At 37.1% G+C, this 144,179-nt stretch overlaps 1 protein-coding gene across 1 annotated transcript; it reads left to right on the forward strand.

Annotated features, from left to right (window-relative positions):
• The first annotated feature begins 14,458 nt into the window (after positions 1-14,458).
• pth2r (parathyroid hormone 2 receptor) lies at positions 14,459-121,076 on the forward strand. The gene is made up of 13 exons (XM_031893504.1): positions 14,459-15,099; positions 42,461-42,563; positions 45,612-45,722; positions 48,488-48,609; positions 51,559-51,656; positions 52,963-53,140; positions 64,323-64,476; positions 78,346-78,406; positions 84,003-84,069; positions 85,853-85,947; positions 99,583-99,721; positions 108,615-108,656; positions 120,219-121,076. The coding sequence occupies exons 1-13, from the start codon at positions 15,028-15,030 to the stop codon at positions 120,612-120,614; spliced, it is 1,638 nt and encodes a 545-aa protein (XP_031749364.1). The 5' UTR covers positions 14,459-15,027; the 3' UTR covers positions 120,615-121,076.
• Positions 121,077-144,179: the final 23,103 nt, after the last annotated feature.

Genomic DNA, 144,179 nt, shown 5'->3' on the forward strand with positions numbered 1-144,179 from the left:
ATGGGAGGCTTCTAAAATCATGCACAGAAGGATCAAAGTCAGAAAGGTTTCCCCCCCATTTACAATTGTTCGGATACATAAATTTTGTGACTATCGGATCGCCATTCGCAAACAATCCTTTCAATAAGGATCGTAAGTATGAAATTTTCGTATTCAAATGAAAATAATTTTCATGACATTTACGATCATCAGAAATGATCGGATTTTGTGATTTGGATTCGTACCTTAGTGAATCGGCCCCTTAGTGTTATTATTTTGTTTAAAAACAGCTTTGTATCACTTTTCAGTTTTGAAAATGTTTGAGCCTTCTGGCTCGAGCATTTGGACACTAAAACCACATCCACACTCCAACTCTTGCATGGTTCCTTCTTTCAAATAGCCCACTTTGTGCAAATCGGGTGTGCAAGAGTTCCCAAACTCTCATGTAGTTTTAGTAACCGAAGGCTTGAGTATTCTTAAATCTGTCCCTTAATGACAAAAGAATAATATGTCCAGTGTGTTGTGTCATGTTTATGTGAGAAAATGAATAAAAATAAACGTCTCCTTGCTATAATCAATATCCCAAGAGAAACAAGGTGCTGCATACTAAAGTAGCAGTTAGGGTTGACAGATATATATGTCAACAACAACACTAAGGCACTGATTTACTTTGGGCCTTGAAAGTCGTAAAAAGTTGACATGGTATAAATTTGAATTAAACTTGATCATTGTTGTTTTTATAAATTGTCACAATAATGCTTAAATTGTTTGTAGGAAAATTTTGAGTTTACATTTTGAAAATCCCAAATTTTTGAGTATCACAACATCACTTGGAGGAGTATTCCACAGCCTCACTGCCCTCACAGTGAAACATCATCCATGCTCCTTTAAATAAAAGTTCAGTTTCTCTAATCTAAAGGTAAGTTGCTTTTGCTACACTGAATCATTTTTATGGGAAAAAAGCATCCCCTATATTTCTATAATCTCTTCCAATGTACTTGAAATCATATTGCCAACCTTGAGTCTGACCTAAAATTTAAATTTTCTAACCCATTTACCAGTTTAGTTGCACGTCTTTGCACTCTCTCTCCAGCTCTTTAATATCCTTCTTAAGAACCGGAGCCCAAAATCGCACTACTTACTTAAAGGAACAGTAACATAAAAAAATTAAAGTGTTTTAAAGTAATTAAAATATAATGTGCTGTTGCTCTGCAAAAAACTGGTGTTTTTGCTACAGAAAAGCTACTATATAAATAAGCTGCTGTGTAGCCATGGGGGCAGCCATTCAAGCTGGAAAAAAGGAGAAAAGGCACAGGTTACATAGCAGATAACTAGTAGATAAGCCCCATATAATGGGGTTTATCTGTTATCTGCTAAGTAACCTGTGCCTTTTCTCCTTTGAATGGCTGCCCCCATGGCTACACAGCAGCTAACTTATATAAACTACAGTAGTCTTTCTGAGGCAAACACACCAGTTGTAGCAATGCAGGGCAACAGTACATTATATTGTAATTACTTTTATACACTTTCATTTTTTGGTGTTACTGTTCCTTTAAGGTGAGGTCTTACCAGGGACCTATAAAGAGGCAAGATTATGTTTTCATCCCTTGAGTTAATGCCCTTTTAATGCAAGACAGCACTTTATTCGATTTAAGCTGGTTTGGACTGAGCCGGTGGGACACCAGTAAAAATCCCAGGTCCTCTCCTCTCTCTGAATTTTTGGAGCTCCATACTCACCCCTTATCTGGGGACACAAGGAGAAAGTAAAAGGTATGTGGCACATGGGGTGTGGGAGCTGGTGGGTGGGATTGACAAGAGGAAGAGTAAGCAACTGGGGTGAGAGGCTCCTTAGGTGGCAGCCCAAGGGGCCCCTGACACCCATTCTGACCTCACAGGAGAGGTCACCTAACACCACTGTCCGGAGTTAGCTAGTTGATAAACTTTACAACTGATTAGCCATGGAATTTTTTTCTCTCAAACATGGCATATACCCCAGGTCGACTTAATGGTGTTTAAGATCTCAGTAAGTATGGAATCTGTGTCTCTCTCCTAATAATATTTTAGGTATCTCTGACAGCTGCTACAGCCAAAAAACGCCTTAGGCTGATGCTAGTGTAGAGGCTAAACCAGCCCTGTCTGGCATTAGCCTTACATTGCATTATTTCTAAGCAACAGCGTGGTCACATAATGCTGTGAAAAATTGTGATAAAATGTAGATTCAGTTTGGGAGAGAGGCTAGATCTTCATATGTCTGTGTATGTGAGAGAGACTATGGGGCCCATTGATCAAAGTACGATTGGGTATGATTACAAAAATGTTGTATTTTTTCTACATTTTAGAACTGTGCATATTTTCTATGATATTTCATTTCAGCTCCTCTGTAAGTTTTATTGTTTGTATATGACTCTCTATAAACTCTCTTATGTTCTCACCCAGTCTCCCCATTGACAGCCAACTCTTATCCTGTTTGCCAGTCCTGCTTCTAACCTATCACAATATATCACTCACCATAAATCAAACAAATAAATAAAAATAGTGGCTGTCCAGCCATCTATGTAAACTTTCAAATACAATACATAACTTTTTGGTCTTTAAATATGTTCTGCTTGGATAACCATCAATCAATTAGAGAATCCGCTAGGTGTGGCAGTAGCCTAATGGCAGCCAAGTAACTTACTGTGAAATCCTGTTATGACATAAGCTCATTTAGTTGGCCCTACTTAGAACTTTCCATCAATAAATATAAATGTATTTTATTTTTACACAGACATTCCCAATTTCACAGATTGAAAGGAAGCCATAAAAACCTGTTAGTGTAATTGCCAACCCCCTGTAGTCTCATTGTAATCACCCTTATTTTGTTCCATTATGAAGTGATGGATTCTGTAACAGAATCTGTGCATCACCCACTATGGTAAGTGGAGAGAGAGTTCAAGTCCCAGAATTCATCACTTTTCAATTGAACAAAGGAGGAATGGGAAAGCATTACACTGTCAGCATAAGGGATCTTGGGAAACAGTTAATTTATGTTATAATGGTGTCCTTAAATATGTAGAATCAAGTATGTTTGTAGGAAACATAGTGTTTGTGATAGTGTTAATGTATCTTTTCTACATAACAAATAAATATATCCAATTCCCAGTGCTTTTTTTCAACTTATTAAGGATCCAATCTCATCTTCTGGTGGCTTAACCAGCAACAAACCCTTATGGGGTATAAAAATAAAATGAATAGAAAGAGTGTAATTGGATCCTATTTATAAAAGCCAAGTTTAATTCAATTCAATATTTAGATAAAGGTGACTGGCCAGTCTATCACATATAATGCAATTAGGTAAAATAAATAAGAAGCTAAATATTTATTAAAAAGCCTGTGAAGCAAAGAAGTAAAAGTTCATTTAAAACTTTAAAAAAGTGAAAAATGAATTGTAATCCATTAAAGAGGAGATCAATATATTTTCAAAATCCATAGCTAGGAATTGGAAAGCTTCCCAACCCCCAAGTTTACAAGAGGTAATAGAGAGAGTTAAATCACAAGCAACGATGGAAGGCTTATATCAAAAATATATGGGCGATCCTGTAAAATTCTACAAAAACTGGCAAACATGGTTAACTAAACATAGAAGTACATTTTCTAAAATATGAACCTGCATATAATAACTTGACACTAAGTACAAATATGATCAATTATCACAAACATTGAGTAAAGTGTGACCTCACTACTGGTCTCTATTATATTGTCACTGTAAACCTGTATCATTGTACATAGTCTAGTATTTTGAGAATTATATAAAGTAGAAACTCAAACACTGTAACCTGTGATATTAACATGAGAAAATTCTTGTTAAGATTTGAGGCAGAATATTCTCCTTTTTTCTTTCTGTTTAAAATCAATAAAAAACATTTATACAAAAAAAAAAAGATATTTTTAAAATCAATTATAATAATATGAAAGTCCTCCTTATCCAGTATAGTGGAAGCACTGCACTGAAAGTTACAACTCAGCACTGTTTTTATCCTTATTCTCACAGTCCCATTATGAAAAGCACAATACATCAATCAACTGTTTTAGCCACATGTTTTAGCTGCTGACTTGCAGGACACACTCAATCTAATACCAAGTAATACAGCTTCATAAATAGACAAATAGCTTTGTGTTTCATTATAAAACTTCCTCAGGCAATTTATCACCAAACACGTCGACCTCTGAGTAGTAGATACCCCTTCCCAAATTTCTATTGGTTGTAGTACAAAATGGGAGGGTCTCATAGACCATACAGATTAAAGATCAAAAAGCAAAAAGGAATCAAACAGCTCCAGGCAGCAAGTGACACTTGAGAAAGGGCTCAGCCCGAAACATGTAGTGCGCTGACACTGCCATTAAATTCACTGCAGTTTTCAATTGCTGCCTGGAGCTGTTTGATTCCTTTTTGCTTTTTGATCTTATGATATACTGTTGGGGTGGCTCACAGACACCTGGAATCTGCAGCCGTATACTTCTGAGTATTTGTGCTGAACTATAACCCAAAAATGTTTTGTCAGACAGATTAAAGGACAAATATACAACTCCATTTGAAGTAGTGTAATTTAAAGGACAAGTCTTTCTACAAATATTTTTTTTTATTAATAAACAATTTGATTAATCAACCAAACAATTTAAAGGTTGACTTATAAACAGAAAAAAAACAAGAAAGGGCAAAAAAGTGAAGAGAAAAAGGGGGCAGATACAAAACTATGTATTGTATTCCCCTAAAAATGTTGTTGGTTTAATATTCTCATTCAGGTCAAAAGGCTTGAAAAAAATAGATTTTTGTTCCATATGGAGCAGTAGTTTTGTCGTATCTCCTCCCTTCTCTCTCATGTTGGGAGTAATTCCCATCAGTATATCTACTATATTACACTCTAACTGACTATGATGTATTTGCGCATAAAGTTTATAAATATAGGGAATATGTACTCCATCTTAAAGATTAATATTAGACTCTTTTATAGCCTCCCTGTGTTCAGCTATTCCTACAGAAAGTGTTCTGTTTTACCTATATATCTATAACCACATTTCCACTCTATCATATACACTGCATGTTTGGTTAGTTGGTTGAGTTTGGTTATTCCATATGTTCTTTTAAAGAAAGGGGTGCGGTAAAGTTATGGAAATACCCTTTACAACTAGTTCAAATTATCACCCGTTTCAAAGTTTGGGGGCACTATAACGATGATATCCTTATGGTATGTAGTGGGACTCTGTTATGTAGTGGGACTCAGGAGTTGGTTGAGTTCCATGGTTTTATTAATGCAAGTCCTCATCATCTTGTTTTTACAATGGAATATAGCAGGGAGAATAGGATTTTTGGGGATTTAAGTATAAAAATATAAAATGGAAAATTGTCCACTAGTACATATTTTTGTAACTTGAATTTTTTTATTGAACAGATATTTCAATGGTTTACATTAAAAAAAAAGCAAAGAGAAGGAAAAAAAAAAAAAGGAGAAAGAAAAAGTTAGTATAACATTCATATTGCATGTAGATTCCAATGGAGACTTAGGAGTTTAAGGCTAACATTTCCCAGGGAGACCATTTTTGGAGAAAATTTGGGGCCTTATTTTACAGACGGGCAATAGATTAGTACATATTTTAAACAAGTAGCTACTAATTCTTATATAGATTATCAAAATAATCCTTAGCAAAGGTGGATGGACAATGCCCTTTAAGGACAATTCCTCAGATTCTGAAGAAATTGTATTTCAGATGAGAAATTTGTACAGCAGGCATCTATTATCCATGAGAGGTTAATCAATAAAGGGTATGATGAAAATAAAATAGAAAAAGCTTTTGGAAAGAAGGACAGACTACAATTATTAAGGGTAAATAAAAAAAATGGGGATCAATAATGATCATAATAAACAAATAGTTAGAATAATTAAAAAGCAATTGGACCTGCAGGATATCGAATTGGCTACTTTTATTGCTAAAACACCAAGAATAGTATTTAATATAGCTATGAATATAAAATAAATATTGGCCCCATCTAAATTGAAAATTAACAAATTTTATAAATTTAAAGGTAGCAATTTTTTTTTTTTTTCAAATACTGAGGGGTATGTATGAATTCACACAGTGTGTTAATTGTAAATCTATATCACAAACTAAAGAGGTTATGAGGGGAAATGAAACATATTTCTTTTATGTATAGTTGTCAGTCAAAACGTAGTTTATATGATAGAGTGGAAATGTGGTTATAGATATATAGGTAAAACAGAACACTTTGGGGCACATTTACTAACCCACGAACGGGCCGAATGCGTCCGATTGCGTTTTTTTCGTAATGATCGGTAATTTTGCGATTTTTTTCAGATTTTTTGCGTTTTTTTCGGCGTCTTTACGATTTTTGCGAAAAAACGCGAGTTTTTCGTAGCCATTACGAAAGTTGCGCAAAGTCGCGGTTTTTTCGTAGCGTTAAAACTTGCGCGCAAGTGTTAACGCTACAAAAAAATTGCGACTTTGCGCAACTATCGTAATGGCTACGAAAAACTCGCGTTTTTTCGCAAAAATCGTAAAGACGCCGAAAAAATCGAAAACAATACGAAAAAGTCGCAAAATGTTCGTTTCCAATCGGAATTTTTCCAATTCGGATTCGAAATCGTGTCTTAGTAAATCAGCCCCTTTGTGTAAGAATGGGTGAAGACAGGGAGGCTATAAAACAGTCTAAAATTAATCTCTAAGATTGAGTACATATTCCTTATATTTATAAACACTATGCACAAATACATCATAGCCAATTTGAGGGCAGTACAGTAGTTATACTGATGGGAATTACTCCCAACATGAAAGAGAAGGGAAGAGATATGACTAAACTACTGCTCTGTATGGAACAAAATGCATTTTTGATTTCTATACAGTCAAACCTTTTGGCCTGAATGAGAATATTGAACTGACAACATACAAAACACACTCTGATCTGTTTTTATTGTGCAAAACTGGAGAACACTGGTGAATTAGCCTGCAAATATATTTAATGGAGAACTTTATACATTTTGCAGCATGGTGAAGCTATAAGTGAAATAAAATAAACCATAATAATTATTATGAGAATAACAATATTCTCCTATGGAACTGTGACTTGGGGGGAACGTGGCTAAAACAGTGGATTTATATAGTGTACTTTCCATAATGGGACTGTGAGAATAAGGATAAAAATGGTGTTGAATTATAACTCTCAGAGCTGTGCTTTTTCTATACTAGATAAGGAGGACTTTCATTTTATTATAATTGTGTAAGCTTATAGTAAATTAGCCCTTCTATTACAAGCTACGCCATATTTTACCCAGGATGAGACTGTATCCTTCAGGGGTGAGCCCTCACTTTATATGGAGGCCAGGTAGATATGTGTTGTATTTCTCAATAAATGGGCGTCAGTGGTTCTTAACCTTGAAACCATGAACTCCCAGCTTTCAGGTATATGCTTCCAGTGGAACCTGGGTGATCACTATCTAACCCTAGGTCTGTACACTGTTAACCCTACTCTGGGCAGTATTATACCCGGGATTATAATCCCTCTACAATTCCTGGTTGGAGCCAAAATGCTGCTCACTAAATAGCCCTGACTGTCTATCACCTAGTGTGATCTATAACAGGAGCTGCTATTCTTTCTGAACCTACCAGTATTTCTCTCTGCCTGCTTGCTCAGGCAGAGAGCTTCACAAAATGGCCCCCAGCCTCATGGCTGCTCAGCCTTTTATATCCACAGTGCCACCTTATGACCAAACTGTGGAACTGTGCAAGGGGTCATGCTATGACCCAGGAACAAGGCACTTACTTCCCATTACATTAAGGACCCTTCATAGCTGTCCAAATACTAGGGGACCACAGAGTTAAAAAAAAAGGTACAATTTACCAGTTCCCTACAATTGATTTTGACAATATCTTGATCTCATATTAAATGATCATTGGGCCCCTAAACTTACGCAGTTTACGTAACTTATGCAAAAACTTCCATATCAAGCAATGACAGGACAGAGTATAGGCAAGTAGGTGGGAAGGGGTTAAACTTAGGGCAAACTCCACAGACCCCCTTATAAACTGAATGAAGTAACATCAGCTGTTTATATTGAAAAACATGGAAACAGGAAAACTATGCCCCCAAAATGAATACTTAACTAGCATGTATGTGTGCCTTGGCTTGTTTGTGAGCACTGCGAATCCTATGATCCCAGGAGGCGGCCCTTAATTCTTAACATGGCATTTTTTTTATTAATAATTACCAAATAGCACATACTACTAAAAAAGTATATTTTTATTAAAAAAGGTTTATTTAGATGAAGCAGGATTTTACATATGAGCTTGTTTATGCAATATACAGTATTTGCATACATTGTTTGGGGGTATAATTAACACCTTTTGGGAATTTTATAATACTGTGGAGGGCTTTGGAAGAACAATGTTAGAACAAATGTTAGAAAAATAATAGTGGCAGAAAATAGACTCTTTCTTTTATTCAATTAAACCATTATAGAAGATAGTTAAAAAGCTGCGACTGGAATATAATTATACATTAATACAAAGGTTCTAACAAGCTTTTAAAGGTTCATCTGTGTATGTTTTTTGGGCTAACTGACCTACCACTTAAGTGGCAATAACTAACAGCAAGTTATATATATGTTAGGGATGCACCGAATCCCGGATTCGGTTCGGGAATCGGGCCGAATCCAGCCTTTTTTTGATGGATTCGGTTTCGTCCGAATCCACGGTCCCGGGCGAACTGAATCCGAATTAGCATAAATTAGCATATGCTAATTAGCATCCGGAAAGGGTTAAAATTTATGGGTGGGGATTTTTAGCCGCGCTGCGCGTGCGGCAACTTTTGACCCTTTCCGATTCGGTTCGGGATTCGGCAGAATCCAAAAAAGTGGGTTTGGTGCATCACTAATTTATGTATTTTTTAATTCATGGAAATAACAAATTTGATACTGATAACTTAAAGGTAACCATACTTAAACCTCTATTCGATACTCTATATATGCTGAATAGTCTTTTTCTCTACATCATTCTAGCCTGCCTGTATCATAATGTCTTACATTGCATCAGATCAAAATTCTGGGCCGGGAGAATCATATTTAAACCTCCTGCTTCTTAAAGACATACAGCTTTGCCCACAAAAAAAATTATCAGAAAGCATGCACCCCCTGAGGTCAGCAGAAACATACTCGAAGAAAAGGAGAGAAGGCAGACGTCAGAAAAAACACACCAGACCATCGGAGGCTACCGGAGTGGGGCGCGGGAATCACAAGAGATGCTAGTGGTAAATATTTCTTCAGTTCCATTGCGTAGTGAGGAATTGGCACTTTTGGATAATGGTATTTCCTTCTGCCTTACAGGACACTGTGATACTTTCCAATTAAATATTGATTTGGAACTCTTTTTTCGTGCTGTTTGGCTGAAATCTCATTTTGCTGGTCCAGGTATATTGTATGATACTGAAAGAACTGTTAAAGACACAAATGTTCCACATTTCACACTTAAAATGGATGATCTGAGAAACAAAAATCAGTTTGTACTCCCAAGTACTGAACCTGTAGTAGAGTCATGTAGAAATTATACCAAAAACAAACCTTTGTTGAATTTCAAGTGAATTAGAAAGATCACAACTTCAGGCTTTTTTGTCACACAAACAACCTGCAGATAGAGGGGGTCCTTTAGTAGTCCTTGTTAAAGATTACTACATAAATTTGTAGATTATAAGCTCTTTTAGGCACGGCTCTCTTCACCTCTTGTATTGGCTATTGATTGCTTTATATGTTACTCTGTATGTCCAATGTATGAAACCCACTTATTGTACAGCGCTGTGGAATATGTTGGCGCTTTAGAAATACATGTTAATAATAATAAATGAAATTGATTCTCAGCTGAGAGATGAGAGAGTATATTGTAGATTGAATGGTGATCCTACCTTACATATACAGAAAGAAAATGATATACAGGTATGGGATCCCTTATCCGGAAACCCGTTATCCAGAAAGCTCCGAATTATGGAATGCCCGTCTCCCATAGACTCCATTTTAATCAAATAATTCAGAATTTTAAAACTGATTTCCCTTTTCTCTGTAGTAATAAAACAGTATCTTGTAATTGATCCCAACTAAGATACAAATAATCCTTATTGGATGCAAAACAATCCTGTTGGATTTAATTGCAGTTTTATTGATTCTTTGGTAGACTTAAGGTATGGAGATCCAAATTACGGAAAGACCCCTTATCCGGAATACCCTTAGTCCCGAGCATTCTGGATAACGGGTCCTATACCTGTACTACTTAAAAAGGCCTTGGAAGATGGCATTATTGACTAGGATTTATTGTAATTTCTTTACCAACAACATCCACTGCCAAAAATCCATAAGGATTAAGAGACATTGGTATATAATACAGACATGTGCCTTACATGTAAAAGCATTTGAAGAAAAACCAGTAATGGCTTACCAGAGTAAAAGAAATCTGTGAGATATATTGGTAATGTGTGCTGCAAATAGATTGTCAGCTGTAGGGTGAAACTGTTATTGCATGCAAGAGAACAGACACTGATACGTAGGGGCATATTTATTATGCTGTGTAAAAGTAATTCACCGAAAAAACAACGTAAAAAGCTGCGTAAAATAAATGGAAAAGATCACCGTCTGAACGCTGGATATTATGCCATTATTTTTCATAAGTTCCGTTGGAAGAAAAAAATATGCCGATTTTACGCCATTTTTACACGGCAAAGTCTGGCGTTGTGACGCAAATTTTCTCGCCGTTTTTTACATAGCATAATAAATATGCCCCGTAGTTTCTTTGTTCTATCCCACCTGATTAATGGGCAGACCTTTATTTATATTCATATTTTACATAACATGTTAATGATATACTTGAGGTGGTTCTGTTACATGACCAATCAGATTTAAGCACGTTTAAATTACATAGTATCATAGAATAGTTTAAGTTAAATTGAAAATAGCCATTTCCTGTAATTATTGTACCTAGTAGAGTACACCTTAAATCAATAGTTTGTTCAAACAGTGATGTTTGCTTAACCAAAATGACATTTTTGTGGTATAGATCAGCTCATATCGATTTTCTAGCTTCACACTTTTTACGCTTTATTGTCACTAGTTTTTTATTGAAGAGCTTATGTGCAAGTTAAATTAATATGCATATCCTTATGTTCCCATAAACTTATCAATCATCCCCACAGAAGACTTCAGATTCCCATTAAGAAGTACTATATTTGTGACTCATCCTATGTGGTTTATTTAATTAAATGCCCTTGTGGCTTAGCATATGTGGGGGAAACCACACAGAAAATAAACGATTTAATAAAACAGCATAAATCTAGTTTACTGTGGTTATACACACCTTCCACATCCTTTAGATTTTAAGGAACATAAACATACAGTCACTTTGGGGCCGATTTACAAAAGGTCTTTAACACTTAATGCATAGTTTTATGCATTAAAAAGTGTTTTATTGCGGTAATTATCTAATAGAAATAATACTAACGCATAATTCACAGACATATTTGAATTATTATTAAATTATATTATTAAATATGGCAATAATCAGTGCTAATATTAACATCTACTTTGAGAAGGTGTTACTCCAAAAACATTGCTGTTCGTAAGCATTTGTGAAGACAACATGGAGTTTGCAGTTAGATTTTTGTTGGATTGTGATGATGAGAATCAAGCATATGATCATCACTCGGTTTTTCGGACTTTAGTGAATCAGCCCCTTTGTCTAATTGATATATTTGAATTACACTTGCACTGAATTTTATTGGTCACTATGGGAGTTGACGCTACCTCAAGGGGATAAAGGACTGTGTTCCTAAATGTTGAGGTTTTCTCAATCCACACATGTCTGCTTTTTCTGTTTATTACATTTGTCCAACTGATGGTATGTATATTATGCATTGTAATTGTATTTACTGTTTTGTGAATATTTACCATATAAAGAGAATTAGAGTTAAACATACCATTTGCTGCCTTTTGTGGTTAGTAGGTGTGCATTGAGTAATTGATTGATTTGGATAATAGTAACAGCCAATGGATCTTCTGTATTTACTTCTATTGATCATAAACTAGGTGTAAGCCATGTTATTAATATGATTGGAAAATTTAATTTCCCCAACAGAGAGAGTTTTTGGCTGAAGGTATGATATTTATATTACAACATAACTATTTCAAATTTGGCAATGAGTATTACCTTCAGACCAGAGGGACTGCGATGGGTACCCAATTTGCCCCATTTATACCAGTCTATATTTGGTTAGCTGGGAGGATGATAATATCTGGGGAGCCACCTGTCCCCCTGTCCTAAAGGTCTACGATGGCTAAATAATAATTTGTTAATTAAATGGGACACAAGGGCTTCTCCCATAGAATTTTTTTTTTAAAATAAAGGGGAATACTAAAGGGTTGTCAGAGTGATCAGAAAATAGAATTTCTTGACTTGAAACCTTTGTGGAAGGCAGTAACCTATGTACTAGGATGCGCTTTAAAGGTATAGACAGGAATACCTATATATTGAAAAGCAGTCACCATTAAAAATTCTGGCTATTAAATGTCCTGAAATGACAATTTTAAAGAAGAAAATAGCATAATGAATATTGATTTTTTAGTAGTAAAATATTTTTAACAAAAGGATTATTGAAGGTGGCCTGGGATTTCAGACATATGCACCACATTTAAAAATGATCTATGCATGTCCCTTGCCTATTTACCTTTCCTGCACTAACAATCTACTCCAGCTCCAGTGGTTGAAATATTAATCTTGCAAGCAGTCCTAGCATAGAACCTCCTGTGGATGCAATCAGCAAACATCCCCAGGTGTGTACTATACCATCCCACCATTACTGGTTCAAAAACAATATCACTTATAATCTCACCACAACCACCCCAAAACGGCAACCATTATTGATGAATCCAGACTTCCCATAGTCTGGACCCAAGAGCCATCTCCCATTGGAGCACATACAAGAACAGAGATACCAGAATTTCTGCCAATTTATTTATGGGATGTTGGGAAGCCAATTGGGTCTTCGGAGATCAAACGTCCAGATTTATACAACATATACCTTTATGGTACAGTTACATAGATGATATTATATTCCTGTGGACAGGAGACCCTGACTTATTACAGGAATTTTTATTCCAGCTCAGTGATAATACTTTGAATATCAAATTGACTCATAATATGAGCACACATAGTCTGGACTTTCTGGATGTGACCCTATATTTGAGATCAGATGGTACCATCTCCACTGACCTATTCCTTAAAGCAACAGCTACTAATTCGATATTGCATTTTGATAGCCATCATCTTATCTATATGAAGAGTGGTATCCCTGGGGTGGAATTTTTTATGATTACGCCAAAATTGTTCAGATGATGTCATGTTCAGACAGAGAGATCAAGAATTAACTACACGCCTGATACAAAGAGGTTACTCACATACTATCATTTGTAAAGCTCTCTTTCGGGCTATTAAAACTTCCAGGGATCGCCTTCTTATTCCTAAAATTCCTGATTCCCATAAGGTAGAACAACCTATTCTGTTACTTATTGCAACCAATGGCCCATGATTAATGAGATATTAATCAAACATTGGCATATTCTTAAAGCAGATCCAGTGTTAAGCACCAAAATAGCCCACTTACCTGTTGTTGAAGGGCACCAAATTAATGCTAATAATAATAATAATAATAATAATAATAATAATAATAAATAGGTGAATATTTCAATAGCCCCTTGACTGGTGAAAAAACAGTGGACTCATAATAAGTATCCTTGTTGTCTTAAATTGGCAATAAATAGGCATTTCTTTCCCCGCTTGAGACTTAATTTCATTTGTTAAGACAAGCATTTAAGAGCCAACAGATAAAAGACTAAGAAAAAAGTTCCTAAGAAATATCAGTTACTGTGAACCTTGATATATAACAGTTAATTACAGTACTTCACAACTGATTCCAATTATTTACTTTTCATATGAACAGAAGAACATATTTAGGCAGGGTTCATTTGTCTTCAGTGTTAATTATACCAAGGCAATTATGACCAAAGGCATTTATACTTATGTAACTATGTATTATCTCTAGACCCTTTCAATATGCATCTGTTATATGTTTAATAATGGTGTTATTACCACCATATCCATTTAAAGTTTGCTACTGATTCTAAATGCCTATTAATGGAAGCTTGTCATGTATTGCTCATATTTTTTAAATACATATAAGTGGTTCATATTAATTCCTTGCAGAAAGGTCCTCACTTATATTTAGTATGATAAGCTAATTTATTAAGATTGTTTTGTTATGTTCTGTTAATTAAGTAAATAAATATATTTTGTCTCAGTAGTATATTATGCATATATTTGCTGTTGCTCATTAACCTATTTTTAATATTTTCCAGAACAAAAAAATAAAAATCACAGTAATACAAGGCACTGTTGCCTGGAAAGAAAGATGGAAAGAGTTACACTGCACAATAATATACACATTAATTATTGACTTTGTTAAGCCACCCCTGTGGGAAAAATAGTACAGTCCACTCCGCCAGAACAACTGCTCAGTGTGAATTGAAGAGATCAGAGTGCACTGAGTTCTGAGATAGGAGATGTAATGCAATTATAGTAGGATCAGCTCACTGCATTGCTAATAGTCAAAGGCAGCAGCATAAGTTGCAGAAGCTGCTGTGCTACATTTATACGGCATGTTCCAGAAGCTGTGTCATTTCTGCAGATTCAGTCCAATCCCTTCTACTATTTTTTTCAAGCCTACCAGCTGAGGAAACATGTTAAAGGATAGAAAGAAGAACATTGCTATTAGCAGAGAAGAGAAAAACTGGACTGCTTTGTTATGTTGTTTTTTCCAGCCCAGATAAAGTTGTGAATTGATGGACCCTTTGGACTTGCACAGGACAGGAAAGAGTTAAAGATCACATGGATATGCAAAGGTGTCTCATTTAAGCTCTGGGAATTTGTTTGTATTTGTTATTTGAAGGGAGTATTAATGATTAAACACTGATGGCCAGCTCCTGGATTCTGCATGTCTTGGGACTGCTGCTGACTATATCTAAATGTGTGGTTGAGGGTCAGGTAAGATGTTTCTTTTTTTAAATTAACTGTTATCTCAAATGAACCTAACAATGGAACGATCAGCTCCTAGTCCTTTCTTAGGGAAAGTGTGCTCAAATCTCATTAATATTATTAGCCACTGAAAAGTATTTTCTACTTTAAGGCAATATTTGATTAAACCACAAAGAGACGTAACATACATGCACAGATAAGTAAATATAGTATAACAGAAAAAATCAGCAGCAATTATAAGAATTTTGACAAACTACTAAAACAGGTACACTGAGCATAGATTTTTGTTAAGGAAAGAATCTCATTAAAGAAAAAGCAATAACAGCTTTTGCTTGTAGAATTTTTCCATATGTAATAAACAATGCATGCAAAAAAGAGTAATAAGAATAACATTATATCAGGTTGTGAAGAGCTCCGTACCATCATAAATAGAAGACTGTGCTAGACATTAAAAGTGTAATTTTGCAGAAATACTCATGGGGGAGCCAATCTATAAAAAAATGGAATTCTTCAATAACAGAGTGTTTATACTTATAGTATTTTGTAGTTGCCTTAAAGTATATTGTACAGCTTTGTATTTAAATCAGTCTTTGTTTAATGACTAATTTTATTAACGTCCTGTTGTTCTTAATTATTTCTTCTTCGGTATCCTTCATCTAATTCTTCATCTTTTTGTCACCCACTGTGAATAAGCATGCTAGGGCTGTATAAACTGCTGTGGAAGCATATATTACTGTTTAACTAGTGCCATGTGGAATATGTAAAAGTGCAGGTGCAGTGATATGTATGAAAAGAAATAAAAACAACATAACTGAATGAACGGAGGCCTCAATTTGATATGGAGATGACCAGAAAAACAGCATGAATTGAGTTAAGTTAGTGTCTGACTTGTGATAAGTGAGCATATAGATACACCTGCCTGGGCAGCGTAAGTCTGTACCAAGTCCACTTTATCTGTGCAAATCACAACACAGAACTCTTAATATAAAAAATAGTAGTTATTTTTTGTTTCATCCACATGACAATTATTTGTTATATGTTCTTTCATCTGTGAATTGGTACTTGCTTCTTGTTTTATAACTGATACATTTGTTTAGTTTGCCCATAAGCAATTGAAATAGCATTAATAGAAATATATAGTATTACTTTCCCTAATGTTTTAGTTGATTAACTAAAATTAATTAATAAACGTATTATTAATTATATATATATATTATTATATTATTATTATAACTTATGCGCTTATATTATAAAAATGAGAAGATTTCATTTCTGTTTTATGTATTTCCCTTAATCTATACACTTATAAACACATATTAAATGTAGTTCTGACTATGAAGTCTTCCTCAAAATGATTGTAAAATGACTTGCTAACAAACCTTCTGTCTTTGAAAACTGTAATTTACAATTTTACTATTTAGTGAATTTTTAAATTTTAGTGGCTTGTGAGATATAAGCAGTTTATATAATGCACTTTCTATACACTTTTTGTATTCAGTTACCTGACTGCTCAGCCAAAAGCCTAGTATTAGCAGTCTAAAAATGCATATTTTGATATGCAATATATTATAAATCGCTAAAAACCAAAAATGTAAGTCCAAACATACTCAAAAAAAGCACTCTGAGTAAGATTATATCGGTTACTTTCTGGGTTTAAATCACCTTTAAGATCTCTTAACATTTTTATTCAGTGTAAAAGTTTCTTGGAATTGCATTTTGTTTCAAAAAGAAAAGCAAAAAAAACAAAACAGTTTTTAGGAAGGACATGCTCTTTAAGTGCCTTTATCTCTATATCTGTAAGCTGAAAGTCAAATATTTAACACCTTCATATATAAATACACAAGTGACAGTTAAAAATATATTATTCAACCTCTAGATATGCCCTAAAAGACATTGTTAAAATGTATTAAACAGGCATTAGATGCCACTGGGATCTAACCACTGCAACGTGTTCCTATTTTCCAACCCACAATCTCTAAAGTGAGTATAGTGGAAGTTCTTCTTTTTTAGTTTTGTGATGCAGTGTTTTGTGTATGTTATTACTGGTTGCTTAATATCTGCTTTTAAACATAAGTGGCTCCTTAGAAAATGGAAATACATTTATAAGTATACATACAAATATACTCCTTAATTGTTTTATTGATGTCCAGCCTGTATAATTACCTGCCAGGTTGTCTCTGAGGGAGTACATGGGCCATGGTGGCTCAAGGTATGCTGTGCACCTCTGAACTAATTACTATTATTCCTAGTATTTACATAGCACAGACACATTTTTTGAGTGTATTACAGATATTATACTTTATTTACATCTGTCCCTGCACCAGTGGAGCTAACAATCTATGGTCCCTATCAGATTCACATACAGTAGGGTCATTATTTATCAGAAGCCAGTAAATCTGTCTTTATGTTTTTGGAGAACAGGAGGAAACCCAAGCAGACATAGGGAGAACATACAAACTCCTTGCAGATAGTTCCCTGACCAGAATTTAACTTAGGTCACCAGTGCTACTCACTGAGCCACTGCTTGTCATTTAGAATGAAAACTTTATAGACGTGTGGTTAAATTCACTAGGGGTAATTTACTGCTCCGAATGCAGTGAGTGCTATTTCTTCTGTTTTTGTCTAATTAGGCCACTAGGTGGCAGTAAGGGTTGGATTATGGGTAAGTGGGTGCAGTATAGTTGCAACAGCTATAAAAGGGGGAACCCCACTCATGGTCAGGGTCTGAGAATTTTGTAGCCTTCAGCAGGAACATCAAGCTGGAGGGGGACCTGGTTCAGGAGTTCTGTAGAGGTAGGATCAGATAGAGAAGATTGCTGAAGTGGAGCACACACTAGGGGGCACATTCATGAAAATGGAAGTTTGAATCCCGAATGGGATAAATTCGGATTAGATACGATAATTTCTTAAGATCGCAAATATTGCGAATATGCTTACGAAAAAATCGTATTAGGCACGATAATATTGTATTGACAATCCGAAAGTCACAAAATTTTCGTATCCGAATGATCGTAAAATGCAGGAAAACCTTTCCAACTTTGATCCTTCTGTGCATGATTTTGGAAGCCTCCCATAGAAATCAATGGCGCTGTGCAGCTCCAACCTGGCCCAAGGAAAGTCACAATACCGAAGCTTGAATGAATCCAAAACTTTCTGTCTGTACGTATGCATAACTATGATTTTTGCCTGAATGTACTGGAGAACATGAATAAACCCCTTGTTGTGTACAAGTTTCCCTGTAAATGTCAGTGTTGCTTAAAAGTTGTTTTGCCTCAATCCCTACACTAGAAACTAAAGATTAGGCAAATCTGTGGTTTTAGAAAAATGTATTGGGAACAAAAAAAAATATTCCATGCTGTATACTGGAAAATTTTTGTGTGTCCTCTTCCCCCCCAAAAAATCTATTTTGTAAACTTATCATTTAATAATAATATTTCAAAAATCAACTTATTGGAAATGACTTCAAAAAAGTATCCTGTATTACTATATATTATGATATGAATTCAATTATTATATTGCTATATGTGGTATGGTAATATACAGTATATGGCAATTTAATTCACCTCATAATTTCTGAAAAGTCTATTGTTTGAATAATTGTAAACTATAAAGCTCAGTTAGTAGTAACTACACCCATCCAAATCTGCCCTGCATTAAGGTGTGCCCTTGCCTCTATGTGGAAAGGACCTAGCCCCCACCCACAAATGGTTGAAAGAAAAATTTGGTGGATCACAGCTAATGAAAAAAATGACTTACATGCTTAAAGCCCCTGGACAAACAGACAAACTTGGCTTAAACTTGGACAATATTCCACAAAGTAATACCTGATTGTATTAATATGACACCCTTTCATCAATAAAGGCAGGTTAATGTTATGATTCTATAACGTTTAATTTATAATTTTATTTATTGTTATTATTGATTTTGAAAACAAAAAAAAGTTTAAAAATGATAGTAACTACACCCACAAGTTATTGATTGTTTAACTTTCAAAAAACATAAACTCAGATATTATTATTGCACTGACTAAGAGCAAAAGAGAGTAAGACAATAAAAGAATGAGGATAAATAAGTATCACATTTAATACTTAATAGTACGGTATCATCTTATACAATTACATATGTATTGTGTTCTTTAATATTTGTTAAAAAATTGTCACCATTGAATATAAAAATATTATTTTAGGCTTTCATAAGCTTGTAATGTGACAAAGCATTAAGTGGACTGAAGCTTCATACCAAAAACAGAGACAATTTACTTTATTTGGTATCTTAAAAAGAGACATTTAAATAATGGCTCTAGAGATATTTAAGGATAACTAATGAAGATATGTTTGAGGTAAAATGTGGAATTCTGCTTCAAAGACAGCTTTTATTGTTGCTTGTTGGAAGTAGAAAATATTTTAATGGGTACCTACATCCTTTTATACCTAGAATATAAAAATCCTTAAAGCAGGTAATTCTGTAAAACACTCAGTTTGCAACAATTTACATTCCAGTTTTCAAGTGCAAATTGCAAATAATATTTAAAAATATATGAAAGCACAGCAAAAAAACCCAAAACATTTATATTTAGCACAACCTCACCAATTGAATAAAGTATTATATTATTGTTACCTTAATTGTTCAACATTAACTCGCATTGTTTCTTTTATAACAGCTTTTACTGTTCCAGAAAGGCTTTCCACTAGATTTTGGAAAAATGTTGGTGGGATTTGATTCCCTTAACACACAGGATCACTAGTGAGGTTGTGAATAAGGCCTGCCTCACAGTCAGCAATCTATCCAGTAGATGTTCAGTTTGGTTAAGATCAGGGCTCCGTGGAGACCAGTCAACTTCTTCCTATCTTTGCAAACCCATTCTATATAGACCTTATTTTGTGAACGTCACAAACAATAGGCAATTCTTACTGTAATGACTAGGAGTTACAGCAGTGTCTCAGGGGTCAATGGTCATAATATTTGGAGTAGGGTCCAGAAAGAAGCTGACTAGGAAACATGCATGGGAAAAAGGAACACTTTATGATGCACAGAAAGGGATTAAAAGGCAAGGCAGAAGGTATACTGGGACAGTTAGGGTAATAGGCAGGCTAGCAGACTCACTGGCAAGAAAGGGAAGTGTCCAATGTTTAGCACACAGGGGGCCCGATTCACTAAAGTCCAAAATAAGGAGTGCTATTTATAGCATGCGTTAAAAATCTTATCACTTCTTATTTTTCGCTCGATTCACTAAAAGGACACTTGTCATAATTAAGAAGCGATGTTCTTGGCGTTATTTATCTTACAATGACATATTTTAATGAAAAAAACTATGCGATAAGCGTTATAGGGGCCGATTCACTAAAGGTCAATAACGCTTATTGCATAGTTTTTTTCATTAAAAAGCATGCAATAATTAAGTACCGATTCATCAAAGTCATTTCGCATGTGTTAATCCGCATATCGCATGCACAAAAAAAACCATTGCGTTAATTAGCGAATAGAAATAGTACTAACGCATGATTCACAAACACATATGAAGCGTTAAACGTGCAAAATATCGTGTTAATCTGTGAGAATATTAACCCTACTTGGGGCAGGTGGTACTAAAAGAAAATTGCGGTTCGTGAGCTTTTGGCAACACAACATGGAATTTGCAGTCGTATTTTTTCAAGTATATGTTGGCCCTAGAGTGATGCATCCTCCAGTTTTCAGGGAAATGGTGGTTTTCAGAAAGTAATGGTTACGTGCGTAATATATTGCGCTCTGCAAGTGTCCTTTTAGTGAATCGAGTGAAAAATAAGAAGTGATAAGATTTTTAACGCATGCTATAAATAGCACTCCTTATTTCGGACTTTAGTGAATCGGGCCCAGGGGGTATACCTGGTACAAAATCCAAAGTACACGCAAATGTTCAGGGCTGTCAGTATTCAGGCAGAAATCCACATAATTTTACACAGTGTAGCAAGAAGCTAAAGTAACAATGTGTGCTGTATTCTAAGTCCACATTGCTTTGAAAAACTTCATACATATATTGTATATATAGTGTTAATATTATTGCATAATAGCATTCAGGGTACACTGGTCACCAGTACTTTTGACTATGCTGAGGTCTTTTTTTACACTGATAAAATAACTGTGCATTCTATTTACTTGCAATGAATTGCCTTTAGTGGCTTATTTATTTCCCTAGTTCATTAAAACATGCAAGTTTTTTGGTCTCATTGAAACTAAATGGAACAATGTGATTCCACAAATATGTGTTTTTTCTTAAGGTAGTTCTTGAGGAAAAAAAAACATCAAGAAAAAAAGTTGCATGCATTTTGTTGCCCTTTTTTTACACAATAATATCTTTTCTCAACCGCAGTATATAGTAAATATTAAACAAGCGTATATTTTAGTAATATTGTGTATCAGTTACTGATGTGTGATATAAGAAGAAAAGAAGAAAGTTAGTTATGGATAGAAATTCCACTACATACCTCTTGCAGTCCATGAAAAAAAAACATAAGAAATAAAGCCAATGGCAGATGGTTTTGAGGACTTAAAGTGATACTGACACGAAAAAAATTAAAATATGAATCTATATAAAAAGTTACTTATAAGTAATATTGATAATGTTTTTGCTGATAGGTTTGCTTTTGTAAGTAATAATTACTTGAAACTTTTAAATCTGACTGTTTTGCCAATCTGACTGTCCCTTCTCAGCCTGTCAGTTATAGCTTCTAATGCTAACGGACTCCTGCAGCACAAATATGGCAGCCCCCTCATAGAGGAACATGGGGGATCAGATTGGTAATGTAGAAGCACTGGACAAATACCTTTATAACAAACTTATAAATAGCATGCAAAGACAATGTTATGATATAAAAAAGGTATATTTTTTATGTCAGTATCTCTTTGAGTTTTCTTCCAACAACAGCACTCTAATGAAATCTTTAAATGCCTTTTATATCACATTATTAGGGCAGCATAACATGCAACATTTCAAGTGGCACTCACTCTTTAAAAAACATAAAACACCATTGGTGCTAAAAACGCTTGCCTAAAATAACGCCATATGCCTCCTACCCGTGCCTGCACCCAAATGAATGGGACACACTCAGATGCAGGCACATGCGCGAGAGAATGTGTATTTCGCTACATATATAAAGCCAATGGCAGATGGTTTTGAGCACTTAAAGTGATACTGACACGAAAAAAATTAAAATATGAATCTCCTTGATACAAAGGGGTTTTGAGAACAGTTATGCTGGGCTCATTAGGGCACTAAGGAGTTAATTTCAGGTGACTGAATTTAGTTATTGGTGCTGACAAGTGTATCAGTATCATATGAAACCATAAAAATTGAACTGAAAGATGAGGCCACAGCGGACTGATCAATAATCTAGTATACTATAGTATTCCAAATCAGAACCATAGAAAAGCTAGAAATATAAACAAGGGAAGCAACAGCCTGTAATGCACAGGAAACTATAAAATACTTACACACTGGTAAAAAAAATTCCCCTCTGTACTTCATAAAATATTTCCTCAATGTTTGGATATGTGCTGGCAATGTAACTAACATAAAGGGGATATGCAACACATTTGGTGGGAATGTTCTTTGGTGCAGGTGTCCTGGGTCTCAATTACAATACATTTAGACGGTAATAGCCTACTTTTACCACATGATTCTGTTATTGCATTTTTATCAATGATGTGGTCAGCATAGACACTTTACAAAGAATCTCATAACTACAAAGGCATACTGCTGACCTAACCTACAAAGTAAAACTGCATCTGGTTGTTCAACACCTTTTACCTAAGCTGTTTCTGTATATCCTATTACAATGCTTTAATGGAACCTCTAAGTGCTTCATGAAAAAGATGTATTTCTACTTCCCTTCCCCTGTTTACTGTTTCGCCCACTGTTCATGCTTTTGTTTCAGTTTGTTTTTACAAACTGCTAATGGGAAATGCAGCTGTTTAATCCGTTGTAGCTGTCAGAGGCTATGTTGCACTCCTCAACAATTTAGAACCACCTGTTGGCTTTACTTTTTCTTTTGTAATTTAGTTAACAAAATGATTTGAACTGAAAAAAACCTGTATTGTATAATTAAGGTTAGTGCCATAATAAGATATTTTATTTATTTTAAATTACAGTCTGGACTGGAATTCAAAACAGGCCCTGCATTTCAAGTACACAGAGGCCCAAACAGCCCCCCCACCAGGCTAATAAATAGTGACTGTCTATTATATCTTACAGCAGCTCCTCTGGCATTTGCCATAATCCACAGATTGGCTTTCTGGGCCTGGGAGGAACCTTCTTTCTTCTAATCTCAGTGGATGCCCTCAGGTCTGCTGAAAGCATCTAGTGGTAAAAGTATTGTAGAGTACCAGTGCTTAGTAATTTAGGCAACTTAGAATAGAATGGAGATAAATATCACCGGTGATGTTCCCTGTAGCAACCAATTAGGTCTTTGCTTTGATTTCTAACTTGATCTGATTGGTCACTATGGGCAACATCACCAGAGATATTTATCTCTTAGTAAACACGCCCCTAGTAACTTAACTTAGGAAAGAATTGCTCTCTCCTCCTGATAATTTATACCCTATTACCCACAAGTACCTCTAGATCTTTCTATATCAAGGAATTGCCTAATTTATTTGCATTAATGGAATAAATGCTTGCAAATGTTTTAATCCCAGATGCATAACCTTACATTTTTTAGCCACTTAGACTGACAAGGCTGGTGGCTGGTTGAATCAACTTGCTTTCATTTCAACTAAAAAGGGATAAGTATTCTTTACTAACTTTATCAAAACCATTGTGTTTTTTTTAACTGTTGGGTTTTATTTATTTTTTTCATAAGTAATTGTTGTTTTTGGAGCTAATTTACAAAGTTTGTGGGATCCATAGGCTTACAGCAGGTTACATTCCCTTGTAATTACCCTCAGCTTGAGGAGGGTGGGGTTTGATTAGTTCACCTTTACAGACTGCATAAATAGAACCACAGGCACTCCAGTGGAGCTTGCTCTGGTGGTAGGTGCTCTGTAAGGGATTGCTCTTGAAGTGGGGGCTCTGTAAGTGGAGTTATAAACTCAGGGAGTTAAACACTAAGGGAGTTAAAAACAAGGTAAAACAAGGTATTTACTACAAGTCCTTACACCTTTTTTTGTTTAACTGTTCTTGTAACTGGGAGTATGAGTTGTAGCAACATTGAAGTTCTGATACAGTGCACAGCCTGCCACATGTATGCAGTTGTGGAACAACAGTTCCAAAGTGCATACCTCTGTTGTGGATGTGAGCGAATTGCCACTTTAGAGGCTCGCGTTAGAGTCCTAGAGGAACACGTCGCAACACTGCGTTCAATCAACAATCTTGAGAGGGGTCTCTTGTTAACTGAACAAGAACTAGTGGGGTCAGATAGTAGGGGGGGAGGGGAGCAGCAAAAGGATGATAGGGCAGTAAGCTGGGTGACAGTTAGAAAATCTAGTGTGGGGAAAAGGAAAAGGGAGGCTGCTCCAGGGTTTGCGCATCCCAACAGATTTGCCAGATTGTGTGAAGAAGATGGGAGTGTGAACTCTGGATTGGCGGTTCTAGGTGAGGCTGATCTCTCTAACTGCCGGGAAACCAGTTTCACTAGTAGTGGTGGGGAGGAGAGCATAGCTAGGCCTAAACAGATGGTGGTTATAGGGGATTCGATCATTATGAAAGTGGACAGGGTAATCTGTCAAGCGGATCGCTTCAACCGGACAGTTTGCTGTCTTCCTGGTGCCAGGGTTCGGCATGTGGTTGATCGGGTTGACACATTATTGGGAGGGGCTGGGCATGACCCGGCTGTCTTGGTACATATCGGTACTAACAACAAAATGAACGGTAGGTGGGGGACTTTAAAGAGTGAGTTCAGGGATCTAGGCTCTAAGATTAGGCAAAGGTCCTCCAATGTCATTTTTTCGGAAATTTTGCCGGTGCCACGTGCAAGTTTAGGGAGACAGCGGGAGCTTAGGGAGCTAAATGCGTGGCTAAAGTCTTGGTGTAGGAAGGAAGGGTTTGGGTTCCTAGAGCACTGGGCTGACTTTTCCTTGGGGTACAATCTATACAGCCCTGATGGATTGCACCTCAATGGAAGGGGGTCTGCTGTGCTAGGGGAGAGAATGGTTAAGAGGTTGGAGGAGTGTTTAAACTAGACAAGGGGGGGGGTGGGTGAGCTAGAATTCCATGGGAAAATTAGTGTAGACGGGGTAGGGGGACTAGCAAAGGGTTGTGGGGGAGGAGTGAGGGGGGCATATAGTTTATCAGATAAGGAGCTTCCGTTACAAGGAATTATGCTTTTACAAGGAAAGCATAATTGCCTTAGCTCTAATTCTCCCTTAGCTAATGTAAACATCAGAGGGAGAAGTAATAATATCCGCTGCATGCTGGCTAATGCGCGTAGCTTGTCGGGTAAATTAGGGGAGCTGCAAGCTATTGCATGTATTGAAAATTATGATTTAATAGGTATCACTGAGACCTGGTGGGATGATAAATGCGACTGGGCTGCGAATTTAAATGGTTATACACTTTTTAGGAGGGACAGAGAGATTAAAAAGGGTGGAGGGGTTTGTCTTTACGTAAAGTCAGACTTAAAGCCATGTAATAAAGACATTACCAATGAAAACGTCGAATCTCTTTGGGTAGAAATTTCAGTAGGGCTGAAGGTCACAAAGAAAATGATCATTGGTGTATGCTATAAACCACCCCGTATAGATGAGGGGGATGAGGCCCAGCTTTTGTTGCAAATGGAGGAGGCTTCAAAACTGGGTCAAGTTGTTGTTATGGGGGACTTTAATTATCCGGACATTGACTGGAGTAATGGGGTGGCTAAGTCAGAAAAAGCTAGTAGGTTTGTAAATATGCTAAATGACAACTTTTTATTTCAGGCAGTTCAAGAACCCACTAGGAATGACGCTATTTTGGACCTGGTGATTTCTAATAATAATGAACTCATCTCTAACATTTGTGTGGGTGAGCATTTGGGGAACAGTGATCACAGCATGGTCTCCTTTGAGATAATGCTGCAGAGACAGCGCTATAAGGGAGTAACTAATACGCTCAATTTTAGACGTGCAGACTTTGCCAGTATAAGGGCATCTCTGCAATGTGTCAACTGGGAAAGGCTTTTCATGGGGTTAGACACAGAAGGAAAATGGAACATCTTTAAAACATTGCTTTGTAGGTATACACAACAGTATATCCCCCTTGTAAGCAAGGAGAGGCATCGCAAAGCAAAACCTTTATGGCTGAATAAAAGTGTTATTGTCGAGGTTGGTAAGAAAAAACGTGCTTTTAGGGCATTCAAGTTAGCTGGGACAGCAGAAACTTTCATCAGGTACAAGGAAGCAAATAAAGCATGCAAAAAAGCTATCAAGCAAGCTAAAATAGAGACGGAAAGGGATATTGCTGCTAGGAGTAAAAAGAATCCTAAATTATTTTTTAATTATGTGAATAGTAAAAAAATGAAGCAAGAAGGGGTGGGAACTTTATTATCACGGGGGGGTACGTTGGTTGATGAGAACGGGGAAAAAGCTGAAATGTTGAACTCTTATTTTTCATCTGTCTATACATCTGAGGAGCCAGATAATGAAGGCTTTCCTTTTAATATGCCCAGTTCTAGTAATTTAGCTACTGGCGCATGGGTCACTCGGGAGGAAATTCAAAAGAGACTTGAACATGTAAAGGTAAACAAAGGTCCAGGGCCGGATGGGATTCATCCCAGGGTATTAAATGAGCTGAGCGCTGTGATTGCCAAACCTCTTCACTTAATTTTTCAGGATTCATTGAGGTCTGGCATGGTGCCAAGAGACTGGCGGATTGCTAATGTGGTGCCGTTATTTAAAAAGGGATCCCGTTCTCAGCCTGAAAACTATAGGCTTGTTAGTCTGACATCAGTAGTAGGAAAACTTTTGGAAGGGGTAATAAGGGATAGGGTACTTGAATACATTGCAGTTCACAATACTATTAGTTTGTGCCAGCATGGTTTTATGCGTAACAGATCTTGCCAGACTAATTTAGTCGCCTTTTATGAGGAGGTGAGCAGGAACCTTGATGCTGGAATGGCAGTTGATGTCATCTACTTGGACTTTGCTAAAGCGTTTGATACAGTACCTCACAGAAGGTTAATGATCAAATTGAGGAATATTGGCCTAGAACATAATATTTGTAATTGGATAGAGAACTGGCTGAAGGATAGAGTACAAAGAGTGGTTGTAAATGGAACATTTTCTAATTGGACCAGTGTGGTTAGTGGAGTACCGCAGGGGTCAGTCCTTGGGCCTTTGCTTTTTAACTTGTTTATTAATGACCTGGAGGTGGGCATAGACAGTACTGTTTCTATTTTTGCTGATGACACTAAATTGTGCAAAACTATAAGTTCCATGCAGGATGCTGCCGCTTTGCAGAGCGATTTGACAAAATTAGATAACTGGGCAGCAAACTGGAAAATGAGGTTCAATGTTGATAAGTGCAAAGTTATGCACTTTGGTAGAAATAATATAAACGCAAACTATCTACTGAATGGTAGTGTGTTGGGGGTTTCCTTAATGGAGAAGGATCTAGGGGTTTTTGTTGATAACAAGTTGTCTAATGCCAGGCAGTGTCATTCTGTGGCTACTAAAGCAAATAAAGTGCTGTCTTGTATAAAAAAGGGCATTGACTCAAGGGATGAGAACATAATTTTGCCCCTTTATAGGTCCCTGGTAAGGCCTCACCTTGAGTATGCAGTGCAGTTTTGGGCTCCAGTCCTTAAGAAGGATATTAATGAGCTGGAGAGAGTGCAGAGACTACAACTAAACTGGTTAAGGGGATGGAAGATTTAAACTATGAGGTGAGACTGTCGAGGTTGGGGTTGTTTTCTCTGGAAAAGAGGCGCTTGCGAGGGGACATGATTACTCTGTACAAGTACATTAGAGGGGATTATAGGCAGTTGGGGGATGTTCTTTTTTCCCATAAAAACAATCAACGCACCAGAGGTCAACCCTTTAGATTAGAGGAAAGGAGCTTCCATTTGAAGCAGCGTAGGTGGTTTTTCACGGTGAGGGCAGTGAGGTTGTGGAATACCCTTCCTAGTGATGTGGTAATGGCAGATTCTGTTAATGCCTTTAAGAGGGGCCTGGATGAGTTCTTGATCAATCAGAATATCCAAGGCTATTGTGATACTAATATCTACAGTTAGTACTAGTGGTTGTATTTATAGTTTATGTATGTGAGTGTATAGATTGGTAGGTGTGGGTTAGGTGTGCTGGGTTTACTTGGATGGGTTGAACTTGATGGACACTGGTCTTTTTTCAACCCTATGTAACTATGCAACTATGTAATTCAGATCCTGCTGCTTTTCTGCCACATCCTGGACAAAATGAGTTGTCCTGCATAATTTTGTGCCATGTGCAAAAATGGATACATTAATTTCAATGTCTACCCCCTAGTTACCAATGAACAAATTAAATAAAAAAGGGGCCCAATATAGAGCCCCACTTAATGCAGAGAATGTACCATTGACTACCACATTCTGTTCATGTACAATCAACACTAGCAAGACCAACAGAACTTAGTTTAGAAAGCAGTTGTTTATGCAGAACTGTATCAAGACCTTTGGCAAAATCAAAATAGATCACATCTGCTGCAACCCAACTATCCAAGTTCCTACTAACTTTATGGTCAAAAGTGATTAAATTGGTTTGACACAGTCTTTTCCTTTAAAAGGTCATTCTGATTAATCCATATAATGCCATTCTCCAGGATATACTCTTTACTGTGATCCCTTAATAAACATTCATAAACTCACCCACCAAAGATGTCGGGGGTCTTTGGTAGCTTTTCACTAAGCAAATGTTTAGCAAATAAAGTGGGTTCATCACCTTGAGGTAAAATGGATTTTTATTTTAGGCACACGCCAACCAAATGGTTTGAATTCTGTTTTTGATATTAATTGTTGTGCTCCTTCCAAGTGATTTTGCCATGATTGTTAATATGCTTTGCTTTGTTCGTTTTTTCCTTCCTACTTTTGTTTTTATAATTGTGTGATGCCACTAATTAACAGGCTATTTATACCATGTGTCTCTTCTAAAATGTATGGCTATGATTGAGTGCACATGCGCACGAAACCCGTCAGGCGTCCAGGTTAAACCTGCCATTCACAGATTATTCCTATGCATCCAGTTTTCATCAAGTTTAGCTACTAGCGTCTGTAATTGTTGTATTCGGCTTTGAAGGGACTGCACAAGTCCTCCAGGCCTCTGGCTCCACAGTTCTTTCTTATAGTGATTGGAGAGCAGCCTGCAGGAGTGAAAGGTCTGTTTTCACCTCTTCAGTTTTGGTGGCAAGAATAGCTTGGTAGTTATATATCACAGCAAGTATGTACTAAACAGCTAGGTCTGCGAGGAGGGAATATCATCTTTGGGGGTTGGGGGAGCGCAGCAATCTTGTGAGGACTGTTAACCAAAATTGCTCTAGTTTAGCAGCTGCATTTGTGCTTGTTTTCTTTGTTTTGTTACTTCTCATTGCTCCTGGAGGACTAAGGTCAGATATGGCTCCAAAGAAATGGATTCCATGAAAGATGTTATTTAAAGCTTTCTGAATTGGTTTCTGTGTAAGCAATTCCTGTTATTGATTTTAAACTGTATTGATATACGGTTACTGGCGCTTTTGTTTAAACCTTGTTATTCCTTCTTTTGCAGCATAGTGACATTGTAATTTCAGTTAAAAAAGATACCATTGACATCCATTGAGTTTAACCTTTTGGTCAAAATGAGACGTGCTAGTTGATCAAAAGGAAGGCGAACACCACCACCTGCAGCATCTCCAATTTGCACCAGAGGATTAAAAATATCCTTCCTGGAGGTGGCAATCAGACCAATACCTGGGCTCTAAGAGCTAGTTTTTCTAGTCTATTTGCAGTAATCACTCCTAAACACAAACTCAAATTTATGGTGCATTTCCGATATCTGATATTTTTTTCTAGCTCTACATGCTTCATACAAACTTTTTCAGCTTTACTTTTTTTTACTATTTTTTTGCCCATAACCTTACTGTTCCTTTTCTGAGATATTCTCTTACCTCACTCATTAGTCTTTTTCTTCCTCCTGCCTGATATCCCTACCATGCTTTATCCACCCACACATTTTTCATTCATAGGCTTGTTATTTTTTATATATATGTTTTTATACTTGCTGTGCTCAGACTCTCCCAATAAAAGAGTATTCCTTTCTCTCTTGAGCAATTTCAGTTTTCTTTTCCTTCAGATGCCTGTCATAATTTCATTTTACTACTCCCGCAATACATCTCTTCTTGCTTTTCATAAATGGCCAAATTACTGCTCTAGTATTAGTTGTAGTTTTCCAGATTGTGTGAATAATGTATAATATATGTACTGTGAGAGATGCAAGGAATAAGATCATTATTTGGTGTGTTTTCCACCAGTGTTAAAAGTGGGATACAAGTAGCACCAGGTAAAAGGCCTGGTTTTGCAGCAGGTAATGCTGTGTTTAAGTTACTGGCTTAGGAAAAGCCAAATTAATAGGTGCCTGGAGTGAATGGAGGGAGAGCAGGAAAGACCCTCCATTCCAAACTCAAGTTGATGTTTTCATTTGGCCAGCTGTAGGGAGCTGCCTGATTAGGCTGCAGGTGAGCAACAAATAAAAGGGTTGTTGTGGGATTACACAGTAGGAGGTTGAGTTGGAGGTTGATTCTTGACTCAGAAGGTCACTCTCAGAGCAGGGCACAGGGCAGGAAGGTTGTCTGACTATGTAAGGAACTCCCAGAGGGCTGGGGGTGCCTCTTGCCACTGCAAGAAGCAGAGGGAGTCATGACCAGGCGGATGAGAGCTGAGAAGAGTCAGCAAGAATTAAGGTGAAGCGTGAGTGTGAGTTACCCTGGAAGGTGAGAGCCCTGAAGAAGGGACAAATCATATCCATGAACTGTGTGTTGATTAACTGTGTTCCTTTAATCTTTATGTTGGGAATAATTTGCCCTAAATAAACCTGTGTTTTGCCTGAAGACAAGGTGTCCCTGTCTCTATGCTCCAAATCTTCTGCGTACCTGCCTACCATAGCTAATTTCCCCCCAAAATTATCACAGTACAAAAAAAATAAAGTATTATTATAAATGTGTGTGTATAAATCTAATATGTTGTAAATAAGAACTTATAAATTGCAGAAAGCTTAAAAAAAATAGAAAATGGGAGAAAATAATATAGTGTAGTATTTTTCTGTTAATGCAAAAAAACTAATTATATTACTAATAATTGTGCTTGTATTAAGTGCTAGTGCTTAATTTACCAATGACATTAAATGCTGCAGATCATAAAGTGCTACTATCCACAGAGAGAGTTGTAGTTATAGAACACACTATGACAATGACTATGAAGTGCTACAAAATATTTTAATGATAATAAATAATCAATAATCCAATGATAATTGTAGTTAACCAATAACACATTTGAATACTATAATAAAAAAAAAATCAAATAATGATAGTCAATAATCCAGTAATACTAAATGGCTCATTAAGTGAGTGAGAGTTATACAGGTATAGGACCCGTTATCCAGAATGCTCGGGACCAAGGGTATTCCGGATAAGGGGTCTTTCCGTAATTTGGATCTCCATACCTTAAGTCTACCAAAGAATCAATAAAACTGCAATTAAATCCAATAGGATTGTTTTGCATCCAATAAGGATTATTTGTATCTTAGTTGGGATCAATTACAAGGTACTGTTTTATTACTACAGAGAAAAGGGAAATCAGTTTTAAAATTCTGAATTATTTGATTAAAATGGAGTCTATGGAAGACGGGCATTCCGTAATTCGGAGCTTTCTGGATAACGGGTTTCCGGATAAGGGATCCCATACCTGTAGTATACAGCACCTCTGTGACAAATGTAATAAAGTGCTACAATGTGCTAAAACAAGGTAATGACACAATGATACTTATTGGCACGTAAGTCACACTATAAACAATTCATTAAAATAAAATGATAACAGTGCCATAGTTCATGCAATCTAAAATACCAAATTCATATAAAATAGTAGTAATTCATTAAAATAAAATAACAGTGCCATAGTTCATGCAATCTAAAATACCAAATTCATATAAGTGTAGTAAAAATCTATTGTAGATTAGATATTGTAGATAGAGGTTCTCGATCCAAGCAGCACTTTTTCTGGGCTTCATCCCAACACCAACAGGTTTCAACTCCTGGCTTTCTCAAGGTTCTTGATGTCATATTGTTCCAAGCCTCTTTATGGATAAAAGTAAGAGTCACACCCATAACTTCCTCAAGATGATAAACATAAAGTATTCCTCATTTTATGCTCCAGCTACAAGTTTTTGGCTCCTTAGGTCCTTAAATCAAACCTCTTTTTTTTGGCTCCAGCTAAAAGTCTTTGGCTACTTAAAGGGGTACAACATTCACAAACCTAACAGTTCACATTAATAGAACAATCTTTGCCATATACAAACAAATGTGCAGCTGAAGAGATATTCACCTCAGAATCATTGCTTTGCTGATCCTTCACTTCTGCACAGACCCTGTGCTGGGGGGTGGGGGGTGTCAGTGACCCCCCCCCCCATAAACACAACAGTTGCTTTTTTACTTTTTTATATAATGTACTGGAAGTAGACGTAACTCCCCATGGGAAGTGTCCCCGTGAAGCGCCCTCATTTGCAAGCATACGTTCCCTAATTAATAAATCTAGAGGTGCTTTATTTTAAGGACCTGACCTGTTCTTTCTGGAGGAAGCAGTTGTTGTGCTTAGCTGAGGTTGCTGACCTGTACTGACTATGCAGGTATTTAATCGCTCTCTCCCCCCCCTCCTCCTGAACATTTTTAAAGCAGGCCGCTGGAGTGCTGTTAATACTGACACCCAAAGCCAAACACTGGAATGTGTCTAAACGTTTTCTGACACTCTTCGGTTGTTCCTTCGTTGCAGACTCTGTAGGCTTTCACATCAATCATGTAACAAAATGATTATAGTATTATACATCAATCATGAAATTTCAGTAGTCTAGTGAGCCTGCCGAGTCTCCCCCGAAGAACAACAGGAGAGTATCAGCAGTTAGTTTGTGACTGTATATGCAGCACCAAAGCAGCACTGCCTTCAGGAAAATGGGTGCACCAGGAGAGCAAATAAGAGAAAAAAAGCAGAGCTGCCTATGAGAGCAGAGGGAGAGATAAATAAGACATTAAAACTATGATGAAAATGGAAAGGGAATGGGACAGAAAGGAAAAGAGGAGAAGGCAGTGGGGAAGAGAGAATAGACAAATTAGGGAAAAAGGAAGTAAAAGTAAAATGCAAGTGAGAAAAGAAACAGAACAAATGGAAAGGAGAGGAGAAAAAAAAGAGAAAAAGATATAAATAGATGTGGTGTAAAGAAAGATAGTAATACTATAGAGAAAGGGAAAATAAGAGTACAAATGTAGAGGTGAGCAAGGAAAGGAGGCAATCAATTGTAGGGTAACATATGGATAAAAGGGGATGAAATGTGGATAAGAGAAGCAAAAGTTCAAAGATGCTGGATAAAGGAGAAAAATACCAAAGCATAGACGTATAAGACAAAAGAAAATTCAAGGAAAAGAAGCATGGATTTGAACAAAGACAGCACGCAGGTTATTGTGCATTTTATTTACAGTACATCTACAGGGTTGTGGGCCTGTTTTAGCTACTCTTTATTTTTCTACTGTACCTTGTTTTTGTGATATTAGCATTGGATTTTGTTTTCTATGGGAATAATACATACAAGTTATATATCTATTGATTACTGATGGTATAAGTTCTGGGGTATTGTACATGGAATTGGGACTGTGTCACCCTGCTATGAGTTCTGGAGCATTATACATGGAATTGGTACTGTGTCAACCAGCTATGAGTTCTGGGGGTATTAAACATGGAATTGGCACTGTGTCACCCTGCTATGAGTTCTGGGGGTATTATACATGGAATTGCAACTGTATTCGTTCTTCTATGAGTTTTGTGGGCATTATAAATTAAATCTGCATGCATTATAACCCTTATGTTCCATTGACTGTTTTTGATTGCCTGGGTGGTCAATACTCATTGCCTGCCACTGCATATAATATGCCATACTGTGTAGAGAAAAAGCTAAAATAGATGTTTAGTTAGAGATATATTCACTGAGGCCATATCTGTAAAATGGGGTGTGGTTTATTGGGGTGTGTCTCCTGAAATGGGCATGGCCTAAAATGTTTGCTGCAGCATTGCGCGCCTCCATTATTTCCCGTCCCCAGATTTCACTATGAAAATCTGGTCACCTTACTATACCATAGTAAACTAGACCCCTTGGATTTTTATTCTAAGTGAATTTCAGTATTCAGTATATGTGCCCTAATCCTATTCCTAAATTGGCAATTAATTTTACCTACATATTTGAGCCCACACGTGTGGAAAAACCTCAAGTAATTAAGGGGTAGATGTATCAAAATGTGACTTTATTTATCAATGGGTAAGAGTTAGAACTTATCATTTGATAAATACACTTCTAAAAATTCCATAGAAATGAAAAGAACGTGGGTGGATTTTTATTTATAAGATCTAAACTCACATTTTGATAAATCTGCCCTTAACCTGCCCTGAGGCCACTACATATATTTAACTTTAACATGATAAAAAGTACAGATATAGGATCTATTATCGGGAAAGCTCGGGATCTGGGGTTTTACCCGATAAACCTAAAAAAACAATTAAATAAACCTAATTTTTTGACACCTGTATGGATTCTTGCAAAAAGATGTTTGCTTTTAAACAGGTGATCAGTAAATGCTACCTACTGATTGGTTGATATAGGTTACTGCATGTGGGCAAACCTAGTGCCTTTTATTACATAACCCCAATTAAAACTCTAGATTTGTTAAGTAGTTTGGCAAATCTAAAGAGCACAGGCATTGAAATTGATATAGGTTGGAGCACTAATGACAAGAACTGAAAAATCCCAAATGATTTACTTTCATCATATAGAAGCAATATCATTATTTTATTCCCTTAGTGATTTTCTTACAGTCGCTTAATTTAAAGTTCTTTTTTTTTTTCTTCTTTTTAACCCTTTGCCAGTTTTTCCTACTTCAAAGTATATTAAAAAGGTTAAAAAAGAAATGGACTGGTGGATTAATGGATTGGTATCATGTTAGAAACAGAGAGACGAAAAGCGCAGTTTGCCCTACAGGGCAATGTGTATGAAAACATTTGTTTTTGTGAGACTTACAAATTGTCTGTCTCATCCAGGTGTGTACTTTGATACAGATTTTATTTGCATTGCCATTATTGATAAAACTTGACCTCTTTGATAAATAGAACAATCTGATTCATCTTTGTTGCATAAGACTTTAATGCGGTTGCTTAAGGTTGTGTTTGAAAGCAGAAACATTTAGGGCAAGGTAAAATGGGGCCATATGCTTCCAGTTTTTAAGCTTATGTGTGGATTGTCAGCCTGCGGCCCACAAGCTGACAATCTGCCCTGTGTTTTGGCCTTTCCTTACCACTGGAATTGGACTACAAAGGCAGCCAAGTGCTCTTTGTGAATTTGGGCCTTTATCTTGCATATTCTGTTTGTTGTAACAAACCCCACAACCTCTTCATCCTTCCCATCACATTATTTTAGCCCCTATTGATCATAAATAAGCAGTTTTGGCAATGAGCACAAGTTAGAAAAAAATGAAATATTCTGTAATTTACTTAATTAAAAAATGTGGATGATACTCAGCGGCTATTAGTGGCTTGTCCGTGATATAAAACTTCCATGAAGTGTTACACGTTGTTGCTTGCTGCTCCCTCTGAAAAACCCCCTTTGAATGGGCCTCAAATGTATTCAAATGCAATGCAGTGGAAGCGCACAAAAATAAAAAGAGAAAACAAAAAAAAAAAATTAGTGTAGTATGTACAAAATTGTTTAGAACCCCATCTGTGCCAAGTGTAAATTAGCAAACAATAAATAAACAAAATAAGTGCCCACCACTGACTCAGTACGGTAAGTATGCGCACTCACCAGACCAAAGTTGTGGTTCTTGATTGAAGAACCAGCCAGATCCTCAAAATGTTAAAGAGGCAAAAGAGAACAGAAATAGTATAATGTAGCATGTAATGTGCAGGATTAACATATTGAGGATCTGACTGGTTCTTCAATCATTAGCTCAGCATTAAGCTTAGCATTACAATAAAATAATGTACTTAAAATCACTGTTTTAAATTAAAACTACATGCAATTAGTCATTTTGCTTACTTTGTAATTAGTCAAGATTACAAATATGATATAAACTTTGATAGACCATAGGCAAACATACTGTACTGTGATTATACTGAGAAAACGAAGATATGCAATTAAATGCAAGCATAGATCCCCTTTCAATATCTATCTGTATGAAACTGTATGTAATTCTGTTTGAAATTCCCTATTATTGTATTTTAAATTTCTTATTTTGGCTAACATTTTTATTCATGATTACTCCTGAAGAAGCGTGACAATATCATGTATTGTGATATGCTTTCTGTTCCATCACACACTGTGAGTAGCCTGTATTTAACAGGAGTTTTTTTGTTTTTTTTTAAATAAACATTGTTACACCATTTTATCATTTTCCATTTAATATAAATGTTTGGTATTGAGGACACTTCCGTTTGCCACAGCACCACAAGATTTCAGCTTGGGTCTATATTACATTTGACATTTTCTTCCCAGGGTCTGGTGAGTAGGCATACTTACTAAGTTGTGACCAGTGAAGTTTTGAACATTTGCACTGAAAGGCCCTGTGTATTTTATAGTAAGCTTGTTACTCTATAAATAGGGCATCTGTTGTTCTTGTACATTTTCTATTAAACCATTAATTTAACCTTACAAATGCAAGTGCAATTTGAGCACAAGAGCCATGATTTTTCACACAATGCAGCATTTTTCACAAAATTCCAGGGCCATTGCAGTTACAAGAGCAAGTGATATGATTAGTGTATGTAACCCTTTCTTGGCTGTAACAAGCCAACAGCACGGCTAGATAGGCCTTGAGCATGGGGTACACGTGACTCAGTCCTTCAGGATAGGCCTTCGCTATGTGGAAGTAACCAAACGGAGCTAGGGTGTAGTGCAACTACAACTCACTGTAGCTGTGTGCAGTGCAGAATAACAAATGGGCGCCAGAAGGTTCTTGCAGTTTAACAGTAGAACTGGTTTATTTTCAGCAACAAGCAACTTGCAGGGTTATGCAATATACTCACACATCAGTTAGCATAGCTTTCTCTGAGGACAGCACAGAGAGGGGGCACACCCGCTCCTCCCAACTCCCCTTGAGCCAGGCAGGATCAGTGCCACCGGTTCAGTTGCTCACTCTGTGGAACAGCTAGCTGGATACCACACTCCTCAGGCCCCACGGCAACTTTGGATCAGGGTTCAATCTACCTGCCTCCTAGGTCTAAACCGTGGCCCTACACTAAGGCAACAGTGCCTGTCTGGAAGGGTACTCCCACAGCTACTTTCCTCTGAGCCAAACTGCTCGTGCTCTCTTCCCTCACTATCTCACTTTCCTAGAAAGTGCTCCACAAAACTTGCTATCTAACTGGTCCTCATTCACGGGGTCCCTGTCCCCGACTTCACCAGAGTGGCTGACACACTCTGGGGCACATGGCTTTACTGGGGGCCTAGTTCCTTTGCCTCCAGCACAGTGCTCCTTCCCCTGTGAACACAGGCAGCCAAAGAGACAGACCCACCCCCCTGCTAAACACTATATCAGAGTGCCAAGGGAGTGGTCTCCCTGTGAACCAATAATCACACATCTGAACTCAAAACTGATACAGGGGTCTTTGCCCAGTAACAGCACAAAACCAGGAAGCTGCAGGGTTTAAAGCCATAGGGACTAGTTAACCCTATGGATCCCTACATGTAATTTTGCTGCACATACCACAGTTATGCCCAGTTCCCTTAGATTAGCAAAACTGAAGGCATATTTTGTTGTAAGTCTATTTGGTGTCATTTCTTGTCTTGGCTGTGTGAGATCTGTTCCTGATTCTTGAACTACCTACATTGTTTCAAATAAAATTTAAATTCCTCAAGGCTGAGGTGGCCTTTTGGCAAATTAAATCTGTATATAATGTCCTCTAATCGTGTCCTCTTGCAAGTGCCCTTTCACCAGACAGAACAACACTAGCCTTCCAACACTAAGGGGCTGATTTACTAAGACACGAATTCGAATCCGAATTGGAAAAATTCCGACTGGAAAACGAACATTTTGTGACTTTTTCGTATTTTTTGCGATATTTCATCGCCTTTACGACTTTTCGGAAATTGTCACGACTTTTTCGTAACCATTACGACTTGCGCAAAAAAACGAGACTTTTTCGTAGCCATTACGATTTGCTCGTATCTTGTCGCGACTTTTTCGTATTGAGCGCTCGTAAGCGGCGGGCGAAACTTTCAGACTTAGCATGATTTTGGAAGCCTCCCATAGGACTCAATGGCACCCTGCAGCTCCAACCTGGCCCAAGAAAAGTCACCATACTGAAGCTTGAATGAATCCGAATCTTTCGTACTTGGCGCGAAAGCTGCGAAAAAGTCGCGACTTTTCACAAGTCGTAACGCTACGAACAAATTGCAACATTTTGCGCAACATTCGGAATGGCTACGAAAAAGTCGTGACAATTTTCCGAAAAATCGCAAAATACTGATCATTACGAAAAAAACGCAATCGGACGCATTTGGCCCGTTCGTGGGTTAGTAAATGTGCCCCTAACAGTCTAACCTCAGGCTAATCTGCAGCGACAGGGGGGTAATTTATCAAATATCAGTATGTTAAGAAAAAACATTTTGGGCACAACTGTACAGATTTCATATACAGTATAGTAGTATAGTATACATATATAGTATTCAAGTCTACAATAGGATACTTCAATATATTATCCAGGGTTAGGGCATGCTGGTAGATATAATCAGGATCCTCTAACAAAACTTTTCTTTAGGTCTTCTGGGTCAATGACCCTAAAAATTAGGTTTCTATTATTGATTACCTTATTATTACAGTTATTGTAGATGCATAAAATGCTTTAATTGTTTTTTGGGTTTTTTTCTGTATGGGCTGGATAATCTTTCACGAAAAATGAAAATGTCTATATGTCATGTACTATAAATGTGTATTGTGGTTGTAAACAGTCAGAAGATTCATGGCATTTATATTTATGATGCTTTCTATTTTTTGTGCATATAGGAAAGATTATGCCAATTTTGAGAAACTTTGTTCAAGAAATATATAACCATTCTGAATTGTGCAGGAAGTACAGTTTCCAAAAATACAGTCCACTGTGTGAATCAGCACCATTCTTTATAGGTACCTTGCACTTGCTTGTTTTGCCAATCTGTTAGATGAATCTTAACTCAGGGGTTCCATGGACCTTCTACCATCTTAAAGGTGGCAGTACCATCAGGATTCCCACAGCAGTCTCTGTCACTAGAAGCAGCACACTTGCACCTAATCATGTGCAGACATTAAACTCCAAAAACAAGATAAAATTCCAAGCTCTAAAGTGTAAATCAGATTTGTCCCTGGATAAACATGAATTAACATTGTACTAAGACTATTAAAATTAGTAATCCAGTTATACTAAAAAGCATCCATCCCTTTCTTAGAACTAATTAACGTATCAATGTATAAACCCTTGAGAGAGAGAGAGAGAGAGAGAGGATTCCACAACTTTAAAGCTCTTACCAAAACCTTTTTTGCACCTTAAAATAAAACCTCTAGGTCGAATTAGCTTTCCTTTAAATTAACTGTTTCCATACCAGTAGGAATCTAAGAAAATTACAAATGGGGCAGCACAGTGGCTCACGGTAGCACTTCTGCCTTGCATTGCTAGGGTCCTGTGTTCAATCCTAGCCAGGGCACTATATGCTAGGAGTTTGTATGTTCTCCCAGTGTCTGCATGGGTTTCCTCTGGGTATTCTGTTTTCCTCCCAAACTTCAAAAAACATACAGCAGGTTAATGGGCTTCTGACTAAAATTGACCATAGTGTGAATGAATGTGATAGGGACATTAGATTGTAAGCTCCTCTGGGGCAGGGACTGATGTGAATGATGAATAATCTCTGTAAAGTGTTGTGAAAATGTGCCTGTGCTATAAAAATAACTGGAAATAAATGAATAAAAATGGCTAAATCTGAAGAGACCTTTTTAACAGGTTTACCAGCTGGTCTGTAGTTGATTAAGCTTGATTATTGTTATTAACAGGGCAGAAATAAATTAGATACAGAAAGGCTTGTATTTTTTTTTTCTTCCAAATAAGGTGGTAAGCCGACTATTTACTAATTCATAATATATTCTATCAGCCCTCAGAGATTAACTTTTCTTAAATTTTTTAAGTACCATGTCCTCTGTTAGCCTCTGAAGCTTTTTGGGTAAGCTTTCTGTACTACTACAGTGTTAGTGCTGTAATACTGGTAACTGTAATTTATACTGTGGAAAATAAACCATTAAAGGGGACCTGTCACCCTAAGAAATAACTCCAAATGATTTTCTATATTGTTAGTTGAGCAATATAAACTTTACTTACACTATATAAATAATATTAATTTTGTTTCTTTCCGTCTTGGAATTACTCAATCAAAGCAAGCAGGCAGGCACCATTTTGTGGACACTGTTATGAATGCAAACTTTGTATCACCACAAAATCTTGTTTATGTGTCAGAATGGGGTACCAGATGCCCATGCCCTTGTACTGGTAACACAGTTAGATGAGGAGGAGGGAGGGGAAAAGTGAGAGGTGCAGTTACATCTAGGGAGTGCTGAATGGAAAGCTAAAGTTATTGTCTGCCCCGCCTCTATGCCTAAGGCATAGAGGCGGGGCAGGCAATATATGATTGACAGCTGGGATTTTTAAATGCCTTTATACTGGGTTTGGATGTGTTAATATAAAAATGAATTTAGGTTTCATGTTTAATTTGAAAAGGACTTTTATTATACAGTTTTTTATATCTGAGTGATGGGTCTGCTTTAAGTAAATTTGCTTTTTAGAGTACCATGTACCAAAATATTTAAATTTCAACTCATATCTGTTCACTGTTGGTTATTTTTTACAATAGGTCATTATAAGTAAAGCAATTTAATTTGTTATACTATATCTCTTTTTATTGGCAGCAGGAAATTAGCCACTTCCTCTATATTTACATACTATGGTCTGTAAAATACTCCTGTAGTTAACTTCCTCCATAATAGGTCATTTTCAGTATTCCTGCACAGAGATGTACATCACTGGGGAAGTGGATGATTTGTATGAGTCAGATTAGATTCTTTGCAGCTTGCCTTCTGCTGAGCAATTGATTAACTTTGTAAGTGACAGTAAGCCTGCAGAGGAGACAAGGTAATTACTGGCCTTTAGCACTTATAATGTCACATTGCTCTGCAGAATTCAAACTGCAAAGTGCCTGAGCTGATTCAACTTCCCTGACTTTTGAGGATATTCATCAAGGTGTAAAATCACTGTCTGTATAAACATACATTTAATTAAATATAAACATTGATGTGGAAAACATATATATTTACAGCATTTTCAAAGACTACAAACCCCTTTAAAATAAGTACATAAAAATGTATTTACAAGGTAACCAGTTTCCAAAGACTGTTGTTTAATACCATAAAACATAGGCAAGAGTAAATGCAAGTGGGCTCATCTCACTGCTGGCATACTACTGCCTCTGTTGGTTACCAGTTTGTAATTTAGATAAATATATTTGAATTAAAGGGAAACAACGGGCAATTTTATGTCATTACTAAAGTACAAAGCAAATACAACACAAAGACCCTCAAAGGTTCTAATACTGTGTACTGTATATTTATTACAAATGTTCTATTGTTTTAAAGTTAATTGTAAATACTGTACAATTTCTAAGCAGTATCTGTTTGGATGGATTCTCTGAACTCCTGCCTCTCACTCTTTTGATCAATGCTTTAGGCTGTCTGATTAACAGACTTGGAAAAGAACTGACTCTTACGTTATTCAGACCCAGAGAGCAGAAAAAAATATAAACAAACAAACAGTACTTTCAACTTCTATTACATTTACAAACATTTGTATTTCTGTATGTACTGAAGTGTTGTGCTTTATGAAACTGAAGTGTTGTGCTTTGCAGAGAAATTGGCAAAACCATGAAAAGATTTGCTAAACCATTTTGCATTTGAGTCAATAAGAATGTCAAAGGTGTTTTTAGCTCTGCTAACCAATATCTTACAAACACAGCACCTGGACAGGGGTAGGACTAGGGAAGGCTTTGATCCTTTTTTGTTGATGTGGAAGGAAAGGGGGGCATCAGAATGTCTTCTATTTTTCTGGCAAAACAGGAAACTTGGTGAAATTCATGAATAGATTCCCATAGATTAATCTTTTCTCAATAGGTTGATTCTGATGATACAGTTACAATGGAGGAACAGATATATCTTCTTTGGGAAGCAAAAGAACAGTGTGAACTTAATATTACAGTACAGCTGCAAGAAGAAGGTTAAGTATTATGTCATTATTAAGTTTGTAAATATTGTATTTTTTATTTTGAATGATGCAGGGTATAGTAATGTTTCAACATTTGGCAGCATTAAAATTAAGCAACTTCTAGGGGCTGATTTACTAACCCACGAATCCGACCCGAATTAGAAAAGTTCCGACTTGAAAATGAACATTTTGCGACTTTTTCGTATGTTTTGCGATTTTTTCGGCGTCTTTACGAATTTTTCGTTACCAATACGATTTTTGCGTAAAAACGCGAGTTTTTCGTAGCCTTTACGAAAGTTGCGTAAAATCTTGCGATTTTTCCGTAGCGTTAAAACTTACGCGAAAAGTTGCGCCTTTTTCGTAGCATTAAAACTTAAAAGGTGCGAAGTTTCGCATAAGTTTTAACGCTACGAAAAAAGCGCAACTTTTTGCCCAAGTTTTAACGCTACGAAAAATCGCAAGATTTTACGCAACTTTCGTAATGGCTACGAAAAACTCGCGTTTTTACGCAAAAATCGTATTGGTAACGTAAAGACGCCGAAAAAATCGCAAAAAATACGAAAAAAACGCAAAATACCGATCTTTACGAAAAAAACGCAATCGGACTCATTTCGACCCGTTCGTGGGTTAGTAAATCAGCCCCATAGTATACATCAGGAAAGCCTGCTGCCAAAAAGTAACCAGCTAAAAATTGGAGATTAGATATTCACTTTTATTCTTGCATACTATGATTCTCTTTGATTCTGTGTTTCTTATCTGCCAATCTTAACTTGTACTGTAATTCTCTTCCATGATCATTGCTTCATAATTTCTTTCCTATGTCAAATATACATACACTTCCAATCGATATTCACTTTTGTATACATTTTAAATTTGAGAAATAGTTATTTGTCTGAGAACATGATACATTTTTAGTGATGAGTGAATTTTTTTGCTAGGCATTGATTCGCTGCTAAACCTGTCACAAAAATTCATTGTGAAAAATAAGTCACGGTGGCATCACAAAAGTCATGTTCACATAAAAAAAAAGTCAACAAGAAAGCCTTTTTTTTTTTTTAAATAAAAACACTTCTTTGTCACGTGAACAATTATTGACATACAATAACTAATTTGAATACTTGTTCAGTATATAATATGTAAAAGATAATAAATACAATAAAACAATAAATGCAATAAAACCAAGCTCAATGCATTTAAAAACTCATTTAAAATACTGAAAATCCAAGTCTATATTAAGACCATTAGGAACAAAGCTATTAAATTAAAAACCAAAAAACTTAGAGTGCAACCTTGTGGGGTCGTTATTATGACAATCATTAAAGTGATGGGGAACATTATTGTTATTTTTTTTATCCTTAACGTTACATACATGTTCCGCCACCATAGTACCAACAGCTTGAAGGGTTCTTCCATAAGATATTTGATGAAAAACAGGAGATTCACATTAGCTGTTGTATATATCTATCTATATATATATATATATATATATATATATATATATATATATATATATAGTAAGCACAAACAAACCACACTCACAGGACGTGTATGAAGCAAAAAAATGGTGTTTAATTCAAAGTTTCAGCTTAGACTCAAGCCGTCTTCAGGACACGGCTTGAGTCTAAGCTGAAACGTTGAATTGTTTGTTCTTACTAATTATGTTATGTTAACCATGCACCCAGGCAGTACCTGGGGTTTTCTGTGTGCACCATTTCTGGACTTCTATCACATCGTTCTTGATTTAAGGTTGGACTTCTACACAGAGGCTGCAATTGATTTGACTTTGATTTACTTGGAAAATCACGATAAAGCGCTGAAACTTTATTAACTGGTAACCCAGAATAGACACTTCAAAATGTCATCTCCACGTGTTTAATAAAAAAAAGAAAACATCAGAAATATTACTGCCATTGGTGTTCTGAATTGTTTCTGATTCCACGTATGCATATCATTGCATAAACTGTATGGCATGTAGAGGGTACTACATTTTTTGTAAATCACACATGAAAACAGAACATTGTGAATTTGTTTTATGTGTCCCCAAAACACAAAAGAATAAGGTACTGTAGGCCACAAATATCCTAGATAATCCAAAAGAGATAAATAGTGATTTCTAGGCAGTACAAACAAACAGCAATAATTTGCTAAAACAGCCTTTGTGCCTTTAAAAATGCTCAATTTTACAGCCTCATTTGTGTCACAATTTTATTAAATATGTTAGTCCAAATCTAAAATTCTTCCAAATGAAATAAAATGTAATTCTAAACAACTTGCCAGTATGTATTCATTAATATATTCAAGTTATTTGTAAATGTAATATTTTATTGAAAGCAGGAATTTTACTGAAAGCAGGAATCTTGGTTCTGGTTGCTGAAACAATGTGGCAGAAGACAGCTGATTAAAAGACATATCTTGGCTAGAGTTGTGGCCAGACATATACTGCTATCAATAGCAATTAATTTTACAAACAAAACCATTAAAAAGTTTAATCAATGTATATTGGAAAGTTTTCATTAGGGAAAATTCTATTTTTTTCTTTACATCCCCTATAATATACAAAACTACAGCCAAATACACAGTAGTGATATTTTATAATTGTTGAATGTAAAAGCACATCGAGGTATGATTACTCCTGGTGTATGGCTCTATACTAATTCCTTACAAAAAGAGGGACATCTTTAAGTTATTTTAATGCATGTATACAAAGGTTTCAACTGAAACTTGGTTTTATATGCAGTCCAGAATGCACTAGTAAGTAAGTATAACTAATTAATGGATAGACTGCATATAAAAAAATCCATTCTGTGTATACTTCCATTTCAAAAAAGATCAAGTGTAATCCTTTTTTGTAACATATTACAAAATGGGCTCTATCTACATACAAAAAGTCTAAAATGACTATAATCATAATAATATAGCTATATTTAAGCAACATGGTGACTTAAAACCATACTAAAATGATTCATTATATATTTAAAATTGTCTGTCATAAGCTAAGAAGGTAATCTTGTAACTGCATGTAACAACTAGATTGTATAATTCTTTTTATTTTGTCAGCAGATAGTAACTGTATACCTGAATGGGATGGACTGGTTTGTTGGCCTAGAGGAATACCAGGGAGAATACTTGCAGTCTCTTGTCCTTCATATGTCTATGACTTTAATCACAGAGGTACAAATGGTTAATATTAATTATTTAATTCCACATTATCAATAATTGATTTGAATCTACTCATATATACCAATGAATACATGTCTTTGTGTATGATATTGATTGTTATTGCTCTTTTTACAGATGTATTTAAATTTTATGTAGTGTCATTGTAAGGTTATGTTCTTAGCATTCCTTAAAGGGGTTGTTCACCTTTAAATTACCTTTTAGACATAGATTGGGATATTCTGAGACGCTTTGCAATTGGTCTTCATTTTTTATTCTTAGTGGTTTTTGAATTATTACGGTTTTGTTCAGTAGTTCTCCAGGTTAGAATTGTATTAACTATCTGATTGCTAGGGTAGTTATTCCAAGAAATTGGAATCTAAATAGCAGAGGCCTGAATACAAGGATAAGTAATAAAAAACAGGTATGGGATCTGTTATTAAGAATGCTCAGGACCTGGGGTCTTCTGGGTAACTCTTTCCTTAATTTGGATCTAAATGCTTTAGGTTTACTAAAAAAAAAAAAAAAGAAAAAGAAAACATCAGAAATATGACTGCCATTGGTGTTCTGAATTGTTTCTGATTCCACGTATGCATATCATTGCATAAACTGTATGGCATGTAGAGGGTACTACATTTTTTGTAAATCACACATGAAAACAGAACATTGTGAATTTGTTTTATGTGTCCCCAAAACACAAAAGAATAAGGTACTGTAGGCCACAAATATCCTAGATAATCCAAAAGAGATAAATAGTGATTTCTAGGCAGTACAAACAAACAGCAATAATTTGCTAAAACAGCCTTTGTGCCTTTAAAAATGCTCAATTTTACAGCCTCATTTGTGTCACAATTTTATTAAATATGTTAGTCCAAATCTAAAATTCTTCCAAATGAAATAAAATGTAATTCTAAACAACTTGCCAGTATGTATTCATTAATATATTCAAGTTATTTGTAAATGTAATATTTTATTGAAAGCAGGAATTTTACTGAAAGCAGGAATCTTGGTTCTGGTTGCTGAAACAATGTGGCAGAAGACAGCTGATTAAAAGACATATCTTGGCTAGATCATTTAAACATTAAATAAACCTAATAAGATTGTTTAGCCTCCAATAAGGATTAATTAATTAATTAATTAATTTGGATCAGGTACTAGGTACTGTTTTATTATTACAGAAAAAAATGTAAATAATTTATTTACAATGGAGTCTATAGGAGATGGCCTTTCTCTAATTCGGAACTTTCTGGATAATGAGCTTCCGGATAATGGATCCTATACCTGTATAGCAATTACAATAACATTGTCGCCTCACAGAGCAACAACAGAGTTTTTGCTTCTGGGGTCAGTGACCCCCATTGAAAAACTGGAATCACTTAAAAGAAGAAGGCAAATAATTCAAGAACTATAAAAAATAAATATAAGTTGCAAAATATGATCATCTGTAGATGGTAACAACTTTAATGTTGTTTTGTGGTTGAACTAAGGATGCACCAAAGCCAGGATTCGGTGGAATCCCAACCGGTCAACAGAACCAAACTGAGAACCGTAGGGGCAGACATCAATCAATGATTTGTATGGTTTAAAGGTTTTTGAAACCATAAATAATTGAATTTTCACTAAAACCACAAATGTCTAATCATTTATTAAAAAATCCTCACTGAAAAAGCTGGAACAAATAAAAATGTGTAACTAAAATGAAAAGAACCTGAAAACCACAATTTTTTTGTGGTTTTACATTTTTCCATTAATGTTCATCAGAAAAAAATCCCAAAAACCCCTAAAACCACAAAGTAAATAAAGATTGTTACAATTTGCCTAGGACAACTCCCACTGACTGCTACGTGACCTTAACAGTTTTTAGATGGTGAAGTTTTGTATTAGTGTTTTTCATGGTTTTTTGGCTTAATAAATTAGTGTTTTTTTTACATAAAAAAACCCATGAATTGTTAAAAAAAAGAAATACGAATATAATAAATACCCCCACCGTGACTAATCTCCCCGTCTGTCACAGCCCTAAGAGTAACTTGCACTTCTAGTTGTAAATGACCTTTATTCCTTATATCCCACTCAGGCATAGGCACATAGTATATCATTTAAGAAAAACATATATGAAAAAAAGAATATAAATTGATTTACCATTTATTATTTACCATTATTATTTTTATTCTCAATTCCATAGTGGTTCTAATTATTGTTATGTAACACAGGGGTTGGTTCCAGCTGTTATAGACCTAAAGCTTTAAACATTTTCTAATTGACTATTTTAGGTAAAGGTGCTTATTAGCTGAAAAGCCAAATGTTGCCTTTTTCTGCTATAGCATTTGCTCTACTAATAAGAACAGGGAACTGGACTAATATACAACCTTTATTTCATCTTATACACACTTATAAAGTGTTATGGAGTATAAAAAATATTTTGGAGGTAGGACATGGGGTAAGATGAAGAGAACACAAATATTTTGTTGTTTTATGAGTAATGACGCACAAGACGATTTTGTGCATTTTGTCTCATTTGCTAGTGAGAAGTGTTGATCAGCCTGGTCTTAGCAATACCTTTTTTAACCAAAACAGGAGAACAGATGGACTTGTGGGGGCACAAGGATGCCAAAAAGCCTTTATTTTTTAAGGATCGAAAACAATTTAAAAACGTATAAAAAATTAATATCTTAATAAGTTTTTTTTACAATTAGATTTTATTATGTAATATGTAAAAAAACAGTAACTGTTTCTGTTTTATTTGAATTTAATCCATATTTTTTCTGAACTTTTTTTTGCAGGTCTTGCCTATAGGCGATGCAATATCAATGGCACTTGGGATTTTGTGCACAGGTTAAACAAAACCTTTGCAAACTACACTGAGTGTCTACATTTCTTAAAACCAGAAAGGAGCCAAGGAAAAGTAACTATTTTAGCTTGTGTATTTTAAGCTACCCTGTAAGCTAGCATTATGTATTTTTATGAATGCAGATCATTTTTTCTTGCAGCAAACAAAATGGAGTTATGTAGCAGTTTTTTGTGGTTACAATTTTTATCAAAGCAATGCCAACATTTATTAAATCTGCTTCTTAGATACTTGATCTTTGTTTCTGTCCCCTTGTAGTCAGACCTTGTTCTACCTAGACCATGCCCTCCAGTCACTTTTGTGTAAAAGGATTATAAACCTGATAAGAAAACTTGAGAGAGATTGATGAGGACAAATTAATAACCAGTGGATCCTTAGACAAAGCCCCATTTCCAGGCAGAGCTAGAAACAATACAGTTCTATTATAATATCTTCAGAGATAATTAATAAAAAAAAACTAATGTAGTTTGTGTTTAAATGAAAAAAATCTGTATTTTTAATTGGAAACTTAAAGGACAAGGAAAGGCTAAGTCACTTGGGGGTGCCAAAATGTTAGATACCCCCAAGTGACTTTAATCGCTTACCTTACCCCGAACTGGTGCCCCTGTTAGGAGAAAACAGCACCAGCCCGGGGCACCTGTAGCGATGCGCTTCCTCCTTCCTGCTTCATTTTGCTGGGACCCCACGACAGGCGCATGCGCAGTAGAGTGGAAAGCCGACTTCTCTGTTAAAGTTCAGCTTTTTCACTCTACTGCGCATGCGCGCGCACGCGAAGCAGGAAGGAGGAAGCGCTGCAGGTACCCCCGGCTGGTGCTGTTCTCTCCCAACAGGGGCACCAAAGTAAAAGGTAGGCGATTTAAGTCATATTTTGGCACCTCCAAGTGACTTTGCCTTTCCTTGTCCTTTAAGTCTACTACACGTCAGAGTACAACAGGGGCAGGCTGAGCCGATCGGGCGCCCTAAGCAGCCCGGTCAGCCACCTAACCCCAGCACCTGCACTATCGCATCGCACCCCTACCCCCCCGTGTGTTGGCGCACATGCGCAGTTCGGCGCGGGGGGGTGTGAGATGCGAACCGATAGTTCATTACCCCGCCGCTTGTCATTACGCAATGAAACCAGAGCACAGCACAGACTAGGGGTAGCAGGAGAGGCTGGCGCCCCCCAATCATTGCGCCCTAGGCAGCTGCCTCTTCTGTCTGCCTCTTAAGTTCTCCCTTAATCTTTGTAAAAGTATAATTTTTTTCTATTTATTTAACTGCTCTTTATCACATCTGTACTAATATTATAATGTAAAAATGTGTAGCACAGAGTATAAAATTAGCGTGTCATAATGGACTTAATAATATACAGAAATAGCTTCATAATAATACATACTGCATATTTTTTGCATTTGCACCTGCTTAACATAAATTATTTTAATGTACAATATGTTAAAGTACTTTTTTTTAATAAAAAAAAGATATTTGCAAATTTTAATTTTTATTGCTGTCTAAAAATCAGTTACTTTGCTCATGTGCCTTTCCCAATGATCTTTGGATTATTAGCACATATTTATGAAGTGTCAACATATTGTGCTTTACAGTAAAGGGAGCATGCACTAAGCATACAGATTACATACAAAAAGTTGCAACCAATAACTGATAAAAGATAAAAAGGGCCATACCTAAAAGTAGGGATGCACCGAATTCAAGATTCGGTTTGGGATTTGGCCAAGATTCGTCCTTTTTCGGCAGGATTCAGATTCGGACGAATCAATGGTCCTGGCCTTAAAAATCATCTGACTTTTTGTCACATTAACACGAAAGTTAAGTTAAGTTATTTTTACATTTAACCCTTTCAAAACCTAATTAGCATAAGCTAATTAGGATTTGGTTCAGTATTAAGTCGAATCCTTTAAAAGCTTACAATCTAAAAAGAGGTATTAGATATTCAGTGTGGAAGTTTTGCGTGGGTTAAACAGTGAGGCACTTCATCTAAAGTAACAGTGTCACGAACAGATTCAATTTAAACCAGTTTGAGGAGAATTAGTCATGTTTTCCTTTTTAGAAAATTGCCCATGGTGTGAGGAATTTCCATTTTTGGTCAAAATACTCCAAGTTTTTACTTTCACTCATTAGCAGGGATGCACTAAATCCACTATTTTAGGATTTGGTCGAACCCCGGACTCCTTTGTGAAAGATTCGATTTCCGAATACCAAACCAAATCCTAATGTGCATATGCAAAGTAAGCAACCAAGGGGTTAAAAAAAAATTTCAACTTCTGTGTTTATGTGACAAAAAATCACACGATTTTAAGGATTTGAATTTGGTTCAGTCAAATCTGAATCCTGCTGAAAAAAGCAGAATCTTGGCTGAATTCCGAAATTGAATCCTGGATTTGGTGCATGCCTACCATTAGTTAATATGGCTCATAGTAGGATGTGGTGCCTTACAGGACAAGTGAGTGCTAAATAATTTATTAAAGGGCCAGTAACACAAAAAATAGCAGGAAATTAGGAAAAAAAATTATGAACATTTTTCTAAAAATGAAACCTGATGTTTTTATTTAAAAATAATTATACATATTCTGGTTAGCTGCTTGTAAGGAGTATGTTTAAGTCTTTACTGAACAGTTCACAACAAATAAAAAATGTTTGGCCCTTATTTACCATTCATGAAGTAAGATGGAAAATACAAAATACTGGTGCAAATCTGGGCACACCCAGAGGAGTTAATTTAAAATGTGCAAAATAGGGGGCACTAGGGGAGGCAAGCTGCTAGGAAGCCCTGTACATGCCTATTCATGGCTTTCTTGCACCCTTTCATATTGTACTCTTTATGCCAGTGGTTCAGGTACAAGTGCTCCATTTATTGCTACTCCAGGCTAGGCTCTGGAGACATTTTTTGAAATGAGGATTTATAAAATGGCATTGTATTAAACAAGAAATTTAGATTTTTCAAGGACATCTTTCAGCTAAATACTGTATGTTCTAACCATAACTAACTATATTTGCTGTTTTTTCCAGAGAGAATTTTTTGAGCGACTTTATGTCATGTACACAGTGGGCTACTCCATATCTTTTTGTTCCTTAGCAGTTGCTATATTCATCATTGGATACTTCAGGTATGAACTAATAGAAATAGAAATACAGCTATGGGACCTGTTATCCAGAATGCTCGGGACCTGGGGTTTTCTGGATAAGGGATCTTTCTGTAATTTGGATCTCCATAACTTAAGTCTGTTAAAAATCATTTAAATATTGAATAAACCCAATAGGCTTGTTTTGCCTCCAATAAGGATTTATTATGTCTTAGTACAAGGTACTGATTTATTATTACAGAGAAAAAGGAAATCATTTTTAAAAATTTTAATTATTTGCTTATAATGGAGTCTATGGGAGAGTCTATGGGCCTTTCCGTAATTTGGAACTTTCTGGATAACGGGTTTCCAGATAAGGGGTTCCATACCAGTACTTTGTTGTTACAAACCATTACATTCTGTTCTTGATTAATTGTTTTAAAACCTCTACAGACTTTATCAAAGGACAATTTTTCCTAATTACCCTAATTAAGTTAACTTTCTTATTGTTGTCCCTTGTCTCTCCTTGTGTTACATTTTAAATCATCTGACTATTGGTTTAATCACCAGCATTTATGGACAACAATAAGAAAGCTAACGAATTGATGAAGAAACTGGTTATCTTTAGTAACAGAAAATTGCACAAAATGCATATGTAAAAAGAAAATTAATCTGTTTATTCACAGCTTTGTGGATTGATTAGATCTAATTAATTGTAAAAGTAAGTAATTAACTAAAAATAAAAAAATTTTATGGGCTGATAAACCAGCCCATAAATACTGATGGTTATTTATAGATCAGGTAATAGTTTTCTTTTTTAGAGACAGGATTCTATTACTTTTTTATGTCTGTAATATCTACAGTATTACTAAATGGTTTGTTGCTTTAACACATTCTTTAATAAGACACACCCATTTGTATAAATATTTAACAAAATGTTAGTTATGTAAATATGTCCTGTTTTCTCATGTAATGTATTTATACAAAAACTTTAAATCTTAATATGTGACCCATTCTAACCAATATTATTAAGATAATTTAAAAGGGTTAGGCATACATTCCTAAGGCAATCCACTTAAGTTTAGGACCCCGGGAAAGAACTGGATTTACCACAACATTTTGTGAAAGGGGTGGATGCCAAACAGGTATTTGTTACTAAGGATGCATTTAGGGGCTTGTTAATGACAAAGCATCCTCAAACCATATACAGGAATACAATAAAGATATGTCTCAAGGTGAATGCAAAAGTGATGGTTTTTACTATGTAAATGTAATTGTTATTTTGTTTTCAGTACTTTGCTTTGATTGTTTATCAAATGTTTTTATTTCAATGCATATATTTTTTCTGCAGGCGATTACACTGCACCAGGAACTACATACACATGCACTTGTTTGTATCCTTCATGCTAAGAGCTGGGAGTATCTTCATTAAAGATAAAGTGGTTCATACACATATAGGAGTAAAAGAACTGGATGCGGTTCTAATGGGCGATCTTATGATATCCCCAGTGCTGGACAAATCTCAATATGTAAGTTCCAGATATCATAGCATCTTAAACTTATATACACTTTTGAACTGGGTATTTAATTCATGGTATCAGGATAAGGTATTATTTATTTAAGATGTTTGGTAGAAGTTTATCAAACATTCAATAGTTTGAGTTTCTGAGCTGAGCTGAGTATGAATATGACAACATTTGGCAAGTGTTTGGATGTGCAATATAAAAGACAGATGAAAGGAGACAGCAGGCAGACAGTCTGTAATTTGGGAAAGGACAGGAGAGAGGCCAGGAGTAGACAGGTAGAGATATATCTGCCATCAGCATAAAGGTGCAAATGACTGAATAAGATTTCCTAAAGAGTAGAGGGCCCACGACAGATCCTTGAAGAACTCCAACAAAGAGAAGAATGAGGTGGAGATTGAGTTAGAGAAGACAACTTTAAAGGAACAGCCAAAAACACAAGATTAAAACCAAGAAATTAATGACAGCAGAGTACAGAATGTCTAGAAGGAGTAGGTGGTCAACTGTTTTAAAGGCTGCAGAGAGATCTAGAATAGTGATGTGTAGGTCAGAAAAAATTCAACACAAACCCAACCCGAACCCGCACCAGACCCTTAACTGCAAAATGTTGTCATTGTAGGGCCCGCACCCAATACTACCTGTGTCTTTTTACTCTACGGGTCCTACAGGTTGGGGGGCAACCCACACATTATTAATCTAAAAGAATAAGTATGAAATAGTGTCCTTTAGACTTTACCAGGAGAAGATCATTTACTTTGGTGTGTACAGTTTCTGTTGAGTGTGTTGGGTGAAAGCCAGATTGCAGAGTTCAGAATAGAGTTGTGACTGAGATGCTGGACCAAGCTGTTGTAAACAAGTCTTTCCAACAATTTGGATGCAAATAGAAAAAGGGAAACTGGAAGATGGTGAGATGCTGGGATCAAAAGAAGGATTTTTGAGGACGGCAGTTATTAGAGCTAGTGATCAGCAAAAAATCTGGGAAATGCAGATACCGCACAAGTTTTTTGATGCAACTGCAACTTTTTTGGTGCAACCGCGGCTTTTTGACATAACTACAGTGGCAGTTTCACGACAAAGTTTTGCAAAAAAAATTTGCCAATGGCAAAATGTGGAATTTTGCTGTGAATCCATGCCTGCCGAAAAAAATTGCTCATCACTAATTAGAGCTTGTTTGTATGAAGCTTAAGAAAGTAAAAGGTTAAATGGGCAAGGTTTATCAGATATTGGGTGAGAAAGGAAAGAAGGTAGGGGTCAAGGAAGCAGGTTGTGGGGCTGCAGCAGGCCAGAAGATTGCTAACTATTGTAACAGGGCTAAAAGAGTGCAAAGTAGATGTGACTGTATTGCAAGTTAATTCAAGATTGTCATCAAATAGTATGCTCATATAATGAGGTCAGTTTTGTGGAAAGAAATGAGCAAGGTCTTGGGCCTTTAAAGTAATGGGTGGAGGATACAGTAGGAGGGCACTATAGGGAGTTAAATGTGGCAAAGTCATGGTGGTTTAAAGGATAAAGAGGAGATTAAAAAAGTACAATTGTTTAGCTTCTGATAGAGCTTGATTGTAGCAGGAGAGTGTGAACTTGAAGTCAGGTCAGTTTGTGACTTGCATTACATCTTTGGAGGTCCCAATTTATGTTAGTATGCCAGGGTTAGGGTTTAGATGGTCAGTAGTGACAGTGGTGGAAGAACCAAGGGTGTCAAGTGCTGATAAAAGAGCATCATTGTCAAGAAAAGCTGCCATATTCAGACAGGAGAGGTTGTTAATATGAGAGATCTGATGTGCTGCTATTATTGATTTTTGTGGGTCAAATTAAGATTAAGTTAAGATTATTGTATGTGTGGGTGGAGAGCGTTGTTTGTGATAGAACAGTTTAAAGTGTTATCTGAAAGGAAAGTAAGTAATGGTCAAGGGAGTGGCAGAAATATAAGATCTAAAGCATGACCCTTACTGTGAGTCGGTCCACAAAGAGAGACCAAAAGAGAGGTGTTTAGAGGGATTTGGAGAAGCAAAGTTGTCAATAGGAATGTTGAAGTTACTTATAATGAGAGCTGGTGTGTCACTGGAAAGAAAATGTCGAAGCCAAGCAGCAAAGTGATCCAGCAAAGTAGAATGGGGATCATGGGGACAATATATGACTTTACACATAAATTGGGGAAAATTATTGTATGTTGTGTACTTAAAAAGAAGTTAAGAAAAGTTGGTGTGGTTAGAGTTTGAAACCTACATTTGGGGGAGATTCCAAACCCTCAGCATGTGAAGAAGTGTCATTAGAAGTAAGGCATGTTTCAGTAATAGCTAGATGGTTCAGGGATTTGGATAAAGAGGCCATGAACTGCAGTGTTTACTGCAAATGGATCTTGCTTTCCAGGGGGCATGTGAAAAAGGGAAGGGGGGGGGTAAAGGCTTTATGTAAATAAGGCTTAAAGGATTAGAAGTGCATAGCCTTAGAAATTATAGAAGACATTAATCAATGCCTGTGAATAGGAATAGCTAAAGGGAGGAATTATAAGAGAGTGCTACCAGCATTGGGGGAGACACCCCCAGCTGCAAATAACACCAATAATAAAAGTGACACTAGGGTGCCCATTCATTAAAGCACAAAATTCGGGTGGTTAAAAGTGGTGGAGTAACCACAATATTTTCTGATGTTCGAAAATGTCCCGGAAATTCTTTTCCCGCTCGTACGAAAATATCATGGTTGCGATCCGAAAGCCACCAAATTTTCGGATCCAAACGACCGTAAATGGCAAGGAAACCTTTCTGGCTTTGAAACTTCATGCATGATTTTGGAAGCCTTCCACAGGACTCAATGGCACTCTACAGATCCAACCTGGCCAAAAGATAGTCATGGTACCACAGCTTAAATGAAATCCAAAATGGTCATAGTCTTTGCGAAAAATACGACTTTTTCGTGGAAGTTAATGAAAACCACAAAAAAGTTGTGCAATTTTAACAATATTATGGTGGTCATTACGAAAAGTTCTATAAATTAAAAAAAATATGATTTTTTTCTCAAAATAAAAAATTGTGCTTTAATGAATGGGCCCCTAACTGTGACCTGGATTTGAAACTGCACACATAGCATTGTTTGATGCATTGAAAAGGATTGAGTTACAATATATACTGTATTTACAATATATAATATATAGTTAGATGGATGTTTGAGAGCAAAAGATGTATGGAGAAGAATGGAGAAGAGAGAGGCAGATAAAGAAGGCAATCTATTTAAACATAGTCAAATGGTAAAACTAGGCTTATCTTGTTACCAAAAGTAGGGATGGATGTTCAATATTTGCCAAGCGAGCGGATCTTAATGTGTATGGCCACCCTAACTCTATCTGTTTACTTAAATTTCCTGTACTTAAATTGTTTACTTAAATTTCCCCTTAAGCGAGTGCCCTGATGTACAGCAAAGGGGGTCACATGGGTAAGGGCAGACAGTTTATAAGACTGGTTCAAAGACACACAACGTTCCAAGTCCAGGTTATCTGTGGCAATATAATGGACATACCAGCCCCACAGTCAAGCAAGCAGAGAAAGTTGCCAAAGTTATAACAATAGAACCTATTGCACATATCCCACAACTGAATAATTTGCCATTGTATTTAAATGTTTATCAGCTGAAATCTCATTGAATGTGGCCAGTATTATGGTACAGTGAATTAAATTGCTATTTACTGTATACTCTTAAGAGCTTGTAAAGGGGAAAGCGTTTTAAAACAAGTCCATCATAATATTAAAAAAATATTTTTTACAGTGACAGCTGTCAAATCACCTTCTCTCTTTTAATTGGTTGTGATAGCAGATATTCAAGGAAGGGTTGGGTGTCATTTTAGCAAGTGAAAAAATAAAGGATTACCAAAATGAGCTTTTAGCACAAAGTTGATACAAGGACTGTTCCAATTGCCATCTTGGAGTCAGAAATGAATTGTTTTCCAGATTGCCTCAAAGGAAATTTATTCCCCTTAGAAGCTATTTGGCTTTAGATATGTTTTTTTTTATTGCCCCTGGAAATCAAACAGCAGGTATGCTTAATTTGAACTAAAATGTTGTACTTAATGTACAGTTGTCTTCTTTCAACCTAAATTACTATGTTACTTAGTATCCCAAAAAGGAAGTTATGTTTCTTCATTATTTTTAGTGGGTTAGGAAGTGAGTTTTTATTTTTCTTCATACTCTATTGTGTACCGGGCAATTCCATTCTACAAAAATATGCATACGAAATTCATTCTTAATAAACTCCAAGTATGGGAGAAGCGTTTCTCATGACATCATCACAGCAGGATAACTGCCGTAAATAACATGCTTGGGTCCTTATTTTGTCATTTGGTACCAGTATATACTGTACAAGGAAGCTGAGAAATTTACAGCCCCTACAACCCTATTCTGAACCCTGGCATCATGGATAGTGGACACTGTTTCCCTTTAAATGATTCTGATGAACTTGTCAACCTTTCCATGAATAGGGTCCCCTATAACCACAATCTGGTCCCTCTTTTACCTGTATTACCTAGTACTTCTAGTTATTACATAGACAAAGACAGAGATCTTATCACGGCTACTCATCCTACTTGCAGGTAGTACTTGATTATGTGAGTTCCCATGTTTTGAGTGGCCAATAGTTTAACAGTATTTTGATCCGGTGACAATATAACCATTGTAATGCTCAATGAGTAAGTCTTAAATGGCATGCTGATTTGTGATTTTTAAAATGAGTGTTCTCATTCTTGACATTTATTATTCTGCTTTTTTTCTGCCTAAATAAAAAGCCTGTGTTTTCTATTTCTCTATAAGAAGATGGTTTAACAGCACAAGCGCTTATCTGATGAGTGTTGTCTGAAAATAGAAAAACTAACACTTGTAACTGAAGTCAGACATAACAAGAAGACAAAAAAATCTCACTAATAGTATTAGATACAATCAATACTGCTATATGACTACAAATCACTGTGCAGTTTCAAATGCAAATCACCTCCAGTTAGCACTGTCAATGACAAGAAAATTCAAGGGCACCAAGGAGACAGTGGGGGTGGGTGATATACTTAGCATGCTGTGTTAAAATTGCAGCTGGCCTCTCTGCAGTGCACTTTATTTTTATTAAAGGAGAAAGCCCTTTTGCTGACTCAGCTTGCAACAAATACCCTTAAAGCAAATTACAACCTATATAACAAAATATAACCCAATTTTATTATTAACCGTTGAAACTTTGACTAGAAGCTTATAAGAATGCTTCTGCCTTGAGATATTTTTATATTTTTAGAAAAGAATATTAGTTATAATTGTATTACTGTGCAGGTATGACATTTTCAGTTTTTTGGTCTGAGAAGTCTCGTAGCAAAAGAAAAGTATTTGAAAATGTATATTATGTGGCATTTCAGCTATGTTAATTGTAACATGGTAAATAATACAGCAAAGTGGCAGCTGGTAGTGATGATCGAATCTGTCCCATTTCGCTTTGCCATAAAATTCACAAAACGGCAAGAAAATGTGCAAAACGCATTTGTCGCATGATTTTTTTTTGTCGTCTGCGTCTTTTTTTTTTGTTGCCCGCATGCGGCCTGAAGTCTGCGCCAATTATGCCTCAAGAGGGAAAAAATTCCTTCCTAACCCCCATGGCGATTGCAAATATTCCAGACTGGAGGGTAAAACCACCTTGCCACGCTGCTTCCTTAGCAGCCCAACCAATATTTAGAGACCTCCCTCCAGTTCCAGGTGCCCAGCTCAGATGGCACAGCAAAGAGGTTAAGGACAACCAACCGCTTTGTCATGCTGCTTCCTTAGCAGTCCATCCACTCTGTAGAGACCTCCCTCCAGCCACAGGTGCCTAGCTCAGATGGCACAGCATAGAGGGTAAGGTCAACCAAGCACTTTGCCATGCTGCTTCCTTAGCGGTCCATCCGCTCTGTAGAGACCTCCCTCCAGCCACACATGCCCAGTTCTTAGGGTCAAGCATAGAGGGTAAGGTCAACCAACCATTTCACCATACTGCCTTCATTAGAAGCCCATCAACTCTGTAGAGACCTCCCTCCAGCCACAGGTGCCTAGATCAGATGGCACAGCATAGAGCGTAAGGTCAACCAACCACTTTGCCATGCTGCTTCCTTAGTGACCCATCCACTCTGTAGAGACCTCCCTCCAGCCGCACATGCCCAGTTCTTAGGGTCAAGCATAGAGGGTAAGGTCAACCCACCACTTTGTGTGCTGCTTCCTTAGTGGTCCATCCACTCTGTAGAGACCTCCCTCCAGCCACACATGCCCAGTTTAGAGGGCCAAGCATAGAGGGTAAGGTCAACTAACCACTTTGCCATGCTGCTTTCTTAGCAGCCCATTTACTCTGTAGAGACCTCCCTCCAGTCGCAGGTGCCTAACTCAGATGGCACAGCATAGAGGGTAAAAAATGGTAAGGTCACCCGATCTCTCTGACATGCTGCTATTACTGTAGCCATTAAGGAAATGCTATGGTCACCCACCCTGAGTGATAGACCACCATACTGCAGCCACCCACCTTGGGGGTTAGACCACCACACTGCAGCCACCCACCTTGGGGTTAGACCACCACACTGCAGTCACCCACCTTGGGGTTAGACCACCACACTGCAGTCACCCACCTTGGGGTTAGACTACCACAACTAACGCCAGTAAATTACGAACTAAAAACCTATCTAGGGATGCAATAAACAGACAAGCATTCATGCACATCGCATGATAATTTTAACAAGTTATCAATTATGTATTAGCTTTACCGTATATGCAGGGTTCGTAATATGCAGGGTACACAAAAACATACAGATAATAGACCCATTCTTATGCATAAAATTGTCAATATTGTCAAACAGTACCTTGTGAAAAGAACTACATGCACATTAACTACTTTAAGCAATTCCAAGCAAGATACATAAGTACAACAAACTGGCAATATAGCACTGAGAAGGCCTGAAAAGTGTAATCAAAAGGGTTACTAGATGATGACCAAATGTTATACTGACACAAGTCAGTGACATTCACATGCTCAGTGTGCTCTGAGCAGCTGCTGAAAAGCTAAGCTTAGGGGTTATTGCATATTATAAAGCAGGCAGATTTGCTTATCACTTAGGCAGATATTACAGGGCTTATTATTTTGATGCTAATCTGAATCTGAATTAATTACTAATCAGCCTATGTTAATCAAACTATACCCCCAGAATTAATACTTAATCAACAGATTTATATCATATTAAGTGGCCTATTAAATAATCATACCAAACTAGAGTATGCATATTACTTAATATTACCATTTTACCTTGAGACACTATTTTTTTGATGGTCTGCCCTCAGAGATCACATAACCAGAAAGAATGCAGCACCAACTGTAACAGAAAGAAGTGTGGGAGTAAAACACAGAACTTGTGCCCTAATATGCATGTGTGCCCTTGGTTTGTCTGTGTGCTCTGCAAATTGTATGTTCCCAGGGGACAGCCCTTTCTATTTAGGAATACTACTACTACTAAATTAAGTATATTACTAGATAAATGGTTGAATTAGATGGTTTATTTAGATAAAGCAGGGTTTTACATATCAGCTTTTTTATGCTCATATTGTTCATATTTATTGTTTGGGAGTATAGATTTTGTAGATTGTAAAAGACCCCTTTCAGGAGGTTTTTCAGTGTATAAGCCATGTGCTAAATACATTCCCAAGGAAAATGTGGAATCCCTTTGGATAGAAATTTCAGCAGGGCTAAAGGTTACAAAGAAAATTATCATTGGTGTATGCTATAAACCACCCTGTATAAGTGAGGGGGATGAGGCCCAGCTACTATTGCAAATGGAGGAGGCTTAACGTCTGGGTCAAGTTGTTATTATGGGGGACATTAATTATCTGGACATTGACTGGAGTAATGGGGTGGCTAAGTCAGAAAAAGCTAGTAGGTTTGTCTAAATGACAACTTTTTATTTCATGTAGTTCAAGAACCTACTAGGAATGACTCTATTTTGGACCTTGTAATATCTAATAATACTGAACTCATCTCTAACATTTGTGTGGGTGAGCATTTGGGGAACAGCGATCATAACATGGACTCCTATGAGATAATGCTGCAGAGACAAGGGATTAACTAAAACACTCAATTTTAGACGTGCAGACTTTGCCAGTATTAGGGCATCTCTGCAATTTGTCAACTGGGAAAGGATTTTCATAGGGTTAGACACAGGAGGAAAATGGAACATCTTTAAAACATTGCTTAGCAAATATACAAATCGGTATATTCCCCTTGTAAGCAAGGAGAGGCAGAGAAAAGCAAAACCTTTATGGCTGAATAAAAGTGTAAGTGTCGAGGTTGGTAAGAAAAGACGTGCTTTTAAAGCATTCACGTTAGCTGGGACAGCAGAAACTTTCATCAAGGAAGCAAAAAAAGCATGCAAAAAGGCTATCAGGCAAGCTAAAATAGAGATGGAGAGGGGTATTGCAGCTAGGAGTAAAAAGAATCCAAAATTCTTTTTTAAACATGTGAATAGTAAAAAAATGAAGCTAGAAGTTACCAGTAACTTGATTTATGTTCACTGTGAATTAAGGTATTATATAAGGATGCCTTTAGTATACCATCTCTTGCAGATGTTAAGCAGTGATCCCACTCATAAACACTCATGTGTAATGTTTTAGGATTATAACACACAGTATTACTATGCTACTGCAGCAAAATTTTTGTGGGATTTAGCCTATTTAATGGACCTGAGTTTAAAAATGTAGGTTTTCTATATCTGTTTGCCATTGGGTCAGCATGTCCAGGTGCAAGTCCATCCAAGGAGTCATCAGCATTTTAGGCAGCTTCAGCCCCCACTGGGCATACTGACCAACTTAAGCTTTAGTATAAAGTCTGTTACAGAGGAACTGTTACAATTGTAGTCATTACTTGCTATATCTAGTATAAATAAATTTAAAGCAACTGGACTTGTTAGGTAATCATTGAAGACGTTTCACTACTCATCTGAGCAGCTTCTTCAGTTCAACTGACTGGTATGGGAAGTCCTCAGCATATGTACTCTTCCACTAATCCAATCACAATGGCACTTTGTAACAGAGGCGGGGTACTTCGACACCATCTGTCTACCATCTGTGCTACATACAATGCTGTTCTAACATCTGTACCCCGGCAGTTTCAGAACTCTTCACACATCCATTTATGTAACTAACAAGTAACACCTGTTTGAAGAGTTGCATGATACTTTGGTAATCCTTTCAAATTAACTCCACAGCATTCACACCTCTGTGAGTTTCAGATGTCACCTTTCTGAAGAGTTACATAGTGCCATTGTGATTGGATTAGTGGAAGAGTACATATGCTGAGGACTTCCCATACCAGTCAGTTGAACTGAAGAAGCTGCTCGGATGAGTAGTGAAACGTCTTCAATGATTACCTAACAAGTCCAGTTGCTTTAGATTTATTTATACTAGATATACCATGACCTGGATGAATGAAAATCTTCATAGACTCATTACTTGCTAGCTTTTTTTCAGCTGCTGGGGAGTTTAAAACTGCTCCTTTAAAATTCAACAAACAATGGCATATTCTGTTTACACTGTTGTGTCAATATGAATTAACTCTCAGTAAGCCTATTCATACAAGGATATATATATATATATGTAACAAGTCTACTTGATTTAAGAATAACACAGTTAGCCTAACATTACAATGTTGTACAATTTAATTAACATGACATTAAAATGTGCTTATGATAATCGTTGTGATTCCAGGAGGAAAGAGGAAGAAAGAACATTGTGAAGTAATGCCAAATGTATTTTGCCTGTAGTATCTTGAAGGTATCCATAAGCCTGGCAAAATTCTTGGTACAACCTTACCTTGAGCAGAAGTGATTCTAGCCTTTGAGCTACCCTAAGCTACCCTTAAGCAGGAGCACAGGTGTGCCCCTGACCTTGAGTAGTTTTGGACCTCAGTCCTTAGAAAAGGTAGCAGTAGTCTGGAACATATACAGAAGCATGCAACAAACATAGTTAAAGGGATCACATTCTTAAAATACGATTAATTAAAAGTTACTTTTGTGTTCATCTTGAGGCCACTTCTTTAGACTTAAAGGAGAATGCAAGTCAAAATGTAAAAAGCATACTGCCCAATAGTCCTCCTATTGTTTAATAAAAACGCCACACTTTTGGCTCACCTAATCAAATATTTACTCAGTCACACTTACTTCAAATTTTCTAGAACAGGCAGCCATCTCTAAAAAGGTATTCTCCCTTCCTTTCCCTCCTTGCTTCATACTGCACATATGTTTCATTCCCTCCCCCCCCCCTCCCCTCTGCCAGATCCGCTTCTGATTGGCTGGTGGGCATGTGTAGCTCAGAACAGGAGACAGGATCAAGTTACACACATGCTCAGAGAATAGGAAGCTGCCGCTGGCACCTACAGGAAGGGAAGAGAGATTTCAGTGATGTCACTGTAGTCTTCACACTGCTGTAGGCTGCCAGCACCATATCTCAGAGAAGCAAGCAGGGATCTGGGAATTTAGATATGTAGTAAGTACTTAAAAAGAATGCCTTTAGACTTACTTTTAATTTATATTAACCTTTCATTGTCCTTTAAGGTACATAGTTTTCACTAAATGCCAAAAGTTATTTTCCAAAATGCTAAACATTCTTTGAAGGTAGGTTTTGTATATGTACAGTAAGTGAATGCTCACTTTAGTGCCCTTCTAGTGCCTTTCTCTGCAAACTGGTATTTTTATTCTAACCTACTGCTTAGTATCTCATGCAGTGCAGTCTATTCTATCAAGAGATAATTGTCTTCTCATGCTCAACTATAAGAATCAGTAAACCAGGCATATAGGGAGCAAAACATGTGGTATAAAGCTTAAGAGATTGCAACTGTACCTTGTATTTATTTGTATTTATTGTTGTACTTTGTATTTATCCATTATCTTTAACCCCCCTGTCTGTATTAATGAATTCTACTGTACAGCGCTGCGTACATAAGTAGCGCTTTATAAATAAAGATATACATACATACATACATACATAATCATATTTACCAACAGGTGTTACTTTTCTGTCAATCAAGGTCTATACTATGTGCAATATAAATACCCACTAAACCTATATATAACAATCATTTCATGACTTTTTAAGCAAATTATTGCAGATACTTAACTATAACACTTGTTTAGTGTTTGATGTGTTTTCAATTGTCTCTATTTCTGCAGGTTGGATGTAAAATTGCAGTTGTAATGTTCATATACTTTTTGGCAACAAACTACTATTGGATCCTTGTGGAAGGACTCTACTTGCACAGTCTAATATTTGTGGCCTTTTTTTCCGACACCAAATACCTGTGGGGGTTCACGCTTATAGGCTGGGGTAAGGTGTTTTGCATCTCATTTACAGTACTAAGTTGTAAAATATTAATATATATTAATATATTAATATACTGTTTGGCCTTTAACATTGTGTATGTTGTTTTCATTTTATCACATAGTTTTGTGATTCTATGCATATTAAATGTCAAACAGTCCAGAAGACCCTTGGTATTTATGTTTATAATGTTTTATGTTTGCACCCACGGAAACATGGGAAGAAAATTCTGTGACGTGCAAGTTTTAAGGCAATTTTCATAAATGTAGTAAACATTCGAAAAGTGTTGCTATTTAGTAGTTTGGAGCTTCAAGAAGTGTGTGTGTTGTGCTTTCTAAAAAGGTATGCTTTTTACAGATCCACTTACTGTTTGAAGATCTTCTAATACATAAGAGGGCTGACGCAAAAATTAACGCACGATTCACTACAGTGTTACCGCACCCGTTAAGTCGTATATCGCATGCGTTAAATTTCACGCTACCGAATGCGTTAATTTTAATGCATCCGTTAATTTGCGCACAGAAATGAATACTAACACATGATTCACAAACATTTAGACGCGCTAAATATCGCATTAGTCTGTGCGAAAAATAACACCTACTTGAGGCAGGCGGTAATTATAGTAAAGTACAGTTAATGAGGTTTTGGCAACACAATATGGACTTTGCAGTGTTATTTATTCAGGTATGTGTTGGCCCTAGAGTGATGTAGCCTCCAGTTTGCAGGGAAATAGTCATTTTCAGTACAGTAATTTTCCGAAATTAATCGCATGTATGACTAACATGGCGTGCGTTTTTTTTGCATGCAGCAAATATTTGTATGCAGTGTGTTGATTGGCGCTCATTCCGTCATTCCGATGCAAGCAGCATCGCGCGTAAATTAACGCAAGTATGCTTTTAGTGAAGCATGCGTTAAGACGCGAAAAATTAGATGCGATAACATTTTTACCGCATGCTATAAATAACGCATGTTTTAACGCACTTTAGTGAATTGGCCCTAAGATCTCCTAACAGACAATGCAGCATCCTTAACAATTCAAATATATTATGTTTATTTTGGCATCTCTACATGGCACACTATTTAATGTCTAATATACAGGATTATCAAACATAGTAACACAATAAGTTAGGTCAAAAAAAGACATACATCCATTAAGTTCAACCATAATGCCCATATATAACCTGTCTAACTGCTAGTTGATCCAGAAGAAGGCAAAAAAAAAAAACCCATCTGAAGTCTCTCTAATTTGCCTCAGGGGGGGAAAAAAATTCCTTCCCGACTCCAAGATGGCAATCGGACCAGTCCCTGGATCAACTTGTACTAAGAGCTATCTCCCATAACCCTGTATTCCCTATCTTGCTAAAAAGCCATCCACCCCATTTTTAAAGCTGTATAATGTATCAGGCAGCACGACTGGTTCAGGGAGGGAATTCCACAAATTCTTAGCTCTCACAGTAAAAAATCCTTTCCACAAATTTAAATGGGACCTCCTTTCTTCTAAATGGAATGAGTGCCCTCGTGTAAGTTGGACGGACCTACTGGTAAATAAAGCATTAGAGTGGTTATTATATGATCCATAGTTATCATGTCAACTCCAGTGCCTCTTCTCCAGTGTAAACAGACCCAACTTGGCCAGTCATTCTTCATAACTGAGACTTTCCATACCCTTTACCAGCTTAGTTGCCCTTCTCTGGGCCCTCTCTAATTCAATAATGTCCCGGTTGAGCACTGGAGATCAAAACTGAACTGCATATTCTAGATGGGGCCTTACCAGCACTCTGTAAAGGGGAAGAATAACACCCTCCTCCTGTGAATCTATACCCCTTTTAATACAGTTCAAAACCTTGTTTGCCCTTGCAGCTGCTGCCTGGCATTGCTTGCTACAGCCAAGTTTATTATCCACAAGGACTCCAAGGTCCTTCTCCATAATGGATTTGCCTAGTGCAGTCCCATTAAGGGTATACGGGGCTTGCATATTTTTACATCCCAGGTGCATGACCTTAAATTTATCCACATTAAATCTCATCTGCCACTTAGCTGCCCAGATTGCCAGATGGTCAATATCCTGCTGCAGGGATGCCACATCCTGGATAGAATTGACTTTGCTGCAGAGTTTTGTGTCATCTGCAAACACTGATACATTACTTATAATACCCTCCCCTAAGTCATTTATAAACAAGTTAAACAAAAGTGGACCCAGTAAAGAACCCTAAGAGACCCTACTAATAACCTTACACCAAGTAGTAACATTACCCTCTTTACACGATCCTGTAGCAAGTTTCCTAACTACGTGCAAATGACTTCACTAAGACCAATAGACCTTAGATTAGAAAGCAGTTGTTTGTGGGGAACAGTATCAAATGCTTTGGCAAAATCTAAATAGAACACATCTACTGCATCCCCACTGTCCAGCTTCTTACTAATCTCATCATAAAAAGCAATCAAATTGGTCTGACAAGACCCATCTTTCATAAAGCCATGCTAATTACTGCTTATATCCAGTCCATAATTTTGCATGTGATCCCTTAACAAGTCTTTAAATAACTTGCCCATCACGCATGTCAAACTTACTGGCCTATAATTGCCAGGCCAAAATCTTATTCATTTTTAAATACTGTATATAGGAATGACATTAGCCTTCTTCCAATCCGTAGGTACCATACCAGATGAAAGCGAGTCTGAGAATATCAAAACAGAGGCCACTGTAACACTGACCCTAGCTCTCTCATTTAGAAGATCCCTGACATTCATAATTATTATATTTTTCTTCCTTGTACATAAGACGTGTGGGAGATACAATTCATTGAACTGCAAGCTACTGGGTATTTTCAGAAATTTCAATTGCAAAAACACTTTAGTAAAAACATGTATTTAACAGTTTCAAAATTATCAGTATGTGTACTTTCTGAAAAATATTAGATGTCATTTATGACTGCAAGCACACTTGTGTCTGTGCAACTTTCCCCACAGTCAGTTGCACGTTAAAGTCCATTTATTAAAAGTACTTGCTTTGAAATGCACTACTTGCTCTTGTGTATAGTTGCACACTCAGCTTTTGCCTTCCTTCTTCCTCCTGTTCCAAGTCAACCTCCAGACAAGGAAGTAGCTCCAGGGTTTCCTCAGCTTTTTGCATTAATAGGTATGGAGCAGTTGTGTCTAAAGTATTGGGTGCACCAAATACTAACTAAAATACCAAACACCCAAAATGATGCCAATGACTTTCAGCATTAATGTGATTTACAGTAAGTGTTTTACCAATGCAATTACTTGAGGGGGATATGGTTACTTAAGTAGTTGCTAGCTTTAAACACAACAGCTAGATTTTTCTTATCAGCATTGTTCTGGCCTAAACTACACATCTCACATCACCCTGCAACAGGGATTGCCATGGGTAAAACACTTAGGGGCCCATTTATCAATGTACGATTGGGTACGATTACAAAAAAATCATATTTTTTCCAAATTTTAGAACTTGTACTTTGTGACAATTTGTGCGACAAATCATAAAATTCTGCGCACATTAGAAATTATCGTATTTAATCCGAATTTTTTCTATCGTACTTGTAAATGTCTACAATTCGGACTTTGATAAATGGGCCCCTTAAACCACATTAATGCACTAAAATGTATTTGTAAACAATTTTGCAAGACAAATTAAAAGATTTTTTTTGGGCACTTTTTGGCAATCTTCTCCAAGGTATGCTGTGTTTGAGTTCAGTCTGGAGCCTTTGCAATAGAAATATGTTCTGGGAAATTTAGCAGTGTTTTGTTTCAGGGTATACTCTACCCAGTGATATAATTCAAAATCTTATGTAATTGATCAGGTTATTAAGATAATAAATTTATAAAATATAAATAAAAGAACATGTAACTATTAATATTAGAAAGACATATCATCTTCTTAAATGCATCTTAAGCATATTGTACTTCTATTATAGAAGTTTTCTGTCACTAGTTAATCTCAAAACAAAATAAATAAATGAAAAATACAATAAAAAACAAATAATTATTACCAACACTCTGAATCATTCTAGTATGTAGCTGGCTAAACACTGCAAATCTCTGACTGGTTGCTATTGGTTACTGTACAGGTGCAAATTTTCCCAATGTTGGTCAATTAGCCTGTGTAATTGTAAGTACAGTATCCTAAATAGCGTGAGCTATTAACCAAGTATTGTATTTGATAGATTTTGTTACATTTACACAGAAAGGCATTGTCACAAACAAATTAAGCCACCATAGTATGCTTTCTTATTGCTTTTAAATTGCTACACTTTCTCACCTTACTCAGCATTCAGATCAATCATTTAATCAATCTTCCTTTCAATTTACAATAACAGGCTTGTTACTGTTTATGAAGCTACAGTCTCAGTCTTACAAAAGTTTAATAAAGGAAGAAAGACTGTGGCTGATCAAATCTGAAATGGCAGATGCATGAAAAATTTTAGGTTCCTAAACCTTTTTGTGTTTTTTCATGGAAGTTTGGAAGGTAATTTATGTAAACCTATGGAAAAATAAGAAATATTTTTGGCAGTGAGTCTTGAACCCTTGAGCCTAAATGAACGGCGAAAACCACTGATAAATTATACAGGAAATACAGAGAAACACAGAAAAAAAGTGGTGGAGGGTGATTGCTAATCACTTTTGTCTTGGCGATTTTTTTGTCTCTGCAACATTTTTGTCTTGTCAACTTTTTCATTGCAGCGAGTTTCTGCCACTGTTTAGCGAAAAAAATCTTTAAATGCCACATTTATTTTGCCTTCTAGTGCTGGAAGCTTGAGTTCAATTCCAGCTTGATTACTATCTACAACAAGTTTGAATATTTTCCATGTTTGTTTTCTTTGGGTACTTCAGTTACCAACCATACTCTAAAAACTCTAATGAAAATCCACCCACTGTATGACTGTAATAGGGACCTAACTGGAAGCTCCACTGGGACAGGGTGAGAACCTTGCCTCAGGTGGCAGTAAGCGGCCAGAGCCGAATTTCCCTTTTTAAAACAGGTATTGGGCTCTGTTAGTGCAGAGAGAGTAAAAGCATTCTCTGCACTAGCGATGTGGTCCCCGTACTTTGACTCAGAAGACCAGCTTTGACTCTTTGAATGCATAAGCACAGAGCAGGTGAGGGGAGACAGCATTGGGGCTGCTGCTGTCTGAGCAATGTGGCCCTTCCTAGACCTGACACTTAAGAGTAAGCTTTCTGTAATTTGCATCACCATACTTTAAATCTGCTAAAATCATTTAAATATTAAATAAACCCATTATGCTTATTTTGCAACCAACATGGATTTATGCAGCTTAGTTAGGATCAAGTACATGGTACTGTTTTATAAGAACAGAGAAAAAAATAGTTCCTAAAACCTACGATTATTTGCTTAAAAAGCACTCTACGAGAGTATGCAAGTATTTGTAAGAAAAAGGAGTGTGTATGGATGCAAGTACCTTTTATGAATGTCATTATTGTGTGTTCAGTTTTGCATCCTTTTTAGTGCTTTCTACTTTTCCATATGAGGAGGCTTACTAAGCCTCATTTACAGATTCTAGCACTCTTCTAGTTTTGAGCTGGATGCAAAATGGACAATACATGGACACCATTCAGATAGACACTTGCTCCCAAGGGCTCCTATATTTATATATACAGTATAGAGGCACCTGAAGGCACATGTTGCTCATGGGAAATAGTCACTTATTATATTTGAACTTTTAAAAAAGCACCATGGTTAAAACCATATCTACTTACTGGTACTACAGTGATTATTTTTTCACCTGTTTTGAAGAACCTTGCTTTTAAAATTTAAAATCGTTAAGACCCTGGAAAACATGCATATTGTAAGCACTTATTGACCCATTATAGCAAGCATGCACAAAATCCTTAAATTGCAGTGCACATCTAAAAAAAGTAATTTGTTTCCAGTTTGTTGCAGAACAATAAACAAACTGTCAAAGCAGTGATTAAGAAAAATGTTCATGGATAGTATTATATAAAGAAATAGTAATACATAAAACTGTGATTTTATTGTTTTCTTGTAAGTCTTTTACCTTTATACTGTTATCTTTATTTTATTGCACCATTATATGATTACCAACTGTGTTGCTTACTAACAGGCTACTGATTAACTACAGAGGAAAGGTAGCTTATTTATATAATCTGTTATTTTTAAGAATGAGTGTTTGGAATACTTTGTATCATTTTTTGTTGTTCAGGCTTGTTCAACAAAATATTTTTCATCTCCATATGGTAAATAATAATGTTTGGTAGGGCTATAGGGGTTGGAGCAGGTTTAATAGAAGCTTACATTTTGATGTAGGTGATGTTTGATCAGTTGCACCTAAATCAATACTATAAATACAGGACTTCTTGGAGCTTGCTACTAAGAAAGGCTTTGGACCTTGGAGTCCTTGTAGATAATAAACTTGGCTGTAGCAAGCAATACCAGGCAGCAGCTGCAAGGACAAACAGGGTTTTGAGCTGTATTAAAAGAGGCAGAGATTCAAGGGAGGATAGTGTTATTCTTTTCCTTTACCCAGTGCTGGTAAGGCCCCATCTAGAATATACAGTTCAGTTTTGGTCTCCAGTGCTCAAACGGGACATTATTGAATTAGAGAGGGTCCAAAGAAGGGCAACTAAGCTGGTAAAGGGTATGGAAAGTCTCAGTTATGAAGAAAGACTGGCCAAGTTGAGTTTGTGTAAACTGGAGAAGAGGCACTTAAGAGTTGACATGATAACTATGTATAAATATATAAGGGGATCATATAATAACCTCTTTAATGCTTTATTTACCAGGAGGTCTTTCCAAAGGACACGAGGGCACTCACTCCATTTAGAAGAAGGGAGGTTCCGTATAAATATTCAGAAAGGATTTTTTACTGTGAGAGCTGTGAAGTTGTAGAATTCCCTGAATCAGTCGTACTGTCTGATACATTATATAGCTTTAAGAAGAGGTTGGATGGCTTGTTAGCAAGTGAGGGAATACAGGGTTATGGGAGATAGCTCTTAGTACAAGTTGATCCAGGGACTGGTCCGATTGCCATCTTGAAATCAGGAAGGAATTTTTTCCCCTCTGCGGCAAATTAGAGAGGCTTCAGATGGGGTTTTTTGCCTTCCTCTGGATCAACTAGCAGTTAGGCAGGTTATATATATATAGGCATTATGGTTGAACGTGATGGACGTACGTCTTTTTTCAACCTAACTTACTATGTTACATTGACTATACTTTTGTGGACTGATGGTCTAACTTAGGGGCAGATTTATCAAAACACGAGTTTGTGTTTTTTCCCCACACTATGTTGCATCTAAAACCACTTTCATTAAAGGTACTTGTGCCCAAATGCACTCTGCACTTCTGTATAACACTGTATGAGCTCTGGAGCCACCATTACCTCCTGACCAGGCAGTAACCCTGATTAAATAGATGCATCACACTTGTGATGTGGAATTGAGGGCAGGCAGACTGTGACAATATTTGAATTTACAGCAAGTGCATGCACAGTTGCCTGCATTTTGACAACTCAGAGGCAGTGCACAAAAGTCTGATGGAGAGTAATTGCATACAATCAATGTTTGCATAGTGCAGGCAATGAAGCATGAATTCTGGGAACAGCCGATGAATTGTTGAAAATAAAACATGAAAACTGTTTCTAAAAGTGCACTTTGCTCACAGCATCAGGGTAAGTGAATGCACACTATAGTTTCCAGGGGTTAGCATACTTTTTAACCCACCAAAGTAAGGAAAGCCCTGGAGCTATAAGCGCAGGGGCTGCATGACAAGGGATCCGAATCACCAGCAGCCAAATTACACTGGTTTATGTTTAGAGATTGGCAGGAGCAGGTGCAACTGTGATTAGGTGAGAAGGAAAGAGTTAAGGCAGGAGAAAGCTGGCCTGGGGGGTGGAAAAAGAGAGGGATGTCAAAAAAAGAAGCACTCACTTCCTTATCTTCTGAGAAGGCCCAAAAAGTATCCTCTGTATTATATAGAAATTCAGACCCTGTATAGATGATTTTGTTCATGCAGAGTAGAGATGTAGCAAACCTCACAAAAAAAGTTTGCGAACCCGTTCGCGAACTTCTGCCAAAAAGTGCGAACTTTTGCGAACTTTGCGAACCCCATAGACTTCAATGAGAAGGCGAACTTTAAAACCTAGAAAAGCCATTTCTGGCCAGAAAACTGATTTTAAAGTTGTTTAAAGGGTGCCACGACCTGGACAGTGGCATGCAGGAGGGGGATCAAGGGCAAAAATTTCTCTGAAAAATACGTTGTTGACACAGCGTTGCATTTTGTGCTGTAAAGGGCAGAAATCACTCTACATTTCTAAACTTGTGTAATAAACTGCTTTTACAAGGACTATTGGGTTACAGCAGATGAGATCAGCAGGACAGCTGTCCCCAGCAGCTACATACAGAGCAGTAGAAAGTAGATTACTAGTCAGCAAAGCTACCTAAACTGCCCCTCAAACCCCTGCACAGCTCTCTCCCTATGCTAACTCAACAAGCACAAACAGGCAGAATGTTGGGCTTCGGTTTATATATGGAAGGGAGTGGTCCGGGGGTGGTCTAGGAGGAAGAGCTGCCTGATTGGCTGCCATGTATCTGCAGGCTCTGGGGTGAGAGGTCAAAATTTGGCTCCAGCTAAGGTGAACCCAAAATTGCGAACATTGATAAAAGTTCGAGAACTTGCAAACACCCGATTTTCGTGCGAATTAGTTCGCCGGCGAACAGTTCGCTACATCTCTAATGCAGAGCTTCTAGGCTAGCTATATATGTATTGGGACAACATTCTAGCTGCCCTTTAATATCCTATAGAGGCTGCAGACTCCTTTTCATTTGTTCATTGTGCCTAGGGCAGAAGTAGTTTTACTGTGTTTATATATAGGTATATGGAGGAATTACAGTACAGGTGCCCCCGTGAGTGTATCATGGAAAGCCTGCACACAGTAGCTCCAACTTTAACAGTTTACTTGGCTCATATTCTAATTGGGGCAAATGTAGCTTTTCCTTGATTTATCCAGATGTTCAGGGGGCTGTGTTGCCACTGTGGATGCAACCTACATACAGTGAAATCCTCTGTTAGTATGCCTGGTAGGTTTTGATGTACCAATAGGAAATTATGCAATACAGAGCCTGCTTATTATAGCTTGGAACAGATGTAATGTAGTTTACTGTATTTGTGTATGTATATATGTGTGTGTGTAAAAATATATCACACAGCAACAGCACCCAGTAGGTCCCACAGAGCATAATATATATATGACCGGGGTAAATAGAGTTTTGCCATATTTGCAAAATATCATATACCTGTATCATAATAATATAATCATATCATATAGGGCTGGTTAACTATGCTTTACTTCCTTTGTGTTCCTGGGGCAGAGACAGTTCTACTGTATGTATATATACTTGGGTTGCAATCAGCAGCACCAGTAAAAATATCATTAAGCCACTGCAAAATGTTGCTTTCAGTTTCACAGCACTCAGTTTGTAAATGACTTGGGGTAAAATGCAATTTCACCATATTTGTGCATATATAATGAATTTTGGCAGCCCCAGAGATTATATAATACAAGACCTGCTCACTACAGCTTTCCTTTGTGAGCCGGGGGTAGAGGTAGGTTTACTATGTTTCTATTCTGTACATTTAGGTTATTATTTAGCACCCCCTGGACTACGTATATCATATAGTGACTGTGCAAAGTTAGCCTTCACTTCCATAGAGCTTCGTTTTTGGTTGTATTGGCAAAAAAACCGTTTATAATATTTGGTAATCATCTAGCAGCCCCCTTTTGATTACACCTTTCGTAGCTTATCAGTGCTATATTGTCAGTCTGTTGTACTGCTAATTTAATTATTTAGCTTGTAATTGCTTAACACAGTTAAGGTGTCTGCATTTTTTTCGCTAAGTACTGTTTGGCAATATTGGCAATTTTATGCATAAGAATGGGTTTATTATCTGTGCGTTTTTGTGGACCCTGCATATTATGGACAAACCTAAAATGGTTGATTTGAATGGCCACATGTTATATGTCAAAATATTAAAGATTTTTTATTTTTCTGCAGTGTTTGCTATAAGACATCTTAGGGTTGATACACTAAAGGTCGATAAGCGTTATCGCATGCTTTTTTGCGTTAAAATTGACGTGGAAAAAAATGCGCAATTTGCTAAAGTATTATCGTATGCATTAAGTCGCATATCGCGTGCGTTAAATAGCGTGCAACCGAATGTGTTAATTTTACCACATTGCGTTAATTCTTGCGCAGAAATATTACTAACGCATGATTCACAAACACTTAGACGTGCTAAATATCACATTAGTCTGTACGAAAATGAACAACTACTTGGGGCAGGCGGTAATTATAGAAAAGTACAGTTCATGATCTTTTGGCAAGACAATATGGATTTTGCAGTGTGATTTATTCAAGTATGTGTTGGCCCTAGCGTGATGCAGCCTCCAGTTTGCAGGGAAATGGTCATTTTTAGAACAGTAGTTTTCCGAAAGTAATGGCGTGTATGGCTAATATGGTGTGCGATTTTTTGCACGCAGCGACAGTTTGTGCGTGCTGCTTTAATTAGCGCGCGTTGTGTCAAATACTGCACGAAAATAGTGTTCGCGACTTAACGCAAACAGCATTGCGTCTAAATTAACGCAAGTATCCTTTTAGTGAACCGTGCGTTAAGACGTGAAAAATAAGACACGATAAAAATTTTAACGCATGCTATAAATAGCGCTCGTTTTATCGCACTTTAGTGAATCAACCCTCTTGTATCTGTTTATTAGCATCCCTATGTGGACTGGGTTCTTTAATGGTGTCTTAGGTCTTTGTCACATGTGGTTTGTACTGCTTCAATGCTCTGAAGGCTAAATTCTTTCCCTTATGTTCCTAATACAAAAAGGTTCCAAATAGTATGTGGGTGGTTTACTTCGGAGCATTAATGGATGGTCCCCCCACAAAAACATTACTTGACAACTAATTCCACACTTGGATGCATTGCTCCAATTTCACTACTTTACTGCCAGAACTTTATTTATAGCCTATAAGATCCAGGCTCAACCATGCAAGATACTGTATGCAGGCTCCCACTAAAAAACATGCAGCTATATGGAGAGCATTTACTAATGCTTGATTTTTTCGGTTTGTTTTTCAAACTCAAATTTGTCACAGAAAAAAACACAAATTTGTCATGATTTATTATGCAAAACAACAATTTCCAAATTAAAAAATAAGTCAAGATCATATAGAAGTCAATAACTGATGTCCTTTTTCAACTTTAAGATTTTGATCTTAAACATTACAAAACAAAATTTCATGCGACACGTCAGAAATGTTGCAGTTTTCACAGTTTTTCTACCACGTTTTCACTTTCATGAAGTTCAACAAATCAATTTTTAAATGTATGAATATCATTGATGTTTTTCTAAGTTATAAAACCTTTCTTGGGTAGTTTGTACATCAATATAAAATATAAATAAATATTGCCTTTTTACATCTATTATGTTGAGCCATTATTATGATGATGAGCCATCTATTATGGTGGTCTGTGTGCTCCCTCAAATATCACCTGACCAGAAGCAATGGCTCTAACTGTAATATGAAGAGTTGTAGAGTAAAAGACAGCAATTTGTCCATTCATAGGATCATGTGACCTAACATGTATGTGTGCCCTTGGTTTGTTTGTGTGTACTATGAGCATATGATCCTAGGGGGCGGTATTTAGTACTTAAAATGGCAATTTTCATTTAGGGTATCAATTGCATATACTACTAAAAAGTATATTTTTATAAAAAATTATTTATTTAGCTGAAAAGTATTACATGAGCTTTTTAAAGTAATATCTTTTATGAAGAACTACATTGTTCAAGGGTAAAGTTTTCATGTAAGTGCAAATACTGATGTTTTAAAATGGTTGCTTTTGTCCACTGTGTTGATCTAAAGAATGATCTTAATTAGTGTTTTTGCACATGCAGTTCTCTTCCTTACCTACATTTGCATATGCAAATTAGGGTTTGGTTTTGGTTCAGAATTTTGCTTAATCCTTCATGAAAGATTCAGCATTCAGTTGAACACCAAAATAGTGGATTCGGTGCTTCCCTAATAATAAATAGCATGACTTGTATGAAGTGCAGAAAACAAATCTAGTACTATTTACAGCTTAATGTTCTGTCCTGGGAAATAATCATGTAAAGTATCAATTACTGCCAAGAGCAAACATGTTTTCTGTTGTTTCTTACATTAAAAAGCAACTGGTTTAAAAAACTATTAGGGGCTGTGAATTTCAATCTCATTGAAAATAAAAGGAACAATGTAATTTCAGCAGAAAACACAATCTTATATATTAAATCTCAATATTCAAGATTTTTTTTAAATATTGCTCAAGGGGATTTCTTTTTAAATTAAAATTATATTAAATCAGCCTACTATGTAAGATCAATCTTTTCAAACTTTTTTAATAGTTAGCAAAAGAAATCCATGGCAGAACTATTAAAAAAAGGTTTTGAGGAACATCATCTCTTGCTTAGCTGTGGGAGTTTACACACACATATTCATCAAAGAATCCTTTTTGTTCAGAACATTTTTGAGCTCCTCAATAATTACAATTACAAGTTTGCATCTTATTAGTCTGACCAACTGCAGCACAGAATAGTTAGGACAGTTGTTATCTAACCTTTTTTCTAAGGTGACACAAATGAAGTGGTTAAATTACTTTTGCTACAGAAACAATGGTTTTCATTACAGAAATAATGTTTTTTGGGTTTGTTACATGGTTTGTTTTTACTGTGTTTGGGGGATCATGTCTACCTATCATAAACAGTATACAGTCCCATAAGTAAAGAATCCCTGGGTTAGGGTATGATTAAATACAATTTCTGCACTTCTATAAAAAGTAAACATATTTATGATGTTATAGTTCCTATTTTAAACATTTTGTGCTTGGTGTATTTTAGGTCTGTTTAGAATGTTACTTTTTCTCCACCTAGATGTTTATGTTCTCATCTGTTTTTTTGGTTTTACAAGATGCAAGTGTAATGTTAAATAGGCAGTGTAAGTTTATATTCTTTGATAGCATCTCTACCTGAAATATCTTTATGTGTAGTGATATCTATCTAAATATAGATAAATACATTGATATATACAGTATATATCCAGAAGGTGCATTCCAAAAGTTAGTCATTTGGAATTTCAGTAAATATCACCCAGGCATTCCATGGCTTAGTTATACCTGCGTGCCATGATTGCAGCATACCCTTTTTAAGGGACACTGTAAATTCACATGATCCTACAGAAGTGTGCATCCTTTGTGGAAATAGTATGCAGTCATAGATTTATGGTATCTCTTTATGGAGGCATTGTCCATACTATGAAGAGTGCAATTTAAGGCTTAACTTGCCAGTTTAATCATGTCACATCCCTGGAAAGTTTGGTCATGCCCATTCTGACTGATGGATTATAGTACTAGAGGCATATTTGTGTACCTTGTATTTTTATACAAGGTACACAAATATCCCTCTTGTACTATAATCCATCAGTCAGAATGGGCATGACCAAACTTTCCAGGGATGTGACATGATTAAACTGGCAAGTTAAGCCTTAAATTGCACTCTGAGAGACACACATTTGACATGATGTCCCTTAATTGTGAAGGATTTATAATTGATGAACTTTTTTTTGATGGTTTTTTTGTAAGTACAGGCAGCCAAATATAAACCTTAATAATTGGATTTAGTATACTAACTGTTGGTAGACCTTCCCTGGGAAAACATATTTAATATATAAACTTACTGTATATGCATAGACCATAGACTGTTGAAATAATTCAATACAAATGTGTATTATCCCACTAAAAAATAATGCTTCTAAATTAATTTTGTATCTTGGCAACTATAGGATTCCCAGCTGTATTCGTAGTTATATGGGCAGTGGCACGGGCAACTTTAGCAGATGCACGGTAAGACTAAATATATTACAAAGTGGTGCTGCTTGACATGTATTTAGAACATGGTTTTATACAACATAAAAACAATAACTTTCCATTTTCCAACAATAACTTTCCATATAGCATGTTCTAACTAGGGCATATAGCATGTTCTTTTTATGGACACCTTTTATTTTTCTTAGCCTCATAAAATATATACTAAAAAGTGTTAACAGAATGAAAATAAAAATCAATGAAAAAATGCACTTTACAATGTAATGTGTAATCCATTTATTACATACATTGTGCACAAAAATAAAAATGTTCTATTTTTTCTATTAGCAGTTGAGTCACAATGTATGAGTAAAGCATATCTTAATTCTGCACAAAGAGAAATGTTTTAATCAGTGGAAAATAGTTTGCATTTTGGATTATTTTCCACTTAGTGTAATTTATTACATGGTGCCCATTCACTTATACCACCTCATTTTCCTTGGTAAAAATGTTGTAATGTAAAAGTTGGAAAAGCTCATGATCACTTTCTATTTAACCAAATAACACCTTGGGGCTGATTCACTAAAAGCCAAAAAAACAAGTGTTATTTTTAGCATGCGTTAAAAATATTATCACTTGTCTTAATTAAGAAGCGATTTTATTGTCATTATTTATGTTGCAACGATATATTTTTAAGCGATATTTTAAACCATGCAATATATTTATGCGTCAATTTGTAGCACGTGATATTAGCGCACGCTATTACGCACGTAGCTGTGACTTTCTGAAAACTGCCATTCTGAAAATTACCATTTACTTGAAAACTCGATCATGCATCACTCTAGGTCAAACACATACTTGATTATTCTTCTTCCCAATCAAACAAAAATCCGACTTCAAACTCCATCTTGTCTTCCGCAATGTTTTTTTAGTAACACCCACTCCTAGTAGGTGTTAATATTAGCACAAATCATCACAATATTTCATGCTTTTAATGCTTAAAATATGTCTGTGGATTATGCATTAGTATTATTTCTATTGCGATGGATATAATGCTTTGTGATAATTGTGATTTTTGGGCATGCAATATGAGTAGTAACGCATGTGAAATTACTTTGATGAATCATTACTTAATTAACATATAAACCTATGCGTTAAGTGTTAATGACTGTAGGGACCCATAGGGTTAATCTGCCCCTATGGCTTTAAACCCTACTACTTCCTTATTTCCACTGTTACTGGGCAAAGATCCATGTATCTAGTTTACAATTTACATAATGTGCCTATTGGTTTATTTGGTTGATCACACCCCTTGCACTCCAATATAGTGTTTAGCAAGGAGGTGTGGCGACCTCTGTGTCTCAGGAACAAGTCACTGAGCCTGGGAGCAGAACAAGGCCCCAGTAAAGCATTATTGCCCTAGAGTACACATCCTATACTCTAGAGAAGTCGGGGTCAGGGACCTTGTGAACGAGGACCAGCTAGATAGTTACTGAGGACTGAGGTATCTATCGTGACTGCTTCCAAAGGGGTTCCAAGCTGACCAGGTGCATTTACCCTGCCCAGACTCCCAAAAGAGGTGGGATAACCGGTGTGCATCCTCTCTTGTTGTCCTCACAGTACTATCATATACTATCTGCATTGTGAGTATATCTGACTTAACCCTACATCATTCACTTGTCTCTAACATTAAACTTGTACTATAGTTCAACTGCAGGAACCTTCTGGCATCCATCTTTGCTAAATTGCACTGCACAAAGCTACAGTGAGTTGTAGTTTCACCACACCCTTGCTCCACATGGTCTCTTCGATATAGAAAAGGCCCATCCTGTCTAAGAGAGTCGCGTGTACCCCATGCTCTAAACCAGGGGTGGGCAAACTTTTTGGCTCACGGGCCACATTTTCTTACCCCCGGGCCAGACCGGGCCAGGGCGGGCATGGCCAGGCCAGCGTTACGCCCCCTTAGTCTGTTTAATTCCGGCCCGCCAATGACACCAAGTCTCGTGTGATGAGACTTGGCGTTGTCGGCGGGCCGGGTTAAAAAGGCCAAGGGGCCAGACGTGGCCCGCGGGCCGTAGTTTGCCCACCCCTGCTCTAAACCACACTAGTCTGGGTTTTCACTATTTTATAGCCAAATAGGGGTTACGTGACCTTTAGTGAATTGGCCCCCTTGTGCCTTACAGAAGCAAATTTTATGACACAGAGCACATTTCCTTGTTTTTGAAGAAAAGATTTTTAGTGAGCCTATAACTGCTTATTCATAATAATTAGAAATGACCATCAGTGGCATCTTCTGTCAAGATATGTAAGAGTGACATCAGGTTACCCTGCCTGCAAGACAGGCATGATGGTCTAATTGTAATGGTTGAGCTTGCCACAACACTTTGAGCATTCAGAAAATACTGAGGGTTTACATTGTGACAACAGCTGTGGATGTGTAGGGTCTCAGTGGGACTAACTACACATCATTAAAAATTAATCTGATTTTGCAAGGTAATGACTACATAAAGTACACTGGAGCTGACTAGGTAACATTTACTCTAATTAATTATAGGCTATGTGCATACAAATTAACTTTTTTGTGTGTGAAATGCAATGGATGGATCCAAGCCAGTTATGAGTTTATACTTTTTTTTGTTCCATAATTTGTTAAATGCACAGATATCATAAATTGTGTGTGTTCCAAAAAAAGTGCCTCTTAGACAGAACGTATACTCCCTATAGAAATTCATCAGATTCTACAAAGCAGTTGCTTTGAATTCACTTACAAAAGAAATGCATGCCCTCTATTTTGTATTAGATTGTGAGAGATTATATTTATCTTTCTGTTATTGTATAAATGTAAAGTGTTCGTAATGAAATTGCTTGATTATGTTTTTATAGAAAATGTGTGTTTTTGCATTACATTTGTAAATACAAAATTGTATATATATATATATATATATATATATATATATATATATATATTGAAAAAAACCAGAACAACATTTACCAAATATAAATGAATAAAATAATTCTTACTGACTTATGTATGTTAAGCCCCTCGAGACCTTAACTGAAATGTTGTATAAAAAATACCTGGAAGATATATTCTTTAGAGACAGGAATCATGTGTTACTTATAAATGTAGAAAACACAAAGAACCAGTTGTCACAGCATTCATCTTAATGAAAAAGGTGTAATAATGATATATTTAAATGGAGTGACTGGGTTAAATATGTTGGGCCATCTGTCTGCTTGAATCTTTTTGTCGGTATGACAAGATTTGTGAGCTATTAATTCACATAAACATAGTAGCATGATTAGATTTAGAAGAAAGACAGACGTTATACATGATGCACCTGAACCAGTATTTGTGGAGTCCATGGGTCCCATAGAAATTCAGTGGTTACATTAAGCCTGGCTGGAGAAATGGCTGCAACTGACAGTCTGGATAACCTGAAGCTTGCTGCCTCAAACAAAAATTTTGGGAACCCACAAAGCAAAACTTTTTCTGTTTATGAACACAATGAAAACCTCTATACCCACACTGCTACAAAAGAATGTGAAAACAGTGTACAAATGTACGATTACAGGAGCCCTCAGTCCCAAGCTTGCAGATGTCACCACTTCCGTGGTGCCTGACAAGGAACAAAGGAAATTCCTTTCACATGTTATCATATGTTACATCCACAATAAATTTCTGTTAATGATGCCATAGATGGAGAGTTGTGCTCACTTATCTATATGTCTTTGATAGAGTTAATCTCTAGAACAAGTACTTGAATCAGGACAGGAAACATTAATGACCAAGATGAACAAAGAGTCAGTATTTTGGCTGTTTCCCATTAATCCACTTTCACTTACTTGGTTGCACACTTTTAAGTTCATTTCTAGAGCGGGTGGTGAAAAAAAGGTTTTTGCGCCGTTTACGATCACTTGGATCTGAAAATTTTGGGACATTCGGATCACAACCACAATATTTTCGCCATCTATGGCTCGTGAGACAAGTCATATTCTCAAACTCAAATTTTTTCAAGCTTACAAACTCGTCAAATTCAAGATATTTAAGTTTTTTATGCAAACAAGTTTTCCATATTAATAAATATTGCTTTCAATATGCAAATTTATTTAATTTAAGAAAAAAAACTCAAATTCACAAATTTGAAAATTGATAAATAAGCCTCAAGAAATAATTGGATCCTCCGAAAAAAGAAGTCACTTTTTGTAAATGAGATTTTCTGTATTATGCCCTTGGGGTGGGTTTCTTCTTTGGCAATATCAGGTATAAAGCTGAATCTGAATGTATGAGATTTTTTTATTGGCTTACAATAATTTGGTAAAACATAGTAGCAGAGATCAATAAAGGTAGAATTCTTGCTGATAAAGTAGGGGTTATAGGAGATAAATAACGTGAGCGTGTTATCAAGACTATCATTGCTTTTGCTCAGGCACCCTGTGCTAACATGTCTTGGGCTAAACTTGTGTGACAGAGGGTGGCATGCCCAGACTATTTTAGCCCTTTGGTGAAAAAGAAGGTGCAGTTGGTAAAGTAGTCTCAGACCTCAGAGCCTTGATCCATTTAATGTTAGTTATGTAGAAAATGGGAAGAGTTTAAGCTGTCTGCAGAAAGGAAGTATGGGTATTAATGGCATGGATATGGTGTCTTTTTTTAGGATTGGATGACAATATTTAGAATGCAAATATAGTGATGCTTCTTAAATACAAGCTGTTGACTATACATATGAGTGAATTTTCTATAAAAGATTGAATTCCTTTCTTTATATATCTAATGGTTTTGGAAACCTCTTGGAATTAATTGGAAGCAGCCAATCAATACTAATACGATAGTTTCAAAAGCTATGGAAGATTATGGCAAAACCATTTGATTTTAGTGTAAAAAATTGGTGAAAGTGAAAAAAGTTTAGATTCTTTTAATTTATTAAAAATTTGACCATTTGTTCATCTTTCACTGAGCTTATGTAAATGATAATATTAATGAGCTTAATATTAATGATGGTTATTTGCTTTATATCTATTGTTACAATGCAATATGTTTCCAGTTATTCCAAGACATCTGTTTTTGTCTTTGTTTATTCTCTATTAAAGTAGCATCTGTTTAATAAAAAATAGTAGGTATAAGATAAGAATAACATATATAAATAAGACCAAGGGCAGCTTGTTTAGTAATGGATATCGATGGCAATGTTATATAAAAATTGCGTTTTCCTGCTATAATAAACATTTTTATTTGCGAAATCCTGACTGGAACTATTATTTTTCATTGTATTTTTTTTTAGTAATTCCTAATTCATACTATCAGTAGCATCTCGGATTTTTCTACATTTTTCCAATTTTTACCTGCCTGGGGTATAAATGATGAAAGACATTGACTAGGAGGGTGCCGCTCTGCTAATGCTATATTACAATAATTTTTTTTTTTTTTGGCAATATTATTTTTTCCTGTAATAGGTTGTCTGGTATAGTAATTGAAAATCATTTTTTTTTATCCAGCAAGATCATTAAAAACAAGCGAGAAAGGAAAACCAGAATTTACATGTTAGTTAAGAGGCCCCTTAATGTAGTGTTAAATAATTAGTACAGCGCTTTGTACTACATTAAAATTGTTTAGTTAATGCTGCAATTTACCTTTCAGATGTTGGGAACTTAGTGCAGGTGACATAAAATGGATTTATCAAGCTCCTATACTGGCTGCTATTGGGGTAAGTTTCTAAATTGCTTATTCATAGATTCGGATGAAAATCCTTGTCTCTGTAGTAACCATTTTTGTCTGGATTTAAACATTATTGATAAAGTTTGAGTATAATTTAATAATATAAAACCATAAACCTTTGATTGTTTCACACTTCTTTTTTCTACTCACATTCTTTATTTTTAAATATATAATTTATTATTTATGTATAATAAATTACATTTAAAAAATAAATAAATAAATAAATATATATATAAATATATATATATATAAGGATATTGAAGAAGCCGCTCACACAGGACTTAAGTGCAAAAAAAGTAGTTTATTCGGATAGGTGAACTGACGTTTCGGCTGACCCTCAGCCTTTCTCAAAGTTGTCAGCCGAAACGTCAGTTCACCTATCCGAATAAACTACTTTTTTTGCACTTAAGTCCTGTGTGAGCGGCTTCTTCAATATCCTTCTTTGTTCCCGTTTGGAAGACTGCACCCAGGCAAATTTGTGTTAACTAAATGTGAGTGCCCATGATTTTTCTATTTTTATATATATATATATATAAAAAATAGAAAGAGTGCCACACACACAGGGACTTGATGCAAAAGAAAAAGTGTTATTATTGAAAAAATTCCATACCGGCTGATTCATTAGATAGTTTCAAGAAGGGGTGGGATGGATATTTAGTTAGGAAATACAGGGTTATTGAAGATAGATATTGAAGTTGATCTAGGGATTTGTCTGATTGCCATCTTGGAGATAGAAAGGAATTTTTGCCCCTCTGTGCCAAATTGGAGAGGCTTCAGAAGTGTTTTTTTGCCTTCCTCAGCAGTTAGGCAGGTTATATAGGCATATAAGGTTGAACTTGATGGATGTGTGTCTTTTTTTAACTTTACTTACTATGTAATAATAAAGGTGTGCATTGAATATTCTATTATTTTACTGTTAATTTATATCCTATTAGACCTGATTAGGCTGTAGGAATATGATTTTGACAATAATGAATTATGAATGAAGATTTTAGGTCCTTGGTTTATTTTAAGAAGTTGCTTTTCTGTTTATTATAACTGTCAAAAACAAAAATGTAAGTTACAATTTAAAATACCCTCTGCAAAACTCATAAAGAAAATGTGATCATTTATAATATTAAATGCTAATATGTGCTAATATGTTTAATAATATATATTCAGAGTTTCACATTCTTGAACAGGTAACCTATAAATAGTATTTCATTGTATAATGACTTAGTTCCTAGGGGGTTAATTAGGTATTACCTGTTCTTTAATGACTCATTGTAATTCATATTTAATAAAAGACTCTGTGTAGTCTCTGTGTATGCATATTAATGACCCACTTGAAATTGTTCTTTGGTATGCTGGCCTAAGATCTTTGGTAATGCATGTCATGTCTTTGTAGAAAAAAGTTGAATATTCTCAAATAACATTTGTATTTGAAAGATTTTATTATTTAATGAACCATGGTACCTTTCAAGCTATAGTCAGCTAAGATAACTGCATACAGTGGGAATGCTTGTTGCTTTGAGTTATTATGCAATTTTGACTAAACATCCAAAATTAGGCATTTTTTACCATGAAAAAAATATATTAATATTAAAAATATTATTATGAAAATTATATTATAGAGTATGATTTTTTAAACTTGAGAAAGGTCCTAATATGTGGTGAGATGTTGATTTTGTTTTTATTTTTTAGACCTGTGCAGTGCAAAAACACATATTAGCAATGAAGTTTAATGTTTTATGAAATTAAATCAAAAGTTCTGTTTTTGTTTTTTTTTACAGTTAAATTTCATCCTGTTCCTGAACACAGTACGGGTTCTTGCAACTAAAATCTGGGAATCAAATGCAGTTGGTTATGACACCAGGAAACAATACAGGTTGGTTAGTACTTACTGGGAACAAATTATTTTCTAATATTGTTTTTTGAGTACTTCCTAGTAATTATATATATGATGTCCAAAAAGCGTCCGAATGCGTTTTTTTAGTAATGATCGGTATTTTGCGACTTTTTCGAGCGCTCAATACGAAAAAGTGGCGACAATTCACGATAGTCATAATGGCTATGCAAAAGTCGCAACAAGTCATAATGGCTATGAAAAAGTCGCGACAATTCACGAAATTTGCAATGCCTATGAAAAAGTTGCGACAATTCGCGCAAGTCGTACTGGTTACGAAAAAGTCGCGACAATTTACGAAAAAGTCGCAAATAAATCGGATTTGTGGATTAGTAAATCAGCCCCTTAATGTATTTTTCACCAGGCATGGATTTGCTGCAAAATTCAGCATTTAGGCATTAGTGAATTTTTTTCGCCATGAAAAATTTGAGATTATGTAAAAAAAGACGTGGTCATGTAAAAAAATGTGGGTGCATAAAAAAAAAGTTTGGATGCTTCAAAAAAAAGTCTAGGTTGTGTCAAAAAAGGCACGGCCGCATCAAAAAAAGTCTTGCATGTGAAAAAAAGTTGCACAGGAAAATAAAAATCATGAGGTAGCCCCAAATTGCTAATTTTTTAGGAAGGAGTCACTAATTGAGATCCAATTTACAGAAAGACTCCTGAGCATTCTGTATAATAGGTCCCATACCTGTATAAGGACTTTAGTCTTTACATATTTGGCTGTGCTTGGGTAGCCCTCTGGGTACTATTCTATTTTTGAACCATAGTAAAAGCATTATCTTGTCAGTACTGCAATCTACTTGTGTGTTCTTAGTGATTTCATTCACTTCTGTGTGACTCAGCCCACTGTCTCTAACCTATGCCATCTTCTTCTTGCATATAAGTAAGCTCTGACATGTTATATGCCCCTGCACAGTAAATGTCTAGTTACACTTTTCTTTGTAGTTTCTAGATACAGTATTTAATCATGGACTAGGCATTTAGAATAGTTAGGCAGCCTGTAACACTGACAGAATGCATCGGTTAAGCTCCTGGTTACATCAGGTAGTTGCCTGGGCAACTGACTGTCAGGACTCTATTATTTACGCATGGGACTTTAGGTGAAGATTCATTTTTTTTTTAGAAAGCTTTGGTGAGACACTGTAATTTCAGTGTCTCAATACATGTAATTATTTAGTGTATTTATTCTGTTACCTACTAAGAAAATACAAATGACCTACTTTATTTAGATTACTCTGTAGCCTGACAGGTATATGTCACATTCTAGGCCTTGTTTATTAAAATGTGAGTTTGCATATAAAAATACGTAAGCATGAGAAAAAAAATCAACAACAAAAGGCAGTGACTTTTCTTTATTTTTTCTTCGTGCAGTACCTTATTTAAGAAAAAGATGTAACAGAATATTCTTGGGTGCATTTTTTCACAGAAGAAAACTTGTACATTAGTGAAAATCACATTGTTCCATTAATTTACAATGAGGCTAAAAAACTTTAAAAATCTTTTAAAGGTGATATATAGCATACATTTTTACAATGCACTAAACCATGTAAAAAACTGTAAAATAGAAGTAAATGCTTTTATTTTAATACCTTTGGGTTCAAATATGTCCATAACTGCTTGAAAACTGTGCTCTACCCAGCCCTTTTGCCAGCTTCCGGTTTAGACTCTTCAGTATGTGGCTGGGGCCGCTGGCCCAGATAGACTTCAATGACACCACCTCACCTACTTAAAGTGAATATTCATAGAGTGGGCGGGGCTTAGCGATGTCACAGGCAGTCAGTTCCTGCTCTACTCGCTCCTCTCCCCCCCCCCTCCCCTGGCAGCAGCACAAGCAGAGGGACACAGAAGGAGGGGGGGGGGTTCCCTGCTACTGCTGAGTAAAGCCTGTCAGTCAGGGCTGCGACCACTTCCTGAGGGAGACTGAAGGACACTCCCATGTCTCATTTTGCTCTGGCTTCAGACTTGAGTGGTTGTCTCTGCAGCTCTCATATAATGGCAGTTTAAAGAGGTAAAATGCTTTCAAAACCTCTTTCTTTCTGCATCATTTCACATTTTGAGGGAGGATGAATATTATAACTGAATATGAACTATATAAAATGTCTCCTTTAATAAACATTATAACCCTTTCTATCATCTGGGTCCTTGTGATGATGTATGAGTAAGGGAGCACTGTTATTGAACTACACCACACTGGCACAGGTTTATTTAACTAACAGGGAAGGTAACAATGACTTAAAGATATGGTTCCTTATGGGGCTTTATGTTGCTAGCTCCCAGCTGGTAGAGGCTAAAGATGACAAGCCATGTGCTTCCCTCTATTTTATCATCCTCACATGCCTGGGTTAATAGGGGAAAACATCCAGCAGTTACTTACACTTTATTCCAGTAATGGATTTCCTAAATCAGTAAGGGATTTAACCATATGGTTTCTTCCGCAATCTTTACCATATGGGTCCTCCATAATCTTGGAGTGGCTGCTCTGAGCAGTATTCACTTGTAACAGATGGAGGTGGTTTTTCCTCTTGGAATCTGAATTGCAGAATCTAAGGGGCCAGCTTTCAAGATTGAGGGGGGCTGTAGGGGAAGGATATTGGTATTGGCAGGAAATATCAGACGTTGTATTTTTACAAGCTACAAGCTGGCACCAGTATTTAATTATGTTTGCAAATGTAAGAAGCTTGGCTGGTAAAATGAGAGCACTGGAGTTAATGGTACTGGACGAGAAATATGATGAAACTGGCATTGCTGAAACATGGCTCAATTAGTCACACGGCTGGGCAGTAAATGTAAAAGGCTTTACTTTGTTTCAGAAAAACAGGTAGAATAGAAATGGGTTTGTCTTTGTAAAGCAGAATTTAAAACTCAATAAAAGTAAAAAGAGATGGTGGGGCTGAGGCCTAATAAGTTGAACTTTTCACAGATTGCAAAGCACTATGCTAATTAATTGTAGGGGTCTGTTTAAATTTGCCAGAAGGCAAAGATAGAAAATGAGAAGTACATTGCGGCAGAGGCTAAAACTAACCCCCACAATTTATTTTAAGTATATAAACAGTAAAAAGATGTGGTGTGGCTCCATTAAATAACAGTAATAAGGTAGGTAGAACGGATACTGAAAACGTTAATTTGCTTAATTAATTCTTATCTTCAATGTATACAATAGAAGTCAGCCCATTTAATTCTACTCAGGATGTAGCATCAGGATCTTGACAAACTGGCAATCAGGGAGGCTAAGTGGCAGATGTGATTCAATTTGGATAAATGTAAGGTCATGCACTTAAGATGTAAATATATGCATGCCACTTTTATCCTTGGTGGGACTGCTCTAGGCAAAACAATATTGGAGAAGGACTTGGCTGTAGCACTCAAGATATTATTGAATTAGAAAGGGGCCAAGTTTGTCTGTTTGCACTGGAGAAGACATGCTTAAGAGGTGACATGATAAATATGTATAAATATGTAAAGGGACCATATAATAAACTCTCTAATGCTTTATTTACCAGTAGGTCCAGCAGAAACAAGGGCATCCGTTCCGATTATAAGAAAGTAGGTTCCCTCTAAATATTAGCAAACAGTTTTAGCTGTCGTGGAATTCTCTCACTGAATCAGTTGTACTGGCAGATGAATTAGATATACAGGGATATTGAAAATACAAGTTCATCCAAGGACTGGATTTTTTTTCCCTTCTGAGGCAAATTGGAGAAGCTTCAAAAGCTTCCTCTGGATCGGCTAACAGTTACATGTTACAGGTTTCATATAGATATGGAACCATAGCGTTTCACAGGAGAAATGGGGAGAGTGAGGCAAAGTCACAAAGAACAGGCCAATGTTTCAACCAGACATGCAGCGAAGTACCAGGATCCAGAAGATGTACGTAGTCAAAAAATTGGCAAAAAGGTCAGTTCAGACAGCAAGTCCAAGTTAGGAATCAGGCAGAGATCATACACAGTAATCAGTCAAGAAATGCACCCAGGAGCTATAACAAACAGAACCTATGTTGTGCAAGGGAAAATTGGACCAGGCGCCTTTAAATATTTGAATCTAACTTCAAGCACGATAACATTATTCACTGTGTCAAATAAAAGGACAGAATACATGCAACACAGAACAGAAGAAGGCATCCCCATGAGCAGAGTGGCGGGCTTCCCCACTGCCCCATTAGACCACCAGATTTTGTTGCAGTTTTGAACTGGGGGGTATATATTTGCAGAAGGAGAGGGACATTCTTCCCCAAGGCACTGGCAAGGCCTATCTAGATTATGCAGTTATGTTTTGGTCTCTCATTCTCAAATGTGATATAATTAAATTGGAAAGAGAGTGCAACTAAGCTGGTAAAGGGTATGGGAAGTTTCCATTACAAAGAAAAACTGGCCAAGTTAGGAATGCTTACACTAGAGGAGATGTGCTTAAGGGGAGATATGATAACTATGTATAAATATATAAAGGGGAATTTAATTAACTTTCTGATGCATTATTTACCATTAGATCATTCCAGTAGATGCAAGGTCATCCACAGACAATGGAAAGAAAGGTTAATTTTGTGTATATTAGTTTCCTATGTGTTAGTAAGTGTTGAAATTAATAGTTGAATAGGGAAAATTACAATTTTATTATACTTACCATGATTTTCCTATTCTGGACATTTTAGCAGATTTCTCATATTTTCTGGTTGCTTTCCAAATGATTAAAACTAGAACCTGCAGTAGGGCTGGACTTTTAAAGCTTTGGGTCCTTCTGATGGGGCATGTGAGCTGGGGCTATACACAAGTAAGTGCTGACATGGTGTTGTATCCATGAAAGAAAAATCACAGTAATATGATACAATTTTCCTTTTTCTTATACAAATAACCTTATTGTCAATTTTGATCAGATCCACTCTCTTCAGTGTTTAAGCAGAAATTATGCTGCTATATCAGGAAATGGTAATTACTTATTATTTACAGATGATATAGTGTTAATCATGTCATCCTTAAAAGTTGACTAAAATTTTTGCCAATTATGTGGTTACTCATAGCTGGTGTCTCTTAGCTGGCTTGCTCAAGCTGCATTAAATTATTATTGAATTGTTGTGTCCCTTATATTATCTATCAAATGGCGAGTGCTGCAGTAAGAGACACAGGACCCCTTTTAAAGCATGAAGGTTTGGAGCCCACATATGAGGGTGTGTTTAGAAAAGAAATTTCTGGGGAATATTGGGGATGTTAGCCTGTATGTTCTGTACAGTGATTGAAACTAACCACACACATTCAGATAAACCAGATAAGTGACTTATTGATAGCATTAAAGCTGATTACCAGAACATAATACATAACTGACGGCATATTCAAGCCTGCAAATGATAAGCAGTAAATCAAGCATTGTGGTTTCTAACATTCTCTACCACAAAAGCATTCAACACCATCTTTTTAGAAACTACATAGTTCTATAGTATCACCCATTTCCCTTTCATAATGAATCATAAACTTTCATAAACTTTTTTCTTTTTTACTAAACTAACACATTCTTTTGCGGTATTTCCCTCTATTGTTGGGTGGTATAGATTCCATGTAGTATAAGCTTTCATTTCCTGATAATTGAATAGTGCCCAGTGGGACACTGGTACCCTCTATCTTAATTTATGTATTTTTATAACTTTATCTTTGGAGAGTTCATTTTCAGATTTGCAGCTTTAATAATGATACACAAATGTACATGAATACATGAATATTTATGAAATCAATATATTTTTTTTCAAGATTTCTTTTAATATAAAAACAGTTATGTTTCAGTTGTGTTTCAATGCTTTAATAAAAATATCACAGTGAACTGAATTTCAATTTATGATATTTTATTCACTAAAATGAGGTAATTAGTTTTGGGTCTCGATGACTGCAAGGCACTGTATCTTCCTATTGTGATCTATAGACACATCTGTATTTAGGCTGCACTGATTGGGTCAGGGTGGTCACTTAGGGCAAGGGCTCTGCAACATCTCTGTAATTAATTCAAAAGATATTTTTTTTAACTTCCCATAACTGGTTATGTTAATGACTGACAGAAAGAGAAACTGTAAATCTAATTAGATGGCCCTAAGAGCACGGATATAACTTAAGTACTGTTATTGAAATGGTGTTTTTTAAGGAAATAACAAGTAGGTTAGACTGTAAACAAGTACAGATGTGATTGACTTTCTAAATATATTACAGCTGTAAGTGGCATGCTCCAGGTTCTATTTATAGCCCATTTCTTGATAAATGAATGAATTAATGGGGAAAGTGCAGATTACAGGCGCAATGCACCTTGTTTGTCCTACTATGGCCCTTGCCATAATAACTTGTAAGTAGCGCTCTTTGAGAACCTCACAGTTGTGCTTTACTCTCTATGTAGCATTGCATACAGAAGGGGCAAGAGTTAAATAGCAAATGAGTGTCCCCTAGTGGTATTATCCTATCCTGGTCCTAGTTTTTGCCTGCACCGTCCTGTACTGGTCCTAGTCTTCAACCGCTCTGTCCTTGCCTTGCACTCTTACCTGTCCCTTGATCTTCACCTTTATCACCCTGTTCTTGTCTGTACTTTAACAGCCCCTGCCTTATAGACTTGCCTTTTCCTTGTCCTATCTAGTGCCCCCTACCATTTCCCTCACAGCCCCTCCTGTGTGGCTTCCTGGCAAGTCTTGATGGCTTGATTTTGACTGCTGGTTGTATTTCAGTCCATAAGAGTTTTGTGAGCCATGGAAGTGTGCTGGGTATCCTTACGCAACAGATTTGCCCAGTGCTTTACATTATGTACTAATGCAATGTTTTCTGCAAAAGAAAACACACACCCTTATGGGCCTTTTCTAAAAGATCAGGCTCATTTGACCAAGGGGTACAGGAGAAGGAAGTGCTGCTGAACTGCTGAGCTGTACATTAGTAGTCAAGGATGAAGGTCTTGTGTGGTGTGGAGCAGGATCACCAGTTCCTTGACCAGGATAATGTTGACCTGGGACAATAGATCTTCGTTTTGGTTCCTTGGAAATTTAAAAAAATAATTCCCCACTTCCACCAAGTTCAGCAGCATTACTAAACATCTGTAATTTATATACCCACTAATTTTAAATTGACGCTAGTGTAAATATGTTAGCACATTTTAGCGCCAAGGAAGTTACACTTAAAAAATTAATCATCAGATTTTTATGCCAACGAAACATCGCTGACAAAAGTATGCCAGCGTTCTTTTGCTGAGACGTTAATGTCCAATAAGATAAATACACATATGCGTCATGAATTAATGTCTGAAGTAGTTGCACAAACTATGGCAAAGATTCCTGAAGCGAAAATTTGCAGGTAAGTAAATTTGCACTCATTAGCTGGCTAATCAAAAAGCCTAAACGCCTGCCTAGTCAGTCTACAGGACAGCTTTGACTGAGACACATAGAGAGGTGTCTGTGAATCCAACATACAGGAATCTATGTGGCTGTGCACATACAGTTGCCTATGCAGAGGTCTCCAATATTGCTGCAATTGATATGTCACTGTCACTGATCTGAAGTCTCAATCAGCATGTGTAAACTGCAGGAGGGTCAGTAACAAATTTAAATTATTTCAAACTGGGGCAGACACCTTTTGGTAAGACTGTAGTACCATTCTGAATACACAGGAAAATGCGCAACTGAACAACTAAACTAAGATCATAACTTGATGTGTTTTCTCTAGTGAAGTGAAATGAAAATGTGTAACAATTGTGTTTATGGCAAATACATAGAATGAATATATCTATACCAAGAGGTCAGTTTAAGATTACAATAAAAGCACATTTTAAGATCCAGCAGTATTAAAAGTTTATTACAATAAGAAGGAAGTACAATTATAGAAGAGCCGAATGTGCCTAACCACAGTTCACCTTGATAATATGTTTATTTCCTTCACCATTGGAACTAAATGTTAGCTTACATTATTTCATTATTTAGATGGGCACAGTGTTAAAACACATGTTTTATTTGCTTTTATACTCTTCAAGGTGGACCCTGCAAGTCAAACTAAGGCACAATGGTTTAGATGGAAGTGGCTGGAACTTTCAGGCATTATTACTTTCTGCTTCACAGACCATGAATGTTAGAGCATTAATTCCAGACTTTTTAGAAGATGAAGGAGGAAATCAGGCTTCCCAGCTATGTACAGCATACTCAACCGTGGACTTGAATGAAGTCCATTAGATCATAAGAGATGGTCTGATATTTACTTGTATCCATAAGGTGATCAGAAATATGATTTTTAAAAAAAACATTTTAATTATTCATTTTATGACAGGACATGCACCTAAAATTGCACAACTATTCCTGTTAGAGGACAGCATTCCTCAAGTTCCTTCAAGTTTTGAAACAAGCATAGAAACCAATAATCATTAATTTGAGCACTAGAAGATTAAATAAAGAAAGATGAAAATAAACCCTATAATTGGTCTGACCGTTCTTCAGGATGGTTTTTTAATGCAGTTTGGGCAATAGGTAGACAAGCATTGATACTGCAAAACATGGCTTTTAGGGTGTATTTGCCACAACCCTTAACAGCATTTTACATGATGGTGTGTCTAGACCACCGATGCGGCATGATGTAGGCCAAGTCATCCTGATACCTTTTTGCTATCCTGATTGGTGAGACAATTGAGAGGTTTGGTTGGGTTACTGGTTGTATGTATTTTTGGAAGATGGAGTCTCAAGGGTAAATGCAAATCGCATATATGCCCAAGCAGAGTATGTTATTAGTCTCACAGCATCATCATAATATAGTTTAGAACATAAACCCACAATGGGCAGATCATTCAACCACATTCTTATGCTAGTACCAATACGTTCCCTGAAAGCATGGCATCAATGCTTGTTTTACGCTTAGTAAAGTCACAATATACCTTTCCCATGTTTCGGAAAACTGTTTTTCTTTCTTTAAAGTGGATTTTGACTACATGATTTATTGCTGAAACACTTATGACTGCCCACCTCACAAAATTCTGATTGGCCTGGTTATTTTAGAATTCTAAAATGTGTAAGAATGTTAATTGAAGCTAATGGTTAAATGAAGTGAATAATGTTAGTTTAGTTATGTTTGTAACGGAGGATGTGCTAAGCTGCCAGATGGACAAGATCAAGGGGTTATTTAGCAATCTAGGAGGTAAATTCTGTCTGTGTGTGCGGAGTATAGTTTTTAAAGAAGATGTAAAGGCGAAAAAGAAAATCCCCTTTTCTGGTTCCCTACTTATGAAGAAACCTATCTCTTCTATACTACCATTAAAAAATTTGTGCCGTTTTATAACAAAAACTGATTGTATGCATTTCTATTCCACCTTCTCTTTACTTCTCTGACTGCTGTGGATACATATCTCTACATGGTTGACAGCTGTTCTGCAGGGAACCGTCCAGTGCAGATTCCCCCAGTAGCTCCCCATATTCTTTTCTGCTGATTCACTGCACATGCCATGTACTTCTGCTACTGAGCAACTGAAAAAATAATGCATACTGAACATAAATGTTCCGATATAAGGCTGATAAATAATAGGGATGTAGCGAACTGTTCGCGCGAACATCGAGTGTTCGCGAACGCGGAAGTTTGCGAACTTTCGGAGTATGTTCGCCATTTGGGTTCGCCTTAGCTGGCGCGAAATGTTGACCTCTCACCCCAAACCAGCAGATACATGGCAGCCAATCAGGCAGCTCTCCTTCCTGGGCCACCCCCCCCCCTTGGACCACTCCCTTCCATATATAAACCGAAGCCCAGCAGCCATTTTACATTCTGCCTGTGTGTGCTTGAAGAGATAGTGTAGGGAGAGAGCTGTGATTGATTTGAGGGATAGTTTAAGTAGGTTTTCTGGCTAGTAATCTACTACTGCTCTGTATTTGTGTGGGTAGAGGAGCTGTGTATTCATTTGAGGGAGAGTTTAAGTAGTTTTTCTGGCTAGTAATCTACTTTCTACTGCTCTGTATTTGTGTGGGGAGAGGACTGAGGAGCTGTGTATTGATTTGATGGAGAGTAGGTTTTCTGGCTAGTAATCTACTTTCTACTGCTCTGTATTTGTCTGTGGAGAGAGCTGTGTATTGATTTGATGGAGAGTTTAAGTAAGTTTTCTGGCTAGTAATCTACTTTCTACTGCTCTGTATATTTTGTCTAAATAACAATTTGTTAATTGTTGTTTGTTTGTTATTTGTTAATAATTCCGTGTCCAGAAACACAACCTGAGTGACGGTTTTCCACCAGCAATAATATATTCCGTATCCACTACTGTATACGTTGCCCTTGCAGGCCTTGTTGCCCGGTGTCTGCAACCAAGTGCCACCTAGCTGTGTGAGCTTTTTCACAATCTGTCTAAATAACAATAATAATTCCGTGTCCAGAAACACAACCTGAGTGACGGTTTTCCACCAGAAATAATATATTCCGTATCCACTACTGTATACGTTGCCCTTGCAGGCCTTGTTGCCCGGTGTCTGCAACCAAGTGCCACCTAGCTGTGTGAGCTTTTTCACAATCTGTCTAAATAACAATAATAATTCCGTGTCCAGAAACATCACCCAAGTTGTTGTTGTTTTGTAAAAATAAAAAAAATGCCAGGCAAAGGCAGGCCGCCACGCAGAGGCACTAGGGGCCGTGCTGCTATGATATCCTGTGGCCCTAGGAAATTGCCCAGTTTTCCGAAGGCACTTACCCTGAACTCCCAAAATGCTGAAGAGGTAGTTGACTGGCTTACACAGCACACCCCATCCTCTACTGTTTCTAACTTTGCCACAACATCCTCATCCTCCTCTGCTATGGGCACCCCACGTACCACTTCCTCCACCACCGTACAAACTAGGGTGCAAATCCTACTGGCTTAATTGTAAGCCAAACTTTTTGGATAGGTAAATCCTGAATTTTTCTCTCTTCTACTCTTCTGTGCTTGTCACCCTATCTGAGTTCTTTGAAAGGGTTTGGCTGGGGCATGGTTATTATACCATCTAGCTTTGATGTTTTTAATGTCTTCTGTGCTTGTTGTCACCCTATCTTAGTTCTTTGAAAGGGTTTGCCTGGGGCATGGTTATGATACCATCTATCTAAGATATTTTTTCTGTCTTCTGTGCTTGGTACGCTATCTTCGATTTTTTAAAGGTTCTGCCTCAGGATTGGTTATGATACCATCTATCTAACATATTTTTTCTGTCCTCTGTGCTTCAGTGGCTGCAACAAAAAAACCATAATTTTTTAGGAATGTACACATTCCTGATTTTTCAGGGTTCTGCAACAGCGGCAAAATCGTATCTTTTATGGTCACCACAGGTGATCGAAAAGGTAGGACAAACCTGGGCCCACACTGCAGAATCAGTGTTTTTTGGTTCACGTTACTGTACATTGAATTACCTCTGCCTGACCATGCACGTGCGCACAAGCACGGTGACTGCTAAACACACCACTACAGAAATATTCCCACCGACGGGACGAACGTCCTGGAGGTGACAAGCAACTAGTAAAAACTAATATTCGCACACTTGACAGTATCATTAAAGCTTTTTGCGTTTTTTTTCGTTGCAGTAAACGCGGCGTTTTGTCTTTGCGTGTGAACCGGCCGTAACCTTTACACAACTTGGAATGTAGATGCCGGACTTTTTAAAGCAGTTTATTACATAAGTTTAGGAATGTAGTGTGTTTTCTCCCCTTAACAGCACAAAACGCAACGCTGTATCAACAACGTATTTTTCAGAGAAATTTTTGCCCTTGATGCCCCTCCTGCATGCCACTGTCCAGGTCGTGGCACCCTTTAAACAACTTTAAAATCAGTTTTCTGGCCAGAAATGGCTTTTCTAGGTTTTAAAGTTCGCCTTCCCATTGAAGTCTATGGGGTTCGCAAAGTTCGCGAACGTTCGCACTTTTCGGCGAAAGTTCGCGAACGGGTTCGCAAACATTTTTTTTTAGGTTCGCTACATCCCTAATAAATAATCCATGATTAATGTAATCCATGTAATTTGCATCACAATGTAATAATTAGCACTGAGGTATCATCTTATATTACAGGCCTCATATTCTGCTTGATGAATTGCGTCAACCCCTAAGTTTAGATTCTCAACAGCTCTCCAGGGCACACTGAGCATGTTACAGGCATGGATTTGCAGCAAAATTTTGCATTTTGGCATTGGCAGATTTTTTTAAACGCGTGCAAAAATTTGCCCCAAAAAAATTCGCAGAGTGAGTTTTAGTTGCGTCAGAAAAGTTTGCTGAAAAAACATTTTGTTTGTGTCTAAAAAGTCACGGACAAGTCAAAAGAGTAGTGCGTGTCAAAAACATCTCGCGGTTTGCAAATTTTTCACCATTTCAAAATTTTTCGCCAGTTTCACTAATTTATTGGCAAAATAGGACAGATTTGCCCATCACTAGCAATTAATATATTTCTCCTTGAACATATTAGCTAAGAATGAATGCTTGTTTTTAATTTATTTTGGTAGTTATTTTGTAGTTGCTCCTTCATTCAGCTACCAGAATAAAAAGGCTGAAAAAGATGTGCTGCCAGTGTAGTGGATGAAAAGGCTGGTATGTTTAGGAAGTTGTGTTTAATCTTTTAAAACTGTATATGTATGAATGAGGATGCAAGTATGCTATTTATAAATATGTATTTGTAAGAATTGTCTTGTATATATATATATATTGTTTATAGTATCTGATTTTTGCTGCAGGTGTGCTATGTTGTACATTATATCACCTACAGTGTATGGAGCAAAGAATATGTAAAATCTGCATTAATATAAATGTTAACACTACTTCCCAGACCCTAAATAATCAATTAGTGTCATTATTGACAATAATGAGGTGCATTATTTGGAGCTTGAGTTGTCCAATTAAATGCCAGTTTTGTTTTTGATATGAGATCTACGTGAAACGCATTGTCAATGGGCAACTGTTTTATACATGACAAATTATTTTTACTTGGGTGCCATTTTTTATGTGAGACAATTTTTTTCTTACTCGTAATGCATTAAAGTCAATGGCTGTTTTTTATCACATGCATTAAAGTCAATGGGTGCTTTTTTGCGGCGACATTTTTGTCTTGCTGACTTTTTGTCACACCATCATTTTTGTCTTTTTAACATGCAGAATTTTGCTGCAAATCGATGCCTGGCAAAAAAATTCACTCACCTTTAATAGACATGTCATCCATCCTTATTTTTAATTTGTGGGACAAATGCATATGGTTGCCCATATCCAGGAATCAGCAGAGGTTGTGAAATCATTATCCACTGCCCTGCAGAGTTTCAGATGTTCCCTTTAAACTCACCTCTTCATAAAAATAACACACTAACCTGCTAACCTCTGCTCCCTTACACAAGTCATCAGTTCCTGAAATAGCACATCACCTCCTGCTGATCCAATCTCAGTACCAACAATCATAACAGTAACATTAATATTTCTCCAACATAAACTTCCCACACAGCTACGTAATTTATACCTTATATATTGCACTTTTCCCTGCCTGTCCCTATAGATTTTTAACCCTTGCAGGCAGGGCCTTTATTATCTATTGGATTAATTTGTCTGTTTATCAGTTTCAGAACTCCAATTTAATTGCATTTTCATTTTCATTATTTTTAAGTAAATATACAAATGTTATTAACTACAGTATTTTACACATTTCAAATTTGTTTTCCAGAAAGTTGGCTAAATCTACACTGGTTCTCATTCTTGTGTTCGGTGTCCATTACATTGTGTTTGTGTGCCTGCCACACACATTCACTGGCCTAGCTTGGGAAATTCGGATGCATTGTGAACTCTTCTTCAACTCTTTCCAGGTGCGGTGCCAAATTTAGATCACAGTTGTATATTATGTGTTTAAACTTGTTACTTTTCCTTTTTTGTTCATCTTTACTACGAATACAGAATGCTAAACTGTTGTTGTGAATTACGGAGTAAATACATATCCAAATAATACAAGCCTATTATTTATACAACTTCTAGTGCATGTAGTTATACACATCTGAAAAGGTTTAATGCCTTACATAACAAGGTGATCCCTATTACACAATCAGTCTCAAAAATGTAATCTGTGTACATTTATAAGATAACATTATACAATTAAAGGAGCAGTAATCTATAGATTGTATTGATTTTGCTTCATCTCATAAACCATGTTCATAAAAATATACTTTTTTAGTAGGATGTGCTAGTGGGTACTCCTGGGATCATGGGATTCTTAGTGCACACAAACAAGCCAAGGCACACATACATGCTAGGCTACATAAGCCAATTAATGGATAGTTCTGCCTTTTGCTTCCACGCTTTTCCTGTTACAGTTAAAGCTGCATTATTTCTGGTTATGTGATTGCTGAGGGGGCACACAGCCCATCACAAAATGGTGGATCAAGGGAAAGAATGTAAAGGGGCAATATTTACTGATATATACAGTATATTCCAGTTTGGCAAGATTCTTTAATAGTTTATATTATGTTAAGTGACCTATCTGTTGGTTAAGTATTCATTCTTGGGGTATAGTTTTCTTTAAGGGGATGTTGAAGTTAGCACTAAGCAGTCACACAACAATAACCACAGTGAAGCAGTGTAAAAATAAAACTGGGTAAATAGATAGGCTGTGCCAAATAAAAAATATTTCTAATATAGTTAGTTAGGCAACTATATTTTTTACATTGAACTGTTTCTTTAAGCTTACCTATTTTTTGTAACAAAAATACTGTTATAACAATATATTCAACTCCTACCCCCTTATGTAATAAAAGACAACAAGTTTGCCCATGTGCAGTAACCCATAGAAGCCTATGAGATGTTTGGTTTTAAACAGGTGACCAATAAATGGTATCTGCTGATTGGATGCTATAGATTATAATAACTGTAGCTAACTTTGCTCCTTTTATCACATAACCCCTTTCAACTGACATGTTAATCAACTATATTGTAATGACACTAGTTTTATAGCTTTAAAACTTCATGTTGTAAATAAGAAGAACAGATAGGTCTATGACTATTTCATTTCTATATCAAAATAAATTATGTTACTTATCACAAATGACATGTAGAATAAGTTGATACAGAATAGCTTGTGTTACTTGAGATTTTTCTTGCTTTTGTTTGACTCCCAAGGGACCAGTTTGAACAGGTTTTTTTTTGGAAGGGTTAAGGTGGCCATTGGTCGCCTCACCCTCCATTGACGTTCGCCAGGCATGGATTCACAGCGATTTTCTGCATTTCGCTATTGTTTGCCAAGTTGCATCAAATTGGGCGTGGCCATGTCCAAAATGGCCGCGGTTGCGTCAAAAAAGACGCTAGTGACAAAAAAATTTGGACAACAGAAAAATGCTGTTTCGCGAATTTTATGGTGAAGCGAAACAGGATAGATTTGGATAATTTTATCGAAAAAAATCTGAGTGTATGGGGGCCCCACTGCCAAAGTTTAAAGCTCAGGAATTCTTCTTGCTGATGTAATAGCAAAAAGAAATGCCATTTTACAGGCCAGGTACCACCAAGCGCTGACAACACCAGATTTAAATCCCAAGGGGCTAAAACTTTCTTAACTCTGGGTCTCTTGAAACAGCTTTAAGGAATCTTTTTATCAGAGGATTTGACAACCACCATCTCAGCTCTTTCTTCAACTGAAGATTCACATGAAAGAACTTGAACACAGACTGAAGATTTTTGTCCCAATCCCTTAGAATAGTTTCATGCAGAAACTCTGGCCCAAGGGACTGCTTCTAGAGAAGATGTTATGAACCTCAGGCCTCTCGTGGCCCAATGAAGGAAAACTATCCACAAATGAATCAGGGCCTTTGAGTATGCTTAGATCAGTCACTCATCCATCCAGATAAGGGATCACAAAGACTTCTTGCTGCCTCAAAAAAGCTGCCACCAGAACCCCAATCAGTTTAGTAAAAACTCTTGGAGTGGAAGTAACTCCAAAAAGTTTTTTAAGTAAATAAATAGTAAAAAGATGCATTTTGAGACTATGGCTCCATTGAATTATGGTAGCAATATGGTTATAACAGATACCAAAAATGCAAATGTGCTAAACCAGTTCTTTTCTTCAGTGTATGCAGTAAAGGAGCCAGAGTGCCAAGTCCCACCCAATAGCTGCAGTGTTGGCTCAGCTCAATCCAGTCAGTGGTTGACACAGGATATGGTGCATAAAGGTTTACTCAAAATTAATGTGAACTAGGCAAAAGGGCCAGATGGAATCAGGGCCGGAACTAGGGGTTGGCAGATAAGGCATCTGCCTAGGGCGCAACGATTTGGGGGCACCAGGCGGGAGCCTCTCCTGCCTACCCCTTGTCCGCACTCTTTAGTCATTGCCCCTGCCGCTTGTGGGGGCAATGATCTATCGCATCACGAATCTCCCCACACCCCCCCCTGCGACTGGGCATGCGCGCTAAAGCACACACGGGGGGGGGGGCGGGGTAGCCAACCGGGTTGCCTAGGGCGCTCGGTCGGGTTGGCCCGCCCCTGAATGGAATACACCCTCAGGTACTGAGAGAGCTAGGTTCAGTTTTAGCATGGCCTCTGTTTCTGATATTCTCGGATTTGCTTTTTTTCTTGTATAGTACCTATGGATGTGATCTATTTGGATTTTGTCAAAGTTTCAAGTTTCAAGTTTCAAGTTTATTGTCATATACAAATAACAATGAAGCATCATTACTGTAATGAAATTTTTTTGACCCGTGTTCCTCCCAACTTTACATAGACAAACAAAACAAAAAACAAAAAAATACAAATATTAAATATAATAAAAGTGTGCAATAAAGGTACAAGTATTTACAATAATAAAATGCAATGCAATATTTGAAATTGTGCAGTGAGGATTTAAAGTGGCTTTGCTTAAAGTGACACTGTGAAGAGTCCAGTAGTTATGGGGAGTGTGTGTTGGTTTGGGTAGAATGTCAGCAGTTCAGAAGCCTGATGGCTTGTGGGTAGAAACTGTCTCTGTATCTGCTGGTGCGGGTCTGGATGCTCCTGTACCGCCTGCCTGATGGTAGGAGCGTGAAAAGTCTATGGCTGGGGTGGCTGGGGTCAGAGAGGATCCGCTGCATCTTCCTCCTACAGCGCTGTCTGTACAGGTCCTGCATGGCCGGCAGTTCAGTCCTGGTGATGCGCTCTGCTGATCTCACCACCCTCTGCAGAGCTTTGCGGTCCAAAGCATTACAACTGCCATACCAGGTGGTGATACAGCCAGACAGAATACTCTCAATGGTGCATCGATAGAAGTTTGTGAGTATTCTGGAGTCCATGCCGAACCTTCGCAGGCGCCGCAGAAAGAAGAGCCGCTGTCTTGCAGCTTTTGTGATCACACCAACATGGTGAGACCAAGTCAGATCCTCACTGATATTGATGCCAAGGAATCTGAAGCAGCTGACTCTCTCCACCTCTGCTCCCTCAATGTGAATGGGGGTATGGCCTCCTCCCTGCAGTCTCCTGTAATCCATAATGAGCTCCTTAGTTTTGCTGACGTTGAGCAGCAGGTTGTTGTCCCGGCACCATGATGTCAGGGCTCTCACCTCTGCCCTGTAAGCTGACTCATCTCCATCAGAAATGCAGCCGATGATGGTGGTGTCGTCTGCAAATTTGATGATAGTATTGGAGCTGTGTGTTGCTGTACAGTCGTGGGTGAACAGGGTGTACAGCAGGGGGCTGAGCACACATCCCTGGGGGGCACCGGTGCTAAGTGTCAGTGTGGATGAGGTGATGTTGCCGATCCGAACCACCTGAGGTCTGTTTGTCAGGAAGTCCAGGATCCAGCTGCACAGGGAGGAACCGATGTTCAGGTCACGGAGTTTCATGACAAGTCTGGATGGTACGATGGTGTTGAAAGCAGAGCTGTAGTCAATGAACAGCATCCGCACGTATGTGTTTCTCTGATCCAGGTGGGAGAGGGCAGTATGAAGTGCAATTGCTATTGCATCGTCTGTAGATCTATTTGACCTGTAGGCAAACTGAAGTGGATCAAGTGAAGCAGGGAGTAAAGATGTGATGTGAGCCTTGACTATACGCTCAAAGCACTTTATGGCAATGGAGGTGAGTGCTACTGGGCGATAGTCATTTAGGCAGCTCACATTCATTTTCTTAGGGACAGGAATGATGGTGGTCCTCTTAAAACATGTTGGGACAGCAGACTGGAGCAGGGAAAGGTTAAAAATGTCTGTGAAGACATCTGCTAGCTCATGGGCGCAGGCTTTGAAAACACGACCTGGGATGTTATCTGGTCCAGGAGCTTTCCGTGTGTTTACTTTTCTGAAGTGTTTACACACGTCTGCCTGAGATATCTGATAAGGGCGACCGTCCTCTTCCAACAAAAGCTCCTGAGATAGGTGTTTATCAAAGCGTGCATAGAAGGTGTTCAGCTCATCAGGTAGAGAAGCAGTTACCCCCCCCCCACTCTGCAGCTCTTTCCTTTGTAGTCTGTGATGGTCTTCAGTCCACTCCACATGTTCCTGATGTTAGAGTTGCTATAGCAGGACTCCACCTTTTCTCTGTACTGTCCCTTAGCTGTTTTTATTGCTTTCCTGAGTGCATACCGGGATGATTTGTACTCACTTGGGTCTCCGGATTTAAAGGCTGCAGTCCGCGCTCTGAGGGCTGCGCGGACCTCTCCATTAACCCATGGCTTCTGGTTGGGGTAAGTCCGTACATTAACCCGCGGTACGACGTCATTGATGCATTTGTGAATAAAGTCCATTACGTACTCAGCGTAGTTGTTGATGTTGTTGTCAGCGGCAGTCCGAAAGACTTCCCAGTCCGTGATGTTGAAGCAGTGACGCAGGGTGCTGTCTGACTGGTCGGTCCAGCGCTGAACCGAACGCATCATAGGCTGCTCGCGTTTCAGCTTCTGCCTATAGGCTGGCAGCAGCAGGACTGAGGAGTGATCTGATTTGCCGAAGGCTGGTCGAGGGCGGGCTTTATAGGCATGTGCGTACGGAGTGTAAACATGGTCCAGGATGTTCTCACCACGCGTTGGAAAGTTTACATGCTGGTAAAACTTCCGCAGAACTTTCTTCATGTTGGCTTTATTAAAATCGCCAGCCACGATAAAAGCAGCCTCCGGGTGTAATGTTTCCTGCCGGTCGATAGCATCAAACAGTTCATCCAGTGCCCGTGTGGTGTCGGCGTGGGGAGGAATATAAACAGCGGTACAAAATATTGCTGTAAACTCCCTGGGCAGATAAAAAGGTCTGCATCTGATCATAAGATATTCAAGATCAGGAGAGCACCCAGATGAAACTGTCTGTACATCAGTACACCACAGTTTGTTGGTCAGTACACACACACCACCCCCCCGGCATTTACCTGAGTCTATTGTTCTGTCCCGGCGGTGAATGGAGAGTCCCTCAGGAACAATGGCAGAGTCAGGGATGGAAGGGACAAGCCATGTCTCTGTAAAAACAAAGATGCTGCAGTTCTTAATGTCCCTATGAAAAGTTATCCTGGCTCTTAGTTCATCCAGCTTGTTTTCCAAAGACTGGACGTTCGCTAGAAGAATGCTGGGAAGTGGGGCGCGGTGTTGTCTGTTCCTCAGCCTGACCAGGATCCCAGCTCTTTTCCCTCTTTTCCTCCGGTGTTTCTTCTGCCAAGGTAGCCAAGGTAAGTCACCTCTGTTCCTAAAAAATTCAGTCTGTGAAGGTCCGGATTGTGAATTTTGTCGAATGTCCAGGAGAGTTTGTCTGTCATAGGAGATGAGAGCATTGCAGGTTGCAAAAAAACTAAAAAATAACACGACAAACATAAGAAAAAAGCAAAGTTGAGGAGGACACTGAGCAACGGCTGCCATCCTCACCGGCGCCATCTTGGATGTTTTTTCAAAGCATTTGATACTGTGCCCACAAACGACTGCTCTCTAAACTAGCTACAGGATCGGGTACAGAGGGTGGTTGTTAATGGTACATTCTATAATTGGAGTAAGGTTCTTAGTGGGATCCCTCAGGGTTCTTTTGTTGGGGCTAAGTGGCAGAGGTTTAATGTGGATAAATGTAAGGTCATGCACCTTTGATTTAAAATACACAAGACACTTATACCCTTAATGGAACTGCACTTGGTAAATCCATAATGGAGAGGGACCTTGGAGTCCTTGTAGATAATAAACTTGGCTGTAGCAAGCAATGCCATTCAGCAGCTGTAAAGGTAAACAAGGTTTTGAGCTGTATTGAAAGGGGTTATTCTTTCCCTTTACAGAGCGCTGGTAAGGCCCCATCTAGAATATGCCGTGCAGTTTTGGTCTCCAGTGCTTAAATGGGATATTATTTTGTTAGAGAGGGTAGAAAGAGGGGCAACCAAGCTGGTAAAGGGTATGGAAAGTCTTAGTTATGAAGAAATACTGGCCAAGTTAGGGTTGTTTACACTGGAGAAGAGGCACATAAGAGGGGATATGATAACTATGTATAAATATATAAGGGGATCATATAATTACCTTTCTAATGCATTCTGATTAGAAGAGCTGTGAGAGCTGTGAAGTCGTTGAATTCTCTCCCTGAATCATACTGGCTCAAGAAGGGGTTGTATGGCTTATTTGCAAATAAGGAAATACAGGGTTATGGTAGATATCTTCCATATCTACCATATCTACGCAGTTTATATATATATATATATATATATATATATATATATATATATATATATATAGGCATTAAGGTTGAACTTGATGGACGTGTGTCTTTTTTCAATCTAATTTACTATGTTACTATGTCATTCCAAATGAAAGGGCATCTCCGAACTGGAGATGAAGAACTACTCCCCTCAGAATAATTGCAATACAAAGAAAGTTCCTGCTGGCAGGATGAATAGAAATGTGTAGATACGCATCATTCAAATAGAAAGTAATCATCAGATTTCCCTCCTGAAAAATATTCATCTCTGATCTGATGCTTTGCATCCTAAATTTCTCCTTCAAATAAATTAATTCCTATTTTTTTGATCTATAATAAGTCTGAACCTGCCGTCTGGCTTGGGAAAAATAAATATTCAGAAATATATTCCCAATTTGCAGAGATATGCAACTAAACTGGTAAAGGGGATGGAAGATTTAAACTATGAGGTAAGACTGTCAAGGTTGGGGTTGTTTTCTCTGGAAAAAAGGCGCTTTCAAGGGGACATGATTAATCTGTACAAGTACATTAGAGGTGATTATAGACAGATATAGGGTGTTCTTTTTTTCCCATAAAAATGATCAGCATACCAGAGCCCCCCCCCCCCCTTAGATTAGAGAAACTGAACTTTTAATTTGAAGCAGCGTAGGTGGTTTTTCACAGTAAGGGCAGTGAGGTTGTGGAATGCCCTTCCGAGTGATGTTGTGATGGCAGATTCTGTTAATAGGGGCTTGAATGATTTCTTGAACAAGCATAATATCCAAGGCTATTGTGATACTAAAATCTACAGTATTGATGTTAGTATATATGGTTTTTGTATGCATATATGGTTTATGTATGTGAGTGTATCAATAGGTCAGTATAGGTTTGTGTTTTCTGGGTTTACTTCAAAGGGTCGAACTTGATGGACTCTGGTCTTTTTTTCAACCCAATGTAACTAACTTTTCTAACGGAGGAACTGCTTCTAAAACTCCCATTTCCAAGAAATCTGTTGCAGCCTTCGCTAAGGTCAATTGTTTTACATGATCTGCTTTTACTAAGTTTACACAAAAAATTTGGGAAAACTTCTGAAGTAACCTTATCTTATGATGCTTAGAAACCTAGCATCCAAAGTTGTTCTTTCCCATTCTGGGAGAAAATGGGTTAATCTTACTCCCCTCTGCCTTCTGAGTCGTTCCTCTGGTTCACGTCTTTCGAATCCTGCAATCTAAATTATCTGATCTGAAACCTCTGTTAGGATATTCGTTTCCATCAAGGAGTTTTTTCTGAAATGTCTGGACTTAGCAGATAATCTTCTAGAGGAAGGACAAAAGGAAGCTCTTTTGTGAGATCTTTGTTTATCTTGGAGCAGAACTTTTCCTTTCTGAGTCTAGGCATTTGTCCACAGGGAAGAGAAAATATTCTTCTTGTTGTGAAGTATGAGGCTCAGATGAAGAGGAGGAAGTGGACACGATTCCTCCTAATGACTCCCCATCAGATTCAGAATCTATTTATTTAAAAAATCACTTAAAGGAACTAAAGAAGCTTTAAATTCATCCACAGCCTTCAACAGAAAGGTTTTAAACCAATCAATAAATTGATTTGTTCCATGAGACCCAGAGGAATATAAACATGAAGCAAACTTATTGCCATCCCAGTTATCTTGAAGTAACTTATGACACCCAGCACACATACTGTGCTTTGCCTTTCTCTTGCCACACGTAACCATTTGCAAAGAGAAATAAAAAATCAGCCACAGCAGCTACATGTTTTTTTATAATGATGAATGATTTATAACATGAAATCATTGAATGATAATGGGATAATTAGAGCCATGGTACTGATTTACAAACATAAGCGCTAAATTGAACCAGTGCAGTAATCCATGTCCACCACCCAGATCTTCTTGCTTTCATTTCCTAACTTGTTATTGCCTTTTTTAAAACTGCCTGCTCATTGCTATTGGCTACTGCCCTACTGCCTAGGTACACAAATTGTCTGTTCTCTATAGTGTGATATGGTGGGGTAAATATTAGCCTATGAGAACATCTTACATTGTACTTAACGTATTTCTAAGAAATATGAGTGTCTGCAATTGACTGATTTTATATTGTCATGTTTTATCCTGCAGGGATTCTTTGTCTCAATAATATACTGTTACTGCAATGGTGAGGTAAGTGCATATATGTACCAGAGCTACCCATTTCATGAAGGTCATGTACTATATTGTTGTTAGTATGTTGAAATAAGATTGTCACATTAATTGTTAGTCAACAAATCAGCTCTAAATATTATTATAATTAGGGATGCACCAAACCCACTTTTGTGGGTGTGGCCAAACCCCCAAACCCACTCTGAAGGATTCAGCCAAATCAAGAACTGAATCCGGGGTTAAAAATCGCTAATTTATGCTAATTATGATTCACGTTGGTTCGGCCGGGACCACAGATTCGGCCGAAACCGAATCTTTAAAAAAAAAAAGCATGGATTCGGGCGAATCCGGGATTTGGTGCATGCCTAATTATAATACACATAAGCCATGAATATCCTTTAAATTATATACTTATAAATGGTGCTTAGTCATAATCGGTGCTAAGTAATGTAATGTCTGTTGCATTACTCACTGAAACTTATATATACAGTATATGAGGATATTAGAAGTCACCTCAGAGTTCCATGACCTGTATAATATATTATATAATCATGGAATCCTCGGTAACATATAACATCTTTATATTTTACAGTAGGTGGTACATTATTCACTATACTATTTAAACAGCAAGTTCAAAAACCAAGTGAAAATTGTGAAAGTTGTGTAAACACAACATAGAGCAACCTGCTGGGAATCTTTCTGCACAATAATCAGTGCAGTCCTTTATATGTTTCTCACAATGAATTCTGTGTTTTGATATTCATGTTCCTAGTGACCATCAAACAGAGCAAGAACATGGAGAATACTGTCAGAAAAGACAGCATTCTATAAATAATGGTTAAGTAGAGAGACATTAAAGTCTGAGAAGCCAAGTCTGGAAGAAGTGCCAAATAAACAAAAAAGTCTATGTATAACAGCAGCTACTTAGTACAAGTATATGATCTATTACAAGTATAGGATCTATTATTCATACTTGGGACATAAGTTTTTCCAGATAATGAGTGCTTTCAGAATTTGGATCCCTATACCTAAAAAAATGTAAACATAATAGGATTGTTTTGGCACCAGTGTGGGTGTATACAGCTTAGTTACGATCAATTACAAGGTAGTGTTTCATGTCCTTGCAAGGTCTTCAATGAGAGATGCAGGTATGGTATCGCTTATTTGGAAACCCATTATCTAGAAAGGCCCATATTATGGGGATGCCGTCTCCCATACAGTCCATTTTTATTCTAATTTTTTTTTTTAATTATTTTTTGGGGCTGATTCACAAAAGGTCGTTATCACTTAACGCATAGTTTTATGCATTGAGAAGTGATCTTTAATTAAGTATTGATTCATTAAAGTCATTTCGCATGCGTTACTAGTCATGTCGCATGTGCAAAAATCTCAAATAATGCAAAGCGCTACAGTATGTCCATTGCATTGCGCTAATTATCTAATCATCTAATAATACTAACGCATAATTCACAGACATATTTTAAGCGTTAAAAGCATAAAATGTGGCGATAATTACTGTGAAACTTAACACCTCCCAGGAGTGGGCGTTACTAAACAACATTGCAGCTGGTGATTGTCTGTGGTGACAAGATGGAGTTTGCAGTCAGATTTTTTCTGGAATCTGAAGAAGAGGATCAAGTATGATAAATATATAAGATAAATAACAACAATAAAATTGCTACTTAGTTCAGACAAGTGTCTTTTTTGTGAATCGATCGTTAATTCTCAAAATATAAGAAGTGATATTTTTAACGCATGCTAAAAATAACACTCGTTTTTTTCAACCTTTTGTGAATCAGCCCCACTGTCTTAACTGATTCTGGAAAGCAAGCATAGAAGCAATTTTCTGTTAAAGTAGTACATATGTAAGCTCCTGACCTTTGTATCTACCCCCCACAGCCTTTTCCCCTCTTTTCTTCTTCTGGTTCTCTTCCTTCCTTTCTTCTTATTCTCTTCCTTCTGTTAAAGGGGCTGTTTCCCCTTTATGCTGTTGTAATTAAAAATGCTAAATAAAATATTTAAGAAAAAAAAAGACCCCTTATCTGGAAAACCCCAGGTCCTGAGCATTCTGTATAGAAGGTCCCATACCTGTACACTTATCGTAGTGTGTTTATCGATTAGTACATGGTATTTTCTTCTATTCGTTATTAATGGAATACATCAAAAGCATCTTAAGAAATAGATAGCTCATCCACCAGTTCTTGTTCTTAAGTCTCTCTGTTCCCTGTCAGTCATGTGCCCTTTGGAATTAAATATATATATAGATAGATAGATGATAGATAGATAGATAGATAGATAGATATAAAAAAAGAACAGAAGGAGCACACTCTACAAGCAATCAACTGCCCCAGGTGCTGGCTAACATTTTGTAATAAAAGGACAGAATGCAGTACACACACACAGGGACTTAAAAAATAAAAATTAGATCAATAAAAAAGTTTTTCATTTTTTTTAAGTCCCTGTGTATTCTGTCCTTATATATATATACATATATATATATATATATATATATATATATGTGTGTGTGTGTGTGTGTGTATATATATATATATTCTATAGTGCCTGTCTGTACAGAAATTCACATAGTTTTAGATCTGCTGAAGAAACTCCATTTCATCATCTGCTGATTAAATTTCATTTTTTTCTAATCTCATATGATGCCTTTTTGTCCTTTGGGAAGGAGTGTCAAATGAGGAGAAGCAGATTCTGCTACGGTTGGGGGAGGGAGTTGGGAATGTATAAAGGCCGGTGTAGTCCTGACTAATGACCAGTGTCAGTATATGCTGATTGGTAAAGGTTCTACAGGATGCTCTACATCTCTGGCTTCTAGTGTGAGATTATATATATTGTAGGGATTAGTGGTAGCGGGATGTTGGTCTCCTGGGGCAGACCGGGCACACTCTTGCTCAGACACCCACAAAATAAAATAATGAAGTCCCAAAATAGGGTATAACTGGCCACGGTCAGTTTTATTAAAACGAAAAACACAAAATAACAAACCTATGCCAATTTAGCACTAACTAATGCGGAAAAGAAAACAACCCTCTTTACTAGGGGTGAGGGACTAGTGCCCAATCCCTACAAACAGAACACAGGTTTGTTCAGGAAAACTCCCAAATCCTCAGCAGGCTCTCTCACTGCTTGCAGCTCCTGCTTCCCTGGGCACAGAGAGAGAGACAGACTATCAGCTAAAGCCCCATTTTCCAGGGATCAGGCCTCCTCTGCACAGCTGCAGGCTAATTAAGCAGCTACCTGGTCGATCAGCTGCAAACTCTTTATATAAACAAAGCAAGTGGAGCAAATACTATCACTACATAGTTTCTCACTTTGAATACAAATCTGGTGAAAATCAATGAACTATTTAATTCTTTAATATATTATGCCATCTGTCATGTTGTAGCAGTAAAGCTCCACATGTAAAGGGTTACATTTTTAATTTAGAAAAGTCTGGTTGGAATCCACATTGGTGGGAAACCCTTCCCAGTAGGGGGTAATTCACAAATACCCCCTAAAGACAACCAGGGACGACTGCAGGAGGTGACAAATTCAGCAGAGGGAGCAGACAATGTTAATCCAGCTATTTGGAGGGCGGGAAACCTGGGGCTATTGATTTCTTTGATCTGTGATCAAAGAAGTCAGTTGTGGACCTAGAGCAGCAGGGGGGGTGCAGCTATCAGAAAAATATGGATTATAGAAAGGGGTCCATATCTCCTCTGCTTTAGGGTTCACATCCTCATAAATCATATAGGGTTTATGAGGGGGCTGCATGCTTCCCAATGATACCAAACAGGTACTGCCTATACCCACCAGTTAGGAGGGATGGTTTCTGGGGGACTGGGACATGAGACACCCCTCATGTTTGGTATCATTTTGATCGCCCACATATAGGTTAAAACAATCCCCTACTTTCATATTAATATTGGGTACTGGCAAGTACAAATATTATATGAAAAGAAACTGGCATGAGAGGTACAGCTCTACGTGGGGGGGGGTCATGTGACATGGCCCTGGGCACTCCCTCCTCATGCATACGGTAATGAGGGAGGAGCCCAGCAGGGGGATATAAGGGGCACAGACCAAGGTACTAGTTAGCTCATATTTTGAGGTTCCAATTTTCTGAATGTGAGTTCAATCGTTCAAGCTCTTACCTCAGGAGGACACAACAGATAACTCGGTAACGTACTTAGGGTTTTCTCTGTGTTTTTATCCCCTTTTATTGACTGTTTTGTATATGTGTGTCTCTTTTTTTAACATCTTTTTAAATTGCACTGTTTACCCTTGTAATATTAAATATAAAATTTAATAAGTTCAGTCCTTTGGCTCTATATCGATCCTCACATACCTTGTATGACTGCTAAGGCTTAGGTGCTGTAACTACTGGGCTGTATGCGTGTTGAGTAGGGGGGCCAGTTCTGTGTAACTACTAATTAACTAGTGGACTGTCAGCAGGAAAGTGGGTATATAAATTAACCTTAGAGGCACTGGTGTAATTCTATCTGTTGAATCTAACAGATGGTATGGTAGGCCACTCACTACTGTGTTGAGTGTCCTTACCTTGACTACTTCTTTATGCCTACAGCTCAGAAAGGCTATTAGACAAAGCGATAAACAGAATGCTCATTTGGGGGAAGGAGTGAGGGGAGTCAATAAATAAGTTAGGAAGTATGTTCCAGGGGGGTTGTGAGTGACTGTGAACTTTTCTGGAGCCTAAGAAAGAGGAAGCAACAGGCAGAATGAATTGTGAAGCCCATGGAGATTTCTAACCCCATGAAAGAGAGGAACTACCTTTCCCGAATGAAGGGAGGCCTAGAGACCAACATCCCTCCCACTAGGGGGCAGATTTACTAATCCACGAATTCGAATGCCGAAAGGGAAAAAATCGTATCGGAAACGGAAATGTTGCGAATTTTTCGTATTTGTCGCGACTTTATCGTATTTTGCATGACTTTTTCGTCGCCGTCGTGATTTTTTCGTATTGAGCGATAGTGGAAAACAGTGGAAAAACCAATCCGATTTTTTTGCGACATCGACGAAAAAGTCGAAGAAAATATACGAAAAAATTGCGAGACATACGAAAAAGTCGCGAGGGCGACAAAAAGTCGCAAAAATACCGATCATTAGGAAAAACCGCTTTTGGTCTGTTCGTGGATTAGTAAATCTGCCCCTAAGGCTCTTTGGACTCTTATGGAACTATCAGCCCCACTGGACCTGTGCAACTAGAGAAACCGTAACATCAAGGACTGCAGTATATCCCACCAACATCTTGTGCTAATTACTAATTACACATAAAAATCCTATCCATGACCTGAAGTTCTCTTGTCTGATAAATATACCATTTTATGGTTTATAGGTAATAAAGGCCTGTTCCAACCACCCCCTCAATGATTTTATATGACTTTTATATAGTCTCCCTGGTTGCAAGTTAACATATTTTAGGCAGTGAAATAGCTTATAAGTTCAAAATTCTGTGAGATTCTCTTACTGTCAAAAATTACAGCTGGTACTGACATCTCCAAACAATGAGAACAGAAGGTACTGATCTGCTCCAGCAAATCAAGCAGCATGCCCTCTCTCACTCTTACTATGAACTGTAACTCTGAGTTGCTATTTTTGCAGTACAGTGCCATGAGGAACATACCTTCTACCTTTGCAGCTTCCAGGTACAGGAATATTTTTGCTTACCCTGGAAATCTGACAGCCTCCTTCCAACTATTAAATAGAGCAATCTCAGATATTTTAAGCCCAGTAGTAAAGAGAAAAAAAACACTGCTACAAGTGTATTTTCAGAAATCAAAACTTATATATCAGCATGCTCACATAATGTATATGCAGCTACACACCAAAGTGCTTACAAAATCATTTAGAAATCTGCACAATCATAAATTCTTAGCCCATTAGCACACTCAGATATTCACTAACACAATTACAGACAGGGGCATATTTATATATAGGCACCTGAGGGCTTGTGCCTAGGGTGGCAGCCTTAGGGGGATGGCCCTCGGGTGCCTATATAAAAAAAAAATGTTTTGGCAACTCAAGGGGCACATTTAGGACTGGTGCCTTGCAGATGATGTACATAGGCACATACACACACTCTTTTTAGACTAAAGAACATTTCTTCATTATTGCAATTCACTGTACTGAGGAATATTCTGAAGAAGAACAACCTATTGATAATAAAAGAATATGATATGTCATTATGTATTGTTATCTAAGAATCTGCAGTCAAATACTTCAACATTTCCTGGTACTGTACTGAAAGTTAATGGGATATCTTATGACAGTTTTTTTCATATACAGTAATGTTGAATAATGTTATATCCACTTGTACCTAAAAATATCATCTGAAGCTATTTCAGGTGATCAAAATGAAGGACTTGTCACTTCTGGGTGATATTTCATTCAAGCGTTACTTTGTTTCAAACATCAGCAATTGCTTCTGCAGCACAGATCATAAGATATTGCACTGAAGGCATTGAAGGAAAAAGTATCTCCAGGCAAAATATGTAATAAATTGTAGTATGAGGTACAAGCGTGTAAAAAAACTGTGCTGAACTACTCCACACATTGCCACATTAACTCTATATTACTAATAATTCAGTTATGCATACTTGTAATCCTGTGTAATGAAGTTTGGACAATCGTTAGTGAAGTTTCTAAATAACTTTTGAAAGAAACACTTTGGAAAAATGGCATTAAAAATAATTTAATATCACTGATGCCATAGGAAAATTACAAATGCAGCATATTTATTGTTATACTTTGTATTTATCTATTATTATCTTAATAATCCCCTGTTTGTATTAATGTATTCTACTGTACAGCGCTGCATACATAAGTAGCGCTTTATAAATAAAGATATACATACATACTGTACATTTCTTTCAACTTTATGTGTTCACAATTTTTCATACCATTACTCATCACAAATTGTGAAGCACATAAAAACTTTATTTGTAGTAACAAGTCAAATCAACTAGCCTTGCTGTGTTTTTCTTGAAGACATTTTCCTTTTCAATTCGGAATGACTTGTACAGGGAATTTAAAACACAGCAAGTCCAGTTGATATGACTTATTACTACAGATATACCATGACCTGGATAATTGAGAACTAGTGATGAGCCGTCCCATTTTGCTTCCGCAAAATGTGGATACATGTGACTTTTTTGATGAGCGTGACTTTTTTTTGAGGAGTAGTTTTTAGTTTTAATATCGCTTTAACATTACAGTGGTCCAGTATGATATTTGAATCCCATTTCACCCATTTATCTACTGCCAGATTTTGAACACTTTACAGGAATAATGAGCAGAGCAATTAAGATAAAAGACCTTAACAAGGCAAAGGAAACAAAAAACTACAAAGCACTAATCAGAATTAAAACATAGAATGAATGGCCCTCAGGTCATCTAACATAAATGTTGTGATTATGCTGCAAGACTATCTATACCACTATACAGTTACTCCCACACACAAAACTGCAAAGCAAGAATCCCAATGCAGTTTCTTGAGTACAGCACAGTATTCACAGTGTTTTTAGTCAGACGATATTCGGTGACTTAACCAAACAAACGTTTAAAGAATATTCTGCAGTTAGGTCTAATTATATTGAGGTATTGGGCTGCTGTACATAGAATGCAATTTTCCTTTAATCTAGACTTTTATATCTATTTTATGTACTTAAATGAGTGGCCATGAAAAATCATTAGATCTACCACCTGCTAAGCTCGGTGCTTAATGCCACATCTTTTGCTTGCTGATTCTTGATCTTGTCTAACCTAAAACCTTAGGGTTGATTTACTAACTAAGAGAAAGTACAAATTTAAAAATTGCTTGTTGTTTTACCTAGGTTTAAATGTCATAAACAAAGATAGTTGTGCCCTTTACTTTTGAGTTGCCTAATGCTTATTTGCAGCTGCATTTATAAAATGCATTCAAGTGCACACTATTTTGTAAGTAAAAAGCAAACCTTTGTATTATATTTTTGCACCTACCACATGACACTTGTATTTGTGAGTCCTTCTTGTGTTTCCTACTCTGTCTTCTTGTACATTGTAAGCTCTAATTATCAAAGAATCCTTTACAGTATTTGTATATAATATGTATGTTAGATATGCACAGCTTTCCTTGTATAGTGCTGTAGAATATGTAGACATTTCTAAATGCATTATAATACTAATAATTATATTAATTATATTAATAGAAGAAAAAGCAAGATTACATTAATATTTGTAACATAGAGCAGAAAATCACTCAGTAGAATTTGACAACATTTACAGGAGTTTGAGTTTTCAGGCTATAAGATAATGATAGAGACATAAAAGAAATGCTTGAAAATAGGAATGAAATACGTATATTGGCATGTCTGTTCTATGATGACTAGTGTTATTTAAATGGGTAGTTCACCTTTTAATTAGCTTTTGGTATTGTGTGAACAGCCGATATTATGCAACTGGTTTAAATTTTTTATTTTCTGTGATTTTTAAAAATTATCTATTTGTCATGGATACTGTTAGGAATTTCTGGTTGCTAGGGTTAACTACTGAATAGTAGAGGACTTAAAAGAAAGATCATAAAAAGTAACAACAATGTATATATTGTGGCTTCACAGAACAATTAGGGTTTTTTTGGCTGTCCAGGATTAGTGACCCACATTGGAAAGCCGACAAAAAGGCAGATTAAAAAGGCATACTAGTTAACTATGAAGGTGCACCACCCTTTTATAGTAGGCATAGGTAAGAAAGACTACCTCAGTGTTTTGAGGTGAATAGTCATTTGTATTTACCCACACACATCGTAGTAGTTGCAGTCCATTTCCATCTTTTCTCAAATGCATGACCACAGTGACCACCTTCCACCAGATTATTGCAATGCTGGAAATACAGTATGAAACAGAGCCAAAAACGTAGGGTGATTTATCACCCATGTGTTGAAACCAAACTTGCTTTTAGTGTAACCCAAAACATACATATAGTTGTTCCATTTTCCGTGCCTTCAAATGAAAAAGTGCAGCTGTGACTTTCTTCCTTTAAAGGAGAAGGAAAGGCTAATAAAGAGTTAATCTCAAGCTGCAGGCATACCTTCAGTTCTCTCAATAGTGCCCTTAAGTCTCCCCATATTCCTCCTGTTCAGATGATCAGAAGCCTCATAGGAAAAAAAAAAACGATGAGCTCTGTCTTTTTTTGACGCGACCATGCCCAATTTGACGTGACTGCAACTTTTTTTTGACGAGCTAATTTTTCTGTGGCAAATTTTAAAAACAATTTGCCAATGGTGAAAATGTGGATGCCTGGTGAAAAAATTTGCTCATCACTACTGATGTCAGCTTCCTCAGAGGCATCCTCTTGTTCATGCTTCCTTCCTTTTACATTGCTCGAGCGACTTTGCCATGGTTATACATCCACTTCGTTCTCTCTCTCTCTGTTGTCACATTTGAGGCAGAGACTTTATTCCTTCCTAAAACATATTGTACCCTATTTTTCTTTATGTGGCAGTTCTTATTCGCATTATGTTTAAGGGCAATTAGATTTTGGCATTCTAATTACAACCATGTATTTAAATACATATAAAATTATCAAATAAATATAAATCTATAAAAGCATGTAAAGCATGGTTCAAAAGCAATAAATTAATATCTCTACACATTAGCCTTAAAAAGCTCTTTAGTAGTGATGAGCTACTCTGTCCCATTTTGCTTCGCCGAAAAAATTTGCGTAACGACAGCAAAATTTGCGAAACGGCAAAAAATTTGTGATTTCTTTGTAGCCTGAGTCTTTTTTTGTGGCGCCCGTGGTCATTTTTTCATGTGACTGCGCTTATTTTGACGTTTCACAAAACAATTCGCCAATGGCAAAATGTGGAAATTCGCTGCAAATCTATGCCAGGCGAAAAAATTCACTCATCACTACTCTTTAGTTGATATCAACATTAAAACATTGAAACCCAGGGGTATAAAGATTTTAATATTGTATATCTATCTGCTTTCTCTTTGGAGTGTGCTTTTTGAGGGAAAGCGATTGAGACATAAGGAGAAGGTAACTAGTGTTGTGGTAGAGTTCCTGTTAGTTTGTAAAAGTGATGGTAAGTGCAGAGTAAGAGGTGAATACCAGTGGTTAGTGAGAATGTGAGCAAAGCGTCCAGGGGTTTAGTGGGTAATTAAGGGATATTGAAACCCAAATGAGCTGATTAGCCGACCAAGACCAGTGGTATACACTGAAAATAGGAGGGGTCTAAGAAAAGAGCCTTGAGGTACTCCAATTGAAAGATGACATGGAAAGGAGGTGGAGGATGTAAGGCGCTGAAGAATTGATTAGAAAGATAGGAGGAGATCGAAGATACAGCCGTTTCTTCAATCCCCATCCCCCACTACTTTATTGAGGGCTGTTTCTGTATAGTGGTGAGGATGGAAGCCAGACTGAATGAGTCAAGTAAGGAGTTAGATGTTAGACAGAGTGATAGTTCATTGTGCATGTGCTATTCTAGTAGTTTTGAGGAAAAAGGGAGTAGAGAGATTGGCCTATAGTAAGAGGGGAGTGTAGGAGCCAAAGAAGGTTTATTAATTATAGGCTTGATGACAGAGAGAGATTATAGAGAGAAGCGAGAGTTGGAGGAAATATAAGTGAAAGAGGAGGAATGAGAAGAAATAGGATCTAGAGAGACGGTAGTAAGATGAGATCTAGATGGGAGGAGAGAGATAGTCTCCTGTGTTAGTGTGGGAAAGGAGTTAAGAGAAGGAGCAGCTGAGGGAATGTATGCTAGAGCACTGTTCCTTGGGCTCAGTTGTATTTCCTTGCAGGTTTTTAAAATTTTGTCTAGCAAATAACTAGCAAAGGCCTCTGAAGTGATAAAGGAGTAAGCAGGTTTCTGGATGCAGCAGGGAGTTGAAAGTTTTGAAAAGTTGTTTGGGATAGTATGACTGTGTAGATATGAAAGTGGAGAAGTAGGACTGCCTTGCAAAGGACAAAGTTATGTAGTGCATTTTTGTAATGATGGAAGTATTGTACAAGTTCAAGCCTTTGGAACTGCAATGTTCCAGAGTTGTATTCCTTGTGGACTTAAACGGAATGATGAATCATTTCTATTATATGCTCTGATCAAGTGTTTGCATGTACAGCAAGTGCAATACTTTTTAGAAATCTATATTTAAAGGCACGGGAAACCGAACACGTATATGTGTGGTTATGGTTACACTAAAAACAAGCCTGGTTTTAACACAGGTGATAAATCAATGTATTTAAAGTCACTGCGCAAGACTGTGTTGTTTTCCCTCTAGCCTTGGGCACTGATCCATATTGTGCTTTAAGTTGAAGATCCAGTTGAGGAACTGAGAAAATTGATGTGCAAAAATGGGACTTATAATTAAGTGTTTACTTCTCCTTTGATTTGTATACCTGTTGCAATGCTGGCCTGAAACATTGCTGCTCATCAATAAAATCTCCCATAAATACAATAAAGGCCATTTTATTTAACCATGTTAAAAGATCACTGTTTTATCTGTAAGGACAATGCCGTGAGGAAATAAAAATCCATAATCATTTGTCTGCTTCCTGTTACTTATTTTTTATTTGTTTTCTTTGTTTTCAAAGGTACAAACAGAAATAAAAAAGACATGGACTAGGTGGAATCTTGCATTCGACTGGAAAAGCACAACTCACTGCAGTAATTTTAGATATGGATCTGTCCTGACCAATATGACCCACAGCACTAGCAGTCAGTCTCAGATGGTAACTAGCTCTCGCATGGTCCTGATCTCCAGCAAAGTTAGTCGAAGTGTAAGCAAGCAGGCTGATGGACACATAAATCTACCAGGGTATGTCAGAAGCAACTCTGACCATGACTGTTTGCCCCAATGGATCCAGGAAGAAACTAATGAAGATGAAGAAAAGCAAGTTGATGACATATCATTAAAAGAAAAGCAAAGACCTGTGCAAATGAGTGCAGAGGTAATGGTCAACAGAAATGTAATAGAGGAAACTTTATAGTTAGCTTCTCAGGAACAGGATCCTTACTACATTCAGTCTCAAACGGGTAGACATGATTTTAATGTTTGCTTTATTTTTTTGTTTCATATAGAGAGGAGAACAATTTTCCTTGGGATGTTATTGGCGCATGGCTCAGTGATTAGGTTTCATTTACAGTAAGCATGATCATGTTTATAAGCAACATACAAGACATTTATAAAAGCACAAATAATGAAATTTGCTAATGATAAGTATAAATTACTTGATCTGTAAGTAAAATACAGTCTGTGATGTAAGATATATATATATGTATATCTCATGTAAATAATCAATATTGTAAAATATTAAATGTCTCTATAAAAGGTCAAGTAGTTCTGTTTGGAAACATTTTTACTAAATTCAGAAAGTATATTAACTGTGAAATCATGATAAACTATAGACTTATTGCACCTCCCCCTCTTTTAAACACGAGAAACGAGTCTACTTGTTCAATTAAAACTTAACCTTTATTGAGATCTGCATATATGAAATTAAAATTAAGGATGTGTTGTGCAAAGATAACAAGGTTAAAATTTACATTAAAACTATTGTTGGTTTAGGCAGGACCAAACGGCATTCTCCCAAGGAGTCAGCATTAACCAACCATGATATATGCTAAATAATTAGCCAAATCTGTTTGGCCACCAAAATTACCTCTATGTCTCCAATTGGTTAACATTTTGTAAGCCATAGAGCTGGCATGTGATACATATAAGGTTATTGCACCACTGCGCCTGATGTGCATTTCGCCCTCCACACAGGGGCTTTGTCAAAGGCCCTATGTGTGGAAGGCGAAACATGCGTCAGCACTTTTTAGTTTTGGATAATCAGGACTCTTAACCGCAAGAGGGTGACTGGTTGGGTGGTGTGGGGGCAATTGGGGCGGCAGTGGGTGGCAGTCTGGTGAGGTCACTGAGTTGGCCGGACCATTATAATGGACCAATATGACTTTAGGGCATATTGGTCCATTATAATGGTCCGGTTTATGGATCAGTGAACACAGGGCTCAGGGTGATGTTATTGTATAGCCACAGTTGGGCCAACTTATGAGAGCTCTTTGTTTGGCTACACTTACAAATGCCCTATTACACCCTTGTAAATTGACTACCCTCAACTCATATTCCAGTGGCGCAATAACCTTATATGCATCACATGCCAACTCTTTGATTTACAATATCTTAACCAATTGGTAACACAGAGGTAATTTTGGTAGCCAAACAGAGCTGGCTCATTATTTAGTATACATATTGGTTGGTTAATGCTCACTTCTTGGGAGAATGGCCGGTTGTTCCTACCAAAACCAACAATAGTTTTAATGTAAATTTTAACCTTGTTATATTTGCACAACACAGCCTTAATTTTAATTTCATACATGCAGATCTCAATAAAGGTTAAGTTTTAATTGTGCAAGTAGACTCATTTCTTATGTTCAAAAGAGGGGGAGGTGCAATATTGTAGGTCATACTTTTTTTTTCCTTTCCTAATTGAGCCATTTGACCCTGCACACCCTCTTTGAGTTTCACTCTGTCCCATGGTGGGTGCTTCCTATCTATTTTCCCAACTATTTATTTACATTTAGCTGGCATTGATATAATAACTGTGTAATTAGGACATATGACATGACAGGCTCCATTTACTAATAAGTGGAGGTATAAGGTGCAGTGCACTGTACCACAATGGAGCCCTGTACTTTACAGCCACTGTGCAGGGCATGTTTTGCACATGTGTATTTTCTATTTGTGGGCCAGAGAGCCACCCAAGTAAATCCCACAATAAAGTAACTGCAACCTCCACATTATTTACAGAGGCAAGTTTTGTGTCTATTAGCAAAACTTGCCCAGAATTTTATGGCATGCATAATTACCCTGGAATTCTGGGGGAAAGTTCTGCATCCTGGGGAAAAATGGCACCTATTTTTGCACTTTGCCTCGTTTATTAATGAGGTACAGTATTTTTATACTTGGAAATGCAGTCATGTTCTACTTCATACATATACTGTATGTTTGTTACTTTAGTTTCAGGGAACTGCTTTCATATTTCAGTATGGAGGATAAATCTCACACAATCATCTCAGTAATCCCCTGACATATTTTCTACAAAGATGACACATTTTCATGTTTGGTCTCTACTAGGGGAAACAGTGGCGATAACACTCATTTTAATATTTCCAATGTTCAGGTGCAATATGTGCAGGCTTATCTAGAGTGAAATGATGATACATTAATTGCCTAGCTGTCTTGTATTTTTATATGGATGTGTTTTTCTCACATATTTAATTATGTATATATGTACAAAGTATAGATAATGATCTCTTTTAAGAATGCAGGGAAAAAATAAACATAAATTCAAATACCACAATTATATTTTTTCTTGCATGAATTAGAAAATATATGTGTATGGATTCCAAAGCAGTGCTTATGTTTTAAACAGAAACATATGAATGTTATTATATATATGATATTATTTAGCAACCTCCATGTATTATTTAATTCAATTATTGTGTTTTTCAATATTTTAAAGAATATTTTCATATTGTTTATTTATGTTGTTCATGATGATGATGATTCAGAATTTAATGCTGAAAGGAACACTTTGTGGATGGAACCTATAGTAACTCCACATTAATTTTCATCAGAATCACCAATTACATTTAAAATATAGATGGAAATTAAATATAAAAAGTTTTCCAAAATAGATAAAGATATACTTTAAGGCACAAGCTGGGATCCTTTATCTGGAAACTTGTCATGCAGAAAGCTTCAAATTACAGAAAGGCCATTTTCCAAAAACTCTATTTTAAGTAAATTATTCTAATTATTAAAATAATTTCCTTTTTCTCTGTAATAATAAAACAGCATCTTGTACTTGATCCTAACTACATGAATCCATGAATCCATTCTGATGACAGAACATTCCTATTGGGTTTATTTGATGTTTAAATGATTTTTAACAGATGTATGATGATCCAAATTATGGAAAGATCACTTATCTGAAAACCCCCAGGTCCCAAGCATTCTGAATAATAGATCCTATACCTGAACCTGATTTTTACAGTTTTCATTAATTCCTTTTAGTATGAGCTGAATTGCTGTATGATGAATTCAAAATAATGGAAATTGATCACAAAATTAAATGCATGGATTTGCTTTGCAGTGTTATCTTGGGGTGTTTTTTCCTTCTTCTGTTGGTGCTTAAATTTAACAAATATGTGAGAAAGTAATCAAGATTTTAAACTATATAATAATTTACAATAAGCATTTGACACACTGGTTTATTTTAAAGGCTAAAAGGCTGCTTGCCTTAAAAGTGATTTTAATTCATGTTAAAATGTATGCATGTGGGCTCATTTACCTGGTCACTGGCATACATGCTAGAGTATTAAGGGGTGCAAACCTGCAATAGAGCCCTGTACTTAATGCTTGCCTTTAGCAGGTGAGGATGAAGGCTTCCTTGCATCCCATCTTATAAGCACAAATCCTTAGAAGTGACCAGTGTAAAAGGTTCAAACAAGTGACAAGGAGGATGGACCCATAATATGAAATAAATCATACGACAAAGTAAAGAGCTGGAGGTGAAAAGGGCAGTAGCTTTATTCCAAATTGAAAATAAACTGTTATCCGACATTTAAATCATAGTGATTAACTAAATTAATCTATAAGCTTGTAATGCTTCAAGCTCCCTTCATAACTGCCAGAAACCAATTGATATTTTTGTTACTTATCATTAAACAAAAGACATTTTTCTTTTACTTTCCTCCAAATCTGCAACAAAGATTTTTATTTTTTTGGGGGGTGAGTATCTCTTTCTCAGGGACACCTTCTTCCAGCCATGACATGTTGCTGCTGAGGTGCCTCAAAGCCAGCTCAGTCCAGGTAAGTACTGCACCTGTGCAGTTGTATTTATAACCTAATAACTGCACCAAAATCCCACTAATTATATGCCCGCATCCATTATACCTATATACCATATGTGAGCAAATACATTTAACTGTACATGCCATCCCCTGTCCCATGTGCAGCTGATGCCAATTTTTTCCCCAGCTGCCATGGTGCTTTCCCCTGCTTTTGCACTTTATACCTTGCTCCCACCCCCCAGAAATAAATAAACTATCTGCATTACATTGTGGTAACATTGCAATGTTGCACTTCCCCAAACAAACATATTGAGGTTTTAGAATATTCCAGTGCCAATGGGATAGAACTTATCTCTAGATACCATCCAACCCGCTTGTTACGCTCCTCTACTGACCATCTCCTCAACTCCTCTCTCATTCCCTCCTCACACGCTCACATTCAAGACTTTGCAAGGGCTGCCCCCCTTCTCTGGAATTTGCTCCCACAAACTGTCAGACTTTCTCCCAATCTCTCTGCCTTCAAGAGATCTCTAAAAATGCACTTATTTAGAAAAGCTTACCCTAATCTAGTTTAACATAACCTCATTGTGCTGCTAAAAGCAATAACCTGTGCCACACCTCTCACATTGTTCTGATCTTCCCACATTCCCACACCTTGGGGCACATTTACTAACCCACAAATGGGCCGAATGCGTCCGATTGCGTTTTTTTTTGTAATGATCGGTATTTTGCGATTTTTCGGAAAATTGTCGCGACTTTTTCGTAGTCATTCCGAAAGTTGCGCAAAATCTGGCGATTTTTTCGTAGCGTTAAAACTTGCGTGAAAAGTCGCGCCTTTTTCAGAGCCATTCCGAAAGTTGCGCAAAATGTTGCGATTTTTTCATTCGGATTCATTCGGATTTTTTCATTTTGAGTTCGGATTCATTCAAGCTTCAGTATGGTGACTTTTCTTGGGCCAGGTTGGAGCTGCAGGGTGCCATTGAGTCCTATGGGAGGCTTCCAAAATCATGCTAAGTCTGAAAGTTTCGCCCGCCGCTTACGAGCGCTCAATACGAAAAAGTCGCAACAAGATACGAGCGAATCGTAATGGCTACAAAAAACTCGTGTTTTTTCGCACAAATCGTATTGGTAACGAAAAAGTCGCGACAATTTCGGAAAAGTCGTAAAGGCGCTGAAAAAATCGCAAAAAATACGAAAAAGTCGCAAAATGTTAGTTTTCCAATCTGAATTTTTCCAATTCGGATTCGAATTCGTGTCTTAGTAAATCAGCCCCCTTGTGTCTCAACCCTTTCTCCTTGTAGATTGTAAGCTCTTTAGGGCAGGGCCCTCTTCACCTCTTGTATCGGTTATTGGTTGCTTTATATGTTACTCTGTATTTCCAATGTATGAAAACCACTTATTGTACAGTGCTGCGGAATATGTTGGCTTTTATAAATAAATAATAATAATAATAGATTGTCAGTGTGTTTTGATTGAAAATTTAACAGAAAACAATAGAAAATGTGTTGGAAACAGTGATGAGCGAATCTGTCCTGTTTAGCTTCACGCAAAATTTGTGAAACTTTGGAAACATTTGCAAAAATTAGCAAAATGCAACGTTTTTTATGTGTGCTGCCTTTTTGATGCGAGAAATACAAGCACAGTGGTAGTATTCAAAAATATCGTTTTTATATAATATACATTTTTTTTAACAACGGTCAATTTTAATTGCAAAGTTACAAAAAGTTCATAGATTAATAAAATAATACATACCACAAAATGTGCATAGGCAAAAGGAGACACACAAGTTAGCGGATACACTTGCCAAAGGAGTCCCCTTGAGAAAGGCTCTTTGGCAAAACGTTGGGGTAATTCTCTTTGGCAAGTGTATCCGCTAACTTGTTGTGTCTCCTTTTGCCTATGCACATTTTGTGGTATGTATTATCTTATTAATCTATGAACTTTTTGTAACTTTGCAATTAAAATTGACCGTTGTTAAAAAAAAAATTTTTGTATATTATATAAAAATGATATTTTTAAATACTACCACTGTGCTTGTATTTCTTGTGTGCAAACCCTTATTTTATTTAAATTGCCATTTTGATGCCCTACTGTATATGGGGGTACTGTTTTGGGGGTTTTTTTGCACCAAATTTCTATGTTGTTGTTTTTCTGCATGCTAAGTGCGTGCCCTCCATTTATGTATATTTACTACCTTTTTAATCCGACCACAACTTTTTTAACACAATCGTGAATTTTCCGTGGCAAAGTTTCGCGCAAAGTCCAAAGAGGGCGAAATGCGGAATTTGCTGCAAATCCATGCCTGGTAAAAAACAACAACTCACCACTAGTTGGGAATATAAATATCTACAACAAAATGCTTAGCCTTAGTAGGCACATTTATAGGACATCGATATAAAGTTGTTAGTTGCTTGATGCTAGGATGAGGAAATGGAGAATCTTTTCACATTTATGTTATCAACATTCCAATTTCAGTCAGTGGCCTGGCCCTCTTTATCATCTGCCCGCCACCTACATAATCAGTTTAATTGTCCAGCACATCATAGCCACTGAGATTCTTTTAGAAATGCAGCAACCCTATAGTAAAACCAGAATTTAAAAAAAAACCCATCCACTGAATGAATTGTCTTGGCTATAGAATTTTGCTAACATCTTATATCGTACTGATTACATTTTGACATTGAGAAATGACTTTAGACAATACCTTAAGGGCCAGGACAGAAAATCCTTAAATCAAACCTGACCTAACTCTTTACCCACTCTTGACTACAATTCTGCCTTACCCAAATTAGTACCCCACACATACTAGTCTGACCTCTAATCTGAGCAGATTCCCTGTTGGCACTACTACAGAAAGACCTGAGACTCTGGCAGGGGTACTCCTGCTTCACCGAAGATTTGTCAACTGTCATCTCAGACTTCTATATACACAGATCATTGAAAAGCTGATTGAGTTTTGTAGAGATTTTATTTTTTTGCATTTGAGTTTTTTAATGTATTTTCAAAAGAAAATTCATTTGGATTATATGCTACACAAGACTAAAAATAGTACTGAAAAAAATTAATAACTATTGTTATACAGCAAGTTTGAGTCCAGATACAGATGCAGATTAATCATAAATCAATCTGGGGAATTCAGCAGTTTGATTTTTTCTCATGCTTTTCAATGCTAGTGAATGTATCAGTTTGTCCATATGTATTCAAGGGCTTTGAGCAATGTAATGCAATTCACATCCTTGGGTTTGTTACTGGTTGGTAAATTTTACAATCCATGATAAATCAAGCTAGTGAATCCAGTTACTTATATATAGATTTGAATGCATATATTTTGGCCTTCAAATGACCAGAACATTCCACTTTTTTATGTAGTCAGGGAATTTTTTTTTTTTGTAAGTGGTAAGAATTACAGACTATTGGGGTACAGGTATGGAAACCATTATCTGGAAACTGGTTATCCAGAAAGTTCTGAATTATAGGAAGACAGTCTGTCTTGGACAAAAATAAAAGACATGAACAATATTATACAATTGGTTGCAGTGAGTCAATAACAATATTGCAATATGGTGTCATTACCGGTACACAATTTGTTAGGGTGATCTGTTGTTGGTGGCAAGTACGTTTGTCAAAGAAGTGCACTAATATGGCTAGTATTAGCCTGTGATAGAGGTTACAAGCCCAAGGGGTCCGGGTTACACCAGTCACTCCATACTCTCTTAAATTTGTCTACGGCTCCACGTGTTTTATATGTACGTTTAATAAGCGGGAGGGCGCTGTCTACTAACTGTCTCCAGAAATTCAGGCAGGGCAAGTTATTATATTATATTATCGATGACCCCTAGTAGGCAGACCACAAGGTCTACTATTTGGGGGGTGCCCAGTGTAGGGAGTGTGTGGGGGATAATATTATGACCCCCCATACACTCCCTAAACACAGTTCCTGAACAAGTGTCCCCATTATATCCTTCCAGAATCTCTTTATTGGGGGACATGACCAGATCATATGTATACAGTTGGCACCTGGGGTATTGCATCGGGGCAGAGATCATCATGCCTTTTGCCTATTCTTAACAGCTTTAGGGGGTTCATATAGGCTTGGTGGAGAAATTTGTATTGTATAAGCCTGTCTTTAATTGAGATTAGATAGTCATAGGCTGTGTCTAAAGCTTCCTCCCATTGTTCCACTTGTAAGTCTGGGATGGCTTGCATCCAGAGATGATATGCATGGGTGAAGGGTGCTGGGAGGCTCTCCATTATATTCTTGTACAGGGTGGATAGGAGTTTTTTGGGAGAGGGAGAGTAGAGAGAGCCAGTAACCTTTGTAAGAGAAAGTAAGTGAAACTGGGCCTGGAAGGCGTGGCGCAACAGAAGATATCTGTATAGTTGGACCTGCTGGTCTGGTAACCTCTCTTACATGTAATATTGATTTGAGTTAAGTGAGGTAACCCGTGTACGTGTGTACTTGGAATGATAGAAATTTTGATTCTACCAAATGGAAGTCTTTTGGATACACAAATTAACATTAGAAATGATAGTCTAAATTTATCATTGTAGTATTAATTTATTTTTTATTCTATTGCATCTATATTGTTTTTACTGTTTTTAAAATCACAAATGCAGCACTCATCTGATTTTCTTTGTCTGTTTCCATGGATACCTATAGAATAGAGTTCTCCATACACAAAAACAGCCAAACAGATCTGCGCTCTACAAAAACATTTTTTTTTAATAGAATGGTGATTCAGTTGAATTGCTGATAATTCACTGATTAATGAAATCAGCCACCGATTAATTTATGGTTGACTCTTTTACTTTTACTGCATCATTTTCATACATAAGAGAGGGTATATAATCCTTGGCATTCAGGCAGTGCTAAGTAAAGGACATTAGAAATAGTAAAGAAATTAGAAATTAGTAAAGACTATGGGGTTGATTCACTAAAGGGCGCTAAAACGAGTGCTATATATAGCATGCATTAAAAATTCACTTAAAGCACATACGTCATAATTAGTGATGAGCGAATCTGTTCCTTTTTGCTTCGCCGAAAAATTCATGAATCTTTAAAAAGATCCGCGAAACGTCGAAAAACTAATGAAATGGTGAAAATGTCATGCAGCAAAAAAAAAAATTGTCGCCCGCGACTATTATTTTGTCATGTGGCTATTATTTTGTCGCCCGCGGCTATTATTTTGTCGCATGGCTATTATTTTGTCGCCCGGGGCTATTATTTTGTCGCACAGCTATTCTTTTGTCGCCCGCGGCTATTATTTCATCGCACGGCTATTCTTTTGACGCCCGCGACTATTCTTTTTTGACGCCGGCGACAATTTTTGGACGTGCGGTGAATTTTTCTGCGGCAAAGTTTTTCATCCGTTTCGCAAAACAATCCGTCAATTGCGAAACGTGGAAATTCACCGCGAATCCATGCCTGGCGAAACATTTTGCCCATCACTAGTCATAATTAAGAAGTGATTTTATTGACGTTATTTATCTGGCGATAACACATTTTCAAGCGGTATTTTCCCGCTGCATGCAATATTACCGCGCGATGTTCCGCAACATCGCATACCACATGACTTCTGCCATTTTGTGCAGTTCCGCAGAGATGCTTAAGATGGAGAGCTCAGAAGGTGCAGATGTGCAATTACCGCCTGTGGAGCGACCAAATAAACCCTGTCAGAGCATGCATTACTATTCTATTGATAACAATGGGAAGAAAGGGATTCATTGGGGCAACAATGAGTAGCAAAAAGTCAAAAAAATGTTGTGATGGGATTGCTTATTGTAGCCAACACAAAAAAAGCCTTCATATATTTTTTTATATAAGTCTGGAACTGGAGGTGGCCCTTGTAAAAAGGTTTTCTTCACATGAACTTTGTAATGTCCAAAAATATCAGAATTACATTATTGTTCATGAAGTTGTATGTTTCATGTCATGATGATCATCATTGAGAAGATATATAATTTTTTCCAACAACATCAAAAAGGTCAGTGGGTTGTAAAGTCAGCAAGACAGGTCCAGAGAGAACCACAACAATCTCCAGAAATCTCCAGAAAACAAGGACCCCAGACAATTGTTCTGCGCAGGCAAGCAAAACAAGTCCAAAAACAGGTACATGGTCAGGGCAGGTGTCAAACAAATTAACAAAACAAGGGCCAGAAACAGAGAGTCAGAACATTGGGGGACAAGGGCAGGGCAACAAACTTACTTAGAATTTCAAGAAGCAAGAATGCAGGGATTCAGGATCCGAGGAACTAGGCACTCAAGGACTCAAGAAGTAGAACAGGAGGCTTTGTCACATCAGAGAGCTTTATAAATCAGCACAGGTTAGAGCAGATGGCAGGCTTAATAAATCCCTTAGTTGAGCAGTTGCCTGTAGCTGGTTTCTAACAGTTTGTGGTATCAGTCGAGGAAAGCAGGGTCAAATTTAAGCCTAAACCCACACTGCCTCCTGTGTCTCAATCCAAAGGGGCAGCTACCAGTAAACACAGAGTCTCTGGTACTAGAACAGGGAGTTTTTGACCCATAGTTGTTTTTAACAAACGGAATTTTAGGGGAAGGGACCAACTCAATCCAATCCATAAAAGGATGAAGGAGCACAAATGTTTGTAGATGTGATAGCATAGGATATATTTATGTAAATATATATATTTATTCTCATATATATATGTAAATACATATTTGCTAATAAAAGTGAGATTTTAACCAAAATATACTTTAATTAACAAATTAGATACCCCCCTATGCAGCTGAGCATAAAAAAAAGACTGTATACTCAAAGCTGTCAAACACATCTTAGCAAATTGGCTATCTTGTTTAGGGTTGTTTAGTTTGAGTTCTTTGGTATCTGACAAAAAATGTTCCCCAAACATTCCACTGTCCAGTGTATCCTTTTATGCACTGAACTGTCTGGTGTTACTATTCTCCTCTACTACTCTCTCTACTATTGTCCATTTCTGTACTGATCTTACTGGCATGTCTGAGGTTAATATGCACATCATCAAATTTCTGCATTGATACTCTGCAAAGGATCTAAAAATTTCAGAACTGTCCCATACTTTGTTAAGACAACCCTGTTTATGTATGTACATAGAGATGCAGCCAAGCCTATTTACCAAGTTTTTTTTACCATGTTGTATGTCTCTTCCAGAGGGGAAAATATACCAAAATTTGCCACCAGGTGAGGAGGTGGCCCATTGTCTATGGCATTTTCTATTGTCCATTTGCTGGCCATTTGCTGGCAAGTCTTTGCACTTTAGCACCATTAGGATCTAAAACCTAAAAAAATGGTGTCTGGACTTGGTGAAACAAAATGTTAAAACTTACTGTCTGTAGTGAGGGATGGGGGACAGTGAACGCTGTGGTGATAGGTGTGCTTATGGGTTTGGTGGGCCCCTAGGGTGAGGTTCTCGGTGGTCCTAGGTAGCCCAGTCCGACATTGATCATAAGCATATCTTAGGTAATAGATACATTGTCTTCAGTGTATTCTAACAAAAACATTGAAATTGTGTTTTCGTTTTTGTTGCATTTACAGAAAAAAAAACTAAAAGAACAAAGGAGTTCACTAAACAGCAATGAGTTCATACATAATATAGCAGACTGAATAATGCAAACAGTATCTAATAATGCAATGTCAGTGCTGGACTTTTTTTGCTTGATGGGCAGCTTTCCATAACCTATCTTACTTCAGGTTGGCATACATGCAGGAATTTTTAGACTAGCTTGCTTTACTACTTCATGTAATTCCAACATCTATTTCTCAGATCTGGATCCAACTTACAATAGGCATTTTACTAGACTATTACCTATTTAATTTCAGAAAATTCAAGAAAATAATGCAATTTGTCCTGTATCACCATTCTGCCACCCTTATATGCAGGGGAGATCACAATGTTGAGAACCAGCCTCAGTCTTTTCCGAAGCCTATTGTTCACCTTTAAAATTATGCTATTTAGCTTTAAAGAATTTCTTTAGCTTCAGCTATCAGTATGTGGAAAAAACTAACAGACCTTTGAAGTGTGGTATTTTAGAACATATGTATGGACTACTTAGTATTAAGTCATTCATCTGAATCAGGAGATTTTAGGGTCTGGGATTAAAAAATACAATGCAAAAAGAAGATAAAAATGGAAATTTACACAGTCTTCAAAGAGTTTTGGGTTATTCAATTCTAATCTAAATATCCTTTAAAGATTAGTGGTATCATATGAATTCTGCAGCACACAGTGCTGTCAGGCACAAGGAGGCCCTGAACTTGGCACCTGTTATAGGCAGGCAGTAAGTACCTTAAAGAGATACTGACACCAGAAATGAAACCTTTTACATCTATTATAACATTGTCTTTGCATGCTATTTATAATTTTGTCTTAAAAGTATTTTCCTGATGCTTTTACATTCCCTATCTGATCCCCCATGTTCCTCTATGAGGGTGCGGCCATATTTGTGCACCAGGAGGCCGTTAGCATTAGAAGCTATAACTGACAGGCTGAGAAGGGACAGTCAAGTTGGCAAAACAGTCAGGTTTAGGGACTTCCAGTAACAATTACTTACAGAAGCAGCCCTATCAGGGAAAATGATCAACATGACCTAAAGGTAACTTTTTATGTACATTAATATTTTGAAGAGTAGTTTTTTAGTGTCAGTATCACTTTAACTCTGTAGCCCCAAGCACTTACTAGGCTGCAATATAGGGGGGTACCCACTTCCTTCCACCAATTTTCCCTTTTGGATTTAGCAAATCTGGACATGGGTAGCTTTATATCCAAGTAAGTAGTACAACAGTTTATGCCTTTTTCTTAATTTGCACATTCCCTTATTGTTTTCAAATGAGGCCCAGTTTTTTAGTTTTATAATTAAAAGCTAAGATATATTTAAGGGGATGTCAACTGAAATATATTTTTAAAAAATGTAAGTCCAAGCAACTTTCCAAAATATATAAAATAAAAATGTACAATATCATTTAATATAAAAACTGATGCAATTTCTTGTAAATTCTGGAATACTTTTAATTACAAATGGGAAGAAATTGCATAAATATAAACTAAAATTTGCATTTGGCAATCTAATATTCTTTGTTAAACAGTTATTGCGCAAAGCATACTTTTAGCGAATACTTAAAGGTGGTGGAATCAGATGTCTTCAAACGGTTGCAGGGCATTTCAGAGTGCAGAGACCTGCAGCATAGGGTTTAACTTTTAACCACACTCAGAGCAGAGTGCAGTGCTTATACTTGTGTCCCCCAGGTTCAAGAATGACCCCTCAGATCTTTAAAATGCTTGATATTTAAAAACTGGTTTGCTGTAGATTGATCTATCACCCTTATTGCCTCAATGATGATGGGGCAGCTGCTTTGGGGGAGAAGATGGCTAGAGGGTTGTAGGAGATTTTAAACTAGGAGTGGGGGGGAGGGTGCAGTGGGAAATTCTGTGGTAGACAGGATAGATGAGGTAGTGGGCAGAGTAAGGGAAAATGGGGGAGGAGACTTGCTTCGGGATACTGATAATGGCAGAGAGAACCGTAAGTTGTTTATGTGTCATTCTCACACTGGTACCAGTATTAAATGTATGTTTACTAATGCAAGGAGTCTGACTGGTAAAATGGGAGAGTTGGAGGTACTGGCGTTGGAACAGAAATATGATGTGATTGGTGTTGCCGAATGAGACGCATGACTGGACAGTTAATATTGGGGGTTATACATTGTTTCGGAGGGACAGGGGAAATTGAAAAGGAGTGTGTCTGTTCGTTAAGCAGGAATTAAAAGCAAATATTTAGGAGGAAGTGATGGGGGTAACAGAGGGAGCTGAATCCTTATGGGTTGAGCTTCTCACAGATAGTAAAAAATCCACCAAATTAATGGTAGGGGAATGCTATAGACCCCCTAAGCGCAAGCGAAGAGGAGGAGGCCCAGCTCCTGTTGCAAATAGAAAAGGCTGCTAGTTTGGGGCAAGTGATAATAATGGGGGATTTTAATTACCCTGATATTGACTGGGGCAATAGTACTGCCAGGACAGTAAATGGGAACAAGTTTATAAACTTGCTGCATGACAACTTTATGGCACAGGCTGTTGAGGAGCCAAACAGGAACCATGCTATATTGGATCTAGTGTTCTCTAATGACCCAGAACGTATATCAAATGTGCAAGTGGTTGAACCTCTGGGTAATAGTGACCATAATGTTATTTCATTTGATGTTTGGTGCAGAAAACAAATATACACTGGAGCAACAACAACCCTGAATTTTAGAAAAGCTCCTTAAAGTGTAGTTCTTCAGAGCATAGATTGGGGCATTATGTTTTCTGCTAAAAACACAGAGCAGATATGGTTGTCATTTAAAATGATCTTCTCAATTTATTCTATTAATAAGAAAATGTAGGTGTGTTAAGAATGGCTTAATTCTGAGGTAAAGAAGTTATTAGGGGAAAAAAGGAAAGCTTTTAAGAAATATAAGTCAGAGGGGACAGAAACTGCGTTTAATGAATATAAACACTATAATAAGTTTTGTAAACAGCAATCTGGAAGGCAAAGATAGAAAATGAGGAGCGCATTGTGGCAGATGCCAAAACTAACCCCAAAAAGTGTTTTATGTATATCAACAGTAAAGAGATCCTTGTTGAGGGTGTGGCCCCATTGATTTATAGTAACAATATGCTTACAGTGGATACAGAAAAGGCTGATGTGCTAAACCAGTTCTTTTCTTCTGTGGATACAGCCAAGTCCCACCCAATAGCTGCACTGTTGCCTCAGCTCCAACTACACAGTGGTTGACACAGGATATGGTGCTTAAAGGGTTACACAAGATTAATGTGAACAAGGCACCAGGGCCCGATGGAATACAACCTCGGGTACTGAGAGAGCTAGGGGCAGAATTACAGTGGCCTCTGTTTCTGATATTCTCAGACTCACTTTCATCAGGTATGGTACCTAGGGATTGGAAGAAGGCAAATGTCATTCCTATATTTAAAAAGGAAGTAAGATCTCAGCCTGGCCATTATAGACCTGTAAGTTTGACATCCGTGTACTCGATGTACTCGAGACTGCCATTATGAGCAGTAATCAGCATGGCTTTATGAAGGACAGGTCATGTCAGACCAATTTAATTGCTTTTTTTTTATGAGGTTTTTAAGAAGCTGGACAGTGGGGATGCAGTAGATGTGATCTATTTGGATTTTGCCAAAGCATTTGATATTGTTTCCCACAAACAACTGCTTTCTAAACTAAGGTCTAATGGTCTAAGTGAAGTCGTTTGCACATGGATAGAAAACTGGCTACAGGATCGGGTACAGAGGGTGGTTGTTAATGGTACATTCTCTACTTGGAATAAGGTTCTCAGTGGGGTCCCTCAGGGTTCTGTACTGGGTCCACTTTTGTTTAACTTGTTCATAAATGACTTAGGGGAGGGTATTATAAGTAATGTATCAGTGATTGCAGATGACACAAAACTCTGCAGACCAGTCAATTCTATCCAGGATGTGGAATCTTTGCAGCAAAATCTTGACAAACTAGCAACCTGGGCGGCTAAGTGGCAGATTAGATTTAATGTGGATAAATGTAAGGTAATGCACCTGGGATGTAAAAATATGCAAGCCACTTATACCCTTAATGGGACTGCACTAGGCAAATCCATAATGGAGAAGGACCTTGGAGTCCTTGTAGATAATAAACTTGGCTGTAGCAAGCAATGCCAGGCAGCAGCTGCAAGGGCAAACAAGATTTTGAGCTGTATTAAAAGGGGCATAGATTCATGGGATGAGGGTTTATGGGACATTTTTGAATTAGAGAGGGTCCAGAGAAGGGCAACTAAGCGGGTAAAAGGTTTGGAATGTCTCAGTTATGAAGAAAGACTGGCCAAGTTGGGTTTGTTTACACTGGAGAAGAGGTGCTTAAGAGGTGACATGATAACTATGTATAAATATATAAGGGGATCATATAATAACCTCTCTAATGTTTTATTTACCAGTCGGTCCTTCCAATGGACACGAGGGCACCCACTCTGTTTAGAAGAAGGGAGGTTCCGTTTAAATATTCGGAAAGGATTTTTTACTGTAAGAGCTGTGAAGTTGTGGAATTCCCTCCCCGAATCAGTCATACTGGCTGATACATTATATAGCTTTAAGAAGAGGTTGGATGGCTTTTTAGCAAGTGAGGGAATGCAGGGTTATGGGAGATACTGTAGCTGTAGTACAAGTTGATCCAGGTACTGGTTCATTGCCATCTTGGGGTCAGGAAGGAATTTTTTCCCCTCTGCAGCAAATTATAGAGACATCAGATCCCTTGGCTTGCCTTCCTCTGGATCAACTACAGTGTAGCAGTTAGGCAGGTTATATATATACCGTATATATAGGCATTATGGTTGAACATGATGGACGAACGTCTTTTTTCAAGCTAACTTACTATGTTACTATTCTAATGTTGACATGGTGTTTTTAAGAAAACAACTGGTTCATGAAAAAAAAATCCTCATAATTCATCCACTGGGATTAATTTGTTTGTTCAGCTGTCTTTATTATGACAGTTTCTTCTAAACTGTCATATTGTAGTCTAAAAATAGATTGAAAATTCAGTACACTGGTTTTGAGTTATATGTAAATACTGTATAATTCCTATTGTTCTGCCACAGACTTTTGAAACAATGTAGCAGAGCTGAGTAAAATTTACAGATAACATTAAAATGGTTTACATTGTTTAATTAACATATCTTAGAATTTGCTTAGTAAGGCATTTTTTTCATCCATCTTTCAATAAAAAAAATTGCATTACTTGCTTTTGCGGGGGAGTTCCTTGGTTAGTACTTTTTTTTTTATTCACATAAAATATTTATAGGAAAGTTTGTTTCAGGCTGTGAAAAAAGTAAAAAGTAACCACTGGACTATATAATATACGACATTAGACTTTATTCTGACCCACTATTTTTAGACTAAGAAATATATATTTATGAATTTGTTCGGCAAATAACTGAATGGCTGTATTTTGTATTTTATTCCTAAATAAACCATTCATACTGTAATTATATTTGTCACTTCAATAGAGGAAACAAATGCATAATATGTACCACTGGACTGAACAATATTTGTAAACCCAGAGGCACTCACTGAAATGCTGTGATAACAGCTTGATATCAAAGATTATTCCAGGCAGTTTTCAAGAATTTATTATAAAGTTTTTAGACTGCAGAAAAAACCTCAGAATAATGTACATTAAAACTTTTGATAAAGGATCTTTGAATGTGCTTATCTATGTAGATTGTAATATCAACCTAAAATCGTATTCAGTTAACAATTGAAACAATATTATTGTTTGCATCTTTTTATTAATTAGCACTTCAAGCAATGCTTTGCACAAAAGTAACTATTGGTATGTCACCAATACGATATTATTGGGACTATTACGATTTTTTCATAAGCATTTTCGTGACATTTTCGATCATAAGAAATTATCGTATCTAATCCGAATTTTACCTATTTCGGGATTCAAAGTCGTACTTTGATGTCTCTGCCCCATAGTGTTTAAAATCTTTGCCTTAATATTACTCCAACATGTTTTTTGTATAGCATAATATTCTGAGTCTTCAATCTTTCTCTTAAATTCACTACCAACCGAGTAGTGACTAAGGTGTTATTTGTAGTGATGAGTGAATTTTTTCACCAGGCATGGATTCGCAGCGAATTTCTGCATTTCGCCATCAGTGAATTGTTTCACGAAACCTCAGTGAAAATTCGCTGTGGAAAAATTTGTTGCACAGATTTTTTTTCGGCACTCATCAAATTGGGCGCGGGTGACAAAAAAAATAGCCGCGGGTGACAAAAAAAAAATAGCCGCGGGCGACAAAAAAGATGTGGGCGACAAAAAAAATTGCACGACAAATGCGTTTCGCAATTTTTTCGCTGTTTCGTGAATTTTCTTGCTGGTTCACGAATTTTATGGTGAAGCGAAACGGCACAGATTCGCTCATCACTAGTTATTTGGCCAAATACCTACCTTTGCACTTGACCTAGAGAGTGACCTAGGGAGCGTAGAGTGCATTCCCAAGGCACAGGGAGCATTTTGTCTTCCATGGTGCACTAAAGACAAACAGTGTTCTTTTGGCAGACAAAAAAGAGTGCCTGAAAGAGTTTTGACAGCTGCTTTCCTACGCTACTGCACTGCAATGGTTAAAAATCTCTACCAAAGGCCACAGATGTCTAAGGATTTTCCAGAAATCCAAGAAGAGTGCAGCCAGTTGAAACTGTCTGAAGCAGAAGTTGTAGGATTTCCAAAAAGGAAGGAACTTTTCAATCAGAAACCAATTTAACACATGTGACTAGTGATGGGTGAAATGTTTCGCCAGGCATGGATTTGTGGCGAATTTCCACATTTCACCATTGGCGGATTGTTTTGCATAACGGATGAAAAAATTTGCCATGGAAAAATTCACTAGTCGTGCATCCGAAAATTGACGCAAGAATAGTCGTGGGCATCAAAAGAATAGTCGCGCGTCCAGAAATTGCCACAAGAATAGTTTTTTCCGAGCAACATTTTCGCTGTTTTGCGAATCTTTCGGCGAAACGGGACAGATTCGCTCATCTCTACATGTGACTTTTACTCAAGTTGAAACAAAAAGACTGATGCAAAACAGACACATTTCACAACTCAGATGGTTTTTTTTAAGGATTTGAAGATCTAACTGAAATTGAAATGTAATGCCAGAAAATTCAGAAGATGGTCTGATGAGGCAGTAGATGTTAGGTAGGGGTGTAAAAAAAACAAAATAAAATATGATAGACAGTAACTGATAGACAATTAGTTACCTTAACTTTACCACCTCCATCCCCCACTTCAATTCAAGGCCCCTGTCAGTACCTGCCCAGTGATTAGTCTGTCCTCTCCCATATTTGCAGCCCTATCTCAATGTGTTAAAGCCACCACCTTCATTTCTGCCTTTGAGATTCCAAAAGGAAAAAAAAGGTACAGAAAAGAGACAGAAGGAGGAAGATGTGGGAAAGGCATACAAGACTGAAAGAAGAGGAGAGGATTGCCATGGGGTATGCTCTTTTATCCTTGTTGCCCTGAGTCTACTTGATGCTTAGCAAAAGAAAATCAATATGTCACAAAGCTTATACGTTCAGCTTTTTTTTAAAGATTTAGTTAAAATATTCTTTTATTTATCTCAATACTAGTGTAACTATATATATTACATTTATTTTCATAAAGTGGCTATACCCTTCTAAAGCATTATGGATGCATTTAACTCCTGGTGGCCATAAATGGTATATGTAAAATTGTTAGGATTGGGTGGTAACACAGCTCAACAGTTAGGGGCACATTCATGAAAACACGAGTTTGAATCCTGAATGGGATAAATTCAGATTGGATACAATAATTTCTTAAGATCGCAAATATCACAAATATGCTTACGAAAAAATCGTATTAGTCACGATAATATCGTATTGGCAATCCGAAAGTCACAAAATTTTCGTACCGAGCGATTGTAAAATGCAGGAAAACCTTTCCAACTTTGATCCTTCCGTACATGATTTTGGAAGCCTCCCATAGAAATCAATGGCACTGTGCAGCTCCAACCTGGCCCAAAGAAAGTCACGACAACAAAGCTTGACTGAATCCAAAACTTTCATACTCAACGTGACAATATGATTTTGTCGCAAAGTACGAAAAAGTTGCGCAAAATGCGAAAAAGTCACGCTCGGAGCATTTGTGGATTAGTAAATCTCCCCCTTAGTATGTACCAGTAAGAGGTGATTTCCAATGTCTATGTTTAAATTCACATTGCACTTAATGAGTATATGGTGTGTTTTATAAGCCATAAAAAGCAATAAAGTCAAATATCAATATAAAAGCGTCTCTTCCATGGGTAGTCTTTTCATGCCCTGTTGGGCACACTTTCATCATGAGATTATAATACTTAGCTGGGTAGAGTTGCTTGATATATCCGTCTCACAAGCCAGTTGTACCTTACTTAAGTGTGATTCAGCTTCCACATGACCGATCCCTTTGTGTAGTGGTGCGCACCTGTTTTTTCAAATAAAGTTCAAAAGACACAGCCGTGTCTATACAAGAGGAACCCTCTCCAACCCTTGCGCCAGAATCCCCTGAGAACTGTTTTGTTAAGGAAATTTTTTTTCAAGAGGTATCCTTTACACACAAACTACTACTATGTTGTTTATCTTGAATAACGGGTTTCTGGAAAATGTATTCCATGCCTGTAATGAAAAAAAACTGTATTTTTAAATCATATTGGAAATAAACTGAAAGCTAAATGGTTCTATAATCAAGTGGGTTCCCATGGTAATGGCCCCTTTAGCATAATAACAATTCAAATTGTAGAAAGAGTGCGCATCAGATATCTCTTGACAAAGTCAGGTTTGTGACTAAATGGTTGTTGGAGGAATCCACACAGGGGTCCCTTGCTTATAAAATTGAACTATAATTGCAAAAACAGATGTGCACCGCTATTCAATCCTATGGCACTTTTTAGAAGCGTATTTATCAATGGGTGAAAGTTCAACATTTGATAAATATGCTTCTAAAAATCCCATAGGAATGAATAGAAAGTGGGTACATTAATCTGTGATAAGCTCTAATCTCACATTTTGATAAATCTACCCCTAAATATACTTGTATCAAAAGGCTAACCGAACTTTTGGTACATTTTTGTCTGATTTACATCAAAGTTTAAAAGCGCAGTCTCATCACCCTTTTGTAGCACACTCTGGGATTATGGAAAAAATGCTTCATTGAGGGTAAAACCATGGCAACTTGTGCTTGAAATTTGAAATTGAACTTTACACCCTTGCTGTTGTAAATGACCCCTTGTTCCCGTTTTACAAGCAGTATACATTGTACAGCTTAACCCTTTGGGCGCCAAGCACGTAGCTCCTACGTGCTGCTATAAAAAGGCGTTGAATGCCCAGCACGTAGGAGCTACGTTTTATTTACCTTTCGCTTGTTCTCTGCGCTCGCTGCTTAGTCCGAGCGCAGAGAACAAGCGAAAGGTAAGGAACCCCCTAGACAACGCGCAGAGGGGGGTTACTAGTGGCCCCTGGGGCGCGATCGCCCAGGGGCCCCATAGAAAAAGTCGGGCACGTATATTCTACGTGCCCGACTTTTTCTCCTCTCTCCCTTCCTTCCTGCGCGCCCCCCTCCGCCCCCCTGCTTCCTGTTACTCACCATTTCTGCTGCTGTGGCTGCATCTTCTGCCTGCGTCTGATCTTCATCGATTCCAGCGATCTGCAGCTCCATGGATCCCAGGTATGTGCTACTTACACACACAAACACACATACACACACATATTACACTAATACACACTTATACTCACACTTACACACACACACATACATTTTCACACATTCATAGCACTTATTACACTCAGTTACTTGCACACACACACACACACATGCACACATGCACACAAAACACATTTTGCCATGTGTACACACTCACTTACTCACTCACTCACTTTTGTAATTTTTTTTTTTTTTTTATCGCATCGTTTTTATTCCTGCCTAAAAAAAATGTTTTATTGCCATTGCGTATAGCGTATTCGCTAACCGCACTGCGCAATACATTTTGTGTATTATTTTGGTGTTTTTTATTACATTTTCTGTGATTTTGGTGCCATTTTATTGCCTTTTTTAGTTATGCATAGTTGTTGTTTGCTTTACTTTGTCTGTAAACCTAATTTGCCCAAGCCAGAATACTCAAACTGTGATTCTATTGCAGATATCACTAGGAAAAAAAAAAAAACATTGATTTTAGTTTTTTGGGGGGGGGATTTTAGCGATTTTACTGCATTTCATATTGTTCTTTGTTACTTGTCTAGCACATGGACATTTTGTCTGCTGTATTTCAATTTGGCTTCCTCTGTGCCCCACATAGTTTAGTAAATCTATGCATATTGGGCATCAAACTGTTCAGTAGACCCCTGGCATTCATATTTAGGGTGTTTTAGGTTGGTACGTTATGAAATGTGGGGTACATAATGGGGCAAAATGCAAGCTTTGTGACGATTTTCAGAAATGTTATAAAAACCGTTCTGTTTAGCATAGCTTTGTAGTTTGGTAGTTTGCAGTAGAAAGATGTATTTACCCATTTTTGTTTTGTCAGAATGTGTACTTTCAGAAAATGTATGGTTTTCTAGGGTTTCTGTACTGTTAGGGGTTCTTATGGCACATAATACACATACCGGGTGCAAAAACTGCACGAGCCGGAGCGTCATTCGTGAAAACTCATATGCACTATTTTCATTTGGGTGCCCCTGTACTCCGCATAGTTTAGTAAATCTATGCATATAGGGCATCAAACTGTTCAGTAGACCCCTGGCATTCATATTTAGAGTGTTTTATGTTTATACGTTACAAATTGTGGGGGTACATAATGAGGTAAAATGCAAGCTTTGTGACGATTTTCAGAAATGTCATAAAAACCGTTCTGTTTAGTGTAGCTTTGTAGTTTGGTAGTTTGCAGTAGAAAGATGTATTTACCCATTTTTGTTTTGTCAGAATGTCTACTTTCAGAAAATGTATGGTTTTCTAGGGTTTCTGTACTGTTAGGGGTTCTTATGGCACATAATACACATACCGGGTGCAAAAACTGCACGAGCCGGAGCGTCATTCGTGAAAACTCATATGCACTATTTTCATTTGGGTGCCCCTGTACTCCGCATAGTTTAGTAAATCTATGCATATAGGGCATCAAACTGTTCAGTAGACCCCTGGCATTCATATTTAGAGTGTTTTATGTTTATACGTTACAAATTGTGGGGGTACATAATGAGGTAAAATGCAAGCTTTGTGACGATTTTCAGAAATGTCATAAAAACCGTTCTGTTTAGCATAGCTTTGTAGTTTGGTAGTTTGCAGTAGAAAGATGTATTTACCCATTTTTGTTTTGTCAGAATGTGTACTTTCAGAAAATGTATGGTTTTCTAGGGTTTCTGTACTGTTAGGGGTTCTTATGGCACATAATACACATACCGGGTGCAAAAACTGCACGAGCCGGAGCGTCATTCGTGAAAATGAATATGCACTATTTTTATTTGGGGGCCCCTGTACTCCGCATAGTTTAGTAAATCTATGCATATAGGGCATCAAACTGTTCAGTAGACCTTAGGTGTTCCTAGTTGGGGTGATTTTCCTTTTGTAGGCAAGAAATTGTGTGAGATAAATGCGGCAAATTGCAACATTTTTAGGCGATTTTCTGAAATGTCATAGAAACCACTAGCTTTAGGAAAGCTTTGCAGATTGATACTTTTGTGTAGAAAGGACTCTTTACCCATGTTGGATTTGTCTGAACGTGTACTTTCCAAAAATATATGGCTTTCAGGGGTTACCCTACATTTCTGCAGTTTCTATCCCACATAAAAACTGCCATGTGTTTATGAATTAGGTAAAGGTAAGCCATGAAATTAGTGTGCACTAGGTATATTTTGGGGTCTCTAAGTGCCATGTGCTTTGATAGACCTATGTACAATGGGCATCAAACTGTTCAGTAGACCTCTGGGGTTCATATTTAGGGTGATTTATCTTGGTACCTGATCACCTATAGAAAATAAGATGCTGCATATTGGAAGTTTTGAGGTGATTTTTGGAAATGTCATAAAATTGGCAAACTTAGGAAACCTTTGCGGCTATGTACTTTGGAGTAGAAATACATGGGTACCCATTTTAGAGTTCGGGGAATGTGTACTTTCCAAAAATATATGAC

Source organism: Xenopus tropicalis, chromosome 9 (genome assembly GCF_000004195.4).
Source record: "Xenopus tropicalis strain Nigerian chromosome 9, UCB_Xtro_10.0, whole genome shotgun sequence".
In the NCBI taxonomy this organism is placed as follows: domain Eukaryota; kingdom Metazoa; phylum Chordata; class Amphibia; order Anura; family Pipidae; genus Xenopus; species Xenopus tropicalis.

Excerpts from the sequence above, each read along its gene's own strand:
- pth2r (XM_031893504.1), top strand. The coding sequence starts at position 15,028 with ATGGCCAGCTCCTGGATTCTGCATGTCTTGGGACTGCTGCTGACTATA. Across the intron at positions 51,657-52,962 it reads TTCATCATTGGATACTTCAG|GCGATTACACTGCACCAGGA; the intron begins GTATGAACTAAT and ends TTTTTTCTGCAG. Across the intron at positions 85,948-99,582 it reads GACACCAGGAAACAATACAG|AAAGTTGGCTAAATCTACAC; the intron begins GTTGGTTAGTAC and ends TTTGTTTTCCAG.